The sequence below is a fragment of the Lates calcarifer genome, linkage group LG23, assembly GCF_001640805.2.
Source record: "Lates calcarifer isolate ASB-BC8 linkage group LG23, TLL_Latcal_v3, whole genome shotgun sequence".
Lineage (NCBI taxonomy): Eukaryota > Metazoa > Chordata > Actinopteri > Centropomidae > Lates > Lates calcarifer.
In genome coordinates, this window is record NC_066855.1 from 16214142 (window position 1) to 16358320 (window position 144179).

The 144179-nt window shown below is 40.0% G+C and overlaps 4 protein-coding genes across 6 annotated transcripts; 1 reads left to right on the forward strand and 3 right to left on the reverse strand.

The window, feature by feature from the left end:
• Positions 1–300: 300 nt before the first annotated feature.
• On the reverse strand, positions 301–4956 carry ghrhr2 (growth hormone releasing hormone receptor 2). The gene is given in 16 exon segments (XM_051066566.1): positions 301–345; positions 764–790; positions 792–806; positions 1439–1568; positions 1648–1739; positions 2002–2068; positions 2159–2181; positions 2183–2220; positions 2313–2466; positions 2778–2910; positions 3043–3086; positions 3088–3168; positions 3283–3380; positions 4426–4533; positions 4621–4744; positions 4903–4956. Coding segments are annotated over 16 exon segments (1233 nt in total).
• Positions 4957–9019: 4063 nt separating this feature from the next.
• On the forward strand, positions 9020–41734 carry mapta (microtubule-associated protein tau a). The gene is made up of 17 exons (XM_051066343.1): positions 9020–9102; positions 9600–9833; positions 18650–18815; positions 21129–21215; positions 22750–22839; positions 24452–24475; positions 26897–26931; positions 27994–28162; positions 29237–29272; positions 29394–29432; positions 29668–29912; positions 31385–31477; positions 32090–32182; positions 34326–34418; positions 35537–35618; positions 36105–36211; positions 38016–41734. The coding sequence occupies exons 3-17, from the start codon at positions 18668–18670 to the stop codon at positions 38211–38213; spliced, it is 1539 nt and encodes a 512-aa protein (XP_050922300.1). The 5' UTR covers positions 9020–9102; positions 9600–9833; positions 18650–18667; the 3' UTR covers positions 38214–41734.
• Positions 41735–41933: 199 nt separating this feature from the next.
• On the reverse strand, positions 41934–67555 carry kansl1a (KAT8 regulatory NSL complex subunit 1a). 2 transcript variants are annotated; one of them, XM_051066342.1, is made up of 15 exons: positions 67046–67555; positions 62756–64226; positions 53953–54094; positions 53683–53766; positions 52089–52198; positions 50786–50927; positions 49256–49421; positions 48560–48715; positions 47772–47993; positions 47418–47572; positions 45942–46063; positions 45795–45852; positions 44770–44882; positions 44409–44661; positions 41934–43752 (listed from the first exon to the last, which is right to left on the reverse strand). In XM_051066342.1, the coding sequence occupies exons 2-15, from the start codon at positions 64156–64158 to the stop codon at positions 43543–43545; spliced, it is 3336 nt and encodes a 1111-aa protein (XP_050922299.1). In that variant the 5' UTR covers positions 64159–64226; positions 67046–67555; the 3' UTR covers positions 41934–43542. The 2 variants fall into 2 exon arrangements, with proteins under 2 accessions (XP_050922299.1, XP_018544901.1); XM_018689385.2 differs by having other exon boundaries at positions 45942–46066; positions 67046–67554.
• Positions 67556–79884: 12329 nt separating this feature from the next.
• LOC108892057 (corticotropin-releasing factor receptor 1) lies at positions 79885–131776 on the reverse strand. Of its 2 annotated transcripts, none has more exons than XM_018689497.2 (14): positions 130873–131776; positions 126970–127057; positions 124023–124070; positions 123513–123638; positions 105916–106001; positions 97919–98025; positions 94140–94260; positions 92529–92682; positions 90496–90556; positions 89570–89642; positions 85078–85163; positions 84767–84902; positions 84493–84534; positions 79885–81432 (listed from the first exon to the last, which is right to left on the reverse strand). In XM_018689497.2, exons 1-14 carry the CDS (start codon positions 130939–130941, stop codon positions 81292–81294), a joined length of 1338 nt encoding a protein of 445 aa, XP_018545013.1. In that variant the 5' UTR covers positions 130942–131776; the 3' UTR covers positions 79885–81291. The 2 variants fall into 2 exon arrangements, with proteins under 2 accessions (XP_018545013.1, XP_018545012.1); XM_018689496.2 differs by having other exon boundaries at positions 124011–124070.
• Positions 131777–144179: the final 12403 nt, after the last annotated feature.

Consider the following 144179-nt stretch of genomic DNA (forward strand, 5'->3'; position numbering starts at 1 on the left):
AACAAGATCTTGACAGAAAAGTTTATCTGAACAGTAAATTAACAAACTCCAGTGTAAATATTATTTATTGTAAGAGAGTTAAATACACAAAGGACTGTTCCACAAAGATTTTTCTCTTTCTAAACAAATTTCAAGCAAAACACGTAACTAGCACACATTTATACCTAACCCAAGCATGAGAATGGAAAATAATCAACCAAAGCAAAGATAAATAGCATCACTGGCTCTATAGTCTCCTGAAACTTCTGCCCTGAGACAATCCACAGAAAGACCAGAGAAGAAGTAAAACGATTCGTTATTTCAGCCTTTGGACTTCTGTGTCACATTGACAGTCATCTCTGTAGTCTGCAGGTTCGTAACAGATATCCCTACAAACCAATACGTATATGTACATGCATCAAACAAAAGTGATGAACACATCACAGTGGAAACAGTTACAGTATCTTAGTGAACATTTTGTAACCTAGATTTTCTATGTTATGCTAAAAGTAATCAGACAAAGTGTCATCTAAAGAGAACTAAGAAACACCAAACTACAAAGTGAGAGAAGAAATCAGTGAGTTGTTTTTCTTTACTCTGGATTTAAGGAACATCTTCTTGTGTCTGCAAATTGATGGCATTAGTGTTTGTCTCAGGCTGGCAATTCTTCATCCACCTGTGGATTTCTTTTTGAACCTGATAAACAATAATGATAACTTTTTTACTGCTATTTAATTTAGACAAAACAAGCACTGATGAAGACATACTTCTTGTATAGACTTACCTCTCCATTCAGAAAGCAGTACAACACCAGCAACAATAAAACCCTGTTACAACATGAGGAGTCAGAGTTAGGCAAAATCTTTTAAAGCTGCAATGATTAGTTGATCAGTTGATTAATTATTATTTTAATGATTACTTATTTGCTTAAGTCAGGCAGACAAAAGAAGACATTTGAGGATGCCATGTTGAACTGTGGGAAATTATATTGGACATTTTTTTTAGACTAAATGATTGATCGATAAAATAATCAGCAGGTTCGTACTGAAAATCTATATTGAAAGTGTTAAGTTGTTTCAACTATGAGTGCAAATAATTATTTTTATCTACAGTTATTAATCTAATCTAATTTCTTGATTAATGAATTGAACATTTGGTCTAAAAAAATGTTAGAAAAAGTGAAAAACAATCCAATGTGATATTTTCAGATGCCTTGTTTTTCCTGACAGTTGGTCCAAAACCTCATAATATTCAGTTTACTGTCGTAGATCATAAAGATGAGCAGAAAATCCTCACTCTTGAGAAGCTGCAGCCAGCAAATGTTTGGTATTTTAGCTTGAAAACTGACTAAAAATGACAAATCACTTATCTAAATTATTTAAACAGTAATGTTGAATAGAACACTGAATAACTTATTTATCTGTTTATCTTTTCAGTGATGTTATTGTGGATCTGTCACCTGGAAGGAGCCTAAAACTAATTCCAAGTAGAGTCGAGGTCCCACACCAATATGTTCTGGGAACAGGGCAAACACCACGTAGTGGACACCGAACAGAGGGATGAGGAGAAGAGTGGAGTGAACGAGTCTCCTGCAGGGGGCAGCAGACAACAGGAGAGGGAGGTCAGAGACTGACAGGAAGAGATGTAAGGTAAACAGATGAGTCTTACCTGTATGGCTGTGTCTCCCTCTGGTTTATATGCGTGGCCTTTGTCTTCTGAATGATGATCCGACTGATGTTCAGGAAGATTAGAAAGTTTATCTGTGGATCATAGAACACAGAGTAGAATACAGAGTAGATACTAAACTGCTTCATCACCAGTTAATTTGATGTTTTCTGTGTTTTAATTGAACTATTTACAGTCTTTTATGTTCGTATTTTCAGAAAGACAAAATGTTGGAGATGGTGATGATCACTGGCTGATATATTAGGAGGCAGTTTTAATACATTGTTTTGTTTTGAACCCGTCTTGTATGTTCTCAAGTAAATCTGTGGATATATTGAGGGGTTTAATGTTTCTTACAAAGATGGAGAGCAGGATGGGAATCTTTATTATCCACCACAGGTGACTCTCCAGGTTGTCCCAACACCTGTAAAAACAGACAAAGAATCATACATTAGGTTTAAACTGAATTAACTGTAAATATTTAACATATTAACATATTTTGATTTTTACTCACCCCTCATCGTCAGAGCTGTTTTTTCAGCAGGGCCCACATTACAACAGTGACTGTCGGAGCACCTACAAAATCAGACTCTTGATCAGCTGGGGGGGGGGGGGTGAAGACCAGTGTAAGTTTGATAAATACAAATACTTAAGTAGACATGGTGTACCCCAGCCGATGACAGCGTAGATCCAGAACAGCTTCCTGGTTTGAGTGAAGGCAAACAGCAGCAGACTCTGCAGGTACAAACCCTCCACTAGCAGCCAGGAGAAGTTGGACAGAACACAGAAATGGAAGAAGGTCACTGCTGCTTTACACTGGAGCTGCACAAAGGACACAAAGCATATCACAGCAAAATTCATATTCAAAGGCAAGAAAATACAGTGTGTATTACAACGTTGTATTACATGTGTGTGTTGTGTGTGTGTATGTATATATATATATATATATATATATATCCAATCAGAGATGAATGTTGTTTTAATGACTTCTAAGTCTTTTACTGATCTACAGTATCTACATTACTATAAGTCAGTGAAGGTCAGTTATTTTAAGGTAAAATTGTTGCATAATGTTGCTTTAATTTGTGTATAACATTGCTGCCTCATGCTGTGGGAGCTGGCTCTAGCCTTACTGTGGACACTGTGCAGTGGTCCATGCTTTTGTCTGCAAACAACACTGCATCTTTGATGAACACAGCGAGACTTCTGAGCATGAAGGACACGAACAGGTTGAGGTGGATGTAGTTGCGGGTGCAGAGCAGCTTCCTGAGAGACAGAGGAACAGTGATAAAAACACAAACATGCACAGAGGTGGCTGGAAATATATCATAAGCTTTATGAAAACTATAAGATCTGAATTTCTTGATCATATTAATTCTTTAATAAGTCAAAACCAACCTGAAGCAGCAGAAAACCACAACAGCGATGAGGAGAGCAGCCAAGAGAGACTCCATAACCAACACTGTACATCATCTTCAGAGCATCAAAGTAATTTTTCTGGAGCAAAACATGAAATATTTATCACTTATACTCAGGCACAAGGAACTAATCCTAAGTTTCCCACTGGCAAAAAAGCATTTTTTGCATTTATACTGAGCTCTTAGGAGACATTGTATCTGCTGTACCTCTGCTCCTCACGTCTTCATCCTGCTCATAAGCTTCATAGTAACAGGCTTTGTAATACGGCAGGTTTGGTTTACTCCATCCTTGGACTGTGCAGTTCCTGGTGATGAGAGCTGAAGAGAAAATGTTTTCAAGGACATTATGAGAAGCTGTAGCTGGGACCTGCTTTAAAGTAATCTAAAGAATGCAACATACTGTAGTTTCATTTTTCTTCTCAGATAGTTTAGGACTAAAAGAGGCAATGTGTCATTGAACTAATCACCGCAGTCACTGAAGATACTCAGTTCATGTCCTCAGCATTTTTCAAGAGGGTTAAAAACCACAACGAGGACTTTACATTGTACAAATAGGCATTAACCATCCAGATATGTTATTTGTTTAGGCCCAGTATTTTAATTTTAATATATGTCCAACGCTGTATATTCTTTACATTGTAAAGAGGGTGTTTAGACCATTACGTAAGCAGCTAAAATTGACAGAAAAGATATCTTTAAGCCTGTAATAATAGATTTTTGGCAGTTTGGGGGCAGTGACAACAACATATTAACAATTTATAAAGTATTATGTACATATATACTGTATAATATATGTAGTAATCAATAATTTAGACCTGGGGTTCAGTGTCTTTAGATTGGTGCACATGCTGTATCTTAGCATATTAATATACAGCGTATTTGGAAAGTATTCATATAACTTCATTTTTTCCCCTCACATTTTGTTAAGTAGCAACATCATGCTAAAATCCAAAAAAAGAAAGAAAAATCCCCTTTCCCTCGTCAATCTAAACTCCATAGCCCATCATGACAAAGGTCAGCTGCTAAGCTACATCTCGTGCTTCATGTAATGACAATTAAGTCTCATCTGATCAATATCCAGTCAATCATCTTAGGTCCCCACCAACCCCTGAGGGAAATATCTGGCTCCTTAGCTGCTAAATGCTCCACTGTGTTCATCAGCTGGTCTGTAACTGAGTCTGTCTGCTGTTTGCTGCTGAGCAGGTAGTGGACTGTGAGTTTTCCTCCTGTGTCTTAAAGCGACGTAAATTCATGAACCAAAAATAGTTTTTATTTATCTATTGCTTGTTAGTCAGAGTGGTATTGTTTCTTCTGAACCTGTTTTAGGGATGTAATGATATAATAATGTAATAATAATGCTTACCTGGAGGAGTTTCAGGCTTCAGCAGTGGCAGAGGACAGTGAACAGAGATGATGTCTCCTTCAGAGGCAGCTGGCCAGCAACTCACTCCATCCCACTCCATCCCACAACCTGTAACATTAACGTGTGAGCTTTAAGGACTGAGAAAGACTTGTTTCTACTCATTTATATTTTCTGATTTTAACAGGAAGTCATTACCTGCATTTTTGTTATTGCTTGACAGAAGTGATGCCGCAGCACTGGTCTCCATTTCGACTTTACACTCATTTTCTTTCTTTTGCAGATGAAGAATGATGGCACATTCTGGATGTGTTGAGTTAACCTGACAGAGAATTTTCTTGTCATTTCCACTGATGTGCAGCTATACAATGTCAATTACTCAAACTGTCATTATGTCTCACTGTCTTACTTACTAGGATAATATTTGTTTCAGACAAACATCTTTTTGCAACAGTTATTATTCATAACTTGACAACTTACCGTGTATCTTGTGATGATCAGCAGGCAAACGGCAGCAGTTAGACTGAACTCCATGTCTGAAGAGGTCTGCTTTCCACTCGCTTTCTGTTCGATCCAAGGATTTAATCTTTGTTACTGAAAACATCAAGTAAAAGGTTGGTCCCTGTTCTTACATTTACCTTGTGGTTGGATGTTTCTTATGTTTCCATCCAAATAACTGAAAATGTTTCCTCCTCAGGATCAGTGAGCTGCTGTGTCTGAGCTGCTGCACTGATGTGACTCTGCGTGAGATGGCCGAACTTACATCTCTGCTATAAAAGCATGGCTTCACCTGAGCAGCTTCATACTAACTTAACATGGAGACAAACAGTAAACAAAGTACGTGTCACTCTCTGCATGATTTATGGTGCACAGTTGAGATGACATACAGCCTTTAGGTGATGTGTGCATTAAAGGATAACTCTGGTATTTTTGAACCTGAAGTCTTATTTTCCCATGTTTTTGTTTGTAAATGATTGAAACTAAAGTGCTTGTTTTTTGCCACTGACAGGCTCAAATTGTTAAAGTGTCCAACTACATTATGGATTGATTCAGACAGACAGAGATAGATCTTTTATTAAAGGGTCAGATTCTTTTTGTTTAACCAGAAACATCATTATATATCACTACCAGACTCCACTGACAAAATCACTAGTTTTTTTGAGCAGAACACAAGAGCAGCTGGAATACTGTTGTTGATCATTTAGTTTATTCGTGTTATTGTGTGACTTTTAGTGGTGTAAGAAGTACTCGGATCCTTTATATAAGTAAATGTGCCACACAATAAAACAAACAACCTAACAGACTGAGGCAGCGGTATTCCAGCAGATCCCATGTTCTGCTTGGTAAAATTAGTGTCTTTGTCAGGGGAGTCTGACAGTGATATGTGGGGTCTTACTCTTTAATTAAAAAGGTTTATCTTTGTAGGAATCCTATCCATAATGTTGTCAGACAATTAAAATAATAATAATGTCAGTTGGATTACATTGCAGCAGCTATTAGTGATTACCAGGTACACTGTTCCTGAACAGTAAGAGATTTTTTTCCTTATCAATCACCAAAAACAAACAAAAAGAAAAAAAAAAAGAGAAAATGAGGCCCTGGTTGAAAAATACTAGGATTATCCCTCAAATGATGCATTTATATAATTTTATTTTACAGGCAATAACAAACACAGATCCTCCCACAGTGGGAGTTACTATGCAATATTCATCATACCTGTTTGGTGCCTTTTGTTTGTGAGGCACCTGGTAACATTAGTTTTGAAAGGTTTGTGAGAGAATATCTCCCTCTAGTGTTTGATTCCATATTTGTACTTCAGCCATTAGTTCACATTCATTTCAGGCTTGTGTATTTGTTCAGCTGTTTTGCTCTTAAACAATGAATTTTGTTATATTTAAATGGCTGCAGTGATTTAAACCTAAACTAAACTAACTCTAACCTGTTTCAAGATAAACGCCCTAATTTTGTCATGGTGCACATCAGTGACCCTCTGTTGCTATTTTGTATCACTTTCCAGTGGTTTTGCATTTTTTTGTTTTTCATTTTGTGTCTTTTGCAGTCAATTTACATTACTTTGTGGATGTTTTCTATTATTTTGTGGTTGTTTTGCATCACCTTGAGGTTGTGTCTCTCTTAGAGTCATTTTGCATTTCTCGGTGGCTGTTTGATTCTTACCAGCAAGAAAGGTTAACATATAGAGGTTATGCTCCTAAGAAGCCCACTGCCTATCACCCTCTTACTCTTGCCACCCATGCTCCCTCAACCCCCCACCCCAGTCAGACTCCAGGGTGGCCTGTGCTGCCCCTCCTTTCCTTCCTCTGTTTTTGATCATCATTTTATTCCTTACACATTTGAGACAGAGAGTGGAACAAATTTGAGTTACTTAACATTAATCCAGGGGAATTATCACAACTTGTCTGTCTGATTTGGATAAACCCACGTTACACAACTTTGATTTTTAGTGAGGGAGCAGATGGTCAGTCATGTGTTTAAGAATCTTCCATACAGAAAAGCCCAAAGTCTTAACTGGCATCTAAAGAACTCATAACTGTGTTGTGAAGTCCTTTGTACAGTCAACACTGATCTGAATCTGCTGTCACAGTCAGCTCCCAAATACTTGAGCCACTGATTCCTCTGCCACAGTCTTTTCACTCTGGAGCTGCTTCAAAGAGCAGAGAGCAGCAGACTGTTGGTGTCAGTGACCAAACATGACTGACTGTCGTGGTTGAGGACATAAGGATCCCACAAGAGAAAAAGTTTCCCATGCAGCATCGTTTTACCGCAGGATTCTAAACAGAAACATCGAGGGGAAATCCAACAAAAATCTCCTTTCAGTTAAAGAAAGAAAAAAAACATCAGTACCATAAATCATTCAGCTGCAAACAACATGCTCATTCTTCCCAGCCGGACTGTCTGTGTTCACTTTAAGAAACAAGATTACAAAAAGCTAACACCAGTAAATCCAGTTTTCTCTTTGTGGAGTTTTCACTGGCTTCAGGACTCAGCTGAAGTTAAAGGAACACATCAGTGTTTTTATCTTTTACTGCAAATCAGCAATTACACATGTTGATTAGCTCCTAAAGGACCACCCTCTAACAGACTTCTGGAACCTCTTAAAAGACCATCAAAACCTCCAAAACTCCCTGAATCTTCTTAAAGACCCCCAGAAGCTTGTTGTTGACTGCTAAAACTTCCAAAACTACATGTAGAACCTTCTCAATGACCATTGGAACCCCCCAGAGGGCCCCTAGAAACTCCTAGAGGATATCACTGCAACCTCTTAAAGGACCACTGAAATATTCCTAATGACTATTAAAAACCTCCTAAAACGAGATGTAGAATCTCCTTCAACCTTCTAAACAACCCCTAGAACAACCTAAATTACCTCTAGAACCTTCCTATTGACCACTAAAACAGCCTAGATGATGCTGAGAACCTCCTCAATAACTACTATAATTATGTAAAGGACCCCTTAGATTCTGTTAACAGTGTACTAACATGAATGAAAGGCAAGTAAAACCCAACAGAAAGTGCACTTTCCTTTAATTTATCACCTGTCTGTACTTTTAGAGTCCAATATTATATCATCATCACCATCATTGGATCTTTTTCTTGAAAAATAACTGAAACAATTAATCAGTTATCAAAGTAGTTGCTAATCAACATTCTGTTAATCTGTCTGAATCTGCCTACCAGCTTCTCTAATTATATGCTATATTATTCTACAACTTTTCTTTTAAAACAGAAAAACCCTGCCAACCACATCTTCAGCTCCACTCGTGTAATTGTTCATGGAAAGAATGAAATGTGATTGAAGTGGCTACTCCAGGTAAAAGGATTTAAAAGCCGTTTAAAGGGGGATTTTCGGCCGGAGATGGGGATCCCACGGCAGCACCTGGCCCACAGCGAACTCTCACCACAGGATAAATCCAAATCATCTTCAGCCACACAGCTAGTGACAGCTGTTGTACCGGGCATATTTCCAAAAGCAGAGAAAAGGACAGAGAAAGAGAGAGTAGAGGAAAAAAGAAAGAAAGAAAGAGGGCACAAAGAGTCTTGTCTTGCCAGGACATCAGGGCTTCAATGTTCCCAAACAAATCCAACCGTCAATAATTCCACTGCTGTTTTCCGGAGCTGAATGGTTTTCTCAACTTAGTGTAAAAGTTGGCACCCAGTGTGTGTGATAGTGGGAGGCCATGGGCAGGCAAGTGAAAGAGGAGTGACACAAGGGTGCACTGTTTAGTCCCCCAGGCCTCCACTAGTTTATGTGCCAAGGCTCGACCTTTGTGTGCCGACCACACTGATCTGTTACTGTAGCTTCTGTTCAGTCTCACACACAATCACTGCACATTTTTAAATCATGTAAAACTATTTATAACCCATTTTTCCCCTTTAATTTTTTCCCTTAAGTACCTTTAAGGTTGACTGAAATCATATTGTTCGGCTCTTCTTTGAAGCAGCCTGATATTTAAAGATTCAAAGTCACAAAGTCAAAACACTTTTTTAAGCACTTCATTCCCAGGCCAGGTGGAGCTCATTAATTACTGATCAGGTAGCACCTGGGCGGAGCTACAGAGAAGGCAGGAAAGGAGAGGGACAAACAAAGCACAAGGAACAGGTTACTTAACTGGAACATTATCATTTCATTTACAGTTGGGGACTCGCGTCTGTGATAAAAATGTAATATTCATGTTTGTATGTATGTTCATATGTTTTATATTTAACATCTTAACCTGAAAAGTAACTGGTAACTAGCTGTCAGATAAATGTAGTGCAGTAAAATGTGCAGTATTTCTCTCTGGAATATAGTGAAGTAGGGGTAGCATTAAACTGATGTTGAACTGAAGTTACAACTACCTTAAAATGTACATACTACTAAATTACATTCCACCACTGCCTCCGAAAAGGGTGTCCTATTGGCCACATAGTATATAAGGCAACATGAAGTATATTCCAAATGCACTTATTTATCATAGTTAAAATCTTAGTGATTATTGGAAACTTATGATATATGATAAATTCAAATGTATCTGTGTCTGAAACGCTCCTAATTAACGTTTTTAATGTTTCAGTCGATATAAGTGTGTGATGCAGTTTATCAGGGTTTATATAACATACAGAAAGAAATTTTGTCCTTGCAAAGCTTATATTTGCACCCCTTTGTTTACACCCTGCAGGAAACCAGATGGACTGAGCGCTGTGTGGAGCAGACAGGTTGCATTTCAGAACAGCCAGCCATCGCTCCGCTCCGCTCCTCTCCTCTCCGCTCCGCAGCGCCCCGCCCCGGCCGTGCCGCTGCACTGCGAGGAACCGCTCTCTCTGAGTGTGTATGTGTGTGTGTGTGTGTGTGTATGTGTGTGCGACCGGTGACCGACTGCCGCTGAAGAGACAACACCGCTGTCTGCGCTCAGGTAAGAAAAAACCCCCGACATATTTCTCTTTATTTCATCGACCCAGTCTCGGCGCAATCGCACCGAAATATCGGAGCGAGCGGCCGAAGACGCTGCGTCGTAAATTCTCCATCGGCATTCGTCTTGTCACTTAATATTTTTTGCATGAGGTGGGAGAGGTTGGGCCTGTGTGCGTTACACATATAGAAATATCATGCACATGAATGAGAGGCATTTTCCTCACATTGTATGTCACCACAGATCTTCCTGCAGCGACTCATTTCACGCGTTTATTTTCCTCCAAACCCAGCCTTTCATTGTGCGCGGTTTCCATCTTCATCTACAATAAACAAGAGAAACGTGTTTTTGTTGCAGCCATCATCGCTCCAGCCCCTGGAGGAGCAGTCACCTCCCCACTATAACGCGGCTTATTGCATGTTTTCTCCTCATCCTCTGCTTTAAAAAACAAAAAACAAAAATGTCTCTATCATCACCACCATCCTCATCCTCAGGAGCAGGTCCTGCTTTCGCTCCAGCCGTTCGGATATTGTCCTAGCGCGCTGTAACGAGACTAATCCGACAGAATATTTATAATCTCATTATTAAAGGATCTCACGAGGACAACAAGGCAATGTTATTCTCTCATATTCACTCCAGTTTAGTGGCTGTGATCACTTCTTTTCTTTGTGTCGTCTGGTTTGAGCGCAGTGTGTGAATTTGTGGCTGTGGAGGACTCAGCTCTTCACGTTGCTTTTCTCCCTCCCGTTATTCTGGATCTTTCGCTTCTTTCTCGCAACTGAGGGCCTAAATGGCTTCTAGCTTAGCCTCACAAATGGTTCCCTTTATTCTGCTGCATTTACATCAATGCAAAAAAAAGCCCTCCCTGGTGTGTAGCTGTTCGTTTTACACCCGCGGCTCTTTACTGTATTTTCATATTCTTACATTATTTAGGGGGGCAGATGATGTAGGGAATCGGGGATGATGCGGCGGACTGTGCGCAAATGCCAAGCCCATTTTTCATTTTGATCAACAGTGGAGAGTGTCCGCACAGCAGCAGCAGCGCAGCGTCTCCACAGCCCGGGCAGTGAACCAGGCTGCTTATCTGACACATATGGGCTCCTCGGTAATCCGCCCGGGGTCAGCGGACACGATCTGATCCACTGTAGGTGCACGAAAGCCTCTCACCACGAACCCTTTCACAAACCAAATGAAAACAATAGGGCTTAATGCGCTGCTTGCACGTCAGTGATAATAATACCTGCGGTCTAATTGGGAATGGATGGACTCATTGGAATGAGCCTTTTTCCCTCGCCTCGGCTTGGACACACCTCCCCACCCCCCCCCGCCAGTACCCACGGGTTTTACTTGTGCGCCCTCGTTACATCGATTTCTGCGCTACAAGGCGGAGGGGGAAACCAAACGGGCATGTTGTAGTCTGCAACCGCAGCTGCAAGCCATTCCAAGCGGCCAGGTGATCCGCTGAAAGGAATGGAAGACCTCTCCGTGTCATTTCTGTTACTGTTTTGATAGACGCAGGCGGCCCTTCTGCAAGTTTCTGCACAGCACAACACTTTGGCACGAGTTGTTACTGGAGAAATGCACTGGTATGCACGCGCACAGTGAGGTCCCACATGGACTCCTCCCTTCCATAGAACTGCTCAACTTGTTCAAGTTAAGGGATGGGTTCAGATTTTTTAAAAATTATCTCAATACATCACTTATGGACCGTGTTGAGCTGCTGCTGCTATCCTTTCTTCTCTCTATACTGATGCCGTGCAGCTATATAAGCTATAAAACCTTACTTTACACCTTGTTGAGATTCCTACCTCCCTTTTATAAAATCAGATATTGTGCTGTCTTGTTCAGACAGTCTAAATGCTATAAAAGCTAGCCTAGTTGGCTTTTAGCAGGACAGGGTTATCTGGTGTTGGCCTACTTTTTTTCCCTCATAATTGTCAGTTTTAGCTGCTGTCTTATTTATGTGGTATAACAGAAGTCTGAGTGTCAGCAATGCTAATATTTTGCTTCTAGCTCTGTCATCTCTTTTCTTCTTTTGACATTAGCATGCTAACCAGTTAGTCCTGACCTGTCTCATGACTTTTCAATAGCAACTCACTGTAGTATCCAGATTACCCTGAAGGAGTACCTCTGCTCAGAGGATGTATTTTAACCTCTAGTGTTGTAAACGCAATGATGGCTGAAGCTCCGGCTCCCTGCTCCCCGCAAGGAGCCACATTCGGTGGCAGAGAAAACTTCCAGAAAGCCCCTTTTTTTATTAGAAAACTCAATTATTGTTTCAGATTTGTTATTAATATAGTTTCTGATATTTCTTTGGTTAGAAGTTGAATACCTGTCTTTATCATGATAAATGCTGGAGGACTTGGACCTACATTATACAGTCTTAAACAAAGACTAACATGTTTAATTTTATAAATGTATCACAGTATTGTCAATAAATCAAACAAACCAGCACAAATTCATCACTCATCAGTCAGTTAAAAGGAAATCAGCAAAACTGAAACATGATCAGTTTTGAATGACAAGTAGTTTTATCTGCCAAGAGGCTGAGGGTGATTGCAGTATTGAAGCCCTTAATTGAGACAGTTGCTCTTCTGAATTTGGCTGCTGACTTCACTGAGTCATCACCTTCGACAACATGGCCTCAGGCGTCAGCGTTATGAAATGAATCCTCACTGAAGTGCTCCATTTAGCAGACTGACAGCCTGTTGCCTCATGCAGGCTTGAGTCCAAAGGTGACTGCATCATGTTGGAAGGTCTTGCCTGAGCAGCTTAGGCTGGCAACACCAACGACATCTCTTAGATTGCTTCTCTACGCTCAAGCTTTTATATAAGTTATTTCCACTGTTTGCCTCAGATATCTGCTCTATAGCTGACACAGTTATTTTGAGTCATTTTTTAGATAAAAATTGCCAAATATTCTCTAGTTGCAGACAGGCGTTTTAAAAACAAAATATCAAGAAAACAATCAACAGATAATAAAATAATCATTAGTTGTAGCTCAAATCTGCACCTTATGTGGTCGTATTTTTGGTTCACAAGTTTAATTTTGTTAAACATTAAGTTTTTTTAATCATCAAATTCATTTAATATTATTTCATGTTACTTTTCTTTTCTATGTTACTTCTTTTTTTTAATTTATTTCTTATTTTATAAATCGATTCCTGGGCTTATCCTCTGACAAAATAATACACTTTTTTCGTCACTGATGTGCAGAGTAAGAAAAGACATGATAGACCTGTCACAGTTGTAATTTCTGCCAAATGAAGCTGTTCAGACGTCTCTCTCTGGTTGCATCGTCTCATAAAAGAGAAGAAGAAATGCCACTGCAGGCTTTAAATTGCATTCTTGTACTCAGTTAATTGGCACCATGCTGATGGAGGACTTTGGCTCATTGCACCAGTTAGACCAGTGTGTGTGTGTGTGTGTGTGGCTGATCAGATTGTGTAGCTCCAGATCTTGTGTACATACTGAAACATGCAACAGCTGGAGTATCTGTTTACTTGACACTTTACACCATGAAAACACAAGAAGAATTCCTCATATTTTCAGTTCCTCCCTGCAAGACTCAACAATGATGTGTAGTGTGTTTCAGCTGCTCTGAAAACTTGATTATGTAACAAATCTCGCTTTAAGTGGCTTCAGTGACTTTAAACTGAAAGGAGGACGGGTGGAGAGGTAGCAGGGTGTGGTGAAACATCCTGGAGTATGAAAACAAAGATGAAAAATATTCCACCAATGCGACTTTACTTGGCACAGCAGCTCTTAAACATGTGTATTTGTAGCTGCTGCAGCAAGAGGCCACGTGCAGACCGGCCCTGCAAGATGTTTCCCCCCTTCAGTACTTTAGATGGAGGTGGAAAATGCAAACGGGCTCCACCTTCAGCCCCTCCGCCACAGGGCAGGGCCCACATTAGAAAAGGTAGAGAGTCAGTCTGTGGCTGCTGGGAGGCTGGGCGAGAACAGAGAGAGAGAGGGAACGATGAGGAAAGTAGGTCAGAGATACAGAGGCACTCAAGCATGAGAGCAGCATCCTCGTCTCTCAGCTGAGCTATGAGCAGCACTGGTGAGCGGATAGGCCTGCACACAACCATCAGACAAACCCCTTTGTTTTTGGGTTTTAGCTTTGAAACGATGATGATGAATCAATTAGTGAAATTACTGAAAATTAATCAACAGTTTTGGGTCATTTATGAAGCACAAATGCTAAAAATACTCCGCCTCCAGCTTCTCCATTGTGAGGATTTGCTGCTTTTCTCTGTTTATTTCAGTGTAGATGGAATATCTGGAATGTCTTTTAACTGTAACCCAGACACACAAGCAATTTAACATTTTATAGATAAACACTTTAACATCCACCCTCCCTGAGGACTCCATATTTTTAATGCTTCAGCTGGATTCTGTGATATGCAGTAGAGCTGAAACAAGTCAATTGTAGGCCTGCAAAGAGGGATTATTTTCATTTTTATGTTCATTTTGTCAGTTAATCAAGTCCTGATTGCTTGGTCTAAAAATAGTGATAAATGCTCAGCACTGTTTCCCAGAGCTCTAGATGACATCGTCAGACCAAGTCTCCAAAACATATTCAACTCAAAACACAAGAAAGCAGCAAATCCTCACATTTTAAAAAGTGGAACCAGAACAGCAACAATTTTAACAACAGATGAATAATTCAAATCATTTTTAAAGCAAAAATGCAAAAACTTCTCTTGGTCTGGCTTCTGACGTGAGGATTTCCTGCTTTGTCTTGTGGGTCTGTTGTTTTATAAAACAAGCAGTTTTAAAAGTTGTCACTTTGGGTATTCAGAACTATTTATTTGTCAACATTGTAGCATCCACCCTCTTAAACACACCATACTTTCAAGGCTTCAGCTGCATTAGAGCTTTTGCAGCTTAATCAAGAAGATAATCAGCAGATTATTCAATAATGAAAATAACTGTCCTGGATCCTACATTTCCCACAATGCAACTCAGCATCTGACAGTATTTGTGTTTGACCATCCTTTAATGGGAAATCCACACGTTTCCAAACCTCCTTTTAAACAAACTAAAATAAATTACTTTCCTTCTGACTAAACTGATCTTTATGTGTAAAATCACTGGATTTCCATCCATTTCCACACAATTCTCCACTTTTCAGAATCATACTGTGCATTTACAAGTAGAATTGCTTGCACAGTTTCAGCCTGCATGTCCTGCTGCATGCTCCTGGAGCTGTGTCAACATCCCTGTTGACCGTTCTCCTTGCAGAGGAGCCGGGGGCCTGTGCCAAGATTACATTTTCACACGCCCCTGAGAGGAACAAGCTGCATCAGCAGACCTTTGAGCCTTTTCCCCCTCATGAAGCTGCGACAAAGACCCGCTGTCATGTTCCCTTTCTTCGGCAGGTGAAATTTGTGTGTGTGTTTTGTCCCAAAGCAAATCATCAACACAATGAGTGAAGAGCTGGTGGCTCAATAAAAATAAAAGCTCTTAAGTTTGCAGAGTAGTTTTGTTCTGAGAAGCTCAAATTCCAAGCTAGGAAATTACATGAGCACTAAAACCAACTCCTGTAACATAACCATGTTACAGTCTAATCTACATTCCCTCTGTACACATAGTTATCAGCTTAAGGATCCAGTTCTTATCAGCCTTGAGTTTGTTTGCTCTCTAACCGTCTGAGCTCCCGGATTCAGAGTGAACAGCCTCTCAGAGGGATTGTCTTCGTTGGCAAGGGTGCAGCTTTCTCCTTGTTTGGATTCTGTCATGTGTAATGCTACAATGGGAGTTTTGTCCGGGAGCTGTGTGTGAGGACTGAGAGTATGCTATTCATCAGAATTTCTATGGGATGCACAAATGTCGCTCTACCATTTATAATATATGGGGACCTCCCATTTCTTTAAATACGGGATAGTACTTTTTTAAAGAATAGAACTGGTTTTAATTACTGTCAAGAAATTCCACAATAAGACTTTAACCAACTATGCATTAGTCCGTGTGTTTGTACTTTCCGACTTCCCGGGCTGAGGCTCTATTTCAGCAAATATGTCTGGTTGATTGTTGACTGCTCGCCTGTTTGGAAAAAACAAAACAATCAACCAGTTTAGAGTTTTCTATGCAGGATTAAGATTAAGAATGGGGATGTCGTGTTCCTGCATCAGAGCCAGAAAAATGACGAAAGATACAGCCACGAAAATGTCAACAAGCGTGGAAGATTTCAGTGCAGCTGTACAGGTTGTTGTAAGTTAATTTATAGAAATAACAACTTTTAACACTACGTTAACTGCTACTAACGAGTGTCAACTGAAAGCAATGTTGGCAGGATGGATAAGTGACTTGCTACCAAGCAAAATAACAACCCCTACCAAACAGAGGTTGGCTAACATGAACTTAATGTTAGGCTGATTAATGAGGTGAAACAAAATGGCTTCTCTGCCACTGAACATGGTTTCCAGTGTGTAGCAGGTGGTGGTGAAGGTCGCTTGCGACATTCTTCAGCCATTGTTGCATTTACAATTCAAGAGGTTAGAATACGTTCTCTGAGCAGCTTCAGGACAGACTGGATGCTATAATGAGTCCCTTGTCCCGGCTTACTGGTTAGCATGCTAACTTAAGTAGAAGAAAAGCAGTGATACAAGCAAAACTTTGGCATTGCTTCCCACCTCTGGAGATGGCTGCTGGCGAGTAAAGGAATGAAGTTTGATGCTGGGCTTCCAGCATTTCCTCTATACTAAACAGCTGCTAATGCTAAAGTTGGCTACGTAGCGATAGCAAAAGTTACAAATAGCACCTTTAACAAGTTAGATTTTTTTTATATATAAAACATTATAGCAAACATTACTCAAACAGAAAGAAATGGTACATTTGTTGGGGACTATTTTCAGTGGCAGATTAATCTACATTTGGTGCTCTAGTGAGTATTTCAGGCAGCAGGACGGTGTGTGTGGGACTGAGTCAAAATAAACTACAGTGTGTGTGTTCATGGTAATGAGGAGCTCTGTGGCACAAGGAATCAGATATCTCAGGCTTTGGTGTGGGTATTTCCATGGGATTTATATATCCTTTAACATTTTACTTTTTTACATGAGCAAATTTTCTTGATTACGACAATTTAGTTGCCACTTTCTCCTATTCATGACGTTTGTGCTGAGTTGTTTAAACACCCAAGGTCAGGAGATATGAAGGTACACAGAGGGGAGGTCACATAGCTGAGCCAAGTGTGGCTTTAGAGTAGGTTTTATAGGGTGGAGTAACCACAGCAACAGTTAAGGCATTGCCTCTTGTAAAGAGACAGTTGCATCAGGTGCCATCCCAGAAGTTGCATGGTGTTAAAGAAAAGGCTAAAGAGGAGCAGAGGTGCAGGAAGTACTCAGATTCCATAAAAAGAGCAATAAAACAAAGTACAATACTCCATTATAAGTACGTTCAAATCATTCTGTAGAGAAGTAGGACATTACAGATACATCCACTTAAAGTATTAAAAGTAAAAGTACGTGGCTCCTGATAAATTGTTATAAATGGCATTTTTAGACTTTGAATACAGTTAGGTAGTCTTCATACATTTAGGTAGTTTAGCAAAGTGGTTCCCAACCTAGGTTTTGGACCCCTCCAAATCATCATGAAATAAATCTGAGAGGATGTGAGATGATTAACAGGAGAAGAAAGAAGAAATACAAAGATCTGAAACAGAAAACAGCTTTTATTCTTTGGACTTGTTGAGTCTCAAACAATTATTTGAAAGTGGAAAGGTCTCTTTGGAGACAGTGTATAGTGCAGTAAAAAGACAGTATATAGTGCAGTATTTCCCCCTGAAATTTAGAGAAGTAAAAGTTTAAAATGGGAAGAAAAAGAACCTGAAAATAATTCTTGACTACATCTACTCAGCTGCTTTCCACCACTGCAGAGGACTAACATTTATAGAAACATTAGTCAGTTGTACTTCTAACATAATCTAATGTTATAAACTATCTTTTGGTCACTACAGGCTTTAAGCAGTGCCTCAGAGATTAAACAGAGTTATGTTTATGTGCCAAAGTGGGCATTAGGGTGAAAATAAGATCAGAAGCTGGCAAACTCTGCATTGCTACACAAACACGGAAAGAGCAGTTTGGATGCCGAGACTGATTACACCGTAAGCTCTCTGCACTGGCACTGGGTTATAAAAGTTGTGTGTGTGTGTGTGTGTGTGTGGTGTGGGGGGGGGTGGTGTGTGTGTGGTGTGTGTGTGTGTGTGTGTGAGTGTGAGAGATAGAGAGAGAGAATGGTTGTGAAAAAATTATGATTCAAGCTGAAAACTGCTGATGTAACCTGAGGCTTGGGTTTAATCTGATATGTAATCCTCTTTTTATGAGATTTGATGCAATTCACATCTTGCCTGTTGAGGGGGCAGGTCAGGACCATACGGTTCATTTCCTGTGCTACTGTAGGAAGCATTAGCATCTTGATGACTGATTCTGTGCTGAAATAAGGCAGCGAATGAAGGCTGAACAGGTTCAGAGGTACCTCTGTGGTTGTTTAGAAAGTGTGAGGACGACGTGCACATGAGCAGAAGGGACTATTTTTATCTGTTAGGCTGTAACATGAAGCGCCGACCCCACGTCAGGATGTATAAATAACCAGGTTTCACAGACACAGTGTCTGTTTACATTTTGTGGTGACGGACTGGGTTCTGTACACCGGAAGACAGAGTGTCCATGAAGTACGCCATCGTTATATTTACTGTTTAAAACCAGGCGTTTGCCCCTTGTCACCTACTCTGCATGTTACATTTCTCTCCTGTCATGTGACACATCCAACACATATTGGACTTGAACTTGGGGGGTTGTGCTCCTTTTTTGCAGCCTGACCTGCGACTGGCAATGGACTACATGAACAACGCCTCGAACAGCTACAGTTCTGGAGACACCATGAGCGCCTCCCTAGCCAACATGACCATCAACGACCAGCACCACCAGGAGAACGGAGTCCAGATGGGACACAGAAGCCCTGGAGACGCCAAAATGAAAGGTTAGACGTGAGAAATACAGCCGACAAAAAGAAGCTTTCATAGTTAATGTTTTCCAATAATATAATGGCAATGAGATCATTAGCAATGTCTTCCTGTCTTCTTGTCGTGGTGATATATAGCAATATTAATAAAAAGGTCTGTCTCTGTAGGAATCTTAACATCCATGATGTTGTCAGACACTTACAATAACAATCTGAGCCTGTCAATAGCAAAAACAAGCACGTTAGGAGGAGGGTCAAAGTATAGTGTTACAGATTTGTAATCATCTGACCCAGCTGAATTGTGGGTAAACTTTGGGGTCCACAGGTTGAAGGTCGACTCAACACAAGTCACTATGTCACTTTGGCTTCATGTTAGAGCTTATCTTAAAGAGAGGCATTTAAATATCCACATACAGTTTCCTGAAAGTCCCTGTGGTCTATGAAGAGTCGGGGGAGAGGCTGGGACCCAGAGATTCAACTGTGCTTTGTTTTAATCCCTTTACATAATGGATACAAGACATGCTTGACTGGGCCTGAGTGCTCGACTGCAGCTGCACTGTGCTTTATAATCCAGGCATCTGGGTCAGACCCCTCAGAACAAGCCCTGTCTCCATCCTGAGCTACTGTTCGCTACCAATTCAGTTCATAAACAATCAGGCCTTTAATGCTGCACAGAAAACATCAACTTTCTAAGAAGGATATCTGATGACTGAAAGGATTATTAATGGTGAAAACGGCAAATAAATGGCGAGGGAAATGCTCTGCTTGCTTCAGTTTGTAAAATAAATAATTACAGTCCTGACAGATTGTTCAGCTTGTAGCTAATAATCAGTTTCAGGCCTATCAGCAATGTGTTTTCCTCTTCCTTATCCCGACCAACCATATGTCCAATTAGTACGTAGCCTAGCATTCCCCAGTTTACAGCCCTCGCTAGTGCAGTCGTTCTTCCCATTTCCATTCTCCATCATCTTGTACACAAACAGGAAGCGGTGCACAGAGTCAGCAGAGGTAAACAGCACAGAGTCAGGTCCGTCTGCAGAGCTAAAGAGCACAGTTATCAAGAGTGAAACACAGAGTGAGTATCTCGTCGGTCTGTGTGAGTAGGAGACGTAGAAACTGTGACTGAGTAGTGCAGTAGTAGTGTTTCAACCCAGTCTCCTCAATCTGCATACAATATCACAACTTTACACTTTCAAACAGCGTGATGTGTATATGCCGATCCTTTCCATGTTGTTTGGTTTTAATGGTTTAAGTTTTGGTGTAAGGCTAGGGAAAGATGTCCAGTTACCAGTCTTGAACAGTGCTCTACTGCTGCTTATGCAACTTCACTTGTCAACACACTCCCAAGCTGTCCACCCAACTCCCACCTCCTCCTGACGGGCCAAAAATCACTTTATAACAAGAAAAGAAAGTTACACCTCATACGAAACGCATCACTTGGACATGGGAAGAATTGGCATATCACCTGCACACATTTTGAAAGTGTAAAGCTGTGTTATTTGTACGCAGATTAGGCTGAGTGTTTATCGTGTAAGGTTAGTTGTGTGGTTACAGCTGGTTTAAAAGTGTGGAACAATGGGCAATCACCAAAACTCTCCTAACTCTTGCAGAAAATAATGTGTTCACGTGGGACCCCATGTTGAGCGTATGACTGCAGAGTTGGTCGTGTGAGGGTTAAAAATACTGTGATGATTGCGTTGAAGGACTTTGGTTGATGTGAGGCGTTTGTGTTTCGTTTTCAGACACTTCAATATCAGTAAGGGTTAATATATTTAATAGATTATAGTTTCTCAATCATAATTATGACTTGGTATTTACGGTAACTCTGATGTGACATGAACTCAGCATTGGTCGAATGAACCAGAATACTAAAAACACTGTTCAGTGTCCGGCAGGTGCCTGTTATAGAATTTCCTTTGAATGTATATTATCTGAAAACATCATTAATCATCTCCAGTATATCGTCACATCAGTTAGAAATCTGGCTATTTGCTCAAAAAGTGTGTCATATTTAATTTTGTCAGAATGGCTCTCCCTTATACTTCAACACTTTTATGTCAGACTGCTTCAGTTTAGGTTTTTATGCTTTGTTCTTGTTATGAGTGAAGTCCTAAGACGTGAATGTTAATCTTATTTCCTCAAACATTTTTCATGGATCTTGTTTTAGCAGCCAAAAAAGGCGGATTGGTGCCAATGTTTAAACCATTTAGATCTTATTTTGCAGCTCAAGCGAACATTAGCTGTGGTTGATTTAACCCATGTAGCCTGTTATTATTAGTGTCTTTCATAATTACCCTCAAGCCTGATTCCCAGTTTACCTTTAATTCACAGAAAATGAAGCAGATCTCCGTGAAAATGGGGTGAAACCTGTGTCTGAACACTCTCAGCCAGAGAGCTGTGACGACGAGGTGCAACCTGGTACGCCTGCCTGCACTCCTCATGTCATGAAGCTTGAAAACCAAAGACTAGACTGTGTTAATGCAAATTAACCTTCATTTAACATGTTTGAGTTCGTGTGCAGGTCATCTGTTAATTTCTCCTCTTTTACAGTCAACCTTCCTTTGTTTCAGTTGCAGAAATGTTGATCTTTCGGTTTGTTGATTTTCCTCTACCTCACAGCTTTCATTATTTCTGGCTTCCCAACCTTAACTCATCTTGCCTGTATGCTAATGTATGTTTCAAACCTGCTAATTTGTCTGATATTTATAGCCTGCTGGCGATAGGGAGGCACATGTAACTGTGTTGTCACCACAAACAAAGAGCAGTAAGAGCCTATTATCACACTGAACATGAAGAATCGCCTCCTCACAAGCCACAGATTGCTGACTAACATGGAAAAAACTGGCTCTCTGTGCCTGTGAGAATTAGCCACAGTAGCTCCATTCCAGTCTGGGTCAAGCAGGCTTTGATCATAAATAGTGAGAGTGACAGGTTGTCCAAAGTGTAGAGGGAGGGGGCAGGTCAGGTTGAAGAGCTTCTTAGATGTGCTCAGCAGCTCCTGAGTGTGTGAACATGAGAAATACCACAAGTGACCCGTCGCAGCAAACACAAGGTCAGGAGCAGATTTAGCTGAGCAAACTCAAGAAAGTGTCAGATGAGGGTGAAAATTCATTCAGAGTGTAATGATCCCTTATTTCTTCATTTGTCGATGAATGTTATTACTTCATTATTTGGAGTATTGTTCAGTCATGTGTTTTGCTGCACATAAGAAAGACCTCAGCAGGATTCACTTAGTCCAGAACAAGGCCAGCAGAGTAGTGTTAAGATGCCTATACTCCACTAGTATAGATATTATCAGGTTACACCCCGTTCTTTACTTGAACACCTGTAATAGCTGCACCAAATACGAGAGGGGTCTATGTTCCCAGGGTCCTTAGTTCCCAACACACATTACACACATTAAACCTCTCATTGCCTTTGGGTAAAATTCGACCTGATAAACACAATAACCTTCCATTTGGTTTCCCTGAGTGTAGGCCTGTTAATATTGAGAGCCATATGGCAGTGATGGGGAACAGAAAACCCTTTTTAAGTGTTCCTACAATAGTCCATGTCATATTAAGCAAAGACAAAGCTGATCATCTTTTTCAGGTTCCCATTATATGCTATAAAGAGTTGGGGAACATGGGACCTTGAGAACAAAGAACCCTTGATGAACACAGAGAGCTGGGGAGTTTAACAACTCTTAAGTGACTGGAGTTTAGCAGTTCCTCATTCTCATCATACTTAGAGCTTCCTGGGTTACTGCTGCTTCTTGGTTTATTGTGTCTAGAAATATTATATTTATGTTTGCATTACCTTCAGTTATTGGTTAATAAGATGCTTTTTTTTTTATCCCACTTTTTTTTGTGATGCATTTTGAGGGCATGGACCGCAGGCAGACTATCACCTACTGTGATGAAGATCCAAATAAATAAACAAATAATCTGACCGACATCCATTTATCCCACAGCGGAGGCATCTGCAGAGACAGGTGGTGTTGAAGTTGTGTCTGAGCTCTCAGAGATAGAGAGCGCCTCATGTGAAGACGAGGGGCAGCTTGGTATACCTCCTGTCTTTGACCGCTTCGCCTCTTTTCAGCTGCTTGTGCACTCATTTATTTCTCCAGCCTCTTTTCTCCAGAATAGTTTGACACTTTGGGAAATGTGCATGTTTGCTTTTTAACAAGAAAGAGAAGATTTATATTTTCACTCTGATGTCTGTACGGTTAATATGAAGCAACAGCCAGTAGCCAGTTAGCTTAGCTTAGCATAAGGACTGGAAAGAAGGGGGAACAGCTAGCCTGGCTCTGTCAAATAGTACAAAAAGCATCCTAACACTCAAAATCTCACTGATTAAACTGTTTGGCTTTATTTTCTTCAGTTAAAATTTGGGCTATAACTACTGATTATTTTCTTGATTAATTAATGAATCGTATGCTCTAGAAAACATCAGAAAACTGCTATCACAATATCCTACAGCACAAGATGATGTCATCAATTGTCCACAACCTAAAAATAATCAGTTAGCTGTAATCTCAGAATTGTTGTAGATGAATTTTCTTTTATTTGACTAATTTCAAATGCAACAGTTAATTTAACAGTTACTAGTCCCAGTAAATTCCCAGTTACTTTTACTGTGTGTTAAACCATAACCTCTCATTTTCTCTCTTTACATACATACCAACATGTGACGTGGGCATAGCAGTATGTTTAAAAGCACTTTTGATGGGGGCTGTGCTGAGTACCGGAAGTGAAGTGAGCCATGAAGGACTGCAACTATTATTTTCCTTATTGGTTGATCTATCACAAAACTGCGACAATGTCCATCATGAGTCAAAGGTTACATTGTAAAATTGTTGTAAATAAAATAGAGAAAAGCAGAGCCACAGAGTGATATCAATCTTCTCATCTAACTCTTGGCAACAAATAACACAAGTGTGTTTTCCAAAATGTCTGACTATTGCGCCAACTTTTCTGACCAAAGCAGCCTGTTGCTGTTGTGTTTGTCCTGGTTGTAAAATGAAGCTTACTATGTTTTTCTTTCAGCATCATGATAGGACAGGGGAAAAAAAAGCATGTTTGGGTTTGTTTTCTCTTTGGCTTCTCTTTTTTTCTTTTTTTTTATGTTTTCATGCTTGCTCTGATGGTTAATACTCCTGCTGCTCCTTTCAGAACTGCAACTTGATCATATGCAGACTCGAGAGGCAAAAATGTCCCTTTTTTTCTAAACAAAAAGATGGTTACATCCTGGCTATTTCAGAATGAAAGCAGTGGCCAAACCACAGGCAGATTTAAGACTCCTGTGATCTGTTAAACAGATGCAGCGCTCCCAGTTGTGGAGAACGCTCAGAATAATGTTAAAAACAGCTGAAGTACCACATGGAGCACCAGCTTAGGTGTGGTACTGCTGCACCATGCAAGACTTAAATAAAAACTGTGTGGAAACCTGATCGCTCTGAGCCTTTTCATATCCACCCTTGTGTTTTGAATGATATATTTATCTAACTGTGATTTGCTTTGGAGCTTTGTGCATTAACTGCTATATGTGAGCTTTGTATTGATTTCTTTGCAGTGAGTTGAGTGAGTGAATTAATCAGTCATGACATGAATGACAGAAACTCATTACTGACCATGGTGCTCTCGTGTGTTTCCTTCTGTCTCATGTTCAATCAGCAGCAGGAGCAGCAGCTTCAACAGGTAGGCAGTTTTTATGTTTTATTGATTGCACTTAGGCTGTATTTATTTACTGCAGCAGACAGATATGACTACACTTCTAACTCCAGGTGGATGGAAAAAAAAAAAAAAACCCAGAGGGGAAGGAGCTGTAGATAGTGTGTCAAAGAGTCTGGAGTGAACCACCTGAATAATTATAGACTTTTACAGAGTTTAAATATAATCTGTTAATTAGTGTTTAAATGATGCATTAATAAACCAAAAGATTATAAAATTATAAAAAGATAATTACATTTGCCAATTAGCCATCTGTATCCTTATCCTGAAATGGCATTGTACAGTCATTTTAACTTTTTGCTTTAATTATTCAATTTACTTACTCACTTTTTATATATATCTCTACTCTGGGATTTTTAAACCTGGGCATTATTTTCCCATGTAATCCAATGAACAATTGTACATGTCAAAGTAGGACAACTAACCTGTTTGTTTTTGCTACTGAAAGGCTCAGATTGTTATTATAGATGTCTGACAACATTATGCCTAGATAGATATATTGCTATATATCACTACCAGACTCCTTTGACAAAAACGGTAATGTTACTGAACAGAAAATGGGAGTTGTTGGAATACCACTGTTTTTGTCAATGGAGTCCAGTACTGATACATAGTGATGTTTCTGGTTAAACAAAAAGGATCTCTCATAGTTTCTGACCATTACATTGGTACACTCCAGACTCCATACTGTACAGATTGAGAGTGTATTATGTTGCACAGTCAGAAGCAGATCAGATCACATTTTAATCACATTTTTACAGTGAAAGTGCATATTTCAGTGGTTTGATGTTGGTTATGTTCACTGGAATGCATCTTTTGTCTGTCAACCTGAGTGTGATGCATTACTGTCCATTTCCATCTCATTTTATTTTGATGTGAACTCAAGTATTTTCTTTACAAAGCAACCACCCTCACTCACTTCTCAGTTCATGAGTTTTGCATATCACCGTTTATAGATCTCTCTTTCTTTTTCCTGGTTAATGAGATTCAAGAGTATTTTAGTTTCCTTATGGACATCACTTCTTTATCTTCTGTTTCAATGGGGAGATGGCAAACAAGTGCTGTGAATGTCATCATTAATCTGCTTTCCAAACAAATTAGCAAAGCCTGGTACTGGAGTCCACAGTGAGTTCGTGTTTGCGGGCGACGGATCAAAGCCTGCTGTGGACGGAGCGGCCAGGGAGGGTGTTGACTTCATGGGAGCTTCCTGCTCCCCAGACCCAGCAAACAAGGCAGTGGGAGAGTGTGGGAAGAAGCTGGGTGATTCATTATGGGCCTCTGAAGACCTCAGCTGCAGGTCAGAGATTAGACAGGATGTGCAGGCCAGCAGGGGGAGCCCGGAGTGGACTGGAGCTGTGGACTCTCAGAGGGCAATCAGCCTGGATGCCTCCGAATGCCTGACAGAAATGAGCAGTCTGTCTGGGGCGGCTTTAGTCAGGAGCGCAGCTCTGGAAGACCTTACATCCATTGGGGACCGAAGCTTATGGGTTAATAAAGGAGAGGAGCTCGTCCTTGAACAAATAACAGATGGACTGACTGCTGATGGAGCAGCTTTGAAGTCCTGCAGTGACTCTGGAAGCAAAAATATCACTCCAGAAACACAACAGACCCCTCAAACCCAAAGTCTGTCACGCTCTAGCTTTGATTCTCATTCAGAAGATCTTTACTTGGCAAATAGCAGTAGGAACATTTCCGGGAAGGATAAGAAGGATAGCCTTTTAACCAAAATGCCATCTGACACGGCAGCTGAAAACAGCAGCAGTGACTCATCATTACATAGGGACAGCTATTCAAAGCCTGACATTTCTAATGACTCAGAGATGAGGAGCAGTGTGGCTCAGACCACCGGTACCGCTGAACTCCAGAAAACACCCCAAAGCTCTCCAGCCAGAAAGTCTTTGGTGCCGGTCGCTATTTTCAAAGGTCTGTTTGCTGTCATGTTCACCAGTTCAGAACCAGTCCTCTTCAGTTAACTCCTTCCACTTGTTTGATTTACAATGCAGCTTCTACTGTATGTTATGCAGCACTCTCCCTCCGAGTTTTTTCTATGGACATTAACTTTGACCTGAGGAGAAGCTTGTTGTCCTCCCTCCCCACTTTAGCTTTTTGTTTCATCTCTCCATCTCTGCTCACTCTGCTGGTTATGCAGCCCCCCCCCCAAAAAAAGCCACTTTCTTTGAGTTCCACGTCCACGTGTGTCACGTTGCATGCTGCACACCCTACATCACCTCATTTTTTTGTCATGTGAATGTAAATAGACACACACTTGAAATCAAAAAAGCCTTGTTATATTTCACTTGGGTGGATTTAAAAGAGAAATTATAGATTTTAAACTTTTTTAAAAAAAAGCGTCAATATATAAAGTCTGCCTCTCCTTCCTCTCTGTAGCTCAAGCAAAGATGGATAACGGCTCCTCGGAGAAGGTATGTCACCAAGAAATTTACTTAAGCTGTGCCTCACATTTAAAGGATCATTCTTACTTATTAAAACTTGGCTCTTCTTTTGGTTGTTTTGTCCATCTTTTTGCCAAAGGCAGGACAACAGACGCAAGCAGTCAGACTATCAGACATTTTTAAAAACAAACCAGGTTAACAAAATTATTTGGCGAACAAATGCAAATAACCCAAAGAATCCATTATAAACATCCATGACAGTTTAGAGACTGATGTTCTGCTGTTTGCTCTGGATGTGCCCATAGTAGAAAAACAGAATTAGTTTATTCAAATGCCTAAAATGACAAGGACCTCTCATGTGATTTCTGACGAAGGTGTCATATTGTTATTGGAGCCACAAAACCTTTAGGAGGAGGTTTGAGCAGAGTCAGCAAAGGTTGTGGCCTGGACACATGAAGCTGCTGTTGATTTTCTGCTAGATTATTGTTCAACCATGACCACAATCTTTCCCTTACCTTGAAGGAATAGTTCAATGTTTTTGGAGGAGGAACTACAGCCAGCAGCTTGTTAACTTAGCTTAGCATGAAGATTGGAAACGGGGGAAGACAGCCTGGCTCTGTCCAAAGGTCACAGCATCCACCTACTGGCACCAGGTGGTTTCTGAAGTCTTGCTAGGAGATGCCAGGCCAAGAGACCCCCTCCCCCCCCAGTAAAAAAGGAAAAGGGCAAGGCTAGCTGTAGAGCTGTAGTAGCAACAAGTAGTTTTTATCTTTAAACAAAACTTTTATCGTACTGGTTTCAGTGGTTTTTTCTGTCCGCCTCAATAGCTGCAATGCCAGTATGTTTCTACGTCTAAACTTTTACTTAGAATTTTATTGGTGAGTACAGTGTTATCACAACTGTTTGAAATGATGTCCAGAACAACACAAATAAGACCAAAGTTGTAATAAACCAGAACGATCCTTTAACATTGACATCCATGAGACGGTTTCTTTCTTTCCATCATTTTTCATTTGTTAAATCATTTCTGTTTTGTGCTCACTGTCATTAGAACTTTTTGTTTTTCATTCATCTTTTCTCCTCATGAAAAAGACTCAAACTGCCATCAAACCAACCTCTTCCCTTAAAAGACCATCCGTAGTCACCAAGGGCAACAAAACACACGCTTCCTCCCGAAACGGCCACAGCTCCATCCCCATTAAAACCAGCAGCACAGGGCCCAGGCAGCCCGGAGTAAGTACAGGTCTGAATTCAGCCCAGGGTTTAGGCCTGAGCTGAGTTCAGGTTTTTAGAAAAGGATGGATGGACTCATGATCGGTTTGTTTGACCCTCAAAGATTGAACCTTGTTTGAGAGGTCAAAGAAAAATAACAGCTAAGGACATTTTTCAGAAACTTGAACATACTCAAACCTGCACTGATGTATTTTCCTTTTTTGTCAGATAACATTACACTAACACTAACCAAAGCCTCATCCATTCATCACTGCTACTCATTCGCTCAACCAGATTAGAATGAGTTGTACAAGATTTGTGTGATTACTGTGTGTCAAAACATGTCTTTATTACCAACCTACATTGGGCTTAAAGCAACATTATGCAACTATTTTACCTTAAGATAACAGCTTCAAAATCATTTTTATGATACACTGACTTATAAAATGGAGAATGGCGCCTCTTACCTCACACTTGGCATTGATTGATGAGATTGCAATTAGACTATGCTTGACCACATTAAAGTACAGATGTAAATGCACCCAAGATGCATCAGCCAAACCATCTCCAGAGGTGGTCAGGGTCACGTACAACAGCTAGATACAGAAATACATTATGTGAGCAATTGTTTCAAACCAAAGGTGGCAGCTAGGCAGCTAGCAGCCATTAGTCAGTAAGTCCACAAAGCACTCCTCCCCTCTGTCTTCAACTATGGACAGTATTCAAAACACTCAATCTGCTACCAAAAGTGCGTAATGCTTTACTGTTCTACATTACACACACAAGAAGCTTGCCCTGTAATTCTTTCTTTTATTAACCCCTTCGATGAATTTTATGTTTGTTGCCTGAGCGATTGATAGGCTTTTTTTCTCTGTACATGAGCTGTTAGCTTCTAGGGCTGAGCCCAACAAAGTTTAATACGCCACCATCCTGTAATTACCTCCTCTGGCTGCAGAGGACTCTTTTCCCACAGCTCAGCAAAAGTTACATAGTGTTGCTTTAAATGACAGTAGAATAAAAGCAGCTGCAGCTGTCTTTCAACATCTCTGCTGAAAACTAAATCACTGTTTGACTGTGTTGTTATTTTCCAGGGTGGTGTTGGTGCGAAAATCTCAAACCCCAGGAGCCAAAACTTCTGCAAGAACTCCGGCTCAACCAGGCACGGAATAAGGATTTTACATTTAATATTAATTGTTTTCATTTTGATTTATATAATATATATTAAAAAAGGAGTAAAATTCAAAGATTACTTATGATTTGTCATATTTTTTGTGATACAGCTAGTGTCAAGAAACCTCCCACTCCAAAAAATGAAAAAGGTAAAAAGTAAATGAATAAAGCAATTGCACAAATCATTAGAGGTCACCTTCAGCCTCGCATGGCCACAATACCACAGTCTGATCTGGTCTAACCTGGATCAAACTTGGTCAGCTTTTAGTGAAGATAGCACCTAGTTAATTTTTATTTTTATGATTATTGTTATTTCTTTATTATTTTTCTGTCATGTTTAAATGCTTTAAAACATTTGACCCGTTGCTTCTTCTATTGCTTAAGATGCCAAGAGTGGACAGAGCAGCCCTGGTACTCCCAAATCCCCCTCTAGCCAAGCAAAGGCAGCAGCTGAGGCCAACAAAGTGAAGAAGGTTGCGGTGGTGCGCTCTACACCCAAATCCCCTGGCTCGCTGAAGAGCCGCCCACCGGCTCCTCTGGCTGCCGCAGCGCCGATGCCGGACCTGAAGAACGTCAGATCCAAGATCGGCTCCACAGACAACATCAAACACCAGCCTGGAGGTGGAAAGGTGACCTGACTCCGTCTCTAACAGCTACCCCACACAGTCTGAGCCTCTGCTGTGCAGATGGGAGTTTTAGATCGTCTTTGGAGAAAGAGCTGCTCTGGAGGCAAAAATAATCTTACTGGAGGATTTGAACCTCATGGGACAGATCCAGAGCAGAAGCTGGGCTTTATGTGACCCTCATTCAGATCTCAGTAATCCCAAAACAATGAAAGTAAGTCTCAAGTTGTTAAAAAAAAAAAAAAAAAACAGATTTATCTTTCATCATGGTCAATTTAAACTTTTGAGGGCCAACCTTTATAACTAATCTCCTAATAGTGAAAAAAACTTCTGTATCCACTGAGATTTGAATCTGCCAGTCAGAATATTTCTGCTTCCAGAGCCACTGTGAGAAATGTTTGTTGAACTAAAACTGCAATCTTGATGTTTCCAGCACTCAGAGTGTGAGTATGTGCAAGTATGTGTGTATTTGTTTTGTGGTTGACGAGTGTGTCAGTGTGTGAGATCTATTTTAGCATTAAAGCACTGCAAGTCTTTTGTTCTACTTTTGTGTAGGTTACAGTCACGTGTCAAATGTTTCATCCTGCTGAAACTGAGAGGAACTTGTTTTGTGATATTTGTGGACCAAAATAAGTTGATGAGTTGGAAAAAAAAAAAAAAACGGCAGATCAAACGAGAAAAAATGAGCCAAGAAACTCTGAAATATGCAAAGCTCTCACAGCTGAGACTGTTTCCATGCAGTTTGAAGGTTGGTATTTTTCTAGCCTTATTTTCCCATGTTTTTGGGTGTAAATGGGCTGAGCAGTATACCTAGGAACTATGAACAGCCACTACAATGTAATCAAATAGTCCACATCAAAGTACTTGTTTTTTGCCACTGACAGACTCAGATTGTTATTAAGTGTCTGACAACATCATGGATAGGATTCCTACAGAGGTCGACCTTTTTATTAAAGAGTAAGATCCTTTTTGTTTAACTAGAAACATCTCTATATATCAATACCAGACTCCATTGACAAAAACAGTAACTTTACTGAGCAGAACACAGGAGCTGTTGGAATACCACTGCCTCAGTCTGTTAGTTACCCCCAAAAACATGGGAAATAAAATGATAAAATACCAGAGTCATCCTTTAATGGACTTTTGTCCTAATCAGTACCAACACGCTGCTCATTGTTTTGAGGACAAGTGTTTTTTTGCCTGTTCCCTTTCCAACTGCCATTATTACCCTCCTGTATTTGGTCCTGTTGTTTTTCCTGCTCAATATTTAATTGGGTATAAACAGTTTCAAGACAAATGCACAGTCTCAAGTAGCCTGGAGTTGTCTCATTCCTCTAATCGCATGCATTTTACACAAAACCACTGCAACACAATTTTCTGAATCCAGTAAGGGTCCATTTCTCTCAGGCTTCTCAAGCTCATATGTCAAATTACCATCTACACTCTAAATCTAAAAGCTGGCATTTTCGTTTTTCCAGGTACAAATCCTTGAACAGAAGGTGGATTATAGTAATGTCCAGTCTAAGTGTGGCTCCAAAGACAATATCAAACATGTACCCGGTGGCGGCAATGTGAGTAACTGAGGGATGAACTCAACACCAGACTCTTGAGTATCTCTGCAGTTATGATCATCAAAATACATGATCAGAAGATGGACTTGGAATCTGTACAGTCGCAATCTGCTTGATAAATGCTACGAAGACAGTGAAATATTTATATATTTTTTAGTTCTTACATTGAAAGCTCCAGGTGCATTTAGACAAAGGGTAACTGCTTTAATAATCAAAGCTGGCATCTGTAATATGTTATTAGTTGTGAAATTGTATAATTTGTATGGCCATTTTGTGTGTATAAGTACAGAAAAACACACAAAAAATACAATCCCAATCACTTTCCAGAGTGTCAGATTTTGCACAGTATTTGTATTTTTGTGCACTAAAATCATTACAATACCCCCAGTAATGTCATACATTGCTTCCTCGTGCACTTTAATAGTTTTGTAGTGGCTGAATCAGGAGTGTGACGAAAGTTATGGATGGCAGCTTTAATGAAATGACTCAGATATGTGTAGTCCTCATCCCTTTAACGTCTCATTTCCTCCTTTTGGGCTGAACCCCCCCTTTCTGCAGCATTTCTCCTTAAAATTTCTAAAAGAGTTTTGTTTTTATTTTTGCACGCTGCAGGTCCAAATCCTCGATAAGAAGTTGGATTTAACTAACGTCCAAGCTCGCTGTGGCTCTAAAGACAACATAAAGCACACGCCTGGTGGAGGCAAGGTGAGAATTCTGGACATTGTGGACACAGTTTGTATTTGACTGTCACTCTTGAAATAATTGTGCCATATGTTTTTGTTTCCTGGGCTCACATACACGATGCCTCTGCCACAAACAGAGGAAGATTTCCTGTTATTACAGTAATGTCACAGTTTGATGGTCTCACTCTTCACCTGCAGCCGTGCTGCTCTCAATTACTCAAGAGATAACATTCTCTTCCCCTCAACTCTACACATTTTCAGGTTAAAATCCTTGAACAGAAGATGGACTATAATAATGTCCAGTGTAAGTGTGGCTCCAAAGACAATATCAAACATGCCAATTTGAGTAACTTAAGGGATGAACTCAGCACCAGTATCTCTGCAGTTACAAACACCAGAACCAGCCCTCTCAGTAAAACAGAAAGTGGTCTTTTACTCTTCAAGGTCAAAATACTCCAGAGGTTTTCAAAGTCTGACACTGTGTCGTATGTATTTTTATCGAAGTACTTTCAAAATCCTCAATCACTGCAATTTGGTAGCTCATTTGTTTGACACTGTGAGCCCCCACATTAGTCATGCTCTAGGTTTTGGAGCCAAATTATCCATCAGCAGTTCTGATTTGCCATGCACCTGTGGATGTACAGACAATTCTCAATGGATTACTTTTGGGAGATGATGACACTGTAAGTCACATTGATTCTACAAATATGGCGCATTACGTCTATGTCCTGAGTTGACTGAGTTACATGACCTTATACTAAGGACTTAAAGTTCCTGAATTCTGTGAGCTATAACAGCCACCACAGAACATCAAGTTTTTAAGTTTTCCTCTGTATCAAAGTAATCTACTAGTAGTTGTCTGTACATCCATAGGTACATTACACACAGGAACTGGTAATAATTAATTCAGCATATTTTGGGTCTCCAAAATGTAAAAAATGTTTGGCTAAAAAATACTGTTCAAGTTATAGCTCATAGTATCACTCACTGAATCAATGGCAATTTGTTTCTTGTAGCATTTAATTAGCATTAGCATTTAATGTAACATTATCAAGTGACTTAGAAATTGAAGAAAAATATCATGTAATCATAGCTTACTGATACTCAAGCTCTTTCCCAATTGTGAAACTAAAAAAATTAGGCTATCTAAACAATGACTGTGCAGGTGTTAGTCTCTAATTGTTGCGGTGGCCCTAAAGGTCAAAACAACAACAACACAACACAGCAACATTTTAGAAAATATGATATTTAGCAAAACAATAACATTTCAGATTATAGAACACTTCTTTTTTGTGATTGGACATAACCCTAGTCAATGGTTGGTTTGTGTATGACTACAGTGAAATGCCGCTGTAGAAAGTGATTCTCCACATGGGAAGGGCTACCACAAGCTCTCAAAATGCCCATTGTTGGTGTTGTTTACAGTTGCTCAGTTCAATCAGATTGAGAAATCATGAGAAGCTTTTATTGAGTACCAAAAGTTGTCGTTAATAAGGAGGAAAATGCAAGAAACTGACCAAAACAACGCTGTCAGAAATAGGCTCCAAACTTCACCTGCAGTTGGATAGGCCTAATGCCCATGTATGCAGTGAGCACTTCACTAAAGGTATCGTGACTTATTTTGCTATGTTAATGTAGCTAACTGTTTCCTTAGGCTGCTTTGTACTGTTAAAGTTATTGTTTTTTATTTGAACCCGCAGAGTATAGATTCCTTTACTTTGCTTTACTTTACTATGCTAATGCTTATCTTAATACTTTATAAACTGATTTTGCGTCCTACGTGGAGAATCACTTCTGCATATCTCTGACATCAGAAGCCAACAAATGGTTAAAAACCTCTGAAATACTTGAAATGAAAGTGGATCATCATAATGTGCAGTCTTAATATGAAACATGTACCCAGAGGTGGTAATGTGAGTAACTCAGGGATCTCCTCATCTCTGCAGTTATGATCGTCATACCAACACTTTTCAAAAAGAAATTAAAAGTCCCTCCCTGCCCTCCTTAATCAGCCATGTTCCTTGGTTAGATCTCACTCCCCTGAGCCTCAGACTTGTCCCTCCAAGATCTAATTTCCTCTTCAGAAACTGGTCCTCATTTGCAGCTCTGCTGCTGTTGCTTCCTCCAGGATAACAGTCTTTTTTCCCCACATATCAACTTTCCAGGTACAAATTCTTGATAAGAAGTTGGACTTAAGCAATGTGCAGTCCCGGTGTGGCTCCAAAGATAATATAAAACATGTACCCGGTGGTGGCAATGTGAGTAGATAAATAAGGGATTGGCCCGTGGCAAGCTGCAGGTATGCAGCTGTTGCCAAAAACCCTTCTTCTTGCTTCTCCTGAATGCATCTTCACAAAGGAGCAGGATGTCAGAGTGCACGAAACCTCCTGTGTGTGTTCATCCTATTTCCTCCTGACTCTCAGACCTGTTAACACCTCCTATTAACAGTTTTATCATTAAACTTATAAACAGGCATGAGCATTTCATACTGACAGCTAGAAAACTGTAGATTTAGTAGTTTTCTTTTTGTATACACTGATTTCCACCTTAGATTTGAATTAGTCGCCATGAATTGAAGTGTTTTTGTCACAGCGTCGTGCTCACAAAGCATCTACTGTCACAGCTAACAGTGTTATGTAATGCTCATGGTCTAATGTAAGCTTGATAACTCTGTTGAATCTGTGCTCGACGGTTTGATTGTGATCCGACATTTTTTACCACCCAAACAAGCCCCTAAACCAACATGCATGAATCCTGTGTGTGGATGTTTTTTATTCAAAATGAGCCTCTTAATTCTCACGGTGAAGTGAACTAATTGTGCCATCAAAGTGTAAGGAGAAGGAGTCTCTGCGCAGTGACAAAGAGTCTCTGTCCTCAGCCTCTCCAACAAACTGTGGCTGTTGTTGTGAGATGACCTCAGCCAAGAGAGACAGAGCGCTTTGTGTTAGGAGCAGCCATGACAGGAGAGCCTGGGATGAGATCATTTTAGACTTGCATTGTGACGCATGGCTGAGAAATATGGCTTTTATCTACAGTCAACATGAGCAGTACATGTTAAAAATGCTGAATATGATTAAATAAACTTAATATTTAACTGTTTTAACATGAAACTCCATCACTTTTCTGCATTTTTTTTTAAAATAAAGTGCAAGTAAACGCTCACAGATAGGAGTAGAAAACTTCAATACCTAATCCAGTTTGAAGTGTTTTATAGATCTCGGTTTTCCCTCTTTGATTAAAGTTTTATTCTGTATACTAACAGGCCAGTTTCTAGGATCAGCTCCTCAGTACTTGCATGCACAGTGAGTATAAAGTGACCTCTGTTACTCCAAATTAAAGCAGTGTTTTCCTGCTTTGTATTTTGTTCCTCTCACAGGTTCAGATTGTGCACAAAAAGATCGACTTGAGCAGCGTTACATCTAAATGTGGATCGAAAGCCAACATTCATCACAAACCAGGTAAAATATTTATTTGAATGTATATTCAGATTTAAAATTGAAAAAGACAAACTTTCTAAAGAATAAGAAAAGCAAATATCTTTAAAGGGGAATAATTTAATGTAATTTAAGTGTGAACCACCTTATTTTGTGTATAAAAATACTCAAAGGTCCATTTACCAGCTTTCAAGAGCACATTCTTCATCAGTGAATAGAACTGACTCCTATTATTATGTTAATTTGTCTAATTACTTCTGAGCCTCTGAAAATGGAGGGACTGTGTAAAAATGGCTGCAGTTCTCTAAAAGGTTCATGGGATATTTTTGTTAAACCCCTTGAATTAAAGCTGAAAGTCGACACTTTAATCACATCTTAACGGCTTCATTTCAAATCCATCATTGCGGTGTACAGAGGCAAAATTAGGAGAACTGTCCCAGTGCTTATAGACCAGACTGTATATGTGCAGTATACATTTTAACTTATTGACAATGATGCTGTTTTCATCAGGTGGTGGAAATGTGGAGATCAAAAATGAGAAGCTGGAGTTCAAAGTCCAGTCCAAGATCGGCTCTCTGGACAACATCGGCCACGTTCCTGGTGGAGGACAGAGAAAGGTAAGAACGCCACAACCAAACACTTTTACTTTAGTTATTAGAAGCTGCTGTGTTGCTCTTTCTTCTTTCATGTTATCATGTTCTGCCTGTTGCTTGGCCAGAGCTTTTATCTGCATCAGTTTTCTTCTTCTTAGTGGGTGAAGCACTGTCAGCAAAGAGTTTCACGCCTCTCAACACAAACAGCAACACCCAGGTTGTCTTAACTGAAACTGTAAAAAAAAAGAAGAAGAAAGATTTCAGTTATTTCCACTCAAAATCTGTTATTTATCATCTTGACAGTTTATTCTCTAAAAGTGCTGATTGAGCAGGAACAAGTGTTCCTCCTTTGCCCTGGATGTTGCCTCTCAGGCTCTGCCTTCTTGATGGAGCGTGAGGAAGCCTGCAGGTGACTCTCAGGGCTGAAATAAAGACTGCAGCCTCCTCTGAATGAATCAGTGTTTTACTGACACTTGATATATGAAAAGTAAGTGATTAAAGCAGGGGGGTGTTGTTTGAAGTGGAGCATCGCAGCATTCACCGGCCAGGTTTTCATCTCACTGATCTGAGATCTAAAAGCTGAAACACTGAAATCGTCAGCGCCTGACGTTACAAGGTTTTAACCGAACAGCGGCCATTTTTAGAGCTTTATAAAAATACACAGCTAAGCTTGCGGGGTGCCTCATCACTCCCTCCATCCATCCATCTCTCATCCTTTCCTCCTTTGAGTTTGTCATCATCACTTCTTCTCCCTCTCTTGTTTAAAAGCTTCAGATGCTTCCTTCTTCTCCACTCGGTTGGTTTTCTATAAATTATCAGTTTCAGTTCTCATTATTATTCCGTTTCTTGTCGTTCAGCATTCTTCATTTGTTTTTCTTCATGTGTTGTGTTTTGATTTTCTGTTGACGCCATTTTTTTGTTGCATGGCCTTTTTGTCATTCCCTTCGCTGCGGGATGGGGGGGGGGCTCCTCTGTAGAGAGAGAAGGGGAGAGAAGCAGAGGGGAGCACCTCAGACAGCCCCTCCATCCCCTCCCCCGCTGTCACCCCTCCTCAGTCACCTCAGACTGTCCCTTCAGCACCCAACACACCCATCCTGACGAACCCCCTCATAAAGATTGAGGACTCCTGTAAGTACTTTAACCCTGGTCCTTATTTCATCACAGGCTTTAGTTTGTGTTGTTATTTCTCTGGATGTTTGGTTTTACATTTACATCAGCAACAATCAGGTGGATACACGTGTTTACCTATTAACACTCACCTGGTCACCGGTGGGTGGGGTTAGGGTCAGGTGGGGGGGGGGGGTAAGGGGATTAAAATGGGAAGTCAATGCTGCGACCAGTCCTGTGTTTGTACACCGAGTTTGTAACGGAGAGAGAGGGAGAGAAAAAGACAGAGGGAAGGAGAGAGAGAGAGACAGGCAGACAAAGAGGGAGAACAAGAGAGTGGGTGGGTGGGGAGGGGGGAACAAAAAGAGAGGACAGACAGACAGACAGACTGACTGATGGGAGGGAGAGAGGGAAGGAGAGAGAGACAGAGAGAAAGAGAAGCAGAGACAGAGAGAGAGAGGGAGGGAGAGAAACAGATAGAAGGAGCCAGAGAGACAGAGATTTTCCCAGGTCTTGATCCAGCAGCTCTGGTTATGGATCATCCTCCACTTCAGTTCAGTTCCTATTGTTGCCACCAGAGTCTGCTCTTGTCTTTCTAACTGTGCCTCCTCCTCAGTGTCTGAATCACTGCAGGAAACAGAAGTGTTATAATAAGATCCCAGACTTTTTTATCATCCACTCACTGAAGATGTCCTGACCTCCACCTGTGATCTCACCGCAGATTGAGAGCCACAAACTGACCTTCCGCGAGACGGCCAAGGCCCGCACTGACCACGGTGCCGAGATCGTCTCCTTGGAAGACTCCCCCCACCAGCTCAGCACCGTGTCCTCCTCCGGCAGCATCAACATGGCCGACTCCCCGCAACTCTCCACGCTGGCCGACCAGGTGTCCGCCTCTCTGGCCAAACAAGGCTTGTGAATGCACCCACCTCCACCCTCCACCTTCCACCTCAACAACCACAAAAAAAAAACAAAAACAAAAACACGACCACATAGAGGAGTTGTGATGCCTTCCTCCTTATTTTCACAGGACTTTTTTAGCTACCCATCACTGTTTATCCTTCACTAACCTTTGAAACTGCTCTCAAGCCATTACTAGTAGAGTAATGAGAAAAAAAAACAGATTAACAAGTAGGCCAAAATGTATTTAATTACTCTCTGTGGTCTTTGATCTCTATGATTTCTACCTTTTGTAAGTGTCCCTTTTAAGAGTTAAAGCACCCCAGCAGAGCAAAATTCTCCTTGTGAATCTGAGGAATCATTTTATCTTTACACATATCCTGGTGAATCTGGTTTTAAGACTTGGTTTCCTGTCACACTGACTGTTAAACCATTTTAGAAGGTTATGTTTTCAATGTCCCCCCTTGATGGGTGTCTCCTGATAGTTTTTTTTAAATATATATGAATAAAAATACAGAACTGGAAAGTGGAGGGAAATGCAGGCTGCTGGGGTCCAGTTTGTGCTAAAGCAGAAGGAACAGTTAACAGGGTAAAAAGGGTGAGGGGGTGCGTGAGGAAAACTGTTAAAAAGAAAAGTAGCAAATTTCTTGTCAAGGCAGAAAAAATGCTTTCAGACCTCACTGCTGTCTTTTGCTTCGTGTAGTCCCGACATGTACCGCACCTCGAGCTACTGTAGGTGACGGGGGTGTAACCTGGATTTTAAAAAAACAGCTAGAGTAGAAACTTTGGTTTGTGTTGGGCACAGTTTTATAATCGTATTCTGTGGATATATGACATGTATTTGATATGAAGAAACATTTGTATTGTGCCTGCTACTGTCAGTGTTAATTAATTTTTTTTTGTTGTTACTGCTCTATTGTAAATGCGCTAAAGCCTAAAGCTTCGACGTATGACGAGGAGGTAAATTAACCTTAAAATGTAACTTTCATGGCCAAATTATCAAGAGACAGAACAAGTTCATCAGCTCAGCTCAGCATTAATCACAGTATTTAAACTCCTGTATGCACTTAACGGTAGGTAGAATAATGTTCATCGCAGTTATTCAGAAGTCTTAAAGTGAGGCTACGCAACTTTTGCAAAACAGAGGACACTACTTAAGAGATATGCTGCCTTTGAATGGAAGTCGTCAGCTCATGGTTATGGCATGGAAAGTTGTGTAGTTGTTATGCTTGGCGTTTAAGTGGTTAGTGCCTCGTATCCACACAGCTGTTTTCTTTCCAGAATTTGCCTCTTGTACATTGAAAATTTTTTTTGCCAGACTTCAGGACATATGCGTATCTGTGTGTCACAGGAAGTTAGCATAAAAACAAATTGCTTGACTTTGATGACATATTTAGCTAGCTGTGCAACTGCATGCTAACTGGTCAAAACATAAAATATTTCTCAAAATTGGCGACAAACCTTGCAGACCAACCTCTTCACAAAATGAGTGTTTAAATGGACATTTCTATGTCTTTAGAGAACTGCATTTCCTTGCATTGAACACTAGGGGGTGTACTGAATTATGGACTCAAAACAAAACTGTGGAAACTAGGTTTAAGTCAAGAGAATGCCACTGCAAGGGAGATTCCGAGCTCTGAGGTCTGAGGTTGAGAGTACCACAATAGGGCGGCATACGTATAGACTTGTGAAGATGGCAAACATGACCCCATTTGAAGGCAGCAATAATGCTAAATGCTATCACTAATATTTAGCATTTGGTCAATATGCTAAGCTGTTTTAACAGGAGCACAAGTGTGGAAGAAATAGCTTGCTGCTAACGTTAGCTAAAAGTAGCCACTGTGTGTAAGAGGAAGGTTGTGTTACATCTTCTCTCAAAAGTTACATAGTCACGCTTTAAGGGGTTGGAAACTAGTATTTTAAAATGTACTCCTGCAGGAATGAGGATGGATGGATGAATGATGGTTGGATGATTGGGCCAAGTTGAGATGAGGGATTTGGAGAGCTGCTGCTAAAAAGTGAGCAGCAAGAGAAACTGTACAGCATTGAGTTCTAAGCACCTGTACCTGTGCACTGAACATACAGAAGACAGGAATCGTCAGGATGTGACTCAGCTGGTTGCTTTGCTTTCCTGGCAAAGAAACAGCACCACGTGGCCAAAAGTATGAGGACAGATGAATTTTTGGTGATTGCGAGCATCTCTATCCAAAATCATGAGCATTAATCTGGTGCTATAACAACGATGTGTGACACATTATTTGATCTTCAAACATACCCTGATAAATCTGACATCATTTAAGGCTTGATTTCCTGCCACATTAACTCTTAACCCTTTAGGAGGTTGTTTTTAATGTCCCCATTAACCTCCCTGTTTTATTTATTCATGTTTTGATATGACTCAGTCTAATTAGAGGAAAACTCAACATGATATGGTGCAGCTGCTTTCCGGTTAATCATCTCTTGACCTCTTTAAATGATTTCACGACCCCTAGTGGGGAGTCTCATCCCTGATTTTGGGAACCACTGGATATAAAAGTACTGCACCCCAGACCAGAAAGGCATGTTCACATACTTTTGGCCACATGGTGTATTTCATATATAGGAATATTAGGGGAGATTTTGAAGGAGGTCAGGTGGACTAACATTTACTTTTCTGTGAAGTGTTATTGTATTTAAAAGAAACAAAATGCAACCAGCTGGAGATTTATCACCAGTTTCCTGTTTCTCTGAATTTGTAATAACATGTTCCCTTATTTAAAATACACTCAGTCCATGTCCTAATGTTGATCAATATTCCCAGTTACTTGCATTTAATGAGTGAACTTCTTGCATGCGTCTCATGTAAGAGAGCGCCATCTGCTTGTTGCCTCCCCCCTTCACAAAGTGGTCTCTTTGTATATCCTGTTTGTATATGCGTTCTGAAATTGGAAGGATACGGACTTAAAAAAAAAAAAAAAAAAGTGTGTTTGAGTGTGTGGGTGGTGCTAACCTTCACTCACAGGTCGTTATAACGAGTCAGGACGTCCCACACTTTGCTCCCAGACTGTGTATGTTTCACGTTACTGCCAACATAGATAAAAAACAGTATTTTATCTCTATGGTTGCAAAAAGACGCTAATTTAATTTAAAGAACAAACACATAGGACTTCATAAGAGTGCGCTTGCAATGTTATCTGCATGCTACAGTAAATTCTCGGTTCCTATTTTCCCCTTTGAACCAGTAGACCACTTTTGTCTCGGTGTGCAGGACAGACATGAGAACGCTGAGGGATGGGAGTTGATCCCCAAAGCGTGCGATAAAAGTTTCTTTGCACTGGAACTGTTTGGAGAAGAGACGTCTCTGCAGAAAGAAAAACTCCCATCACCCTTTTTATTTCTTTACTTTTTTCTTTTCTTTCTTTTTTTGGGTTAATTAATTCTGACGCTGTACAGTTGTGGAAATGTGATTGTTCTCGTTATTGTGCATTTTATCAATAACTGGTTTATGATGATTCTTGTTGCTGTATATGTGTATTTGAAAATAAATGCTATGAAGTCACAGTTGTTGTGAAGTAAAACAAGCTGTATGCCAGAAATCACTCCTGAACGTTCACTGTCAAATCTAATGTGTCAAATCGAATAATGAGCCTTTGATACCAAAAGACCGACACACAAATCAACTGACGACAGTGAACCAGTGTGTGGAGGAGTGATTTGTGGCAGTTTTTACACTTAAAGACTTGAGGCCAGAACAACTGCACCAAGTTAAACATAAATGTTTTAATGGTACTATTTACAAAAAAGAAAAAACAATTCTGCTTTTTGATTAGGTTAACTGCTGCAACAATCGAACAGGTACATCGACATCTTGCTTAACTACAAAAGAAAAAAAAACAACAGTGATTGAATGGCTGTGGCATAAAAAGGTGTAAAATGAAAACAACCATAGATTTTTTTTTTTTTTTTTTTGCATAGCAATTAGGGTCGGGGCAGGAGGGGAGGAGAAGGGGAGGGGAGAGGGTGAGAGTGTGGTGGTTATGTGGACATTTGCAGGGTGGTAAAAACAAAATCCTTGCAATGACAGTTTGGATCTGATCAATTTGATAGAGAAATTATTTAAAACAGCAGAAAATATTCCCTTAAATTGAAGAACCTGAGCTCAGGAAGGGAAGGGGTCAGGGTGGGGAGAGATTCTAGCTGAGAGCTGCTACATTTGAAAACTGAACCAGAAAAAAAGGGAGGTGGGAGCGGAGGGGGGGGTAATTGTGTTACGTCTATATTTTGCCACAATTTGACTTGTTGTAATACAGCAACAATTGAGGAGAAAAAAAGATTAGCAGATGGTGCGAATTATCCCCGTGATTTATTCCTTTTTTTTTTTAATAAGTGGAAATCTTTACCGTGTGCTGTTGTGATAAGACTAACGTTAGCATGTTTCTCAGCATGCAGCAGCACTTTTCCGTAAGGGGCAAGTGCTTGAAAAAGAAACGCCCCAGTCCTGTTATATACCGTCAACCCTCTGATACAGAACAGAGTTTTTAAAAAAAAAAAGAGAGAGACTGAGGAGGGTGAGATGGGAGCTGGACACTCTCCAAACACACACAAAAAAAAAAGACGGTAAAGGAATGATTTAACTAAAAAAGAAGAAAACACACAAAGAATGTGTTGTTACTCTGGAACAGACGGAACAAATACAAATAAAACATGTCAGGAATGAAAAACAAACAAAGAAAAAGCAAACCAACAAAACTAGACTTGGCAGTTGGAGAAGTGCTCTGGTGATTTCAGGCGACCTCTAGGGGGAGAAGAAAGGAGAGGGGAGGGGCCACATCTCAAATGTACCTGTTTATTTGGATGATGGTGGGGTGGGGGGGGGTATTTTTTCTTGTTTTGTTATTTGTCACTCCACTAAAAATGTACATGGGAATTACAAGCAAACTAGTCAATAGAAAACACCCTTTGGCCATATTTTGAGGAGTCCGCTACATAGTGCGCTACAAGTGTACACGCGACATATGAAACACCACTAAGCCCCCATGTACATTGTTTAGCCTACTACAGAAATCTTTTTTGTAACGTGTAGTTTTATACTTTTTTTTTTTTTTTTTTTTTTTTTTTTACATTTATCCTTTTTTCCTGTGACAAAAACAAGTGTAGGGAAAGGCTTCTATCTCCATAATGTTCACTAAAAACTGTGAAAAGTATTAGACTGATGTTTGAATATCAAACAACAGGAACCCATTTAATATCTTATTCTGCTTTGAGGTTCTGCTTGTTAATGCCAGAGAGGAGGGGGAGGGGTGGGGTGCGTTTCAAGGGGGGGAGAGGAGGAGGAGAGGGGCCGGGCGACCTCAGCCTCAGTCAGTCATTCATCGGTGGGTGGAAGCCTTGTGTTTGGGGGCGCTCTCGTCATCACAAGGCAGATCCATGTCGTCCGAATCCAGACGTCCGTAGGCTGTTGCTCGGCAACCTGAGATGCTGCGCATTCTGGGCCTGATGTGGTGGTCGCTCTCGGCCTCGGGCTCCGGGGCTGGGTCTTCTGGCAAGGGGAAGCTACGACGCTCCCACGGTGCTACCGTCTGAAAACAGAAGAGTTTATGTTATTGTACGCCTGGAGATGGGTAACAATTTAAAGGTCAACTCTGGAGTCACCACCATGGACATTAAACTGTGATTTTACTGCACAGAACACAGGAGCTGATGGAATATCCGTTCTCAAACTGTGGTACTTTTACTAACATGAGGGACTGGTGATCCGTACAGGGTGTCTCTGGCCCGATGACAGCTGGGATAAGTTCCAGCCCCCCCCCCCCCAAACAGATAAGTGATACAGATTATAGATGGATGCACTAGCCGTAGGGATTTCTGCTCAGCCTTAAGATTTGATGATGTGATGCTAATGAAAATTAGCTATTTGTTGCTTCATGGGATCCAGAGCTTAGCGATTAAAAGGCACAGTAACTCAGCCTCTACTGCTTTAATTCAAGCCAAGTAAAATGTATTTTTATTGCCTTTAATGGAGGTATGAAGCCTCCTTAAGTAACAGAGCGTCTTCATGTGGGAGTGAGGTAAGCCAACGGTTAACAGACTAATATAATCACACCTAATCTCAGATGTTTCCATGGTGATTTGAAAGCTGAGTAGTTCTTTCTCATTCAAAGAAAAACAGATCTATTCTGTGGTCCAGTACCACCTAATCAATAATGTGAAGAATTAAGGCAATCACGGTACGTACCCGTTCTTCAAAGGTGAAGTCCGGTGTCGAGCACCTCGTGTCCTCGCTGGACAGCAGCCGATGGGAGTCCCTGGAGCAGGGCGTATGGGGGTTGGAGGCGGTGTCGGGGCTGGCCGGGCTCATGGGCGATGGCACGTGGCTGTAGTCGTGCAGCATGGGGCAGTGGCCCGGGTCCGGGGACGCGGGCTGAGGGGTGGGAGGGTTGGTCCCGCACAGCAGCGGCGTGGTCCGTCCATCGACGGATTTGTACGACCTGAGGGACGAGGTGATCGACGGTGAGAGGACGACACGTTTAGACACATTGGCAGTCTGTTATGAAATACTAGCTTATCAGGCGTGTTAATGGTTGTGTGGTAGTGACCTGCTGCCTCTCCTCTTAGCCGGAGCCAAGGCCATCCAAGTCCAGCGGGCTCGCTCCTGATCCTCATACGGCTGATGGAGCTGGATGAAGGCTGCATCTGTCAGGTCCTCCACCTGCAGACACAAAACACCATCAGGACCCTGTCACTCTACAAACTGCTGTTCAATACTGTGTCTATTAATCAACTGACAAAAAAATAATGCCCACATTTTTGATAATTGATCACTTTGGTACTTTGACTAAAAATACCAAAAATGTGGTTGTTCCTCTTTGTTAATTTGTAAAACCACAAAGAAAGAATTTACACAATTTGATGCTTCACTGTCTTTTCATGCCTAGAACCTGGCCCAGCAACATAATATGGCTACAAACGACCCTTAAACTGCAAAGCTGTGGCTACACAAAAGGCCGTGGTTACACTGGTACTCACTCTGTTCAAAAATAATATCTGTAATGATAGAACAAGTGAAATATAAGAAACCAGAAGTTTTTCTTAAGTTTTAGGGGGCAAATGTCATATTAGGGCCAGTACAGTGTCTTAGAACTGTCTGGAAAACCCTGAATAAGCATCACCTGGAGCTGGATACACAGCAGAAAACAGATGGGAGGAACCAAAGGTTTTACTATTCACACATAAAAACATATTGTAACTACCATTATTATGGTAGGCTAGAAAAAAACACATCAGATCTCTGTAAAACTACATTTAAAGATCAAAATCTGATCAGACAAGATTATGAATATGTCAACTTGGACTTGGACTTGGAAAATGTGATGGAAAAACCATCTGCCATTTTATAGACTAACCAAGAGAATCTGCATTTAATCCTTTGTTAAAATCATTGCTTGTTGCCCTACTTCAGTCTGAAAGGTTATTAAACTGCATCCATGGAGTTAGAAATTTAACCACCAGGTGTCACTTTAAATATCTGAAGTGCAGGGGATATATTCTGTTTTAGTTTATTAGTGAGTTTAGTTTAGTTTAGTTTACAGCTGACAGGTGAAGTTTAGTTTCAAACACTGACCTCCCGTTCATCCTCCTCTTCAGTTATGGGCTGGGAGAAAATGTCCACTACTCGCCAACTGTGCAAAAAGATGAATTAACGTGAGTGCAGGAAACCAACAGTCGGTTTAACTCAGCTCCTGTGTCAGGCCACAGGTGTTTTTATTACCTGGGTGTGAGAATCTCTTTGTACTGCAGCTTCTCCACTCTGGTGGTGGCAGCCACAGACATGGGGATCACTATGTTGTTGATGTCAAAGGAGCTCTCGCCTCGCCTCCTCTTGATGGGCTGCTGCTGGAGGTCAGAGGAACAACGTGAGGATGACACACAGAAAACAGGCGACAGCAAACACTGACACACCTGTAGAGCAATCTGAAAACAGCAGCAGCACAACCTCATAAACTGCCCTCAGGACTGAATCAACACTTCCCTGACTGAGTTTCACAGTAGCTGTTTTCATTACAGGAAGAGTTGGATGCTAAGTTTAAGTCACATGATGAGTTCACACCAAAACACATTTTGTATTTTTGGAGAATTATAGGATTTAGATGAAACGGACGCAGTGGAGTTTAACACACTAATAAGGATAATTTCTTATCTAAGTGTATTTTTGTCCAGATCACCTGCATTATGTTGTAACATGTTGTGTCTAACTGTGGGGGATTTCTAACAGATAGTAGTAAATACTCCACTCCTGTAAAGACATCAACAGGCATCATTTAAATATCAACACCTTTGCTCTTTCTCAGATGATTCTTGTATTCATGTGGTTAGTAGAGCTGCAGCAGCTGGCCTGATGTTAACTTTTCAGTTTCTCTGATTCAGTGTTTTTCTTTCCTACCACTTTTTATGCCTCAGTAATCACAGAAAAAACAAGAAAATTCAGTTTCAGTTTTCGTTTCTTTTCTTGCCCACCCACTCACATTATCAGTGTTTCACAGACACAGGTCCTTCTTGGGCAGCAGGTAGATAAAATCACATGGTTTCAGCTTCAGTAAATCGTACATTAGAATCTCGTTTCGCTCTTTTCAAACTAATTTTTGGACACACACGTTTGAGCGGAGTGAGCTGCAGTAACTGAGTAGTGTATAGACATAGCCTGCATGGGAGGTGTTCAGGGGACATCTGTAAATTGCAGCTACAAGAAATAACCCAAGTTTTCCTTCTAAACTGCATGAGTCTCTGTACACACACACACACACACACACACTGCACCATCCACCACCACAAGTAAATTCTTAATCTGAACAGTGTCTGGACGCCTGATGTTTTAGAGCCTTTAACTTCCTCATTATCTGTCACGAGATTTGTACAGTGAAAGAAATAGAAATTGTGCATCTTAATTGTAGTTCATTAATAATATCCTATCACACTGCCTCTCCTGCCTGATGGAGGTGATGGAGGCTAAAATCTGGTCTGGTTTGTCTGATCTCATAAGCATTCAGCACCAGAACTCAGAGCATCGAGGCATTTAAAAACAGGGCTGGGTTTGTATAACTTTGTAACGTGCCATGCTGTTATCCTGTGAAACTGGAAGCTCGTCAACTGACCATCTGAATCACTAACAACCAGGTGGCAGCCCTAGTTTAGCCCCACTTCTCTATCAAGCCCAACAGAGTTGAAATGCAGTCCAGCGTTTCCTTACAGGTGTGCTCGGGACGCTCTGGCTGCCGGGCCCCAGTGGTGTGGAGTTCTCTGAGGATGTGGACAGCTGGCGCGTCAGGGGGCTGTGAAGGGACGAGTGCATGTTGGCTACAGTTGGGCAAGGGCTGCTCGAGTCCAAGAACAGTTTAGGGGAGGCTGGAGGAGAGGAGACAGATGGATTTAGACGACTGCTCGGTTTTCTTAAGCCACAAGAAACTCATCACTTAATTTAACAGCACATCTACACTGAAGGAAAAGTGTCTGGAACCTTCAGTCATCACATTAAACAGACCTTAGGATGAATGCCTTTCTAGTGCAGATATACAACTCTGGGCTTCATTCATTAAAGACTCACTGTCAGCTCTATCCAGCGAGGGCTCTCTTAATCTCTTGCGGCTGTAGTTTTTGTCGAAGGGCCCTAAGGGGGTGGAGAGGGCCTGCAGCCGCTCAGTCTTGCACACGGCCTGGCCCTCGAGCCTGGCTGTGTTTAGCACAGCACCACTGCTGCCGCTGCCGCTGCTCACACCACCGTCCATGGTCCTCGGCTTCTCAGCGCGGTTTTTATAGTGGCCCAGTCCTGCAACACCAGGAACCATTCAAGTTTTACCATTAGATGGCGTTTTTTCATGGAGTAGAGGGTTTAAAATTTAAATATCAGGGTGTCTGCAAGCCCACAGATTCATAACATTTGACACATTGGTTATGAAAAGTGTGTATGTTTCACCACTAATAATAGAAGTAACAATGAAATCTACTGTAGCTCTGCATGTGGTTGCAAAAGCACTGTAGCTGTCTCTGCTCCGTGGTGTTATGAAATAAAATGGTTACAGGGAAAAAATGGTGTTATGAAATAAAAACAGCTGGAATTAAATACAAAGGACCTGCAATAACCTCTGTGAAAAACATAGTAATGAGCACAGGTTTACAAATACATTGGCTCATTTCACAGGAATATTTTATCTCCATTTGTGTGATTACTTGGTCTTAATCTCTTTAATATGGAAGAGGACTCTAAATTGAAAACTTCTATTTATCAATATAACTTCAGACAGCGTCATAGCATCACTGTGTAGGCATGAGTTAGTTAAACGGGTTAAAGCCTCTTCCCTCAGAGGCCTTTGACTCAGTCACATTTGTACTTACTGACTGCCATGAGTGAGTTGGTGAACTTGTGCTTCTCTTTGGACGAGGAAAGCTTGTGTTTGAGGGAGAGCTTCTTCAGTGGTTTGCTTCTCTCCAGTGACTTGTTCTGCCACTGGCTCTTCATCACCTGCTGCAGACGTAGGCCTATACAAACGTCTGAGGAAGAAATAAACACAGTGAGGGAAGTCTTACAAGTGTGCAGTGTATGTAAAGCTGGATACTTCACATTTACTGTCTTCAGCAACATTAACTATTCACAGTGGCAAGCCAAAGGCAATCTATGAGCTTATGCCAAATCCACTGTCGTCCTGTGGTTGTAAATACAACTTTAATTATGTATCAGTCCTCAGAGATGTGTGCTCTGAATTTAGGACAAAACATGACAAACTCCTTAATAATCACAAAAATATCTTGATCTATGGGAACCCTGGGTAACACTTGACAATATTCTGAAGACTCCAAGGTAAAAGCAAAAAGGACACCACTGTCACTGTCATTAACTGTTGCACTGAATTACAACCCCTGACACACACACACACAACATTTCCAGTCATCTACTCTACTTCTAAGAACTTCCTGGAGTGAATTCTCTCTCTTTGGCCACTCCCTGTTTGTCTTCCCCTCTGGATGCAAAGCAGGAAATGTCAGTGTAAACTTGAATTCGTCTTTGAGTGAGAGAGAGCCTTGAGTACTGACCGTCAGGAAAGGAGAGGATGGGGTGGACGCCAAGATCCAGTCTTGACAGGCGCTCCAGGGTGGGCAGCTCATACTGGGGGTCTTCTCTGGGGGTGGGCCAGCCACCACACATCACACAGCTGGGGTTAACCCTGCAGTTACACTGAATACAGCTGCTTCTCTGGGCCTGCGGGTGGACAAGACAAAAAGGTTTGTAGACCACGTAAAATTCAGCTGTGAAGACCTCTACTCCTACATTAAAACAACTGTCAAATTCATGTTAATTTGTAGAATAAATTTCTACAATTTAATGCACCACAAGAGAGAGGTGAGTCAACATTTCCCTCCTAACATCACTGTGACAATATACCTGTAATTTTCACATGGTTCTAATATAAGTTGTACTTAGTACTGAAGAGCAGGAGACTTTAGAAGCCATAAACAACAATAACTGCAAAAATACAGGAAATGCAGCTTCAGCTTTGTCCTAACACTATAAATCAAAAAGGTATAACAACGTCTAGACTCATACACAGATACTCTTTATCAATCACCACTTATGACCCACTAGAAGAGAGACCCCAACCTCTGTCTGTGCTTTCTTATGTCTTATTAGCACTGTTTTTGGGTTTGAATCCTGGTTAGGCCAGGGTTTCCTCCAGGTACTCTGGCTTCCTCTGACTGTCTAAACACATACTGGTTTGGTTAACTGGTGATGCTAAATCGCCCATAGGCGTGAATGGTTGTTTGTCTCTATACATCAGCCCTGTGAGACTGGCGACTTCAATTCTCTAAGGATAAGTGGTATAGCTAATGGCTGAATTGGATGGGACATTTCTGGGCTTACACTGCTCTCTCCATCTCTGTCAGTGTCATGGATGTACAACGAGCTACAGGTTTGTGTTTGTTTGACCAAGGGTGGGGCAGAGCTTGGGGCTGCATTCATTCAGGTGTGGCATGTTCCTGCAGGGTTGTGCGTAGGTGTGGGCGTGCTTATTTGTGCCTTAGAACATTTCCACCATGAAACAATCAGAACATAATGTTTTATTTTACTAACATCAACTGACAAATCTTGCATATTATACCTTTAACAGTAAATAGCCGGCCGAAAAAATTAAATAACTACACATACAGTAAGACATTTCTGATTTTCAAGGCCTCACATGAAATGTCCCACAGAACTCCGGGTCGCTATGATGTTGGGGGGGCATGAACAATCAGCCCATGTTTCTGTTTTCCTCAACTGAAACTTGTGAGTCGTCACAAGGGTGATTACTCTTCTTCTTTGTTGTGTGACTCCGGAGGAAGATGCCCTACTTTTTCATAAATAAGTCAGCCATCTCTTGTTTACTCAGCTATTAGGTTACAAACCAGGGAATTAATCGGCGAGTGCAGCTTAAGAGCACACACAATGTTGTCAAAGAACTGAAGTCCACTTCACTGCTCTTAAATGTGCAGCCAAGTATTCCACATATTCACAGCATTTTCATACCGATTCCGTTCTATTAAGATGAAATCACTGCAGGCACAAGCCCAGATGGTCAAGCTCACCTTGCCATTAAGGTTGGGCACAGTGTTGGGCTGAATGAGCCGCCGTCGTCGACAGCCGACTAGTGGTCGTGTCCTTGCAGCCACACACGTGCTGTCGTAGGCCAATGGCTGCTGGTGCTTGGTGTCACCACTTTCTGCCATCCTGTCACAACAACAACCGACAGAGCAAATGAGGTTACATGTGAAAACATAACAACACATTTTGATTCAAATAACACTCAAGTTAATTGACAATATTAGTAACACAAACACACTGTTCATAAGTAACATAACTTAGTGACATGAGTTAGAAATTGAGGGTAAAATAAACACTGGTTATTTTTGCAGGCATCTGGTTGAGCAGTGAATTAAGATCAGGATATTTGATGGAAAATAAGGATACAACTGATGACTACTTTCACTATCCATTAATCAGCAAGTTTTTTTTCTTGATTAATTGATTGGTTTTGTCACTAGTGTCGGAAATTCATTAAAAATGGCCATCATGTTTTCCCAGAGTTGGTGATGTCTTTAAAAGTCTTGTTTTGTCTTACCACCGGTCCAAAACCCCCAAAACATTTAGTTTACAATGATAAACAACAGAATAATAAAACAGAAAAAACTAAGTTCTCACACTGGAGAACCTGAAACAAGCTTGAAAAATGGCTCATATTAATATTAACTTATTGTCAGTTTAACCTATTAATGTCCACAGTGGATTGGCTGAGCTTAACATAAATCAATTCAAATTTTTGAGACTACAGTACAACATCCTATTATTAGTCATTAGTTCGAGGGGGTTATGGTTTTTAGATTTCCCATGAAAACACCTTTTGAAAAACAGGTTAGGAATTTTAGATCTTCATTTTCTGACTTTTTTTTCCTGGATTCTTATGATATAGAGAAGAAAAATGAACTACTAATGAACTAAAACTAAGGATTGTTATCTCCCAAATACTTTCTTGATCAATCATTTTGTCTGAAAATGCCCATTATAATCCCAACAGCCTTATAAAATCGCTTCTTTTATTCAACCAACAGTCTTCAACACAGAGACAATCAGTTGACTATCTTACATGATCGTTAAATCTTTACATTTGAGAAAGGTGAACTAGTAAAGATGGATTATTTCGGCTTGAAAAACAACCAAAACTAATTATGTCCATGTCAATCGGCTAATTGTTGCAGCTCTGAGTAACATCAGCATCTCATAATTACAAATCCATCAAAATCCATTATTATCAAGAACTCCCCCTCTCGTGTTTCTCAGAAAGCAGCTTTCCCTTCTGGGAACTTAAAATGAGGAAATCATTATCAGCTGTACCTGCTGAGGACACCGTTGACTGGCTGTCCGTTTTGACCTTTCCAGGGGGCGGCATCTGCGTTGGTGACGTGGGCGGGGCCTGTGTGCTCTAGCCGTTCTGAGCCGACATCCTGCATTGACAGATAAGACGAAGCCAAGTGAGACTACACCTCATGTTAACTGGCACAGGGGAAACACAAACACAGGCCAGACCAGCAGCACTTAGCGAAGGTGGGATATTTAAGGAAACTACATAACAGACAAACTGAAGCATCCTGGTGCTGTGGCCTTGAATTATTCAGTCTGGATTTGTGAGAAGGGACGGGCACTCCCAAAGCTTATAAACTTGGTGTGCACGGTCCTAACCATGCACAATTTTTATCTCCTACTTCAGTTTTTTTACACAAACACTCATAATTTCAATCAAACTTAAGTCTTGCCCTCATAATTTGGAGGTCTCATTTCACTTGTTCCAAACATTTTCCTGCAATATTTATCCAGCAATTCATCGTTTAAAGCAGATCGTTTTTGTTTTAAAAAGAAATATGCCTCAGCAAAGACACAAAATAACATAATTTAACAGTAACAAAGTGAAAACGGACTCATCAACATGCAGTAGTCTATATGTAAACCACCAGGATTAGAGGCCACATCTGCAGCTGTGCTGGTTTAACAAACATTTGTATAAACAATTTCAACAAATCCAGAGAGATGGGCTCATCCTGTGATAAATTATTTGGCAATTATTCAGATATGGATGTTGAGGGAGCTTTACTGCACTAAAGGTCTTTTGTCTGATTCACTCAGACCTGAGGGGACAGATAAAAAGAAATAATTTCCTGTGAACATGTAACATTTCATTTCCATCTGATGCTTTGATTTTCAAGAACAAACAAGTAGAATGTCTCACTGATTATCAGGTACCTATGAATGAAGCTGCAAACGAACATTTACATAGTGCAGAATAAAGGGTGGTTTAATCAAACATTTACATTTAACTTGATATATTTACAGACTGAAAATGTATTTCTGCAATCTCTTTTGTTATAATCATTAATATACAGGCAGTCCTCTATGACAGTGTTTAATCTAGTGCTGTTTTTGCTGAGCCTTTGCTGCAAGAAATGTCACCTAAATTGCAGCTGAACTGCAAGCTTTTGCAATTTTTACTCATAACTACAGTGTATCACGAAATAAAAAAAGACGAGCAAATTGTCATTTCTTTCCTCAATAATCACAAAAAACTCTGGGGATCCTGTTGCTAGGATCAAGCACAAAATGCCGAACACTCATGAAGAGTTGCTGCATATGAGAGCCAGAAGACCCTTTTACACGGCCTGTTCAAGGCAGGAATGTTGTGATACAAAATGACTCACTAAGCAGCATTACACTAGCTATTGTAAAGCAAGGCGGTGTAATCAAGGGTCTTCTTAACGCCAATATAGTGCTATCTCTGTGTAAAAAGGGCTAGAATTAAGAACAACTTTAAACTGTTGATGATTCACAACAGCTGTATCAGCTGTGAGGCACTGGAAATTAATTCTGTTTATATTCTAAGCCCTAATAGACAGCATATGGCCAACTGTACAGGAAAACACACCTCCACTCTGCTTACCTGAGTACTGACAGGCTCTGCTTTCACTTCTGCCCCAGGAGCAGGCACTGCGCTGGGGGCAACACCTCCCAGCTCTACTGAGCCCTGTGAAATCAAGACCTGAGAGTTAAACTTCCACCCCAAAGACAAACACAAGGAAGCCACCGAGTTAAATGACACGAGTGCAGAGACAGTGTGTAGTGAACCAGCAGCCTTTCTCCGACCTAAACCTAACCCTTACCCGACACACAGTATCTAACAAATGCGACTAACTCGAACGTGACGACTGACCTTGCTGGCGCGGATCTGTCTGTAGATGTCGGTTTGCTGTCGGATGCGGTACTCCAAGTCCGAGATGTGGGCCTGGAGCCAGTTCCAGTGGCTGATGATAGCAGCTCTCTCCACCGTGTAGCGGCTCTCTGCCCGCTTCCATCTGGGGGGGGGGGGTCAAAGAGGATGTGAGTATGAGATTATGGACCTAAAGGTGCAACAAAATGCCTGATGATTTATATATTATGAACAGAGCTGAAGCTGTTTTTCAATAAAGTTATTTGTGAAGCCAATATTGCCAAAAATAGCTTTAAATGTGCTTTTGTCTATTTTATATCATTGACACCTGAATATCTGTTATAAAACATTTTAAGATGCCACCTTGGACTCTGAGAATTTTGTTCACATTTTCCTGACATTTCATAGACCACACTTCATCACCATCAGCAGATTAAAACAATAATAAAAAAATTGTAAAAGCTGCAGCCACCACAAAATATAATTATCAAGTAGTTTACAGTCAAATATGGTGAGTGTCTGGTTTGTTATGACACATCCCATCAAATATAAGACACTGAAAACAATGAAACTGATTATTTAGAGCACATTATGAACTGAGCCTCTAAGCATTTCCTCTATCAGACTGCAGAGGTCAGTGAATCAGCATTATACAAAGCTCCCAGCGACTGCAAGCACCCCTTAAAAGCTTTCTGATCAAAAAAACAATATGATCAGGTGTGCATTGAAAGTGTGGGATAAATGTAAAAAAGGGGATTTCCATTTCACTTCCTTATTCAACGACAGGATGAATGCCAGCTGAGAGCAGAGTACTCCATTTTACCAGTATGACACACAGAATGGGCATTTCAAAGGCAGACATGAGAGGAAAATGTCTGCTCTTGCACCAAGTGGCAGCGACCACAGAGGGCGCTGTTTCATCAAAATAGGGGCCCGCAGTGACCGTGGTTTGAACAATGAAAATAATGACTCAGATGGCAGACAAAGATAGACCTTGCACTGCCTATGTGCTTTCTCCTCCCCACACCCGTCTCTGTTTTCAATTTTCTAGAGCTCCACCATGGATGGAGGAAGTAGAGGAGAGGGCTGGAGCACTGAGAGAGGGAGGAGAGGAGATGGGAAGGAAAGGAAATGGGGAGTTGGAAAAAAAAAAAAAAAAAAAGAGGGACAACACAACAAGGGACTGGGAAGCTCTGGCAGCCTGGAAAGGAACAGACGGGCTTTAAAAGCAATCTACAAGCCACAGGGCACTGAAGGAGGGGGGTGGGGCTGGGTCAGGGAACAGTGCAGCAGACACTGGGATAACCAATAATCCAACCAGGAATCCTGTCTTATTGTGGAGCCGAGCGGAAGGAGACTTATTGTTGCTTTTGACGCAGACATCAGCCACCAATCAGTGCAATGAAAAATGTCATGATTCTTGCCTTTCAGCTGCAACGTTTACCCATCTATGGCTTCTCCACTGCAATACAGTATCAAGGACACTGCTGCAAATTCAGCTGCAGTGTTTACTGCTAATAACACTTCCTTTTCGCTGTTGTACTGACTCAATTGCTCTGCTCAGATAAACAAACATGTACCAGTTTCTTACACACTGCAACACTCCTGAACACGCCCCATGGCTGGTGCATCAGATCAATGCACTGGCAATTCATCTGCATGCCAGAGTCCCCCGTGGAGACGCATCTCAATAACAACGCCGGTGGTTCAAAGTGTGTCCCAAAATCATCTACTGCACAAATTAGCCTGTGTGTGCAATGATTCACTGAGCAGTGGGTGGACAACTGATCTACCAAAAGGGAGGATAGGCCAGGTGGAATGTCCCCGAGGGTGAAGTGGAAAATGATCTCAAGGAGATTCACACGCTGCAGCAGAGTCAAAACACTGGAGCATCTCAGCTTAAAAGGCCTCACACAAAAGGGGACACTGAGACCTGATAACAACAGAATATGGCTCAGTGGATCCTTGTATGGTTGTACCATAAAGGACTGATCTGGAGTTAATATATATTCAGCAGTTCTCTGGGTCCAACGGATGAGAGCTGACAGGAAGCAGGAAGAGCTAAAACTGTAGTTTACAGAATTAAAAATACACAGAGGCCGTTACGCGTCCAGTGACCTTAATCATCAGAGTAATGGAGGAGGAAGAGGAGGAGGAGTCAGCTAGCTGTATTGAGACATTCCCCCTACCCCATACTAGAATCTCAACCACCACCCCCTTTAACCAGGACATATTCCCCACCACCACCACCTCCTACTCCCACCACACACAAAGCACCAGCAGCAATCACTACAGCCGCCGTTTTCTGGCCGTCAGCACATTCTCCATTGTGGTGCTTCTCTGGATGTGGCGCATATGTTGCACGGTTTGCTCGGCACCTCTATACCATACTGACCCTTCCAAAACCAACATGACCACTCAAAAATGAACAGACCCCCCCCCCCCCCCCCCGGGGGGCTGAGAGCCATGCAGCCAATCAATACATCTACACCTGATGCTGGAAAATTACTATGAACACAGAGGACACATATTCTTGTGAATGTTTTCCCAGCCCCTGACATGTTCAGTCACTGTGAAGAAAGCACAAACTCATATTTATATCAACAACTCAATTGTCTCCTCCTCCTTTCCTCTACTCTAAAGAGAGTGTTTGTTAAAACTGGCAGGGGGGTGCACTTCCTCTCTCTGTACAGACACACAATTGGCCAGTGGAAGGAGATTAACTTTCTATTTGTTTGACACTTGAAAGAAGCAGCATGCTGCACACTTATTTAATGCCCAAGACATTAACCTGCTCTGCCCATTTTTTCCATCATGAGTTGAGTTTACATACAAGTGTTCTGATACACCCATTATATTTTATCCCATGCTCCATTACAAGGGAATTTTTATTATAAGCCGAATCTGACTGCACTATTATGTTTTCTCTTTTAACAGAATACAGGACTTCCACAGCTATTAAACAGGAGCAGACCATCCTCCCAAGGAATCATATCAACTTTTATTAATGGGAGATCCTACGTGGAAATATGTAACATTTACAACACACGTGAAGGTCCAAAACAAGATGCGCAAAACATTAAGGAATAGCTGAGGCGCAGTGAGCTGAGCTGCCTCTAAATAGCACAAAATACGCAGCCATCCACCTCATGTCCATCACATGCTTTCCACTCACCTCTGGATGCGAACGTCACCTGTGCTCAGCTGTTATCTGCAACACTTATGCTCACAAAAATATCACACGGTTTTGGAGTTCAAGTCCAAAGTGCCGCTTTCATCTAATGCTTTAACCCTCACTTAAATTGAGTTCCTTGTTTCAGCAAGGTTTTGCAGATGTGCCACGATTCTTCAAGTGCTGCCACTGATTGAAAACATGGATTTGAATGTCTGTATATTTTTTTCACTCATGCTCAGCCAATGAAGACAGGATAGTGGTCTCTAGCTCTCAAAAAGCTTCCTTCCACAATGGTTCAATGCTACACCCTCCAAACCTTCTCTGCAGACCATCCAAACAACAGGATTTTATCAAGCAAAGCTGTGATCCAGCCGACATCTTCTGTGTGCAGAAATATCTTTCTATTCAACACATCTCATCTAAACTGGATTACAGTTTTAATTGAAGCCTAATTTAGAGTAAAAAGTGCACTGTGCAGCTACATATACCTTTAAGGAAAATGTAGCTACAGCATTAGAACTAACAGATTCTCACACAAGGAAGCTATCCTGGATTTTATGGGCACTGGTGACAATAATTATCCCATGTTCATATTCCGAAATATGAGCTTCTTGAACAAAATCTACCAGAGGTTATGACTAAAGGTAAAGCAATACAAAGGCCTGCAGACATTTCGCTTTTCTTTGTCAAATGAAATAAAAAGCACCTTGCAATTACGCTTCAAGAACCAGTCATTCATCATCATTCATACTCAGTAACACGAACAAGGGAAATCAAAGCAGCAGCTGTCATTCAATTTATTTTTTGTTCTCTAGAGTCAGGGATTTTCAACCCCATTAAAAAGAGTAGAAAATTATTCCAACAACGGAAACACTCTGGAGGCTGAAAACAGCCTTATTTTTTAAGGGTTATTCTGATATGCCAGGACTGGCTGGCTAGCCAGAGTTTTCACAGGACAGCTGGTTAAGCTCATCTTTTACAGGAAGAAACTGCTCAGGAGCCGGGACTGCGAGAAAGAGAGAAAGAGAGAGGGAGAGAGGCAGAGGCAGGCCGACAGGGTGTGGGGCAGGAAAAACTAGAGAGGGCAAATTCAGCCGGAGAGAGCTGCAGCAGTCATTACATAAAAGAGGGGGGTTATGTAACGCCTGTGGGTTCGTGTTGAGGAACTCGGGCCTGAGCTAAACACATCCAGATGTGTCAAACAGGACAGAAACCTATACAGACGCTCACATATAGATACACACACAGGAGCAATGAAAAAGGAGGGGGGGAACATAGCTAAGCTACTCAGACTGCAGAGTAATGCTGAGCCATAAGCATGAAAGGCACGCTGTAGTCTCAGCCAACCTAGTTACCCTGATTCACAAGTAGCAGGCAGACAGACATTTTAACTGTGCTTACTGCATAAAGATCATACAAGCAACATGTGCAAATGCAGTATGTGTAGTTTTATCATCCTGCCTGCAAAAACCTGGGCACATTCCAGTTTTGGTTCAGACAACAAAATTTCAGACATTTTCATTGTTCTGTCTTTGAGCCATTATGTAAGATCTGAGATTTCCTGATGAGCATTATTGTTGCCTCAGAAACAAGAAACGGTGCCCACTCTCTACTGAACACAAGAACAAGCCGTGCTCCATGTAACGTGCCTAAATAACAGACTTCCCATGCCTGTCTAAGCTCTAATGCATTTACTGTTTAAGTCATTCTGCAGCCAGTAGATTGACATTAACATTCATTTCTGAAGCTAGCAGCACCCACACCCTGGTGGAGGCCGCTATGGACGTCACATTCACACAGAGACAGACGAGCAGAAAAGGCCCTGCAGCATAAGCACAGCAACAGATGTTGGCCAGTCCCCAATCCTCTAAGATACGGGAAACCACGTCTACAGTATAGACAGGGATGACAGGATTAGTTGTAAGCGACGCGCTGCATCCAAACAAGCAGCCCAAATAGGTTATTTTCCACACTGCTGTCAACTCGGCTGACGTTAAATAATTGAGGTGCTGCTGCCTTGAAGAAGACATTACATTGTCTGTAGTGTTGACTGGTGTAGAGCTGTAAGCCATTAATTGGTAACTGAGACAAAATGTCAGTTGTGAAAATGTGACATTATGGTTGTATATACACACACACCCTACTTCCTGGAAGAATAACATATTCACAATGAGGTAAGGCTTCTCCTCTGCGGGGTTGGGGAGCTGAGAACCAGTTTTCAACTCGCTGTGGGATGGACAATTATACAATGTGCATTAGACAGCTGCTTACATACAGATGGGCAGATTTTTTTACATTTCCAGGGCAGTGTTCACTATCAATATAGTACAGAGTTATTAAGCTTACATGTGCCGCTACCACTTGGCAAACGCTCACTAACAGCAACACAAAAACTCTCAAATGTAGCTTATTTGAGAATATCTGAGCAAAGTTACTTGGCTTTCTTGTTGTGCTCAAATTGCATAATTTCGCTGCATTGTGTAGAGAGAGAGGGGAATACAGGCCAACAACACCCTCTTGGCCTTTAAAACATGACTGAGCTAGCTGTCAAGTGCTTTCAGATCCAGCTTATTTTTATTTTTTTTGTTTAACTCAACTTTTTTTATGAGTGACTTCTCCATATGTATGAGCATCAGCATCAAGATTATAGTTTTCTGGACAACTAGATGCATTATGAAAAGAATTCAAAGCTTACTGACTGACTTTTGTGCAGCAGAACAATTTGCTATACACACAAGCAGAAGCCAACAATACACATGTACTCAAGTACACCTGGTCAAACGGAAGAAACAAGGAATTTTCTCTGCATGGGGTACACAAAAGAAACTTTTTGTCTTTTGTTGTGGTGTAAAGATTCTAAAACCGACAACAAAACTGCAAAACAAACATCCGCAAAATCATGTCGCGATACAGGAAGAAGGTACCACGATATACCCCCCAACCCCAGCCCGCTGCTACCACTGCATGTGCATCCTGTGGAGCTATTACTCTCTTTAAAGTTAAAGTCTTCTAACTGCACATGTCATACAACCATAGTTAAGTAAAAGGTAGACTAGTTTAATTAGCTCAAGATAAATAATAAGCCTGAGATTGCAGATCCCCCAACAGAGTGGGAACATTTAAAAAACACCGGTATGAACTGAACCATGGATTTGCTTGTAATACTGATCCACTGTCAAAAAAAGCACCAAGAAACATTTATACATTCATGGAGGCCTGTTTATACATGCTGACGAGTCTGCAGTTGTTAACAACCATGACTAAGGCTGTATGAGGGCACATACTGGTCGGCCTTCAGAAAGGTTTCATGGTAAAGCAGGAAGAAGACACATCATTTACTTGTTTACTTTAACAAAGAATAACTGCAGCTCAGATTGAAGCAGATGAAGGAAATTATTTTGCTACAGGGAACTTTCACTTGGTTGGTTAAAGATGTTAGAGGCTGCTTGGTTAAGAAGAGGAGGGAAAAAACATAGCAGTGACTGTAATGAGCTATGTAAGAGTCATGTTACCGCTGAACTCACTCACTCCTACTGTAAAGTCTGAATAAGTCTTTCTGATGCTTTCTAAAAAAATTGACTAAATGTAGGTCATGTGATTGGTCTCAGCAAACAACCAGAGGCATTTACTTTAACTAGAGGAGAAATATGGACAAGAGTGGAAACACAATCACTTGTGTGTAAAAAATGCACAGCATTATAATGTACAACATACTCACTGTGCTGAGGTAGAGCTACGAAAAAGGGTAAAATCTTTCACTGAACAATAAATCAATCCCCCAATCATGAACACCTTGATAGCCTATAATTAATGCAGCCTTTAACCTTATTTTCCATTGTCTGACATATATATATATATATATATATATTCTTTCACTACTAAAAACATATAGACATCATTAAATATACTATACAGCATTAAAAGTATACCATGTGTATAGTGTGGAAAGCACCTACAACTTTTTCAAAACCCCTCTAGCTATGTTTCTCTTTCGCTTTCATTGCAATAAAAATAAAATAAAATACATTAAATAGCCAAATATTAAAGAAATGGTTCTTATCTTTAATAATAATTGATGTGGATGCAATTTTGTGTTTGATGTTCTGATTATTTTTTTTACGTACCAAACAGCAAACTTCAAGTCATTTCTTACAGTAAAGAAAGTAATGTGATCACCTGAAAGGTGTTTTTATCTCCATGTGTAATTTAATGACTACAGAATAAAATGTATATAAGACAGACAGACTACATATACCTGTAGTTATGGTACAGCATACTGCCCAGCTGTCAGGCCTAGATTTCTTTTCCATAATGAGATTCCTTCGCTGGTTTACTTCCTCATTACAACATTCACTCTACTTATATCTCTTTTATATTACAGTCTGCAGTCACCTAAATACAAAGTACACAATATTCAAAAAAATTGTTGAATTTAAGGAAGCAATAAGCAGAATGGGAATTTACCAGCCCAAAAGAATTCTTTGTCTACAACCGCTGTTTACATAAACTACTCTTTATCACTTATCAGTATCTCTACTCCTTCCTACATTGTCAGGCCACATAAATGCAGCTCACTGTCCGTTCTCCTTGAAAATGACATGATAAACTGCTGTAATACCTCCTTTGACCTTAGACTGGACAGGACAAAGTATGAATACATTACAGTGCAACCATTTTCCACTGCTTCTGAATCCATGCAACAACACACAAGCTTCCTGTTAGGTTATGAAGATATTTAGGTCAAAGGTCTAAAGTCAACACAGTAATGGATAATAAAAATCCCTGTTCTTAGCTACTTTGTTAATAATCTACCCAATCCTACACAGGTCAGTAAGTCCATTAACGCTGCTGACCCACCTCCTGTGTTTTTTTGCCTCCTTCCAAACACTAATGACAGAAATGTGTACTCTGATGTGAACTTCCCATGGAATACATTTGCAAGCGCCTGCTGAGGTAAACCTGACATCCCACACCTTCTGCAAAACCACCATCACCTCACGTCACCCCCCCCTCCAAACTCTGTGTCTCTTCTTGGTTTCAGTTTAAATCAAAACATTCACTGGCTCCGTGGGCGCTCACTTGATCGCTCTGCAGATAAACAGAACGTTCAGTTTCAGCCTCAGCCCTCTCAGGAGGAAGCACCGCCGTGTGACGAGAGAGTGCTGCTTTTTTTTTTTTTTTTTTTTTTTTTTTTTAAACATTCAGTCCAATCGACGAGCCCAAATGTTCTCCACAGGATGATACCGCCCCACGACTATAACTGTGCTCTCTCAGGCAAACAAATCTCTACCCCTCCCCTGGAGTTTGACCCAGCCATTATTGAGGTAGTTATAATTGTCATTAGCACCTGCTAGGCCTAAGTAGCATATTGCAGGACCTAGAAATACAGGGACATTCACAGGACAGATGAATAGTTCCAAGTACCATGGAAATGTGAGAGTAATGAGAGTCACTTGAGTATGAGGCGAGTGTAACAAAATATAAATGAATCCTACTGCAGAGAGTTAAAATGAAACATTTTTCACATAAATGCTGCTTTCAAAATTGAACTGCAGCTTTGGCAGTGATTTATCCAGTGCTGCAGAACCAGAGATATATATACAACCCTACATAAGCTTTATGTGTACTTACATTTTGACATGCCGCTGCTCAATGTCCACTCTGGCCAACTCCTCCTCCTCCAGGTCAGAGTCCCCTCCCGAGCTACTTTCTGTTACATCTGAGTCAAAGGCGCTTTCTGCTGAATGAAGGTTGGCCGATCCGCTCAGATACAGCCTCTCCAGTTCCAACGGCATGGAGCCACTTTTCAAGAAGCGACTGAGGCCGTCTCTGTTATTTGACGAAGAGTGGCGCCCAGTCCTCCATGTGGTTGTGGGGGCCGCTGTCTCCGATTTGCGGTTACCAGCCAGTAGCCGGTTGAGAGCCGAGTCCAAGAAGCCTCCCAGCTGCTGCTGAATGTGCCGCTCCACCTGCTTGGCCTGTACCACCTGAAGACGTTTGCGCAGGCGCCGAAGCCGGCTTTCAATCTCGGCTTGGCGGTTGCTGTTGAGGAGGGTGCGTTCCTTGACATGAGCATCAAGGCTGTCCGAGGAAGAACTACAGGGCAGAGGAAGCTGTGGTGCAGGTGTGCAAGACGGGGAGCCCTGCTGGCTGCTGCCTGGTTTCTCCCTATCAGAGCCCTGTGGCTGACTGGTAGGCGTGCGTGAATCTGTCTCCTCCAAATTCACTTGTTCAGTGGGGTTAGGGTTGTCGTGGGTAAAGGGGGAAAGTGCAGCAGACTGAAGCACTGGTGGTTCAATTTTTCCATCTGTATTTTGAGAAACCCCAGAGGAATGCTTCTGTTTAAGGGTTCCTTTCACCGGGATATGCCCAGATAAAGTAGCTGTCAAGGTCTCAGAGTCCAAGGGCAGGTTCTGAGACTGAGAGTCTGTAGTGGCAGAAGGTTTGTCACCATTCACTGCCACTACACAGCCAGAGCCGGACATAGAGGCCAGCTTTTTGGCCAGGCCGTTAACAGGTGCCATGGGCTGGCCACCTCCGTTGGTGCTGCCACTCATGAAGCTTTTGAGCTGGCTGCCAGAGAGTTCAATCGCCTGCCTCTTCCTCAGCAGGAAGTCTCCTCCACCGTTAAGCAGGGAACTGGGCAGTATTCTGTGGCTTTTCAACACAGATTGTTTGATGAGGACTCCTTGCAGCTTGATTGACTCCTTAGTTGAAGGGACAGGTGTCACATCAGAGCATAGGTAAGAAGCCACCAGTGGCTGGAGCTTGCCCAGGGCCGAGGCCTGGGCCACAGAGTCGGCTTGGGGCTGCTGCTGCTGTTGTTCCTGGTCGCTGCCACAAAAGTCAAGAGGGCACTCTTCGGGGGCGGCCTTGCACTTAGCTGGGCCGCTGCTATGGATGAGGATGTTGCTGGCGTTACCGTTGTTCTCTGCACTGGCCGGTGAGAGACTTGAGGATGGGGCAGCCAGTTTGAAGCGGATGTGGTGAGCTTCGGCTGGGGCGTCGGTGAGAGCGGGCGCCATCGCAGCCATGCAGTGCAGAGGGACGGGCACCGCGGCCTGCTCCACACCACCCGCTTACTGCCCCACCTGAGGACAGCCTGGATAGACATAAGGGAGGGAATAAGACAAAAAATAAAGTTAAACACATTAGTCTAAATTCAAGCATATATTAAAACCTTACCACATCAAATTCTGATACTAGTTGGTGTGAGAGGATGTTGGGTGGAGAGGAATTTCTATCAACACTTCACAGGCAACATTCACAACCTTGCACAGTAATGGACCCAAAACCACAAGATGGCAACAAAGATATACAAACTATACCTAGAACATGTTTACATATGGATTTAAAAGAGAAACCAGCAGCTCTGGTTAAGTTTAATTTGTATGAGTACGCTCAGAATTATTCAAAACACAATCAAATAAGGAACAACAGTAAACTTCACAGTCTAAAAATGTATCTAGAAATAAAATACTAGAGTTCGGTGTCAAAGGAAGGTGGACTAAAACAAGCTTTGAAAGCAGTAAAACAAAATAATTATCTTTCTCCAAAATGAATATTATTTCCTAAGTGGAGAGTGACATGAAAGCTGGCTGTTACTATAGACAATAAAACATACACTTTGCATTACAGGTTCTGTAAGTCTACAGAAAGAGTGGAAAATTACTAACCACCATCCAAAAATAAAAGTACCATTTCTCAAACATCTGGCAGCAAACAAACAAAGAAAATGCACTAATACCACTGCTTAATAACAAGTCTGAGATACTGACTCAAACACAAACCGAGTGAATGTCTACAAACTAATCTAGTTAAAGGCCTAATCAAATGAACGGGTGACTCATTGACATTTTGCTGACCTGCCGGCTGCGAGTGTTGCTAAAAATGATCCTACAAAAGGAACCGGGGAAGGACACTTCAGGTGGATGAAAGGAACATCTCAGATGATCGAGTGCGCTCTTTATCTCTCTAACCGCTCACTTAGCTCTCACAAAAAATCTGAAAATGTAATCTGATTCACTATAATCACAGTAATGCATTTGTCCACACAGGATCCTCTTGAAATATTTACATAAATACCAAAAAATTAATGACATGCACTGACCTTGGGGGAGCTAACAATATACATGGACATCTGAGCTAAAATCCCAAGCCAATAAATAATTCCCACTACACCCATGCATGTGTGAACAAGCCTTCATTGTCATTTACTCAACAAGGCCCTTCTCTTTTAAAAAGAATAAGCTTTGAAAATTATTTCTGATGAGGCAAGAAACAGGAAAAGCCAATGCAAATTGTCCAAACCCCACTGCCCTACATGTGCCCTGGTAAATCAGTGTGCAGCAGGGTTCCTCCACACAGGCAGTGTAAGTAGGTGGATTTAGGCCCCAGCATTAGTCCAAAGCACATGATGTCATCCTGACTAGGTTCCTGTGTCAATTTCAGCTGAACACATTAAATCTTCCCAACATCCCAAATATCATTGACGGGAAAATCATCAATTTAAATATGGAAAAGAGCGACAATGACGAGATTACGGTGAAGTGGTGAACATACTGTTCGCACCGCTTTGTCTCCGTATCCACACTGAAGTTAAAAAACATAAAAAGGATCTCTTCAAATAACACAACAGATAAAAGCGAGCTCCATCTCCGCGTATCGTCTGCAGGGTCAGATGAATGGGGGCTCAGTATTTCACCGCAGTTTCTAGTCAGCGCGCACTACGCCATGTTGGTATTTCCGAAGCAGATTATGCAATGCAATACATCTACTTAAAACCGCCCATTCCGCTCTAAACACACCGAACGTGTTCACGCTACCCTTTGGGAATTTAAATATCTAACTAATTGGTATATACACAACTATAATTCACATGCATATTTTTAATACTGTGTATGTGCAAACTGCCTAGCCGGAGATGCGACAAAAATGTCCACATCCAACGTTAGCCAACCATAACGTAATCACCAAAATGTCTTCCTCATGTTTACAAAAAAGCCATTTGTAAATATAACAAGACTGGCGCTTCTGTCCAGGGTGCGTTCAAGTGTAATTACGTTATTCACAATCTTGAATTCTCACAAATAGAAAGACATATTAGACCAGTGGGTATCACTGGACTGTGCGAGAAAAAAAGCAGCCGATCACGACATGAACCGAACTGCCCAAAGATAAATATCTCGTTAAACCCTGTCACTTTATACACCACTGCGTGCAAATTAATGCGCTTCTAGCTGCTGGCTAACGTTAGCTGAGTAAAAGCTGCTGATGCAAGAAACACAACCTGCTCGCAAAGCTAGTGTGCGGGTCTCGTAAAGCCAACTGCAGTGAAACGCTGCCTGCCCTCCTCACATTATGCCTCATTTTGTAGCTTTCCTTTCAGTATCGCGACTTAACGATTTTTAATTCTTATTAATGCGAAAGTCGCTGGCTCTAAGCAAAACTCGTTAGGGCAAGTAAACATTTTAGTCCCTGGCTACGTAACATACGCTCACCTACCTCATAGTTTTAAGTCAATAACGCCCAGAGATATTTTATGTATTGTACGTAAAAAGCTACCATAATACAAGCACTAACGTGAGAGTCAAATCCAGGTGCTGTAATATGTGAAACGTTAATAATTTGACCACAGTAACATGACAGCTTCACTCATTATGGATCACAACTTATTTTAAACAACGCTATTGCAGAGCGGAGACATGGTGTGCATTGCAATTAGTCTACGGAAATAAATATGAGGCAGGCTGTTGTTGTAAATCTAGTGACTGTCCTTTGCTTTACCTGAGCACAAAGGGCTGGTGGGGTAGAGAAAAAAGAAGGGTATCGTTAATGCAGATATGTCTAAAGCGGAGAAGTTGGGGAGTAGACCCTTGCCAGTCTAGCTAGCTCGCTAACAAAGAAAAAGGAGGAACCTACCACGTGACGAGGTTGCACTATCCGAGGGAATTTCGGCAACAATCCCCTGCAGTTTTAGTGGAAAAAACCAAGGGTACTAACACAAAAAAGGGCGGTTCGATTCGATCACTCTGCCATTAATTAATCCAAAAATGCTGCCAGATCGCCGAAAAGAGGCCCGGTTTCACAGAGCCGCTCGGGTTCGTTCCGGATTCAGGCAATGGGCGAATCAACGATCTACACCTTGCTCGCTCGCTCGCCAGCTAGCTCGCCTCGCCGCTACGAGCGAAGATAAGGCAAGGCCGTGAAACGGTCCTTTCTACTCCAAAATACTTCAATTGTAGGCGATTTCGCGGTAATCCTTTACCAAAAATTCCGATTCTCAATAAGCGAAAGGTAATCCAGATGGCAATTTGTCGCGGGGCTTTTTCTCTCGTTTTAGGGAGAGACGCTTAGAAAATGGCGGCTAGCTCCGCTCCCTCGGATTTGAGTCTGACAAACATAGAAGTGCTGTGTGTGTGTGTGTGTGTGTGTGTGTGTGTGTGTGTGTGTGTGTGTGTGTGTGTTGCTCGCTGGTAGGCGGGAGACATTTCTCATACTCACCACTAGAGTAAAGGGCAGATAAGAAACTGCATAAAAGCTCAAAAGAAGATACCACAGGAGGGCATTGTCTTCCAAAACACAGCGCAATGTCAGCCCCGCACTTGTCAGGGACAGGCTGTGATAAAGGTGCTGCTGCTGGTTAAACTGGAAATACTGCTGCTGCTATTTACAGGGGCTCTGCAGGTTAAATTCAAGACTTTTAAAGACCTCATCAGCACCTCACAGAATATAATTTAATACCTGTTCAACCATCATACTATCTGAAGTATTAAGGAGAAACAGAAAACCTGTTGGGACAGTATGAAGTAAAATTATTTTGTTATATCATATTTCCAGCAGAATATAACAATATTTCCTAATTATATAATCAAGGCTGGATTACATAAAGCCCCTAGGTTTACTACACATATTCAGGCCTACATAATTTGATTAATCACAAATTTGTGACACTGATGTAAAATGACTGTCAGGGATTTTTAGTTAAAATTCTCTTTTAAATGCCTCAACAGTCTTAGATTTTATTATATTATATTGAATGTTTTCTGTGTCCAGTAACAAACACACAGAAAACATTGGGTAAATTAATTTAAGGCTGCAACCAAGTTTTATTTTCATTATCAATACATCCAATGACTGATTTAATCAACTGAATAAAATGTCAGGAAGTAGTAAAAAATGTTAAAGAATTATTCCCTGAAGCCTGAGTGAACATGCTTTTGTTTTCTGATCAGCAAATATGCTGATTTAACTCTTATAAAAAGTAGAGAAACTAGTAAATATACATATTTAAGAAGCTGATAGGGGTGCATTTTTGGTATTGTTACTTAATAAAGACAACTAATTGATGATTAAAATTGTTGCCATTTAATTTTCTTTTGTAAAGTCTTAAAAAGCATTAGGTTTTAAAAAGATCAAATTCACTTTATTTTACCTAACATTAGGTATCATTTTTGTATGTCATTATCATTGTTGCTACTGCTAGCCACCATAGCTAGGAAGCTTAACAATGGCATTAAAAAATCAACTTAAAATCTTTTTTTTTTTTTTTAATTAGTAAATCCATCCACCAATTTCCTGCTGCTATGATGTTAACTGATTAATTATATTACAAAGTTATTATTTATACTCAGGAAGTAATGACAGATAATCTGATACAAAGTCAATAAATTCATGTACTTAATATATATTTGTACGCCTTATTGTCCCTCCTGGTTTTCCCGAATTTTGATAAATGGAATGACTGAGAAGAACATATAAAATTATATTCTTTGAGGTAGAAGAGTCATATTCATTTAATATACACAGCAGAAACCCCCATTCCAAATAGCCAAAATAAGATAATAATAAGTGCTTAGAATGACTCAGTATGCTTCCTATGTCTATTAGAAGTTACAAGGAGAGAGAACTGAGTCAAGTCGAAACTGCCTGTCTCTAATGTCACTTTTCACAGGAAGTAGATCGTCAACCACAACAGCAACTGTTGTGAAAGTACAGCATGTGGCCACTTGAAGGAGCTCTTCTCCACATGATTGTTAAATCATCACCTAAATATAATACAACACCACATCCTGTTTAGGGGCACATGCCAAATGTGTATAAAACAAAACCTAGTGTGTCTACACTGAAACTACAGGGGTGGACATGGAGGTAAAGACACTAGAATAATGCAATTTAATACATTAGCCTTTAAAGAGTGTTTTTGTCTGGTCTGTGTCAGAGGTTGGTGATTGGTATTTTGAGGCTAAATGGCTGTGTTGCAGTGGGTTAAGATAATATACATTATAAGAACAGAACACACTGCAGCCTTTAGAGTTATATGAAGACATTTCTGACACAGTCTGAACAAAACTGTACATACAGACTTTAAATAGAGCTGGGTAATATTAATTGTCTACACGAGCAGCTGTACAAGAATTTTACATTAAATAATAATTTTTAAAAAATCTAATTTTATGACTTTTTGTCTATTGTTGTCTAGACTACCTCATCAAATAGCAAGTTACCAATACCAATACAATTTGACCAAGCATTAAGGAGCAAACTTTCAGTACTGAGGTTCAATACCCTGCCCCAGCTTTAAAAAGGAAATCCTGTTGCATAGACTTTTATACTAAATTGCATTACACTGTATTTTACTTGTATCCATCCTGTAATCTTGACTATTAAAATTTGACTTGGCAACTTGGTGTTCATGTGTGAGGTATTGTATTAGCATTGGCTGATAAGAGGATGACCAGCATGCATTTTAGAGTTAAGATTGAGAATTCAATACATTTTGTTGCATTTTTTTAAGTCTGACTTAAGCCTTACAATGACCAGTATTACAAGAGACAGTGGGAATTGTAACTGCCTCAGTTCTTTAACATTTAATCCTGCTCAGCTGTTCAGTATTTGTTGGCAGATATTGTACATAAAGCACATTATTACATTGTACAGGTATAAGTACTTGTGCCTTTGAAATCATTGGGCCCAACTGCCCTTTATTTCTTTAAATTAAAAATATCCTTTAAGTTATTGTTACATTACTGTTTTGTGCTGCAACTCACAAAGATCTGTTTTCAATATTGATATTTCTCTTTTTGGCTAGGGAACTTAAAATTTCTACAGAAACATGTCTATTTACACTTTTTTGTTCAAATATTACTGTTTGTTATACTTATTTTGCTTATCTTCTGTGACTTTAAAATAAACAAGTGCTACTTCCTTCCTGTGCTCTAGAAGATTTTCTCAGAAAAGATTTGTTGCTTATTGGATGGTTAAGATGCTTGGTTACATCCTTTGACAAGTAATAATCACATCATTGTTTATAATGACGTTATGCTGTTATCATTCATTTAAACCTGGTATTTACCAGGAACAGCATCTTAGTGGGGTCAGTTCCAGTCAGCCAATGGTTGTAGCTTACGGTGATGTAATGCAAATTCATGCCTATCACTAATTTTGTACACATTGTGCTTGGCTACTGTGCATTATCGTGTCTGTGTCATTATCATGGACATGCATAATGAATACATAAATATCTATGTGAGTAAGTGCATGTGTGTGATGTGAGAGTGAGAGTGAGAGTGAGAGAGAGAGAGAGAGAGTGAGCGAGCGAGCTTCCCTATCCACCTGCTCTGAAAATTAAACCAAATTTATCTATTTATCTATATAAAAGTCTTGGGAGGTATACAACACGTCAGGATCAAATAGGTGACATTGTTGATAGTTATCCACTGTGCTGCATTTTATCTTCATCTGCTATCCAAGTAATTAGTGAAAACATCCGTCTGTCAATCGTCTTATCCTGTACTGAGGCAACAGGCTGAACAAAGTTGCCTAAACTTCCAATTCCCAAGCCACATCCTTCAGCTCCTCCTGAGGGATTCAGAGGCACTGCTGGGATATGTAATCCTCCCAGCATGTTTTGGGTCTCCCAGGTAGCTCCACAGGAATGCATCCAGTAGCACCTCACATGGATCCATCCCAAGCAAAAGAGCTGCTGTTCAGTTTTGGGGCACCTCATCTAGTATCCACAACATAATCCCACGGCTGCAGGTGAGGGCTGGTTGAGAGCTTCGCCCTCGTACTCAACCAGAGCCAGAGCCAAAAACAAAAACTAAATAATAGTTATTATTGTTTAAGAATACCTTTGACTCCACAGTTTAAATAGCTCCTTCCCAGGCAGAGCAGCTGTTCCTTCAGCGGTGAAAAACTGCCAAAAATGGCAACTCATTTTGGCCACTTATATCCACCTCTTAGATCATCCTTTTTTCACAGCCACTGACCACAGGTGAGGGCCAGTTGAGAGCATCGCCCTCAGCCACAGCCACAAACACACATAAATAAAAGTAAAAATAAATAATAATCATCATTATTATTGTTTATGAATACCTTGAACACCATTGTTGAAATACTCCATTCAATAATCCAAGGGGCCATAATTCCAGTTACCACACGTGGAAATAACATGACACCTAAAAACAAAAAGAGACAGAGCAGTGACACATTAGTTGAATCCCTTTAAAACATTTCTGCACAGAGTCAGGCTCAGTAAATAAAGTTGTGAATCTCAACGGGTTTTTTTTTCTCACGTCCAGCTGGCATGCTAACTAGCTGGCTAATGTTACCTATCATTGAAAATTTATAATGAAAAAGTTTTAAATGTTGAATAATATCAACATCGAGCTTAGAAATTAAAATGTTTGTTATGAACGGGGCTTCTCTATTGGTTACGGTGTGAATGATGTACTGCCAGTGATTTTACTAGCAGAATTAAGAGTACTTTCTCCAAGCGCTAGTTGAGAGGCTAACGTTAGCCAGGCTAACGCCGCTAGCAGGCTAAGCTAGCGCTCGTTAGCTTCTTTGCTTCCCGATCCCACACCGACTTCTCAATGACTCCCGTTTTTCATGCATGTTGGGCAGAAAAGTGTACTGAAAAATCCATTCTGCTCAAACCGAACAGCCTAGGGTTTAACCAAATGAGTGTTTTTCCCTGACAAGCGGAGCGTTTGTTAATTTTAAGAAAATAACATCACAAATCTTACTTACCTGCTTGTCCTGTTACTAACCGTTTACGACTTGATAACAACCCTCCCCCGCGTTGCTATTGGTCGGCGCTTCCATTCCGGGCTTTTCATTGGCTCCCATAGCTGCCAGTCTTAGCAAATGCCCGTACAGCGGAAATGTGGACGAAAGTTCATAGCACGAAACTTCATTATCAAAAAATATTGTTTTCATTTGGAAATGTTTTCTTTAGTCTCACAACCCCCTCCTCAATTATAAATGGCTGCTTTTACTGCGCCATTACAAGACTGTTATTTACACCACTCGCATGCTAGCTACTCACAGCCCAGCCTGATGTATTTTCACTCAAAGTAACTACAATATGCAATATTTTTGATGCTTTGTCTGTGGGACTTAACTCACAAAATGAGCCGCAGATTTTCACAGTGTGATGCAAATCACAAGCAGATAAAGCCAGTGGCTGCAAATTAGTTTAATCAACATATTTCATTTGATCATATTCTTTGCATCTAATGCTAAACAGGTTTTGCTGGTGGAAAGAAATGTGACTAGTAGTCTGTGTCTCTCAACGTGTCCCCTTCAGAAATACGAGTCTGGACAGGAAAGGGGGCACATCACTAACAAGAATGGAGTTAAAGCTGGAGCTGGTTTGGCAGGAGCTATGTGTAGTCAAAGGGGGGCTGAGGATGGATGGAAATAAAGATTAGTGAGGCTAGTGGTGTGAATATCCAGGATTTAGCCCTGCAGTGGGACAGTTACAAAAGGGTCCTGTTAGCTTCCCATGGAGTGACTGAACATTTCTCCACATAATGCTTGACTCTGATGGTCTTAAATCACATGTACAGTTTAATACTGAACACAAATGACAGGGCATGGCAGCATAGCAACAAAGGCCTGAATCAGAGAGATAGTTTCTTCTACATTTAGACAGCAAATTGTTGCACACTTGATGGAGATGTGGGAGTAACAGCTCACCCAGTCAACTTTACTGTATTTTCACTAAGATAATATCTGTCATCAGTGGTGGAGGAAAAATTCAAAGCCTTACTGAAGTAAAAGCACTAATACCACAGTGTAAATACACTTCATTACAGTTAAGTATGCAAAAAAGCAAATGTACTTAAGGTATTAAAAGTGCTCAGTGCAGAAAAATGGCCTCTGTTACTGTGACACTATTACATATTAAATCATTGCAACTAAATATCATTTCCATTATACATTAATTGTCTGATTATTTTCTTGATTAATTATTTTATTGTTTGGTTTGTGTGTACATTTCCAAACAAAGGAAGTCCAACAATAGAGAAGCAACTTCAAATCTTCAAACCATCACTTTCACCATAAATCAGCTCATAAATCACTGACAAAAACTATATTACACAGTACAGGAGAAATCAAAGTGAATAATCCATCTTCCCTTCTCTTCCAGGCATTTGAGAAAAAATGAGCAAGCTTAAACAACCAATCCAGTACACCAGAATGTTTCAGGGTTTTCTAGAGTATTTCAGATCAGTGATTGTTTTCATATTTCTTAATTTTGTTACCTTCCAGAATCGATTAAAGGTGATTCCACCCTTACAAATGCTACTGCAGATATAGTATTAACTCTTCCTTTTGTTTGAGGTTGTTGTTACTTAACTTTAATTTTTATATAGCTCATGTGATTTCTCATTGTGGCACGAGGCCAGAGATCAGAGTCTTTCCTGTGATACTTTGCAAATTTAGTCCCACATGTTACTGGTGGAGAAAGGAACCAGTTAAAAACCCCAACACAGACACACACATACTTACTATTTGGTGCATTTCATAGTTATTCATGTTGCCCTGCACCTTCTCAAACTGGTCAGTAGTCAATAAGCTTCCTCCTCATATGGCCTGATTGGAATTTATTTAATGCAGATGAAATCCTCGGCTAAGTAAAGTGTATTCAATCAGTAGATTTTTCCTGCCGAACACTCTCTTAGCTTTTTAGGACGTTTGTTAGACAGTAGATTGGGTGAAGAGAGCGTGGAGAAGGTGAACAACAGAGCCAGTTTTTGGCAGGAGAAGCAAATTGCTATTGATAAAGAAAGATAAACATTGGTGGCTAATTGACTCTTCAATTTGTTTGTGGTTTAAATGTGTGGGGGAAAACACAAATTAACCAGAGTTGGATACTAACTCAAGATCAAACATTTGCATTTCCAACAGTTGAAGGATAGAGCCAAACAACTACAACTTAGTGTGGTTCAGAATATCTCTAACAACAGAGGCCTTTGATTATCTCAAGGACAACTTTCCACTCTCATTTGACTGCAGCCATTGTTGCAGTCTTTGTGTTTGTTGAGGTTCGTTACCAATATGGGCTGCTTGATCCTTAAGCTTATGTGGTGAAAGAAACTGGAGTGGGACCACTGAATATTAAAAACTTAAATGACCAACAGAGCAGCTGGACCTCTATGCCAGGGCTGTTTTTTCACATGAAGGACTATGATATAAGTCTTGGATCAGATCAGACACTTGATTCATCCTCACTCCATTATTGACGCACACAGTTATTTAAAGGGTTTCTCAGGTCACAAGAACGTCTATAACTCAATCTGGTGTCCTTGGCTCATCCTTCAAAACCAGTTTCACCTGTGACCTTTCTTGGCTCCACAATTATTTGCCAGAGGTTGAGAGCACTTTACTGAGTGTGTATGGGGGTGGTGTCAAGAGTTTGTGGCCCTCCTCCTCAGGCACCAACTGTGGATAGGTTCCCTTGCAGTCAACCTGCTCCAGATTACTTCCCCTTTACCTCCTTTTGAATGTCTGTATCTTGTAGTGAGTTAAATTTGCCTCATAATGGAAAACTCCTGTTTAAAGGTCACTGAAAACACAGAGGAAACACCTGAATGTAGTTGTCATAAAAGAACACTAGATGGAGCTGAGACATCACACTCAGCACCATCAGCAGACTGGTTCAGTCTCTCAAACATACTGTACTGACTAAGGAGTCATTCAGTTAATCACCATACAATTAATATTTCCAGCAAGAGCTTTGTTACATCCCTACACAAACATATATTTAATGGTTTATAATTGGCCTCTATATAGTTGCAGTTCTAAGCAGATATAAGGACATTTTAAGTGTTTAATAATCTAGAGTATTTGTCAACAATTTTAACTTCCTCTGTAATGACAGATGTGTATTATTACTGGATTTATAATCTGTTTATACATCAGCTTCCATTTATCCACAGAGGGAGTTACAGTTGTTGACAAGTACATTAATAAACACTTAAATCTGCTTACAAATACTTTAAACCATTAATTAAATGCATACTTAGTACTTATTAATGCTAAACTGTTGCCATATTTCCATTAAACATCACTTTTGGGAGCTTCAAATTTAGTTTACACTTTTATGGCACTTGTGATATATTGTCAGTGTCTTTGGACAACTGTTGTCTTTCCTCTTTATTTTGAATGGTTTAATTACTGTGACACAGATGAGACATATAATGGAAATTTACAGAACTTATGTATTGTTTAGGTTGACTATGCACTTTGTGCTGTGTCAAGCTGAAATTATGAAGAATCTGCTAACGCACAGACAGATCGCCAGTCTATCGCAGGGCCAACATACATAGACAAACAACCATTCACACTTGGCAATTTAGAATCACCAGTTAACCTAATCTGCATGTGTTTGGACTTGGGAGGAAGCTGGAGTCCCCCAAGAGAACCCACACAGACACAGGGAGAACATTCAAACTTCACACCCTGAACCCTCTTTTTTGAATTCTGTGGTTTTATGTATTAGGATGTACTAATAAAACCATCTGCAGAATCAGTGTGCGAAAAATCAAGCACACCCTTACTGTTTCCCTAGGAATTAAGAGGGTACGTAGCCACCAGATGCTGATAATCAAATGCCCTTGATGTATTTATCATCAGCAAGTGTGAGCATCTCTATAAAAATGGAAGTTTTGGCAGTTTGGCGCATTCAGCTGTGTGTTAACACAATGCCAAGGAGGAAAGACACCAGCAATGATCGTAGAGAAGCAACTGTTGCTGCCCAACAATCTGGGAAGAGTTATGAGGCCATTTCCAGGCAATTTGATGTCCATCATTCTACAGTGAGAAAGGTTATTCACAAGTGGAAAACATTTAAGACAACTGCCAATCTTCCCAGGAGTGGACGTCCCAGCAAATTCACCCCAAGGTCAAACTATGCAATGCTCAGAGAAACTGCAAAAAACCCAAGAACTACATCTCAGACTCTACAGGCCTCAGTTCGCTGAACTGAGACTGAAGTATGGCTTGTTTGTAAGGGTTGCCAGGAGAAAGCCTCTCCTCTCAAAAAGAACATGGCAGCACAGCTTTGGTTTGCAAAGTTGTATCTGAACAAACCACAAGACTTCTGGAACAATGTCCTCTGCACAGACGAGACCAGAGTGGAGATGTTTGGCCATAATGAAAACCAAACACAGCATATCAGCACAAACACCTCATACCAACTGTCAAGCACGGTGATGGAGGTGATGGAGGCCTGAGCATCCTGAGGTCATTGACTTGACCAGTAAGTATTCTAGAGTCAAATGTGAGCCATCTGTCCGACAGCTAAAGCTTGGCTGGAATTGCATAATAGCATAATAATCTTTAATTAGACATCATATTTTATTTGTTGATTATCATTAATTTGCAAAGTAACTAGTAACTAAAGTTATCATATAAATGAAGTAAAAATAAAATACTTTTCTCTCAAATGCAGTGGAGTAGAAGTATAAAGTAGCATAAAATGGAAACTAGTTACTTTCCTTTCCTTCCAGGTTTATTAGAAGTTTCCTTGCACATGAGTAACTTGTTTAATTTTGGACAAATCTGGGCTCATTCACTGGAAGAATATGAGTATAACTGGTCACTTTTGGAGTTGTATTGTTGACATGTGGAAACTGAAAACAACTGAGACAGGTTACTTGAGTAACTGTGTTATGAGCTAGCTCATGCATATAAATGCTCCATTGAGAGCCAGCTGACATGACAGCTCTCTAATGGGGCAAACCACTCAGGGACATCAGGATCATCATTTAACCTCCTGACATACAGTTATTAAACTCGTCTTATTCCACAGTGCCTGACCTGATTAATATTCTGTATCAGCTTCCTCCAGCTCTTCACTGAAGCTATAAGAAGCCTGAAATATTCAAACGCCAAGATGTCATCTTTTTTCATGACTACACCATTAAATGAAATGATGCAGAATACATGGACATTCCTGTCATGTGGATTTTTACAAGGTCTGGCTGCACAGCCCAAGCTTATATCGACCGACCTGCCATCAGCAGGTCAGCCAGGTGTAATGGGTTAACTGAAAGAAATGGTGGACGTGCAGATTTATTGATTTTCCACCAGCGCCCTTGTTGACCTGCATTTTTGTGAAGGTGGAGACAGACTGTTGTTTGTAGCCTCTTTACTACTAAATACAGTGATTACACAGCAGTAACAAAAGCAAACAGTCATTATGCAGTCATCAAAGCTGATAAACTGATGGGAATGAGAGTTAAATCATCCTGACTGAAGTCTAACCACTAACTGTGAAGATGAGCAACTCTCCCAGAGCTAGACTGTAAAACTGAATCCGTAAGATGGCAGTACCAGCTCGCCTGGGGCGGCTCTGCAGGCGATGACTAATCCTCTTGGTCTCTGTAAGGAGGTTCACATCCAGTTTAGCACTATTGTAGTGCCAAGAGCTCTTAAATCACACACACATATTGTGATCCTTTGACAATCACCATGAATACTGTCACGGTCAATTCTTGCATCTTGTTCTATATTTTTCTCCATCCAACATTTTTTTTCCTGTGTTCCGAAGAGACAGCACAGATAAAAAATTTTAAAAAGCAGGAGTAACTCCTCTGCTGTTTGTGGTCATGGTAGAAAATAGAGAAATGTTCACTTGGGCAGAAGAATCTTATTTAAAAGCTGATGTTTCAGCCACGCTCCCCTCAGAGACGAGTGCACACACAAAGCTTAAAAGGATCACAAGATGCTCAAAATGTATTTCTTGTTTGCTTTTATCTCAGGGGACGGTGGAGACAAATGGCAGTGTGATCCTGAGCACAGCCTTTAAAGCCAGTTCACCATAACAGCAGCAGAATGTGTATATGTGCATATTTCTTTAGGGGAAGCGAATTGTGTTGTCTTGTGTATAAAATGCACTATAAATAAACATGACTTGACATCTCAGCCACTTATTACATTTTTCATTCAGTCAAATGCAACACACAGTTTATTATCTCTTGACATCTTTTCAAGTATGAAAATAACAATATATTGGAAATAAATAACAATAAATAATATTGTGAGTTACATTGTGACTTTGATTGACCACCACATGTACCACATAACTATGGACAAGTCAATAATTATTCCTCTTTGTTCCACCAAATGCTTCTTTTTTTTTTTTTTTTTTAAACTGTGCTGGAATGACAACATGTCACCAACATTTTCCTGCCGACATTTAACTTTTGGTTGCTGCATCAAACAGGGAAAAAAAGAGAGAGAGAAAAAAAGACATAATATTAACTTTTCTTAATGGGAAACTTTCTTTACATTGCAAAAAAGTGCATGATAATGAGATTTAATTTGACCACATAACAAAACCTCCAGTCACTTTGCAAGCAGCCACACAAGCTGCTTAGTTACAATAGATGAGCAACATTAGAATAATACACGTCACAGTGGCACGTGAATGTCAGTTTTTCTGTCTTGAATAATTGGACATTCTATCATAAGAAGAGCTCAAACATCACTTGAAAGGAATTTAAAAAAAAGAAACATGATTTCAGGGCAACAAAAATATGAGGTTGATATACAATTTGACATAAACAGCAGTTTATAAAAATGCACAGGTGCTAGGCAAACTGGTTTAGTAGGAATGTGGACTGTGAGTTGCTAATCACATGGATAACGTGCCCATATGATTTACAGTGCGTGGTTTGTCTTTTTGTTTTGGTTTTTTGTTTTATCTTTGTGACGACTCCACTGGATTTTAACACCCACACCCAGCTCCAGAAGTTATATTTACAATAAATCAGTAAACAAAAGTTACTGCTACACAGCACGTTGAACTGTCATGCTTCAAGTCGACCAAACACCACAGAAAGTGGCCTGGTAGATACAAGAACAAACACCTCCCTGGTTGGATTTATCCTTCTCAGCTGATGATTCTCTATATTTGGCTTGCTGGTAGAGAGGCAACAATAGTAAGTCTCTTTATTTAGCTGAAGAGTTTTGTTCTGAATAATATACATACATCAATTGTGAAAGTAAATACTGTTGACAAAAATAATCTCAACTTGCATATATCTGTAGCTTTGACACATCTCACGGTCTTTATATATTGATTATATACATATATATATGTTATATATACTGTATATATATGAACAGTGAGTCAAGGTAAAAGGTGTCACTTATATAGCTCCTTTCCATCAAATTAGCTCTGTTTCTCAAACTAGTTTCATTCAAGAATTTTGATGCTGGCAAATCAGCCTCAAGTTTAACAGAGGATGTTGCACAATGCACAACAGATCTTCAGACCTGTAGAATAAGACATCGCCCACTGATGTCATCACACTTAAAAAAAAAAAAAAAAACAGCTTTTTTTTGGTTCCAGCTCCTAAATTTTGCATTCCAAACTAATCTCCTTTCGGTTGAAACGCTCTGAAAGGTTCAAAATCAGGAACGAAACATGTTCCAGCTTTAATGAGCTATTTGCATTTGCAGCTCATTGTTTTGGATTTCCAGCCCACACCTTTTGGTTCAGTCTCACTGCTCTCATCAGCTTTTGTTTTTGGCTAAGAAGCTCCAAAAAGCCACTCTCCACTACCTGCTCAGCAGCAAACAGCAGACAGACACAGTCAGAGAGCAGCTGGTGAACACAGTGGAGCATTTAGCAGCTACAGAGCCAGATATTTCCCTCAGCAGGTGGTGGAGACCAAAAACCAGAGCTAAAAGGGAGACTTACATTCATTAAGTGAACAAAAAACATACTTTAAATGAATGCTGCTTTGTGCCTACTGAGCATGGAAATAAGTTAGCTAACATGTTCATCATAACAGCTTTATAGGATGATAATATGTCTCATGGTCGAACAAAACTTGAGTTAAAGCAGGTTTAAGATCATTTCGGTCAAACTACACATCCAGCTTGGATAAAATAATCCCTACAATTAGGCAATATATGAGAAAAATAAATTAATAATTAATTAGCAAAGCATTTTAGGAAAATCAATTCTTTGCCTACTTTCTGTGAGTTACTGATGTTAGAAGATTGCGACCACTCTCATAGCTGTATGTTAAGTTTCTGACTGGAGTCAGGAGGTGATTTTTGGTGATTTTTGGTGATGAGAGTGGTATCAATCTTCTCATTTAAATCTCAGAGAGAAAACAAATTACTCTGTATAAATGTATTCACAGACACATTACTCTGGAACAAAACTCTTCAGGTAGAAAGTATGGAATGTGTTTAACCCTTCTGGAAAGTTGATGAAAGCAACATGACTGCAACCAAGCTGATGGAGAACAGAGAGGAAGATAGCACGACACCAAATTAACACAAACACTATGATCAGACAGCTGTTTGTGAGGACGAAATGAACATAAAAAAAGGAAAATAAAATCTGAAAATGTCATATATAATAACTTAGACTATGCCCCTGTAAGCATTCGAGTCCAGTTTCTGCTGGAGTGGTGGAATCCAGTTCAGTGCAGTCCAGTGGCACAATATCCAAGTTGTTGCTACAAAAATAAAAGTGTGCAAGCAGGAATACAACAGAGAATTCTATGGCAGGCAAACATGAAAGAATGTGGAGTGCTGTACATTCACATCCAAACTCCAAACTTAGCTTGGTCACGTGCATCTCTTGATCCACTAACCTCTCGTTTCATAAAGTCAGTCTGCAGTGTCCTTATTCACCGTCCCCATCCATTTTCTCTTGAAAGTCTAATGTATAATGTCCCTCCTGAGGTTTAAGAGACTGATGCAGTCTCTCACTCTCTCTTGCTCTCTAGCCTCAGCCCCAGCTCAGAAAGTGTTTTAGTGTACTCCAGTGATGTGGCAGAAAATGATGACGACGACAGCTGGAGGTTTCTCCCAAAGCACACATGTAGGACAAAAGCCGGCCTCCTCTCTCATAGCGACGTGGACTGCTTGATGCTGTGAAAGCTGACCCGTGAAGGTGAGGTGGGGATGGACATGGCCTGGGTCATCCTGGCTCGGATGGAGTGCTGCTCCTGCCATCGGTGGAACCGCTTCCTCACAGCTGAACGCACCTGTCAACAACAAACCAGAGGAATTAAGGAAAAAAAAGATCCATTTTGTTTAAACAGAAACGTAGATATATGTCACTACCAGACTCCATCGATAAAAGCAGAAATTCTACATAACACAATAGAAGACAGGAGCTGCTGGAATACCACTGCCTCGATCCGTTACTTTATCTGCATTATTATTATTATCTGTGTGACTTTCAGTGTTGGAATAAGCATTCACATCCTTTACGTAAGTACAGGTACCATACAATAACACAAACAAAGCAGCTGTATCCCAGCAACTGTTCTGCTCAGCAGAATAACTGTCTGGTAGTAATACACAGCAATGTTTCTTTTTCCTTGAAGTTTACAATATATGCAAAATGTGAAATATTCATAGAATATAAAAAACAATTGTTCAGTGTTATGTACTAAAAGTCAAGTCACAGAATTCAAGTCACAATGAAGAGATAAAAACCGCAGATAAATTCACAGTTACGAGATATAAAGTCAGATTGATAAGATATAAAGTCCACTGAGAAATATTGTTAAACTTATCAGATATGAAATATGAATTATGATAATAATTCAACCTAAACGTATGTCATACTTCTGATTTAATACATCATAATCCATGAGGATTTAGATTTTTATCATTCCCTTTAACTTCAACTTTTCTTTTAATATTCTCCTGCGTTCTGTATAAATGAGTCTGTACAGTGTAAAACTGAATTTACAGCTCTTACTTGTGTACTTCAGTAACAACATGCCATACATCATCTTAATGATGATTTTGATTTTGACCCATACAACCATCCCACCCTCAGTAATCACAGAATAATTTCTAAATAAGAGTTTTAATCTAAAAACCAAAACTCATTATTGACACTATATTTTACAGCTCACTTCATCAGCGACCAAACCAGCAGTATATTTGTGTCTTCTGGCATAGAGCAAGATCATCTAATCCTTTACACATGTTTTAGAGCTAAATGTTTTCCTTTTCTCTTGAATGTGACAGCGGGTACTCTCTATTCATCTGTCTCATTTCTTCCCCCCTTGCTTTTTCTGCTACTCTCAGCCTGTAACAAAACACTAAATCAATATCCTCTGTAAGCTACACATGCTGGTTAAGCCCCTCGCTGGAGCTACAACACGGCCCGTGATGAGATATTCATTCGTCATCCAACACGGCGAACGCAGTGTGGGACGGTAACCGAAGGGCAGCAGTCAGCTGATATAACATCCACATGCTACTTGAGGAATAACTTGTAATGTAAGGGATTACTCTGCGATATGATGTTAGACTTTGAAGTGGACAGGTTGCCTTGATTAAACCTAAAGATAACAGATTCACAGGTTGTAGTTAAAAATGGTATTGATCGTAACTTTGAGGAGCATGGTGGGGTGGTTAATTTAACAAACACTTTTAAAGCTACCTGCTCTGAGATTAAACCTTAAACAGCTCTGAAAGTCTGTTTACTCAATCAGCCTCCTGCTACGAGTGAGGAGGTCAACACAACATGTTGCTGCACCAGCCAGGGTTTAACAGTTTTCCTGGGCAAAAGGCAAATAGAGTGTCATTACTGCAGCATTATAAGTAAACAAGTAAAATGTATTGATCTTCATTACGTTAAACTTGTGTTTAAGTTGCGACTGTAAAGTTTCATTCTGTAAAACATCTTTTGCTCAAACAGCTTTTACTGTGAAAGGAGCAAAGTCCTGGAACTCTCTTCCTGATCACCTTTCACCTTTATGAGAGCAATAACGGCCTGGTTTATTCAGCAACAAACATGTTTTCATGTATTTTATGACTGGGGCTGATCAGCAAACTACCCAGTTTGATTAATGTCTGCTGTTTACTAAATGTATATTATTCCAGAATTCATCCTTACCTAATATATGGTGATATTTTTTGGCAAATCCTGCTCACATGATTTCCATAAGCTTTGAGTACTGCTGAAATTCATCTTTCTATCCCATCATGTTTTAGTAACTTCTTCAGGTTGAATTCAAATTTAACACTGACTTTGGGAAAAGTCATGTTCCCATCAGGGTGAACTGTAATAACTTAATTTTGGTTTACAACCACAACTAAAGACATTCCCATCAGCCTCATCTGTTTGTGTTTAGTTTAGCTAAGTAACTAATGTCAGCATGCTAAGAAGGTGAACATTATAAACCTGCTAAACCTCAGCGTGTTAACATTGTCATTGTGAACACATTAACATGCTGACATTAGCATTTAGCACACAGCACCACAGAGCCTAAGTATAGCTTCACAGTGCTGCTAGCATGGCTGCAGACTCTTTGACCTCTTCTGTAACATCTGTTTCACTTCTGTTATCTGTTTGATGCTGTTTGTGTGGTGTTAAAACCTAAACTAAACTATGAAATAACTGTTTGCGTTGGTGTGATTGTTGGCTGTTAGGAAACATCTGGAGAGATTGTAAGGAAGGGAGGAAGGCAGGGTTAAGGGTTTGGGAAGAGGGAAGATATAATTTTTTATTGTCTTGGCATCTAATTTATGCAGAAAACTCTATACCTTTGGATGCTACAATGTATTTCATATGTCTATTTGTGTGCATGTCTGTCTTTTTATTTCCCTTTCTCCCTCTCTATCCATGTCCATCTTCCACCCCAGAAATCATACAACAAAAAAGAAATATTACAACTACACAGAATATTAATACTACCACTACTACTACTAACAATATTATTAATAATAATATCACACATTAAAGATGAAGTAGCACTTCTGCATGGCTGCATATTCATTTTTCTGTGCTATTCTGAGCGGGTTTCACCTCTGATTTCTCCATAGAACCAAATTAGGGTTGACACTGTCATAAAGTGTAAAAAGTGATGTCACTTATGCCAGTACATGACAAGTCTTAATTGTGCCCTAAATATAAGTGCTTCAAGGTTTATCACTCAATTCCCTGCAATAACAAACAGAAACGGCAGCCACCAAAAGGGAGAGTGGAAACGCCTGAAGAGGGGAAATATAAATATAAGGGTCTGAAGCAGGGGGAGATGTAAAAAATGTTAGATCAATAAGAGGAATGTGAATCTGCTTACCTCACTGTTTAGGAAGCAGTAAAACACTGACACAAAGAAGCCCTGTGTGAGAGGAGGGGGGAGATAAAGAGAGGAAGAGAACGTCGTCAAAAAAGGAGGGCATTCAAAACATCAACGCCCTGATCCTGTTTTAATCGCGTACACAGCAGCTTATCACACACGCTACATTCATTCAATCATCTCCAGAGAGGAACACAGTCATTCTGATGTCCACTCATTACAATTACCTGAGCCGTACACCCACACAGTCTCTGTTTTGCGAGATAAATCGTACCTGGAAAGATTCCAAAAATGAGTTGAAATATATGAAGACGATTTGAGAGATCTCATCTTCCCCCGGGTTCACGAAAAACAGCATATAGGTGATTCCCAGGAGCGGGAGGAGGACCAGTGTCGCCTTCACAGCTTTCCTGCAGACGAGGAGAGCAGCCGATCAGACAACCATGACGGAAAGACTGTCTACAGGCACTGCTGTGTTGCGACTCATCAAGTGTAAAACACGAATTATTTAAGGTGTGTACATACAGGTGAATCTGAGTTATTTAGTTGTTCCTTTGCAGGTGGAGCAGAACATGTTACACTTACCTGTACTGGATAGTTTCCGACGTGGTGGAGGCTCGCAGCTTGGTCATCAGGATTCTCACGATGTTGAAGAGGAAAATGAAATTGATCTGCCGGAAAAACAAACACAGCAACGTGAGACTCTTTCCTAAACACTTCACAGCGTCTATTAATGTCAGAGAGTTTTTGTTTTCTGCTGCAGGTCACTGCTCTTGATGGATTTCAAGCAAACAATGGAGGCAGCAGATGGGGGTGGGGCTGTTTAGCATATATGCTGTTTGCCTGCAAGTGCACAGTGGTCCCTGAGGTGGGCTGAGGATAAATCAAAATAAACATATATCAGGGAATTGGAATAATAAGAATTTGTATCAGAAACTATCCCGGAGAGCAAAACAAAACCCCTGGTCCGACATGTGCCCGGGTACTCGGCCCGAGTCTGGCCCAGACACCCCCACATCTGGGCCGATTCTGGCTGTTACCCTCCAGTGCTGGTTGACAGCCAGGAATATTTTCTGTGTGGGCGCCAGAATTGGTCCAGATGTGGAGGTAGCCTTTGACAGTCATGCTGTATGTGGGCTGGATTTGGGCCGAAGAACAGGGCATATACTGAGCCAGAGGAAACACAAATATGTGGCCCAAGTATTCGCCAGAATAACAGAGGGAGAGCCATCATAAAGTGCAGCACCTGCAAATCTCAAACATCAATAAAGAGATGGAAGATGCACAGACAGAAGGGCGGGGGTGGGAGTGTATCTATGTTCCCAGGGTCCTATGCTCCCTGATTCAGTATTCTGTTAACACACATTAACCCGACTATTGTGTTTCGGTAAAATTTAACCCCATTCAAATTGAAATATTTCATAAATATCTAACTTTTAAAACTGGAACAAGGCTTGAAAAAAGCTATAAAACAACAACCCTAAACCCTAACCCATTTGATAAGTTCCCTCAAGTCTAAGACTGTTATATCAAGAGCCATACAGCAGTGCTGGGGAACAGAAAGCCCCTTTGACAAATTCCCATGTCAGACCAAGTGAATACAGAGCTGGGGAACAGCCTTTTCAGGTTCCCATTATGCGCTGTGAACAAGGGAATGTCCCAGATGATCAAGGCGCAGCAGGAGCAAACACAAGCAACATTAGCAGTAGCATATCTTATCTGCAGTTTGCCTTCACAGCTTAAGACTCAGTATCTATTATAACGTCAGCGTGTATGAATTTCCTGCCATTTATGGCACAAAAATCCTCTAAAGTTGATGAGAAAATCTGTGAGATATTCAACTTGTTACCATTGGTTGTACCATTTGTGCTAAACTCAAACTGTCAAAACAGTTACTATATTTTTGTTACTGTGAATGAATCACACAAAAATAAAACAATGATGTGTTTCTCATTTAACTGGGACAGACTGCTCACTTGGACTTATGCATTTATCATATTCGTGACATGCACTACATTATTAATTCATCTGTTGTTCCTTTCCTCATCTGCCTGTTACTGTTTGTGTCACTTGCACATGCACAGATCTTGTAGATAATAAAGAAACAATGTTCAATATTTTAGTATTTATCTCTGTAGACCTACATTACCCCACATCTGTATTATAACATATCTACACATGACATACCTCTACCTGTAGGCTATAAAATATATTTAATGCATGGGTAATTCTATTTTAATACATGCAAACGCAATCCTGCACCCTGAAGAACTGAACACAACCTCTACTTGCATTAACTGACAGGGTTTAATTGTGGCACTGTCAAATATTTGTTAGATTTAACATGTGGTTCCTTGTTTTTAGCTGAGTTTCCATTCTCAGGCTTAATTTTATTCCACTTGATTATTTATTAGTCTTTTTTTGTGTTTGTTTTTCACCCAGCCCCCTGAGAGTAACGCGACACTGCAATTTCCCACTGGAATTAATAAACTTTCTGACCTCTTTACACAACCAGTGAAAATGACATAAATGTTTTAAAAAGGTTGTAAATATATAGTTTCATTTTTTGTTCATGGCTCAGTAATGTCCTACAACAGCTGGACTATGGACTATTTTTGCAATTGTTACTCAAACTGGTGCAAACTGTGCATTTACTTGCACAGTTAATAATAATAAAATGATCTACCATATACATTTGCAGAACACATTGAGATGGTCTATTGTGCATAATGAGAGCATTTACTTTTGATATTTAAAATACATTTAGTTGATAATACTCCTGTTTTTTTCACGAGTAAAGGATCTTTACTTCATCATATCTCCACAATATGATGAATGACAAAATCCACAGCTCATGCTGTAGGTATAAATGGTACAACATGGGAGTAAAAATAGCCGTAGGAATACTTTCCGGGACCAGCTGACCTGACCTTGGCCTGAACAGATGTATGGCAATCTTTCAAGAACCATCCACTCTGCTGGTCACTAACCTCATGCATTAGTGCTTATGATAACATTTTTAATAACATCCTGTATTTATTCATTATGGCTGCACATCACTTTATTGCTTACATTAAAACTGCCACTGCTAAGGCATAGAAAGTTCACAACCGCAGCAGGAGTTACCACAAATATTCTGGTGACCCAACAATGATCCTGCAGGATCAAGTGCTGAGCAAAGAGATAAAAGCCTAAGAGAATATGCTATTGTAAGCGAGACTGGAGAGTTTTCAGTGAAAGGAACAGGGAGATATTGAAGGAGGCAGATGTGTGCTGTAGGGGAAGAGTACGGCAGAGACATGAAGTGCCTCTTGAAGAGATGACTTTTTCAACTACGGAGAGGAGATAAGGGAATGTGTTGTTTCTGATGAGGACGGGAAGGTCACACCACCACTGGAGACCCAGCGGGGAGAAAACAGTCGAAACTGGAGCAAAGAAATGGCCAAATTACCACAGCAAGGGGAGTTGTAGCAGAGGTAGGGGTCAGAGTTTGAGAGCATGCATGTAGGTAAGGACTGAGGACAGTATTTTGGGAACCCAGCCAGGAGGGAGTTACTGTAGTCCAGCCGAGAGATGAATAAAGCTTGTACAAGGAGCCAGGCTGAGTCCCCGGCCAATCAGCCAAATCTGCAGGATCACTCACATGAGCCCTGCTGAAGGGCTGAGTGTCTTAGCATCAAAAAAGATTACCCGCAGTACTTATCAGCTTAGAATTGGACCATATAAACTGAATTAGGCAGACTCATATAAATATCTCGGACTCTATATTGATGAACATATGAATCTCTTAAAAGGTGTTAAGGTTACTGCTGAATCAGCAGTAAAGGCTCTGAGAGGAATTATTGGCAAAAGTAAAAACCTGAGTTTCAAGTTTGTGTGTTTCCTGTGTTTGATTGTACTGGCCTCAGAATTATCTTTCTGTGTGAATCAGTGCAGAACAGTGCTATAAGATATTTCCTGGGTGTTGGTTATAGTGGGGGGACACGGGCTGGGAGTTATGTGAAATTCCTTGTAGAAGATGTGTAGCTCAGTTATGAAATCAGTTACTTGATATGGAAGTCTGGGTTTGATGAGGCTCTTTATATCTCCATGCCGGTTACATTGTGTTTTTGGGCTGTCCGTCCACCCATCCCATTGTCATGAACGCAATATGTCACTAATGCCTTAAAGGACCAGTGTGTTTGCTTAGAATGAACCATTTCTATACAGGGAGTCTGCCATGTAACACCTCTCACATCTGTATGTGCTGCAGCTTGTATATGGAGGACAAAGAGGCAAAAAGGAAGAAAGGACTATACCTGTAGTTTTACAGACAACTAAATACAATATGTGAATATAGCTTTGTAAACGAACATCCTCATTTGAGTAGTTGATGTAGCACTTGACACCATTTTGCCACCTGACGGCCTCCATAGACTCTCCAACATGCTTGGAAAGTGAGGGATGATGATGATGGTCCTTTAAGGAAAGTTCCTAAAATTTGGTTCGCACACTAATACACTGCAACTGGACTGGTTGGTAGAGGCATACAACTGTAAGGTGCTAATTCTAGTTCCTGGAATAACAGAGGAAGATGTGTGATTTGTATAGACTGTATGCTGGAGGAGAAAGTTTTGCAGATGACTGATGTCCAGTTTAAGATGTTTGTTTTCAGTTGTAATTTACAGGAAAGCTCCTGAGCTGGATGCAGATGAGAGAGCTTTTTGGCAAAAGTGACAACACACAAATCAATAATAGCTAAATACATGATGAAATACTGACATAAAGGCATGAAAAACCTTCCCTCAGGGTATGGAAATGACCCAAAGTTAAAAATAATTCCTAATAGGTACAAACATGGACGAACATATCCTTGGAATTTGTATTTGTTCCATGGCCCAGAGCCTCCATATTTCTTGCAGGTTGCCAAGTTGCAGAGATTTAAAAGTACACTTGGTAGGTAAAGTGTTAGAGCCTCACATTTGTCACTGCTAACATGAAGAATGTGTTGAGGTTTCCAACATTTCACGCCTCCCCAGCCATTTTAAAGACATAATGAAGACTAATCGTATGAGCAGGTTTCTTTGCTGACTCTTACCACCAACACGAGAATCATGGGTCCTTGGTAGATGTAGTCTGTGTACACGCCAGCTCGCTTCCCAAACCAACACCTGAAACGTCAACAAAAGCAATCAGTCATGCTTAGTTCTAACAGGCAGATGTATTTATCCTGTCACTCATCGTTTTTCATAAAGAATTCCCCTCAGAGTTCAGGATGTGTTGGCGTTAATTTTCTAATTTGTGCTCAGGGGTTTCAACACATGTCTTCCAGTCAGTGATTTACCCAAAATATGAATTATAGGGCATTCAGGATGATTTTGGCCGGGGGTGAGAAATTCTTTCACAGCAGCTTTAACCCTTTAAGATTCCACACTGTCTAAAACATCACAACATTATTAAGTTTCAGTCTATAACTGAGTCTTAAAAAAACAAAACATGAAATGAAAACATCTTGTTCTAGTACTTTTCTATGAAAGAGCATCTCTTAGGCAGGTTGTTGCACTGAAAACTCAAAACAAATTACGCTTGATTTCAGACATAAGCCTGATTTCCTCTGTTTTTGTGCTAGGAAATATAAATCACAGCTATTGTGCATATTTAGTTTGCTTTTCAAATGAGGATAAAAGTATTTTTAAATATAGAAAACCAGCAGAATTATCCTTTTATGATTTGCTAAAGAAGAGAAAAGAAGAGAGAAATGCTGGATCAATTCTCACCTAATGGGTGCAAAAAGAGACCACTTATATCAATCAAGCAACAAACACTTGCAGTCAAAGTGAAAGCATTCACAGGGGTAATGTGTAATCAATAATACTGCACAATGCAAATGTAATTACAGCAGCAGCTTATTAATAGACATTTATCTCCTTAATGCAATACAGCTTGATTTGGCCCTTGTGCTTTTATCAATGGGGCAAAGAAAAAACAGTATCTAAGAGGAATCTTACACAACAAAAGGCTTACTTCTCATTGTCGTAGTAGAGCTTCCCAATGGCCCATGCCACAATTATCGGGAAGGGTATACCTGTGAGGCGAAGGAAAAAAAAAAAAAAAGACAAAGTGACAGATTCTTCTTTTATCTTTCTCTGCAATTCAAATCACAAAATATCACTCTGGGGATTTCACGCTGCAAAATGAAATCCTTGTCTTTCTTTTTTTTTCAGCTTAGCACCAGTGCCTGCCAAGCTCTGTCAAAAGCAATTGTTGCCTGTGTGCTGTGATCCACAGATGCAAGCCAAGACTTGTCACCATCTGAATATTTCTTTGTGAATGAGTGAAAAGCTGGACTCCAGTTGACGATAATGCAAAGTGATCTTCTGATTTACTGACTTATGAGAGTATAATAAGGCAGACAAACAGCCATTACTCACTTCTAAATGACACTAACAGGAGCGTGAAGACCTCGCCAGCTCGCCATATCACACGCATGCAAGTACCACATCTCTGGAAACTTTTCACTTCATTAGTGATATACTGTCATCAGTGTAGTGTTAGACCTCAGGAAATCTACTCTCACAGCCCTGGATTACTTGAAAAACGTAATTTGTCTTGTTGTTTTTTCATCCCTCGTCCGCACCTCACTGCCTTCGTAATATTTCAGCTCAGAGAGTCGAAGCTAAGCGAAGCAAATAAAATGTGATTATTTATTTTTTCACAGCCGTCCTGAAATGTGCTGCCATCTCCTCTTCACACAGAGGCTTCACACTGCCCTGGGGGAAATGTAATCCAGCTGGCACAATACACCTAATCTCAACTGCACATAGTTTAGTTTGACAGTGTGAAACGGGGTGTTAGTGAACTCTACTCTAATACGTTTCCCAGCTGCCATACGGAATCCTGGTATCTCCATCAAGTCCAATGCTCCCATTGTTTGGTAAAATTGTATCTGACCTTCAGTTTGTTCTTTTGAGATGAAATGGAACCAAGCTGACTTGAGTTAGGAAATGGATATCGTTGAGGAATACACTTACTTGTTTCTGTCCAAGAGGTTAATAAGAAAAAGGTACCAATCTCTGAAAAGGTATAATTTATTGTCTTTTTATCTCATTAAGGAGACTTCTCCTATGGCCTGTTTGTAAAAGAGCTCACAATAGGATTAACCTCCCAGGTTCTCCATCATGCATGTCAGTGTCTTTATTTCCCCAGGCCCCAGAAACCAGCCATTGCTCTAGAGCTTGTTTACTTGATCAATTAGTTGACTGAAAGAAAATAAACTAGCAGCACTTAGGATAATTGATAAACTCTTAAAGCCATTTTTAGGCTAAAATGACTAAAATTCACTGGTGCCAGCTTCTCAAATAGGAATATTTAGAATTTTTCCCAGTTTAGCTTTAGTGGTGTTTAGCTGATAACTAGACAAAAAAGCCATTTGGATATGTTAACGTGGACTTCAGGGAACAATGATTCACTATTTTCAGACATTTTATAAACTGATTGATAATTGCTGGTTGCATCCGTACAGTTGTATGATGGAATAATACTGCCTTACCTGAGGTTCTCTGTGTGTTAATTACCTGACAGACAAAAAAAATGATGATGAAAGAGTAAGATCCTTTTTGTTTAACCAGAAACAGCTGTTTCATTGCTCTGCTCAACGTCACCAGACTCCATTGACAAGAACAGTAATTTTACGGCTCCTGCTCCTGCTACTGCTGCCTTGATCAGTTAGTTTGTTTGTGTTGTTGTGTGGTACTTTTACTGAAGTAAAGGATCTGATTACTTCTTCCCCTCTGAAAGTCACACAACACCACAAACAACAAGCTGATTGATGCAGCGGTAGATTAGCAACTCCTGTGTTATGTGAGGTAAAATTATTGTTTTTGTCAGGGGAGCCTGGGGCCAATCACTTTGCCGAGTTGGTAATCAAACCTTGACAGAGGTGTAGGACATTTGGATCAAATTTCCCAAAACCTCAGAATATTTCTTTAAAGTTGTAACACACATGTAGAGAAGTAAACTGTGCAGGTTGTTGGAGGAGAAACATGAAGTGTACATACACCAGCCGATGCAGATGAACATCCACTTGCGCAGCTTGTCGGTGGAGTAGGTGAGGACGATGGCGGTGTGGAGGTAGCAGCCCTCGCCAAACATCCAAAAGAAGTTGGTGGAGTGGAAATAGTTGAAGGAGGCAGTGACAAGGCGACACCAAATCTATAAAGGTGAATCTTTCTGTTAAACATCTTTCAGTTTTTCAAAAAAACAAAAAACAAAAAACAAAACAATAATGAGCTTATAAAATACACTATTCAATAGGAAACCACTGGTTTCTAAGCTTTGCATGCTACAGTTAGCCTCTATCAGAGAGTGACCAGCTACAGCTAGCTGATTGGCATGCTAACTACAGTAGAATAAAAGAAAGAAAACATTGGTGTTGTTTTCCAATATTAACAATGTACTAAAATCATATATAATAATATATTAGTCAAAGGGGACATTTTACCACAGAACTGAGTAGATTTACTTTGATATTCAAGTACTTTTTATTGACAGTACTTCAGGATATTAAATGCAGGACTTTGACTTGCACTGGAGTATGTTAACATAGATGTGCTGCTACTTTTACTCAAGTAAAGGATGTGAATACCTCTCCCACCTTTATAATTATTTATTTATTTTTGCTTTGACACCTGTCTGTGGTTAACAAATGCAGCACCAACTCTTAAACTCTGTAAAATATGCTGCTCATCATGTTTTCCACCACCAAAGAGGAAGTAGTTTGACAAGACCCAGATACTGTAGTTCTTCAGCATGATGTAACAAAACCTTCAAAATTTCTCTTCTGGTTGAATTTGATGCAAAACTGAATAGTTGATTAAATTTTTTATGGTGTTGCAGATAAGAAATTCATTTCATTAAAGAATCATAAGACAGCAGGACTTTAAACCTGATATTTGCAACATTGAGAAAATTATTTATAGGCCGACGCTGGTGTTTAGAGCTGAAATGATCAGTTGATTTGTCGATTGGTGGATCAGCTCCTTCAGTATGAGAATATACTGCTTTTCTAAGTTTTATGTCATTGGAGATTTGATATTTCTGTTTAATTTTCTTTCGTTTCTATCTCTCTATCTGTGATGATTGTCGCCTATAAATCTTAAAAAATGACTCACAAACATTTTGTTTCATTGAATAGTAGTCCCACAAATTTCCTAAAACAGTAGGACACAGTGAGAGCAGCAGGACAGTGTGTGAGAGTTTGAAGTATAATTGAACTCTGAGAATACAGCACAATAATACTAATACTAGTAATACATATAAGAGTAATCTCTTTCAGTGTTATTGTTATTTATTTAATTCAGTTTTTAATCTGTTTTCTCACCAGTTGGCTGGCCTCTGTTATGCTGTAAGGTGTGAATTTTCCATCAAGTTTTATCTTTTCTAAATTATATCTGGAATGTATGTCAGGAAAAAATGAGTTTGTTGAGTATGTTGAGTATGTGTTAAAATCCCCCTTTGTTCTCCAACAACTCCTCCTGCACTCAGAGACAAATCTATCTAACTACAGTGTGTGTGTTGACGTTAATAAAGGAACATGTCACCCAGAGCAACAGTGTGGCTCAGACCTTTGATTAAGTGTTAGCTTCGGTCTTTTAATAGGTACCACGTACCACGTTACTTTCGTGCACCTCGGGGCTCATGGTCATTTGGACGATAAACCAGGTGGCGTTCCTCAGGATGAAAGCGGTGATGAGGTTCCAGTGGATGATGTTTCTCAGGCAGCGGATGCTCCTGTGAGAAGAACAGAGGAGAGTAAACTGAGAGGTTTACGCTTCTTCTTCAAAATTTCTCCTGCCACACACCAGAATATTATTTCATACTAAGAGGAAAGATTACAACACAACACATGACCAAACCAGTGGGAAGTACCTGAATTAAATATCTCCTCCTGCTGCGTTTGAGTGTCCTGGTGTATTTTAAACAAAGACACAGTACTTCTCAACCACGAGATCACCCTTAAAGTAATCTCGGAAACGCAGAAAATAAAGATGATGAATATGAATAATGAAGAGAATTAGCCTCAAAGTAACATTTCCTATCACTCCCCAGTGCCCTCACCACTAACATAACATGAAGTAACATTTCAGTTCCGCTGTTTGCTCTCTTGCTTGTGCCATGTCCTGAAACTCTGATGTTTTTTTTTTTTATGCTGTAAATAAGTCAACCTTAGGATACAATTAAAATCCAGCCCAACTGCCTCAGAGCGAGAGGTTGAAAATAGAAGCACACACACACACACACACACACACACACACACACACACACACACACAAACCTCGGTCACCGTAGTGACAGCCTTGTTTGTTGTCACCAGCTGACGGCATTATCAGCAAGCAGAGGCCGCTTCCTCCTCTGCCAACCATGAGTGACGTGATTTATTTTTCAGCATGCATCAATTCTTAATAGGTGTCACTTGCACTGGCTTTGTGCTGACTGAGCAGACGTGCACGGGCAAAAAAATTTTCCAGTGACACCGTATCACTTCATGTTTATTAACCAGGACGCTCTTAAAGAAAATAACAGCCTCATTAACACAAAAACTGCTGCATAGAAATAGTGCTAAAAAATACAGTTTTGAATAATTAGAATATTACACAGAAGTAAAAAAAGAAGCCTTAAGGGTACAAAAAAATATATAAACTTATAAATCACGCTGTCCCACAAACAAGCAGCTAATTTCCTCCCCACTTTCTGGAGCTGTCATTAGTATCACAAAAGAAGCAGCTGCAGCACCAGAAGCAGAGTGAGGAATTTTTTTTTTTTTTTTCAAACAGTTGTATTCATTACGCCATGTGACCTCACTTCCCTTGGCATCTTGCCGGTGGGTCCAGCACAAATGGCCTGATGTGAAGTAATTAAGAGAAAAGCCGAACAGCAGACAGGTCTTTGTAAAAGACACAGTGAAGTAAATGTAAAAAAAATCTCCCATGTTCCTATCTTCCTATCTTGTGTCCCTACTTTGATCACTCTGCTGTTACTTGTTATGGGAAAAGCTATTTGACATCCTTCTCTTTCATTTCATATTATATATTTATGCCAAGTATTGAATTACTATTATTTAGTGTGTACTTTGTTGATTGATTGAAGTGAAAAGCAGCACACAGACCTTAAAAAGAAGTTTATATATATATATATATATATATATATATATAATATATATATATATATATATATATATATACATATATCTCCCTGTAAAATATTTTTCAAACTCACATGGCATAAATGTAATCAATAAATCCTAAATCTGATCAGCTGTGATGTGAGGTGACTGGTGAACCCCTCCCATCGGAGGTAGCTGGTGGATGATATCGAGGGTCAGAGGTCGTGTGTTTGGATATCCGTTGGCAAAAACCTTGCTTACATTTCCAAGAGAGTGTGGCTGAGGTCTAATTCATTAATTTCTTCCTTTTTCTCTTCCTGGTCTAATAACACAGGTGAAGGAAGTGTGGGTGAAGGTCAAACAGTCGTCTACAGATAGACGCATTATGTTTGCTAAATCATCAGTTTGATCAAATTCCTCTCAAAGTGTTGACCTCCAGCAGATGGAGTTACAAAGAGATTGTTGAGTTGTTTCTTTCAGGGTTCAAAAGGACAAAGCTCCATTTATTTTCATGCATCTTCAGTTTTACCGTCTGCTGGAGATTTTGTTTCTATACAACTAAGCTACAACAGCAAATATGCTCTGTAGGAAGTGTAATTTCTGGCTGTATTATCTTCAGAGGCAACCTGTTTTTTAATGAATGAAGCTGCTCATTAATTAACAGCAGTGGAGGTGGTTGGAGTGGATAGTGGGCGTACAAAGTTCAGGATACTAAGGTTCACATCTCTCTGTGTCTGTGTTCAACCAGACCAGGAGCTTTCCCTAATCTTAACCAGAACCTTAACACAACAGTCTAATAATGCTGTCGTCACTGCAGGTGGATATTCTACTGCAAGAGCAGAAAGAAATATGTCGTCTGCTATATTCATCATAAACGTAATTCGCAACTTGATAAACACGTAATTTAACAATATTTCCTCATTACATTTTCAGAAAACAGAGGGCAGTTTCAGTTATGTTTCCTACAAAATGCATTTGCTGTTGCAGTTTACTTGTAAGAAATGTAATTCCTACAAGCCGGTTGGAGACGAGAAATTTAAAAGCTCTCCCTGCAGGAGAAATTTATTGCAAATGTTCTCTGATTCAGTGTGAGTGCCAACCAGGTGAGAGCTTCCAGCATAGACACGGGACAAGATATGCAACTATCATATATGCAGATGATGCAATTAATTTTCTCTTACCACTATCATGGACCCAAAAGACCCTGAGGATCTCTAGCACTGAGTCTCTAGTATGCATGGAGCAATTACAATGAAATGATAGGCAGTACTGATAGCACTCTGTGAGCCAAGTCATCTACTCCACTGTGTCCTTGACACAATAAAATAATATACATTTTACATACACAAACAAACCTATAGTTTAAGTAAGGATTAATGGACAAATTGAAGTTCAAAAGTCCTTCGCTTCTATGTGGAAGGTATTGTTAAAAGAATTTACAGCAGATTTCACTCATGTCACATCACTGAAGCTGAAGATGCTCCTCCGTGGCTGCTATTTCACTGCTTTTTTAACAAACTGTTCAATGCCCTGAAAAATCCTGCTCTGCTCTACACTGCGATCCCCTCCTCTCGCTCTTTCTTTTTTTTTCTTTTCAGTTCCACAACACTGAACAGGAAGTGTCAGCCTTTCTCTCCATCACACTGGCAGCAGCAACCTTCCCTTAAATGGTTCTCAATCTCATTACAAAGTGGAGAAGGTTGAGTAATAAATGCCAAACTCCTTCACTACCCCAGTGCCATTTTTAGCTGGCCGACACTTGTCCTCCCTGCCTCCCTCGCTGTCCGAGCCGCTGTGGCCCACAAACACGGGTTGTGCATAAACGTTGTTCTGTAGAGCTTCTATTTATTATGTCTCTCTGTGCCCTTTCACGCTTTTCTCACTCCCCGGGGGTGTCTCGGGGATCGATAACAGCCCCGGCTATTGAGGGTGCTAAGACCTTTCTCTCGTTAACGCACGGTTTACTTAGTCGTGTCAGAGAAACCCATTCCACCTCCACCAGTTGTCCCAGCAGGCCTCCACCAGACTGTTTAGGTTTTTGCCGTTCTCTGAGATGGGTCTATTATTCCAGTTTGTGGGGGAAATGTGCCCTAGTTTTGCGGGCGTCTAAACCCTTTTACATCTGCGGGATTGAGATAGGGAAGGTTTCATCCCATGACCAAATGGTTTTTGAATAAGAACGAGAGGCGCTTTGAACGAGAGATCTCGAGAATACTGACGTTTCTGTCACATCATGGATGTCTTTGGGATTATCAGTGGACTGGTTGTGATGGGACCAACACTTACCTCAAACACAAGAAGAGGAAGAAGGCTATGAGCAGAGCCACCATCGAGATGCAGTGACCCAGGAAGTTTATGATCACAGCTATTTGGTAGTGCATCTTGCCTTTTTTCTGCAGGGAAAAAAATAAACACAGGATGAGTCTTGTGGGTATTTCTGATTCTTAAAAATAACAGTATTTTCCGGACAAGAGGAGAGACTTAAAAGACTGAAAATCCTCTTTTATTTTACAGTTTTTTTTGAGCCAGCTCCTGCTGTGGTGTTGAACAGGGACGAGTGTTCAAACAGTAGGAATGTTAAGACTCACATTTACAGTCCTGGTTTTTGGCAATAATAAACTCTACATTATTAATAGTTAGTTTATTCAGTAATAATGAATCAATAAGCACTTAATACAGCTATAGTAAATATTACAACATGACGATATGAGACAGACATGTAAAAAGGCCCCTGATCCCTCCAACACACAGTGTTTCACTTTGTAGTTGTTTTTTGTCTCTTTGTATTTGCTTTGTGTTTTTTGGTGGTAATTTTAGATCTTTTTCACCTCTTAGTGGTCCTTCAGTGTCCCTTCCTAGTTGTTTTGCATCTCCTGTGGTAGTCTGACGCATCTTGTTGGTCATATTTCTTTCCTTTGTGGTCCCTTTCTGTCTCCTTCTGGCAGTTTTCTATCTTTTTGTGGTCATTTTTTGTCTCTCTGTAGTTATTTTGTGTCTCTTTGTATTTGCTTTGTGTCTTTTGGTGGTAGTTTTGCTTCTCTTTTGGATTGTTTTGTGTCACTTTGTGGTCACTTCACATATTCTGCTGGTCATTTTGTTTCATGATTGTGATTGGTTGTGCTTCTAATCATTCTGTATGTCTGTGGTCATTTTGCATCCCTTTGTAGTTGTTTAGCGTCTTCTGTGGTAGTTTAGCGTCTCTTGTGTGTGTGTGTGTGTGTGTGTGTCTTTGTGCTCGCTTTACATCCTTTTGCATCTTCTGTGGTAGCTTTTTGTGTTCATTTTTTATGTCTTTGTGGTGCTTTTGTGCCTTATTGTTGAAGTTTTATAGTCTTTGTGGTCAATTTGCATATTTCATGGTAGTTTAAGTGTCTCTTTTGGTTAATTTTTCATCTCTTTGTGGCCGTTACATTGCCTTTGCAACAAGAATGTTAACACTCAGCGCTCTATCCATGATACTAATAAGACAACTACCTATAGGTCAGATTTGATCAGATTTCAGGGGGGCCTGTGCCACCCCATGCCATCCCTCTGGCCCCTCCCCTGGTTTTTAAACATGAATACTGTGAAGCTTGTAAGCATGCACAGTCTCAGAGGCCTTCTGCTACAGCTGAAGGTTTTACATAGAACATCTTCCTCTAAATCTGTGCCTAAGACCACTGTCTGTGACTCAGATATCCATTGTGATCGGATTTCCCCCACACTACCAACAGTAATCTGTGCTGTAAGTGGATTTATGTAACCTACTGGTGTCTACGGCCAAGATTAAATGTGGGCATGTTTAATCCCTGCCCCACCCACCCTGAAACACGTCATCTGTCCCATTCACTATATTTTGGTGCAGCAGCTCAAATCTTTAACTCTTTCTAAGTCTGTGGTGGACAGATGGTGTGGTATCTTCAAATCAACAGCACAGACGCTTTTCTCCATCTGATTAATGAACACACATCAATTCTATAGTAAATTCAGGAACAGTGATTTCTGAAAAACAAATCAAATACCAAAACAAACAAACAAATTAGGTTCTCTGTCACTGCCCTCCAGAGAGATATATGACCTTATGACCTTTGCAAAACGAGATATACAAACATTTTCTGATCTGCCACCTTTATGGTCAAGGTGTGATTTGTTTGGGGTAAAGGAAAGATTGTAGTCATGGTTTTCTGTTTTAAGCTCTTAAGATTGGCCAGTAATTACTCTCATGGCCACAAGATGTCAGTTGTCGGGAAAACATAAACGTACTGAATCAACTTGAAGATAAAACATTTTTTTTTTCTGGAAATTATGCTAGAAAAAGTCAGGTTCCTCTCATATAATGTATTCATAACATCAGATATTCTTTTTGAATGTAGAAAATAGAAGTGTAATTACGGCCTTTCACAGAGAGTGTTGCATTAATGGATAGTTTGTAGCCATAATATTGCTGGACTAGCAAGTATTTTCAGTCTGTTTATTGTGAGTCAGTCAGCACTCAAAGTGTTAGTTTAGCCCAGTTTAACCTGCAGGAATTTTTCTCAAGGCTTGCGTAGTGTGATTTGCTGCCACAGAAAAAATACATATATGACAAGTGAGAACAAGTTCATAGCATCTCCCAATGTTTGTACTGCATAAATGAACCAGGGAGAAAATCTGTCATACAGAAAAGAATTACAGCTGTCAAAGCTGTCACTGTCATTTCATGTTTCACACATGAGATGAAGGGCCTCAGTAATGTGAACTCTCTTCTCCTTGGATTTAGGAGATCACAGTTTCCCAACAGGACGAGTGTTGAAGTGTTGCTTATCCCCAAAAAGTCTCAAAAACAGATGTTATAATCTCTGTCATCTGTCTGATGAATGATGAATGTGGTAGATTATTTTATTTGAACAAACGACCAACGGTACAATAGATAACTATAGGTTTGGAGTCGAGTCTATTTTAGTGCAATAATCACATGACATACGTACTGTTAAGAGTTATAATCATTGCTGTAAAGTGATCTCTTAGCATACTTCAGACTATGGCTGAACAATATGTGAAAAAATCACAGTGAGACAGATATTGCAATCTGAGTCACAATTTTAGCAGGAATTCTTTTTCATTTTTACAGAAAAAGAAAACATGAAAATGACTATTTGATTTTTTTGCTGGGGTCTTTCCAAACAAGATCTGTAACACCACAATGCATCATTTATAATGGTACATAGCGGTTTAAAGTTCTCTTTCAAGCTCCCCTTTTTCATTCTTTACACTTAACCATTGATGCAATTTATTGTGTCAAAATTACAAAAACACAATGTTCTTGCAGAGAGATTGGGGAGGCAGGCTATGACAGCAGGCTTTTAGCCACGTCTCTGAGTGTGGCTGTTCAGAAAAGGTGTAAACACTTTTGCCTTTGGTTGACCTGTCATACACCTCTTCACCTCTTGTACACTGTACACACTAAAAGGATGCTGTCTCAGGCTGGTACCATTACATCAGATATTCTTATTCAGAAAGCATCAGCTTCCATCAAACAGAAGATTTTGTGTCCCACAGGTTACACTGGACAGATTACACAACTTCACTGACGTGCACCTGTGGAGGATGAGCACTGAGAGATGAAACTGATTTCACTGCTGCTGCTTATTTCTGATACAATATACACTCAGTTAACAGTGTATTAGGAACATCTTACTAACACTAATGTGGTCTAAAACAACAGTCCTGAAATAAATTCTCCTTTATGTTCAGTTTGTGTTGAAACAGTTACAGAGAGGAGTTGATTCAGCTCTGTGAGCACTGAATGCTTTAGGGTCACAATACATTTTTGGGCTCATATTTATATTTATATTTGGAGTGTATACTTTAATATTTATTAATTATTTAATAATAATAATAATACAAAGAAAAGAACAGATTTAGTTGTTTGCAAACAAACAAGAATAATTTTGGCATAAAATGTATTTGCAGTCACCATCTAAGTATATTCACATTCTGCACTTGTCAGTATAGAAATAAATTCTCCTTATGGTATGATTTCTCTGACGTACCTCATCAAGCAGCAGAATTTAGTTTCCAATTTTTCATTATTTCAAACCCATTTATATATTTAGACATGGTGAAAACTGTGTTAATTATTTCCAGAGATTTCATGATTTCACAAAAAATAAAATGAACTTAATACTATATGCCCATGCAGAAAAACAAACCATCTGATTTTCTGCATGGCATGGATTTTTGAACTCTTTTTAACTCTTAAGTTTAGACACTGTTTACATTCAGTTCCTACAAGTCTGATAAACACAGGTCCAGATTTGCTGCTCTGTAATGAACCATCCAGACCTCTCAGGTCATCTGGGACAGATCTCCTCACTGTCCCCAGAGTCTAAACTAAACATGGAGGAGCAGCATTCAGTTTTTACGCTCCACATCTGGAACAAACTCTTCTTATACAGCTGTCAGTTCTTTTAAATCAGGGTTTAAGACTTTTCTGTTTACCACCACCTCTTATTAAAACCATTCATTAATCCATTCTTGTACTGCAACATAATTTTTACTCTAGTGTTTTATGCTATTTTAGTTTTTATCTTTTACATTTGGTGTTCTTTACTTTGGTGTTTCTTTTGTACATGACATTCCTAATAATCTGCCAACTGACAATTTGAAAATATGTTTGTAAGGTTTGTTTTGTTGTCTTACTAAATGTGTTTTCTTATGTCCTGTTTCAAATCAAACTATAGCAACTAGTCGATCAATAGGTTAATCAATCCGCGAGTTTGGAAGTATTTTGATTTTAGTATTCTTTAAATCAAGTATTTAATCAAGTATTGTACATGACAGTAAATTGAATGTTTTGGGGTTTTGGACTGTTGGTTGGACAGAACAAAACATTTTAAAGATTGTCACTCTTGATTTTCACAGCCCTACCCAACCACAGCCCACATTGTGTAAATAAACACACTGTCAAGTTCATCTGAAGCTAATATGGGTCTTCAGCAGTCTGAGTTGGGTATTTTCGTCCCAGCAGTTGCATACTTAAGGTTTATTGCTTGTGTTTTGTCCCAGTTAAGAAAAACCTAAATGCATCTACCAGGTCAGATCCCTCTGCTGTAGCAGAACACATTTTTTCACCAAACAAGGACTGTAGATTCTGTCCCTCATCTTTTACAGCAGAGTCACACTATAAAGGGATCATCTCAAGGGTAGTATCATAAGACAAATGATTCCTGCAGACATACTCTTTCAATGTACATATGGCATGTGAGAATTAATATAGATTTGGAAAATTAAATGTGAATCAGTCCTGAAATAGACACTGATTTGTGCAGGAGTGGCCAACACACATTAGCACATAAATCAAGCCAATAGGAGGGTTTAAATGGATAGCAGAGCCTGAGAGGAAGGGGGTGGACGACAAGAGGATAATATAAGACCCACCCACCACACAGCCTCAGGTCTCACAAAATGTGTGGGCCACAGGAGCCAGAACCAAACCTGACTCACTCTCTATAGGAAACAACAAAGACACTTAATAACCTCAAGCAAGTCCCAAAAGGAAAAGATGTTTTTTCCCTCAGACAAACTTTCCAATAAGCGTTTGATCCTCTCTATCCTTTCTATTTCCAGTGGGACCACTGAATATCCAGTTCAATATGGACTGAACTTTAAAGAGAAGCTGCTTCAACTCCCCCTCATTTTCCCCCGGATGTCAATCACACCACCTGGTGATTTATTTCAAGGCTAGAAAAAGAAAAGGAAAAAAATCAAATACACATTTTTAAAAGGTCAGACACTCTATATCAATCTTCTGCCAGGATCGATTGGACATCAGAGTCAGAGAGTCTCAGAAAAAAACACTAAATGAAGGGTTTCGGTCCACAACACTGTTCGCTAATGCTCACAGATCTATAAAGGACAAACTGACTACAACTGTAGTGCAATGTGGTAACTGACAGGCAAGCATGTGAATGAAATCCTTTATATTTGTCTTATTGCCAACAAATCCCATGAAAAGACCAAAACCAGCAATAAACTGATCCTGCTAACAGGTATTGTGTGTATATCTTAGTCCTCTGTGCCACAGAGCTCTAGCCACAAACTACAAGAACACATCAGTGATCCACACTGTTGCACTGACTGACAGGTTCCTTCATTAAACACACAGTAGTTTACTCTGACTCCAGCCCCCATATTGCACACCTACAGCCTCGTTCCAGATCCTGAATCACCACCTATACCTGAGATTTTTCAGTGAATCAGATATGTCTGGTGTTACGTTCACTGACGTATGTTTCCCTTGTTTGAAACACAACTGTCTTCCTGTGGCATATATTACTACATTGTTTTCACAATTAAGTTGTGGCAGCATTACCTCTGAACTGAATGCTGTTTATAATCTAAGCAGATATTGTCTTGTAACATTAGATAAGTTGGTGGAAAGCAAATGAAATACACTGTTAATTTTACTGACATGATTGTGGCTTACAATATTTTAACAACAGTCCTTGTTCTGTTATTATTATCATCATTATTATTTTAGTGTTGCAGTCTCCGACCATGACCAGCAAGAATTTAAGGTTAACCATTGAGAAAGACAAAAAAAAAAAGAAAGAAAAAAAAAAGAAAAAGAAAAAAAAACTGTAGTCTGATGGAGATGTTAGTAGAATCAAAAAAGCCAAGAGGTTATTAGGTTAACTTAGCTTAAAAACACAGTCACTTGTCAAAGGCGCTTCTGGATGAATATGCTAACACTTTGACCCCCATTTAGCATTTATAAGCGTATACTAAAAACATCTGAAAAAAAAAATGTTTATATCACATTATAATGTAGTTGTAAAGATTATTAAGATTATTAACAAATTTGTCAATAACTATAATGCTGCCCGGTGACACACGTAGAGGCTGCCATGAGACAGTATAGTAAAACACAGCTGTACTGGTACGAAATATGAACATTAAAAAACACTTAGAATAAACCCCTGGCATGAGCAGAAACCAGCTAACTGAACACAACCTCATACTGAATGAAGGAAAATGAAACAGCATTTCAGTCTCTGCTGCTGTACATTCTCACTAGAGCACCAAATGTATTAATCCTCCACTGAAAAGTATAAGTATAGATTTTACTCATATTTGAGTAACATTAGCTAAAAGCTACAGTGCCCAGCTGAGCCGTTTTAGATATAATTATACTCTACATTTGTGATGCATTTTTAAATATTTAAATCTTCTGTTGGAAAATATGGGTTTTTTGGCTGAAAGCCACAGACAGGGCAAACATATTGTTGGTTTTGGTCTTCTCATAGGATTTGTTCACAATTAGAAAAAACACCAGAATTATCCTTTGAATGCATAGCAAGGGTCTAGATTCTTCTTAAAAATGGAAAACAGAAAACATTCGGACAGAGCTTACTGAACCTGCTCAGGGTTACCGTGTTTACGGAAACTCAACTACTTAATATTCAGTTTCAGCAGATGGTTAGGCTGGGCAAAACAAGCACACTGCTGCCACATGTTTTTGTCATGTAATTTTATATTTTATATACAATATTTCAAATGTCTACTTGTTGCAGGCTGATTTGGGTCAGCGTGTTCTGTCTGAAAGCTTTGTGCGCCGCTCAATCCTAATTAAAATGAACGCTCATCACCATCACATCTGCGCATCACACTACAACATCCAGGTGGAGGCTGGGAAAAAAACAACAACACAGCAACATGTGAAAGAATAAAAATCTGGAGCACAGCAGGACCATAACAGCAGCATGCCGAGCAACTGTGTTTCCCTCTGCTTTCACGAATTGCTCACATCGCTGGAGGACAATGCTGCTCGGTAGGAAAAAAGTCACTCTTTTGGTTGCCATCTCTTTTGAGGAATTCACAAAATGAGAGAAAGGGAAATAGCTGCAGGTTGATTAGCAAATTTCAAGCTTCCACCTACATATAGAGCCAGCCAAGCCTCGGCAACTCTGGGCAAAATGACATGAAAGCTGCAGTGCAGGGGCCTATTTAATGCAAATTCAATACATTCATTGTCCTTTCTGAAGCTGACTCCTTCAAGTGATGCTCTTGGGGCATTCCCAAGTACATTCATAGTATTTTTAGTATTTGATAGTGTCCTTTTACAGCTGCAGCCTCCAAGACACCAAATCCCAAATCCATATTTACTATAAATAAGCCTGCAGTGGTCATCTTCCACTGCTAACCTGGCCTCTGTTGTTGGGTTTTTGATTAACGCATGGAGCTGTTTCATGCATTGAGGGCCTTTGTGAAGAGCCTCATTAATCAGGACACATGCACACAAACACCACACACTGAGGTCTTACCTCCTCGTGAAGTATGGCCTTACACATGGAGTAGTTCCCCTTCAACGCCCATGTCCCATTTGCAAGACATTTCCTATAAACATTATCTGCACAAGAGAGCAAGAGAGGAAACAGACAGAAGGCTGCTGTTAAAAGGTGAGGTGACTCATTTAGATTTTCTTCTTATTTTCTCAATTTTTCAGCTGATGTGGAATACATTTTTTTGCTTCTTGTTTCCTTGGAAATATACAGGATATGAATTCCTGCTCGATTCGTACTGGCACTGTGACCTTTTCTGCTTTTGAGACTAATAGGGAGAGATATCATTAGAGGGAGCAACAAGCTGTGATTTTTCACACATTCACTGTCAGGACAGTCTGCCACCCTCTGCTTAAGCATTGTTCTTTACATTTAGACCTCCAATTTTATCCACGAATGACCTGTGTTCAACCCGCGTTTCTCCAACATTTTACACGCATTTATTCTGGTGTCAAGCTGTTTGCCAAAGATGTGGGAAAGTAGGGGCAGGTCAGCTGCTTCCTCACAATAATAGGCCATTATTGACAATTTTACCACAAGCTGTGACCCTATTAAGAGCTATATTTTTTAAAATTTCAATCCCTATCTCCTCCTTGAAATCAATGAAAGACTCAGACTGGAGCTGTGACAGAGTGAAACAGCATATGGATGTTTATTTTCTATTTTAAAAATGTCATTTCTGCACATTGCTGCTTAATGCAGCCCAAATAGTGGGGGATCGGCATGAAGGCACTGACAAATGATGAGTAAAATTACATTTTTCCATGCTGGCCGGCTGCATCACAGAGCACATTCACAGGACAGAAATGAAATAATCTGAACCAAATTTCACATTTGTCATTTCATATTTATTATGTCTTAAGATGAAAGAATCAAATTCATGAAATAGGCCACTGAGGAAATGAAATGCTGCAAATGAGGCAATTTGAAGTTGAAAGGAGAGATGTCAGACATTTTTTAAAGATATTTTTTGACATGAGCAGCTGTCTGCGAGGGAACAGGTGAGGCTACCAGATTTTACAGCCTGTGAATAAAATGTTCAGAGCTAAAGCTTGAGGTTCGGTTAATTTAATGATAAGCACAGTTAAAATTAAGTTAGTTCTGGTGCCTGCTATATAACAATATTAACAGGTTGAAGTGATTACTGTATGCAGCTGGGACCAGAACTCATGCAACATAAAATATTCAGGACAGGTTTGAAAGATTATTTCATCTTTGGGTCAGGCTTTCTGTCAGCGGAAGGAAGATTTTGACAATCTGCAGTGAGAGCACATACGTTATGTGTCAGCCAGGTAAACGCTCGTCGCGAACCAAAACATCTTCCACTGAGTTATATGGACAGGTCTGACCCTGATCTCGAGGCGGGTCGTCTCTGCGGGTCGTTAGACTTCTTTTCCAGTGACAGTCAGCCAATTCTGAGGACTCAGTGGAAAAGTGAAAGTGAAATTTGCTGAGCAGAATTTAGAGCCTTTACTAAAGGAAAAATAAAACAATATAAAAATACTCCATTACAACCTCCATGAAAAACCCACTTACGTAAAAGTATTATTAGAAAGATTTACTTTAAGTATCAACATAAAAGTATTCGCTGATATATTACTGTCTGTGGCATTAGATTGATAATAATAGTGCATCAATGTGTGATCATTTTACTGTCTACTTTATATACAGTTTGGCCCTGTTCACACCTGGAATTAACATGTGTCTTATCCAATCACAAGTGGACAGCTCTAAGCACATTGTTCACACCTGGCATTAGAACGTCTCCACTCAATATGCAAATAAACCTAGATATTTCTGTTTGGACCAAAAGCAACAGGAAGCAGCAAAGAACTTTCTGTGCATAGTCTGTCAGAAATTAAAAGAAGAAGAAGAAACGTATTTTCTTTGGCGTGTTCCAGGTGAACCATATCGCCTAAGATTTTCATCCTCCCTGTGAGATATCTCTGTGGGCTCTCTGAAAATTTCAGACCTCATAGGACAAAGCCAGCATATGCTTTTTGAGCACCAATTGAATGAGTATGAATGAGTACGTACTTCCAGTCCATGTCTGAATGTAATCTGAGTGATCAGATCTCAGCTGTGTCCTCAATAAGGTGCACTTACCCCGGTACTTAGAACTGTCCACTTGTGATCAAATCACCCAAGACACATGTTAATGCCAGGCATGAACAGGGTCTCTGGCTGGTTTAGTCCTGTGGTTCCCAACACAGGGGTCTGGCCCCTCTAAAGGGTCACCAGATAAATCTGATGGGTCATGAGATGATTTACAGGAGAGGAGGGGAGAGACTACTATTATTAAAATACTCCAGCTCTTTGATGTCAAAAAGTTACATCACACATTTTTTACACTGTCCCTTTAATACTGAAGCTAAAATGTCATTATTGGAAGCATAGTAATTAGTAAGAGTCTCAAAAATTTCATCGAACCACAATCAGACACCTGGCATCATGGCATTTCGAAATGTACTGGTTTCCCCTGTCAGCATAATTACACAGGGATTAAATCTGAGCATTTTGGAGATGAGCTCTGTTTTGGGCTCTAAAACACCAAATGCATAGAAGACCAGAACAGAGGCTAACATCGCATCCACGTTCGCATGTGCTCGGCCTGAGATGGAGGCAGATAACCCTAAGTGCATGTTTTAGTAATGAGAAATTTTTTTGAGGAGGGTAAGCGATAAAACAGGATTGGGTTGCCTGAGGGCAATAATGTGCAATGAGCTGGGTAAAAATAGCATGTTGACAGTGTAAGGGGACTGTCATCCCCAATCAAGATTACCTAGCTTATGATATTCCCTGAACCCCAAACGCAATATCCTAGAGAGCTTTGAAATCTGTCTGTGAAGAATTATGTCAAAGTCAAAAGTTAAGATTGACAAAGTTCTGTAACGGACCAACGGTAACATACACAGAATTAATAGTCATTGTTGAATTTTGGAGTTTAAGAGTATTAATTTTGATTTTAGTCCTAAAATGAATCAGTATTTTGCTCATATTAGATTTTAAACTTCTTTAATTCATTCAAGAAACTACATTTATTAGACTTGTCCCTAATAGAGTTTAAGTGCTCCCATAAATCTCTCCTGTTGTTCAAATCAAATTTACATGACATTGCATGATTGGACATATTTCCTCCTGGGGCCCATGGTCACAAATAATTTGAATTTATTATAGTCAAAGCAATAAAGTCACACTATTTAGAAAGCACACATTTAAAAACCAAACTGCAATGCAAATTTTTAAAGAAGGGTTTACAAACCAAATGTGTAAAAGCAGACAAAACATCCAAAAAATAGAAGGAAAGAAAAAAATAAGGCCCATTTCAGCAGAGGTCTTCATTCAGAGCTAAGAGCTTAGAGGTATAAATGGCAGAGCCTTCAAATTAAGTATGACCTTGAAATAAATGGTCTGTGGCACTGGACCGCAGAGTGATTTATGGCTGTTAAACCTCTTCATAAAAAACAGTCAATACACCCTAACATTTTAAAACAAAGACTAAATGTCTTTGAGGATATTTCTTTATATAATAAACAAATTAAGCAGCCTGGTGATAATCCTCTCTGTGTTTTTTGTTTTTTACAGTGGACGCTCATTTATTATTTTGGCATTGTTTGCTGTCTGTTTGCATGTGAGGTGGTGAAAGGAGTTTTACAACTGAAGCAAAATGAGGTGGATTTAATGTTTAATGTTTCATTATTTTCTAGTTAAAATACTATTGTTGTTATGGGACCAGTGCTGCAGTCTGTTTTCTGTTTACAGTGATTCAGGAACTATTCAGACCCCATTCACTGCTTCAGTGCTGAAATCATTCAAATTCATTTTTCTCTCCTCAATGACAAAGCCAAAATAAAATTACAGAAATTATAGCTGATTTATTAAAAAAAAAGGAAAAACTGAAATATCACATTGATACCAGTATTCAGACCCTTTACTCTGTACTTATTTGAAGTGCCTTTGGCAGTGATTACAGCCTTGAGCCTTTTTGGGTATGATGAGATGAGCTTGGCACACCTGGATTTGGGAATTTCCTGCCATTCTTCCCTGCAGATCCTCTAAAGCTCTGTCAGGTTGGATGGTTGGTGTCAGTGGACAGTCATTTTCAGGTCTCTCCAGAGATGTCCGATCAGGTTCAAGTCAGGGCTCTGGCAGGGGCACTACAGGACATTCACAAAGTTGTCCCTAAGCCACTCCTATGTTGTCTTGACTGTGTGCTTAGGTCCACTGTCTGTTTGGAGGTTGAACCATCAGGCCAGTCTGAGCCCAGTCTTTCTATGTTTAACAACACTCAAGATATTACATGAAGTGCAAATGCAGAAAGAGATTCAACCTGCAAGCTGCTCTTTAAGGGAATATTCGAGTGGTATCAGGGTATTTCTCCAAAACGATCAACTATGCCTTTAACCTTGAACGGATAAACAGGTTTAAGCTCGATTTTTCAGTACAACATGTTAAATGTTGACAGACAGCCTATGTGTAACTGTGACAGAGGGATGACAGTATTTATACAATAAACTGCTGACCTACCTTTAAAAACAGATAGTATACTCTATACCTGACCATTTTATGACAGAGTAAATGTCATGGAGGAGTTGTTTCTGTGTTTTCTGGCATTGTTTGTTGTCAGTTTGCACGAAGGAGTTTTACAGCTGAGGCAAATTAAGGTGGATTTAATGCCCAGACATTGTTTCATTATTTGTAGTTTTAGTAGCAGTAGTGTAGTTGTTATGGTATGTGTTGTTTCCATTTGCTACAGTACTGCAGTCTGCAAAGGTTGATTCATCATTTTGAGATAGAGGATTGCTCACTGTTCCAAGAGGCTGATAACAGTATTGATATGCCATCTCTCTGTGTTAAATATGTTACACATCTGATGATTTAAGAATTGTGGTTTTAGGGGGAGTTAAATGACTTGGCCCGCACAATGAGGTTACCAGATTTGGCTTGCCCAAAGACCAAAACCAGCATCTGTGTTCACCGTTTTTGCAGGCAATGTTTTGGCAGATGAATAAAGTGTTGTTTGTCAGAGGGTAGTTCCAACAACTGTCCTTAAAAAAAAATCACAAATTGTTGTTTTTATATTTTATGTACAGGTGAAACAAACAAGCTTTAAAGGTGCTAGCAGTCATACGGTCATATTTTCACTTTGAGAAAGCTAGGCTAGCTGTTTCCCCTTGCTTCCAGTCTTTATGCTAAGCTAAGCTAAGCGCCACCTGACTCAAGCTCTGAACTTATCTCACAGACATCGATCGAGATCGACGGAAACCCCCTCTCTCAGAGAGAAAGCAAATTCCACGGTAAATGAGTAAATGTGATCAGGGAAGCGTTTGAGTGGATAAGTCGAGACAGAGGCCAGCTCTTGAGGTTTCTTGGAAAAGCCTCTCTCTCTTTATTAATTTTACAGGCAGCTCTTTCAGTAGCACATGTACTGTCTTGGACATTCATACATAACATGCATGAATAACGTGAGGTTCACGCTGTGCATCTCCTTTTTGTTACAGTACACCTCACACAGAAGGCACTGGCACAATAGTGTTAACATTCTCCTGCAGCCACTGACAGCATCGTAAAACGCCATTTGCATGGGTCACGAGCTCAAGGTCCCTAAAATAACTGCTGATATCATGTGGTGGCTGCTGCCAAACTGGTGATTTGCCCAGAGTTATATTAACGGCAGACAGGTTCGTCTCTGGAGCATCTTAGAAGGCTCACAGTGGATTTCATTGTTTGAAGGGATGGACGCTACATAGTACATATCAGTTTTAATCTTTGCTTAGTGGCCGGCCATTGTTGTTTCTGAATGGGTGTTAAAAACAGCTCCTGGTCCGTGCCAGGTGCTAAATCCTCCCTGTGGAAACAGGAGCTCTAGGTACATGTGTATGGAACACAGGCATCCCTCCAAGCCCGAGGCTAAATGATCCTCTTTACATTTTATTTCCCAACACTACAAACACACTGCTTAGTAACTAACAGTGTACACAGGGTTTCTCTCTGTGGCTAAAAATCAGCAGAATAGAGCAGAAATGCTGCTGTAACTGTACGCCCTACACAAGCATATATGCTGACCCAAATTTAGTCACACATGCTTAGCACCAACACAACGGATCAATGGCTGCAGCTAAGAAGCATCTTCCTCCTCTGTGCATTTGGAGCACGGGTGTAATTAAAACCAGCATCAGCAGGGAGGAAAATAACATATTATTTGCTCTAAATGTGAGCAAAGCCCCATGTTTCTGGCACCACTGCAGAGCAGAACAAACTGTAAAAATCTGAGCTGTAACCTGATACATTTGCTTGTTTTTGCAGGTCAGCTATTGTTCCTGGAAGCTCTGAGCCTCTGAAAGTGATGTGAGTGTGAAAGGTACTGTACTGAGGTGTAGCGTGAGACTTTCACCTAAGAACATCCTATCCATGTTTCCTGAGCTAATATTTATTCTTGCTTCATTGTATATCTTACAGAGCACACTGTAAGCCTGCGCTACAATCAGTGAAGCTCTTATTTACAGCCGAATATTGTTTCCTACAATATTTTGTTGTGAGAAGGTCTGCACAAGCAAACCAGTCTCACAGCAGTCTGTGAAATCACCTATTGGTTCATGTACATGGATACAAATCTTCAGTTTTGTTATGACACTCAGCACAACTTTCAAATTAATAGATTTCAATTTGAAGATCAGCATCATGGCAGTTCGTGAAATAGTCATGAAATCTGTATCAATCAACATGAAGTTTCCTTTTTCCATCACACTCAGTATGACTTTCAAACTAATGTATTTTAATTTGAAACCAAGTGTCATAGTTAATGAAATACTCAGTTTGTAATCTACTACATGACTACATGTCTACATGGACACAAATTTTCCCTTTTTTTTTTTTTTTTTTTGTAACACTCACCATGACTTTCAATTTTAAACTCAATATCTCATGTAAATAGACACAAAATTTCCTCCTCTTTTTTGGTGACACTCAGCAAATGAAATGAATGTATTCTAATTTTGAACTTATTATTATTATTATCATTATTATTATTATTATTATTATTATTAGTAGTAGTAGTAGTAGTAGTAGTAGTAGTGGTGGTGTGTATTATATTCAACTGTTTCATAAGAAAGTAATAATTTCAGTCCTACATAAAACAGTTTTAAAAATAGCTCCAACTTCAACAGTACAATTCTTTTACAGTTGATACATGAGTAATAATGTTTGAATGATATAATACATAATAGTTCAAAGGTCACAGAGGCCAGTTTTTTTGCACTGAATTCTTCTTATATGACTATACCTACATACAAGTAACATTCTCAATGCAGGGCTTTTACCTATAATGTGGTATTATGACAGTGTGGTATTAGTACTTTACTTTTAATAAAGGGTCTGAAGACACTGCTGGTAAAAGGGGAAATAATCCTAGTGTAAGTCAGTCTCTTCCACAAACAACTCCACACACTAACAACTCAGGAATCCTAGTAAGTCAGAAAGTAAAACTGTTTCTGAAAAGAACCAGACAACAGCTACATTAATGCAACTTTCCACATCTCCCCACACTTCTACAATCAAATAACCATGAGTATTTAGGTGAGTAGCTGTACCTGCATGTGTTCTGAAAACATGCCACCCTGCTGTTCATGGAAAAGTTTGCTACCACCTTATTTTAGAAAGAAAGAACTTGTTAAAATCATTCAAACTGGAAACTGGAGGTACTCTTGAGAAACTGCAGGCAGTCTACACTGAGGGGAATAGAAGCCAGTTTTCACACTGGGTGTGTATTCTGGCTTGCTTCTGTTTGGTTGAGGCACCACAAAGGTTTGCTTAGGACTGTGCAGCCTGTTTTGAAATGAAATGAGCTGTAAAGAGAGAAGAATAATCTACTTTCCTACTACTTACTGCAGGCACACGTGAAGAGAAAACATGATCGCACTTTGCCAATAAAACACTGACCTGTTCATCCCATGGTATGTTAATGTAAATACAGTGGGAGAAAACAAGACTATCGAATTAAAGAATAAATGATATTACAGCCCACAGACTTTAATCAGTTAACTGAAACAATAAATACAAGGTTGCTTGTTAAACATTCAGCCATGTTGGATCCACCTATGTAATATGGCATATTGCACACCAACAGAGGGATGTTCAGGTCATGCTAAGGTAACCTCTGTAGCGTGGGTGTAATTCAGCTCCACTGTTTTATACTAGACATTTTCTGTTAATGTTTGCTAATGAGTCAAACTACAACATGTGTTTTACATTACATGGTAAGAGTGAGGTTTGCGGGCTATAAAACTTTAATTAGTATCTGTTGGAGCCAGTAAATATTTCATTGGTACCTGATTCATGCAGTGAAATTACCCTTTAAATCGGACACTGTATTATAAAGTGTTGCAGAAAATATAAGTATGCACACTTTTGACACACACAGCCCTGCTCATCACATTATATTTGGATCTTCCCCTTCAGTCTCGTCTATCTTTGATGTTACGCTCACATGCTCCCGACTCATGCTCCGCCGTGCTCGAGCTCATTCAACAAAAAGATGCATTGCATTCCCTGTGAGTGAGCAGGGGGGTGAGCCAGGGCGAGGGCTTTGCCACCCCACTGACCGCGAGCATTACTCTAAATAAAACTACACCCCCTGCCCCCTTCCTCCTTTTTTTATCCTTTATAACTGGCACAAGACCCGGCACCTCACAGCAAGCCAGAGAAATGTGTATCCACATAAGTGCACACACATGATGCTCCCACACTTTCAGGCACACACACAGGCGCAAACATACATATGAGAATCTACTGGCCTCCCTCTGGGGACCATTAAGGGAAAGTCAAGCTTGGCAACAAATGGTGAAGGGGTTTCCGGGTGGGGCAAGACGTGGAACAACAAAGATAGTAATGCCAGGCTGAGTCACGAACCCAGAGGAGGGCGTGCAGTGCCACGGGCACCTGTCATGAGTCAGTGGCTGAGCAGTCTGGACAACGCCCCCTGGACGTCTGTCATCCCCTCCATACATATGTTTGACAACATACTGTAATCGTCTGGGAGAGGCAGCAAAGATATCGAGGAGCTTGCAATGATTAGCACGATGAGCATGTGTTGATCGCTCCAATTAGGCTTCGTTCCAGGCTCCAAGTCTCCGCAGGAAGGTTAACTCAAGTGCATTTTGACTTTTTGGATCTTCAGACCTGGATTTTTTCCAGTTTACTTTCCAGGCTTTGCCTCCTACGTCTTAATTATGTGTTTTCTTGCTCACTTCATTAGCCACTTTGAATCAGACAGAGTAAAATATCTTGTCTGTAATGCCTGTTTTTGCCTTTATTGGCTGTTTTATGTGATGGTTGTCTGTTCTTACTTACATTTTTGTACTTTAAAGTAACAAAACGATCTTGATTCTGTTTCATTTTAAATGAATACTTTTACATTTAGGGAAATAGATAGATAATTAAATGAGCCTGATTCACTCATTAATATGAGAGTGATATCATTCAAACTGTCTACCAGATAATGCATGAGCAAATATTCCAAAATGTCAAACTCTTCCTTTAAGGCCATAGGGTTGTACAGTACCCACAGACAGTATGTCAGTCATGTCTGTGAGCGTGGTCAGACAGCGTAACACTGTTATGTGTTTACTGGTTGACCTCCAGTTGATGTCCATCTGGAGGTCGCTCATGTCATGTACTATATGTGGTAGCAAATGGCCCGTGATGCCATTTAACCCGAAGCACGAGGGAAAATACATATATACCACTTCATTTTCAACTCTTGTATATAAAGACTCTTCATGTCACATTAGTCAGAGAAAAAAAAAAAAGAAATATGAAGTGGATTTATAAAGTACAAGTATCTCAAAACTGTACGTAGGTACACCACTAGACTTTCCTTCTACCACTGCCATTTTAATGCTACTTTTTACATCTACTCTACTGCTTTTCAGAGGGAAATATTGTAGCTTTTACTCCACTACATTAATCAGTCAAAACAAGTACTTTTACTTAGATACTTAAAGTATATTTTGCTGCTAATACCTCTTTCCCTTTACTGAAGTAGGATTTTTCATGCAGGAGTTGTAATGGAGTGTTTTAACAGTAATATTATTGATACTTTTATTCAAGCAAAATACGCCTTCCACCACTGGATATCATTATGATGCCAAATATCACCTAAAATCTATTCAGCGTCTGAAAAATGCCCTTTACAGTGGACCCTGGGTCTGAAAGTGTTAACACTTCCCTTACATGATCAGTTTGATAAATTCAGGCTTGTTCTGAAAAAAAGTGTGGAACCATGCAAACACTCTCCTATGGCTCAGCAACTTAAGTCGAGGATTTGTCAGGATCTAATTTTGGAAATCCAGCCTGGTATCCTGATTCAGGGAACTGCTGTTTCATGGTACTGCTATTCAGGGCAGGGACATGTTCAAACCTCGGACACAATGGATGTCGGATTTACCTCCATTTATAATTTTTAGCACCAACGATTTTTAGAGAATGTAAGTTGGTTCAAGTCACAAACACTTGGCTCATAGCCCTCTCCTCTACAGTAACCTGCCATGGATAAAGTTTCGTACTTCTGATGTCTAGTCTAAGTGGGTCAAGATGAGGACGAGTTTGTTGCTTAGCAGATTTAATAATGTGGGTTTTGAGTTCAGTTCATGGCCCCTTCATGTTATCCTGTAACTGGAGCAGAGACAAGAATTCGCATCACCCATCTTTTCTGTGGTAACTCTCAGAATCACAAATTTCAGATCCTTTTACTTATCTGTAAATCTTTTCATGGATTTGTCTTTTGGCTTTGGATTCAAGAAGCTGACTTTTGTACCTGAACTCTGCAGTGATCTCCCTCTGGATCTGCAGACAGCAGCTACATCCACTCAAGCTTTTAAGAGCCCACTCCAGACCCACTGTCCTGCCCTCGTCTTCACCGAAAGCCTCTTAATACTGTCCTAACACACCACTACTAATACTACTACTACTTTACTGTGATTACCACTGACACCTTGTTTGTCTGAGGATATTCAGAATTTTTGTTCATCTTTACTAAAATATATTACATTATTTTTATTATACATTACATTTGTTTTTACAAAAATAATTAAATATGAAACTAACATTGACACAAGAAATGTCTAAAAAGTACGTGCCTCAGTTTGATGTTCCACATTAAAAAAACATTTATTTAAGGACGGAGGACACAACTACTACTAAAATAATAATAACAACGATGAGAAGAACTTTTTCTGTTTATTTATTGTATCCCAATTATTTGGTCTCATAACAAGAGTGCAAATAATATTTTTTAAATATATACATGTAGGAAACAGTTTTCCATGGGTTATGCACCAAGAAGATTGTGCTCTCAATTCTTTTATTGTGGTACAGTATTTTATACCCGTCATGTTATTTTTTTTCTCTTTCAGAACTGTTAATAGATCTCAGCTCGTGTATATTTGTGTGTATTATGCCTGAGAATGACATATCCAAGATAAAATGATTTTTGATCACAGATATGATTAACGTCTCTTCTGAAAGGTCAGATTTGGTTCAGAGCTAAAAAGCTACAAACATGGTGAAAAGGTACATTTGTTCTCATCTGTTTTTTAAATGATGTATTAATTTCATATTTTTTTGCACTCGGGTTACAAAATAAGCATCTGCTGTCTCAGTGATGTTGGCAGCGTACAGTGGTTTACAGAATAACAATGAAAAACATCTTCTTTACTGAGAAGTAATTGAATTTATTATTTGACTTATACAGACAGTGACATGTCTAGTTTTGTAATGAAGGCTGTTGTAGACCACAAGCTTTTTTGATGTTTTTCATGCAGCTGAGAGCCTGAATATGTTCACATATTTATATATGGTTTTAGAAGGTAGGTTTTAGAAAACTACAAACAAGCCTCAGCTTCACTTTTAGCCAGGACATACCAGCATGCACTCTCTCAAATTAAAATCATTGAACACACTGTTATATTTGAACCAGACGTGAAGCTTATGCAGATGGTTTTTAGCTACTTAGAGTGATGAGACAAAATCAGTGACTATGCAAGACGTTTTCTCATCATGAATAACACCCAAAGGTTAAATGTTTGTAGTTGTGTTATCTAATAAAGCAGGGTGTAAAACCAGATCAATATAGTGGATCACGTCTGTACATACTGCCCTGTACACAGAAACAGGGAAATTAATAGTTACCTTGTCTCATGGTGACTGCAAATCAGTTTCCAATGAAATGGAGTGGAAACTAATTAGTTGCAGCCTGTTCAGCCTGTATAGCCACATTCTTTGCTGGCTGTTTTGGCTCAGACAAAAAATATCATTGACACGTCAAGCACGTAAATTTAAAGGCCACACTTGTCATCACCTCCACAAACCATCCAGTCTTTCTAGTGTGAAAGATGGAAATGTGTCCCCCTGTGAAAATTCCAAATTTCAGCGATAATACCTAACATGTGCTTGTGATTAAAATGAGTCGTTTCACTTTGTTGCTGGAATGTGTTGAAATTTAGAAGAGGAGGAGGCATCAAGCATTACACTGAACCCATGGGAGAAATATTAGAAAGAGAGGAACATACAGTAGAGCACCTGAAATACTCTGAGGATGATTCTAATAAATCTGCATTGAAACATTCTGAGTGGTTTCTTTTGGAACAATTTAAAATCTGCATGCAAAAAAGACATGAAACCACAATCAATTTAAAGATATAATACGTGACTTTTCTGCAGTGGTTTACTTACATACCTTATTATCCCAAATGTATCAAGCAATTTTTAAACCTAGAGTAATTATGGTTTTAATGACGTTAATGGTCCATTTCATTTGGTCGTAGGTAAATAGTGTCATATACCCTTTGTACATGTGTCAGCTTTGTTGTTGTCAAAATAAGCCACATTTTTTCAGTACGTTTTTTAGGTCTTTGTCACTTTTAACTATAAATTTTAACTGGATGAAGGATTTTAGTCATCAGATCGGAGAAACAAGCTGAGTAAACAAAAGCAGCAGGTCGGCTAGCAGCCCATTAGAGAACTGCTGCGTTCGCCGAACCGCATCAGAGAAACGCTGATTTTTACTGCGAACCTGCTTTGTACTGTGTTTTCACTGGTTTAAATCACCTGGTCTGTTTGTTTTGGAGTGGACGAGACTGCACAATTGACACTGAAGGGATCCTGACCAGGAGAAGCTGACTGCAGTAGTCATTTCTTATAGTTTTGATTGAGAAAATTACATATTGTGCATTTAAATTCAACAAAACTATTTATCCAACCAGGCAACAGCACACAGCTTTTAACAGCTGTTAAAATAAATAATGTTCTACAGAGCTCAAGCTCAATAAACACCCTTAACAAAAGCAGAACTCAGACCAACAAAAAACTGCTTTCTACAAGAAACGCTGTGAAAGACATGTCAAGACAACATACGTTAAAGTGCACTTTTTGCATATGATGTTTGTGACAGTGGGTCATTTCCAAAAATGCTTTAAAAATAGCAGTGCGTGAACCACAGAGGCAGAGGTCCAGGCTGTCACCATGACAAACCACTCTACAGAACAACAACAGTCACATCACAGGAGTGTGAGCGTGTTTAAGGTTCGTGCGCTTTCCCAAACTCAACACGTATAAACTCGCCCAGGAGAGTGCTCTGGAATGCAAGAGAGTGTGTGTGGTATGTATATGAGGTTTATTAAAAAAAGCGAGTGCAGCCAAAAAAAAAAAAAAAAAAAAAGACATGACAGTTTCTACTTCGCCCACCTCTGTCTTGAACTTACATCTTGAGCTGAGGCAGTTCGTTAGTGCTCCTGGCTGTTGTAATGTCAGTCGTTAGAATGATTGGAGTCACCTGAAGCATGAGGCCAAGTGTGAATGCTTGTTAAATCTCCTGGAAAGGGATGAAGAGATGGGCACTATACGTGTGGGATAAGTGGTGTTGTAGACCTTCTCCTCCATTGAGGGAAATGGTTATTGAGAAATTTCAGTCGGGACCGAAGTGACGGACCACCTGAAGATTAAAATTATCGGCTTTAAATGTGGTGCTTGTGTGATGGATGCCACTGACTTGTTCTGACTGTTTGTGCTGCTAAGTGTTGTTGAATAATGATTTCTCTGACAGACAACTCTTAAAGCCTTGTGTTCATGTCCTTGATGGTTTTAATATCCTGACAACCTGGTACTGTTTAGCTCAAGTGATGCAAGCAAAACCTTGAATGAAAACAGAGAATAAGCTGAGTAGACATGAAACAAAAGCCTGTAAGGTCACAGTGTTTGTCTACCTCTGGAATAAACAGCACTTTTTATCCAGATAAAATGCGTTTTATACCATTTATGTAATGAAATGACACAAAACAGCACAGGTGTTTTATTACATTCTCTCCCTCTGCCTCCTCTGACCTCACTGGTGGAAAATATCAAATATTTAATAATGATTAATAATGAATTAATGCTAATAATACATCTAAAAAGTTAAAGAAGCCATGCCTCATTTGATATCCACGACTCACAATTCAGTAACAATATCACCGAGGAATTTTAGCATTCAAAGTTAAGTGACTCGGCCTTAATATTTCATGAAGTAAACATGTCATCCTCCTGTATCCTGAACACTTTTCTCTACTATTGACCTTTGCTGGCAATGTCAGCTGATGAGCAGTCTTTTTTAAGCTTTTAGGCTATGCCTGAATAGAGATTATGTTAATCCTGAAGGTGAAATGAACCGGTCAAATTACTGGTGAGGCTGCAGCTGAATTTCAGCCCAACTCACTTTCCCTCTCTCAAGTGGCTCCTCAGGGTCCCGTGGGGGTTTTAGACTTTAAATTACCAAGAAACACATTTGCTTTTATCTCATAAATTGACTTAATTGTGTTTACTGTATGTCCCTTGGTTGTGTTTGTATTACTTCAGAGTGCTGCAGTGCCCTAGATAGATAGACATCACAGACCACAGATCCCTGTTTGATAGGAGGATGCCAGGAAGATGTTTGCTGGTGAATTTTTACCTACCTACACAGTATCTGTGTAATTAACACTGGTTATTAGTTATAAGACTCATTATTATACCTTGTCTAAATGAAAACATGAATTAAACATGAATCTGATTAAGTTAAATTCTTCATCATTTTCCTGAAAACCACCTGACATGAAAACACTCTAAAGGATAACTTTAAGTTATAAACTGTGTTATTGTGTTTCTTTGCCTTGTGAAGACTTGGGCTTTGAGCTTCAGTACTTTTTGAACACCGACTTCAGTGTCAAGAATTATTTTCATTACTGATTATCTGTGGATTATTATTTTTTAACTAACTGGTTAAAGGGTTATTCCAGTATTTTTGAGCTTGGCCCTTATTTTCCCAGCAACTCCTCTGTTCTGTGAGGTTAAATTACTGTTTTTGTCAGTGGAGTCTGGTAGTGATATATAGTGATGTTTCTGGTTAAACAAAAAGGATCATACTCTGGTCTGTCTCTGCAGGAAAACCATATTTCTCCATATGTTTGTACATGTATGTTACATCTTACTTCCCCCTTCTTCCAAGAAAAGACCTCATAATTATGAGAAGACAGAGGCATGATAACGTTACCTGATTTAATTACGTCCTCCCAGGTTCAACACAGCGGGGGACATTAATGCCACGGAGTAATGTGGGGCGGAGTTATTATTAGTATGTCAACACTGTGCGTCTCAAGTCTTTATTCAGAGAGAACTCTCTGACTCACTCACGGTTGCTATGTTCGCTCAGGAGCAGCTAAACCGGTGCGAGACGCTTCATAGAAACAGAGAAGCTTACAGGTTAAGGACACACAGTGTTTTGTTGGCAGCGATACTGAGAGAGTAAGGAGCACACCAACATCCTAACTGACCAATTCTGACATTTGCAGGTACATTCAAGGTCTCACAGCTCACTTGCTAATTAGATATCTAGCCTGCAAAGTGATTTTAGCAGTGCACTTTTACCTGGTGGGTGGGTATTTGATGGTTCGTTCAGAAAACTGAGGTGCAGGCAAAAACCATGTCCATGTTTGCAGATAAGAAGGAGAAGGAGGCTCCCTTCCTCTCTCTGAGATTAGTGCTTAATATGAGAAAGTTTAACATGTAAAGATTTGAATGGGTATGTGCGAAAAAAAGTCTCTGTTGAAAGGTTAGGGAACCAGAAACAGTCAGAAGCTGACCCGAGAAACAGACCCGAGAAATAGACCCAAGGATAATTATACCAGATCCAAGATGTGGTTGACCCAAACAGACCCACAGAGAGAGAGAGAACAGCAACACTGACAGCAGCATAATGATCTGCAGTTCACACTCTCCCTCTGCCTTAAAAACATATTTTTCTCCTATAATGATGATGATGCACATGATTAGATAGTTCGCTCAGATTTACTCCAGGCCTCTGATGAGACTCAATATGATCAGGGTCTGGCCAGATTTAGGTCTCGGTTATTAGGAGACAGCATTCTCACCAGCATCTACAGCCATGATGTACTGGGCAGTTATAATCTATATGTCTCAGGGGTCGCTGGGTTGCTGAATCTGTAGATAACCTTGGTTTTAAAGAGCCTGGCGAGTAGGCGGAGACCAAAAACAGAGCTGAAAAGGACGCAGATTCACCAAATGAAACATAATGTTGCTCTGTAACTGTAACTGCTCGATGTGTGAATACACAACTGTTTGCAACAAATTCAAACAAATTCATCAACTTAAAAGGTGATGATATTTCAGCGTCTCCTTCTCTTCCTGCACCCAGTGGTAAAAAAAGGAGTTGCAGGTTTAAACTAAACGCTAAAATTGGCACGAAACACAAAGTACAAACCGGACAAATTGAAATTCTGACCTCATATATGTATATATATATATATATGGAACAGTTTTGTTTTTTTTTTCCAAAAGAGAGCATGGGACGTAATTTACAGAGCAGATCAGTCTGCTGTAGCTATTCAATTTCAGTTGAAGAGCTTGACCTTAGAAGAATCTGTGGTTCAAGAATAGTTCAGCACCAGAGCAGAAATCTGAACCAGTTTCTTACTTTCACAAAAACCCCAGTTTAAAAATCGGATTTCTGGAATACCTACAGAGACACTGCACATAAATATAGGTCCGATTATAGATCCTCTGAACCAGGATCGAGTTTCAAAAAGAATCCTGAATCGGCAGCGATTATCAAAATTAAGAATAAACAGTGTCTCTTGCTGCTGAGGTGGATGTTAAGAAGTGTTTCCTTTTATTGTAACAGGCTTAAACAGGTTTTTCTTTATGAAATTATCCCGTCTTTCTTTCTTTATCATTTAAATCCTGATGCAAACATCATCGTTCACAGCGGGTGCACTACTTGTCTTCAGTACATCACGCTCCTTTCTTCTGGGACTACATGGTGTATTATCTGCAACAGTCCTACTTTTGTGCACACGTTTTTTTATATACTTTGGCGTGTGTCTCACTAATTTGTATGCTCATGTTAATTTCTGTATAAACAACCACGTAAACAGGATTTGCCCAAGGGGAAGACAATAGGGGGTGGGGCTGGGGGGATGAAATCAAATTAAATCTTGTTTTTAATCTATTGTTTTTGGTTTTGCTGGCAGCAGCAGCCAACAGTGGGTACTTACTGGTGGTGTTGTATCTGACGCCGTAGAACATCTCTGGACAGGGTCGCGACACCATCTGACCAGCGCTGCTCCTGGGCCAGCAGGTGCCAATGCCATCGATGGAGGTGTCACAGTAGAGTCCTGAGCCTGAAGCGGTGGAGACAGAAATGTCAGACATGGACATGCATTCCTGACATGGCTCAAGACTACATATAGCCACAGTTTGAAATTCTGATAATGCTCCAAAGATCTTGGCCATAAATTCTGGAGCTGAATAAGCTGTTTGTGTACATGCGCTTTAATGATTACTCCTGTGCTTTGCTTTGCTGAGCGTCGTCTCTTGTGGCACGACGCCAAGTCTATTTCCAGCATTGTTCTCGTCTTTGATGTTAGTCCTTATAATCTGAGTTCAGATCAAACTTGTTTCCCTTGTGGGGTATTCCACAACAACTCTTCTTTGTAGTAACTGCATAGGAAATCAGTTTCACACATCTGAGGAGTGCATCGTGTCCCACTCACCGGTCCACTGACCTGTGGCATTGCTCAGGGTTTGGTTCCAGGAGGCTGCCAGGGACTGTACTGCAATTCAGAGGGAGAGTTTCATCAATAACCTCAATCTTTGTTTGCACAGTTTAGAAGAGGCTATGAAAATCTCATTAGATTCAGCTTAACAGTGACAAAGGGTGAGCATTAAAGGGCAACAGTAAACACTGGTGACAGACCTTTCCCCAAGCAATAACAGGACGGTAGCTGTGAATATGAATCTAGACGTGCCCTGAGGGGTCAGGCTATTATTTCTTTAATAACTCAAGACGATTTAGATGAAAAGATCCGGAAATAAGGATGTTCTGCAGGGCAAAGTTGACACTTAATTCTAATGCGTTTTTTAACCAATGTTTTAACACCTCTTTGTGGTGGGAAAACGACTTAATCCAAGTTTTTTTTTTTTTTTTTAAAAAAAAGAACAGAAATGAGCAGGGATTAGTTTGAGACCTCACAAGAGAAACCACAGCACTTGTTTGCTCAAACGTCTTAAATGATATATTTACATTTTCCTCTTCTGGCAGTGAGAGCTGTGAATTTCATCTGTCAGGAACAAAAACAGAAGTAGCATGGTATTGTTTATAAAGCCACAAATCTGGCTTTGTCTCTGGAGACAGCTGCATCCTGTGTCCTACCAACTGTCAGTGTTGGTTTCTTTTAACACAACTTTATCTTTCAGTTACTTTGACCAAGTCCTGTATCCACCTCCAAGGTTATTTCTCAAGCCAAGCCAATTATACTCATTAACATCTGTTTTCTAGCAGAGTTGGGCAAGGATGCGTTTCTTCATGGAACCTTACAGCAATGTTATTACTAGTAACAAGTAGTTTAAGGGATTACAGTGTCAAATTCAGTAATTACATTAAGTTGCTAATCCCTGTAATACCCAGATACGTCAACAGTTTGGTATTTGGCTAGTTATCAGTCTTACTGAGAGTTTGATATCAGTTCTTTCTCTTTGATCGTAGGTACTTGAAAAACATCTTCAAGTATCTACAATCAAGTCCAGTTGGCCTTAATTCAAACCTTCTTGTATAACCAAGACCTGGACGGCTGAGAATCTCTACAGATACAATACAGATATGTGACACGTGGGTGTAAAAGAATTAGAGTTGTTTAAAGGCACTGGTTTTTTTCCCTATCATTTGCGATGAGTAATTCATCAGATTTTCAGGTCACTAGCCCTGATCACTAGTAATGGAGAGTGCCATCCAGCCTGTGTAAATAATCATACAATGTCCTCTGTGGTTTTGGAAGAGCTCTCTTTAGAAAATAAAGCTGATGATGATGTATGGGTTATCTTGGTTTATTCTTGGAGACCCCAAATTTATAATAAAAAAAGTATGCTTTTAAAACTGGGGGCATAACTCCATTTTTTGATTATTCCTTTTTTTAATCTGTCTCTGGCAAATACCCTACATTTATGAAAGAACAACAAGTACCTTCATATGGGTTGTTTTTTTGAAGGCAAAGACAAACAGTCATTTTGTCATTTAGCCTGGAGGCCTTACAATTTCACAAAAACAATGTACAACCATCATTACTCAGTCATCACTAGAGCTGGTTACTGTTTCAAATGTTTAATTATCTGTGACAATAAGATTCCTGAGTTTCAGGGCCAATAATGAAACAGTCCTTGATATCTTTTATTTTCTTGATGAACAAAACATGCTCAACCCAAATGTGTTCAATAAAGAGTTTTGTGTGAATAACTGGTCTAAAGTTAGAACTGTTGCCTGATTTGAATCATAAAAGAAAAAACAAGCCCTAGAATTTGACTGAGAATTCAATACCAACTGTCAATGACAGGAGCTGAAACAACTAACATTTTTGATTGGTTTATCAGCATCAACTATTTAACTCCTATTGCAACTACTTAGATAATCCATTCATCCTTTAAGTTGTTTAATTAAGAAAACCACCACAGACTCTCTGATTCTAGCTTCTCAAATGTGACTTTTGTGAGTGATTTATTTCACTGTAAACAGAATATTCTGGACTGTTGGTCAGACAAAACAAGACTCTGGGCACGTCTCCTCAGGCTATGAAAAACAGTTTTTTTTTTTTTTTTGGCATTTCAAAGACCAAATGATTAAAGGATGACTGTCTTCCCATGGGTGCTGTATTGATCGAGAACAGTGTATACAGCCACTGTGAACATCTGCTCCTATGTAATCCAATAAGCAACTGTCCACATCAAAGTACTTCCTCTGAAGTGCTTATTTTTGATAGATTGTTGTTCTAAGTGTATCACTATATATCAGCACCAGACTCCACTGACAAAAACAGTTATTTTACAGAGCAGAACATAGGTGAGAGTTTGTTTGTGTTATTGTGTGGTACTTTTACTTAAGTAAAGGATCTGAGACCTTCTTTCAGCACTGAAAGTCACACAATAACACAAAAAACCTAACTGATCGCTTGGTAAAATGACAGTTTTTGTCAATGAAGTCTGGTTGTGATATAGAGCAGCGTTTCTGGGCTCACTATTCTTGATTAGTACTGCACTGATTCCCAAGATTTTTGTCCCTATCAATATATAATAAGAGCTACCTGTAACATCTTTATTAAGTATTACCAGAGGAAAGACGTGTGTGCTCTGTGGGTGTGTGCTGTGTGCTGTGGTTTAAAGCGTTCAATAACCAACTATTACTGCGCTTGTGAGGTCTACATAGAAATGGAATAAGAAAAGACAGTTTGCCAATATCCACATGGGGAAAGTTGTGATTGAGGACGAGGGTCTGGCATTTAGTTGTAACCATCGTGAAATGGAAAAGAGTGAAAATCAATTCAATCTCAAGTGTAGCAACACTGGATCAAGCTGAATACTCGTCTGTTCAGTGACTGTATTTGTGTTGGGGAAATAACCGCTATTTAAAAGCTTGTTAATCGCTGTTGTCATCCAACATGCAGCTGATGTTTGTCCTCAACTTACGAGAGAAATTCCCGGACAGCATGAGCAGAGCTTCACATGTCAAATCTGCTAACGAGGCTGACGGCAGAAGGCTTACCATGGCGCACACCTGCAAACAGAGGAAAAGACAGGGAGGTCGGTGTTTTTAATCAGTGAATCAGACAACACTACCCCTCTGTTCTGCCGACTGAATTGAATCTTTTGGCCTCATGCTCCTTGAATTCCCCTCCTACGGTACGTCAAGTTGTGCTGAATCGAACTGAAAAGACTCTTGCTGCCCTTGAGCAGATGATGCATGTATTAACAGCTCCTCTTGCCTAATGCAGCGCTCTAATTTGGAGCACTTTGTAGTCTGTAATCATCTTCCCGTCAACACTCTTTCATGTTTACAGATAAAGGCATTCAATAAAATATAAAGGCAAAGAAATTACATATTGCCTTCTTGGAGGGCTGTAATGTTAAACAAAATATTCCAGTTTGTGCGTCGTGGTGTGTGGCTGCCAGGGAAGAAGCATTGAATAATGCACATAATTATAAAACTACAGTAGGCAGCTCAGGAGGGGTTATCATCTGTATCTGCTGGATCTCATGTGACATAAGCACCCATGTGTTTTTGCTTGTTCCCACCATGATAAAAAATATACAATAGCATATGCTTTATTTATTTTATCAGGACAGAATGAGAGAGAACCTGTGTTCAGGATTTTGTTTAGTGACAGTAAAGAGTTCAGGATTAATATTTCATCCAGACACTTTGATCTCCACTGGATTTCTTTCAGCCCCCAAACAAGTGACAGCTGGAAACTGGCCAAACCCACAAAGGTTGGCGACACTAAAGCAGCATCCAGTGAGCGTTTTCTCTGTGCTGTACTTCATGTTGCATCTGGAAACACTGAACCTTCTGCTGGCACACAGGCAGCATCTGTCAGGACCATTTTATAAGAGGCAGAAAAGCCCACAAAAGACTGTGAAATGTCATAAATGTAGGGTTTTTTTTGTTCGGACTAAACTGGCCTTCCTAATTGACCCCAAACTGGGTTATATCTCAGCGTGGCTGTCCTTGAGCGCCGACTGTTTCCCTGTGGACATGATAGGGTGGCTACTATTACCGATAAAGCCAATGTTTCACTTCCTCCTTAAATAAAACATCCCTCAATTCATCAATTATGCAACACCTCACAACGTTTCACATTTTTCAGACAGAAAACGAAGGTTTTCATTAAAATTCTGTTCATTTTCTGTCACTGACCATGTGAAAAGCACCTTCGTACTTGAAGGTTACAGCAGCGTGAAATACCAGCATACTATAGAGTCACATCATATAAAATGCTGGAGTGCCCCAGATTTCAAAACAGGGTTCCTGATGGGCTTGTTTCATGCTCAGTAGATCCTGAGCAGGTATCAGGGTACAGTAACCTACTGTACCAGCTGTCCACCCCCCTCCAAGTAATTACAGCTCAACAGCTGACAGCCGCAGTGTAAACAACAGGATACAACGAACCTATAACGCAATTAATTTGCAAGTATTTCATCATTTTCTGAGCTGGAGGAAGGATTTGTTTGTTTTTTTTTTACTGGGGTAAAATGCACAAATACTCCATTATAAGAACAAGTCCCACCTTTAAAATCATACTCAAGGGAACCAAAAATGTCAAAATACAGTTTCAAAAACAGTTTCACCTAGTGCTATATCTATCAGAGGATCATTATTACTGAAGCACTGATGTGTGAGCAGCTTTTTTGTTGTAGCTGTTTGAGGTGGAGCTGCAAAAATCTCAAAAATGTAGATTTTACAAAAACGCTTGTCTGTAATCATTTAAAAAAAAAAAATTAAATCAACTTGTTAGAAAACATTTTCTTTAGGACAAAAAAGTCTGTGTCCGAGGCTACTTCTGGACATTTTGGTGTCCCAGATCTTTTCCATTATATATTATATTATATTATATTATATCCTTACCTTTAACTTCACTCAACCTCTGGTATGTGTTGTACCAAAGCATCTTCACAAGATTATGACTTGTCCTGATTTGATTTATGATATATGAGGTAACCTGGTTATTCATCTTTACTGTATGACTCTAACATTATCCAGGTTATTGATCGTCTATGCAGAAGTGTGTCTGATGCCTCCACATTTAACAGTCTCTGTCATTTCTGCACTTGGCTGCAGGTTTTGTCAATGCAAGACTTTCACTTATATGACCATATTTTATGATCTAATATTGATTTTAATTCTATTTTTGGCTTTTTACTACACCTTACAGAGCAGACTTTAGACCTGCATTAAAACTAGTAAAGCAGCTCAGTGTTGTTTTCTATAATATTTTCCTCAGTGTCCTGTGGTGTAGTGTGTCAGTGTGGACCTGCTGCAGAACAGTCTGGACAGGATTCACAAACACTCATTGACCTTGACGTGTTCAACCAACAGCAGCACTTCAGAGGTTTGATTAACCTGCAAAATATCACTGAAACAGTCTCAGGATGACTGCTCTGCTCAGCAGCACTGATGAGAGAAATCTCTGAAAACTCCAGACTTCCATTATGATTTAGAGGTTGTAGAATGTATGAAAAATAATCGGCAACAAAACCAGTTACTACAGCTGATGACACTTCCCTTTGAGATGAAAGTATCATTAAACAGAGGTGGTGGGAAGAAGCCAAGTACTTTACTTGAGTATTTCTATTCACAGCTACTTTATACTTCTACCCCTCTACATTTCTTTTCATTTTTTATGATGTAATCAATAATTAAACAGGTTAAGATAAGACTTTATTCAGCTGCTACATTAAAGTAACTATAATCCACTACTTTTGTACTTTTACTCGAGTACAATTCCAAACGCAGGGCTTTGGCTTGTAACTGAGTATTTCTACTTTGACTTAAGGTCTGAACAGAAATGCCTTTAAACTGAATGCAGGTACTTTACTCGAGTAAATGTACTCATGTACATATTTTTTGACCTCAGCAGGCATGTGATATGTGAGTACAGGGTGGGGTGGGGGGATGCATGGTCTTAAATCACAACAATGGGGACACGAATAGAAAGCAGAAGCGCGGGGGCGGGTTGAAAAAAGGGTTCAGAGGATTCTTTCCTATTCTTGGTGCCACAGTTTTCCTCACACAATGAGTGAGGAGGCAGATGAAGTAATTCACCTCGGGCATCTGTAACAACATCAGCATGTCTCTGATGAGAGCAACAAATCACATGCTTATTGTTGTCTCTCCATTTTGTTCAGATAGGAGAGAGGGTGATATCATGGTAACTGATCCCAGGGAGGTAAAAATGTGAATTTAAGCATCTTCTCCAAGCAGGAAGTGAGAGGAGTGCTCTTGCTACATTAACACACTTTCTAATCTCCAGTGTCCCAAATCCCGGGTTTTTCAGCATCAGCAACTGGGGAGTTCCCGGATAGCACGGGGGTGTGGGGGGGTGAGGGGGATCATGTCACTCGAGATCGGTTTCTCATGCCATCTTAACCCCGGAGTTCTGGTTCATGTTTCACTGTTTACAAGTAAACACAACATTGGCAACATCAGCACTTCTTTTGAACTAATATGCTGCAGATTGTTCTCGCTGCGGCGCAGAGGGAAGGTGGTGGAAGTCTCAGTGTCAGGATTACTGTCCTGCCTCAACACCCCCCCCCCCTCCCCCCACCCCAACCTTTAATTTTCAGAAAAGAAAAGGATTTTTTCTTGCTTTTAATGGATGTAATGTGTTTTTAAAATAGCCGTGAGATGGAGACAATACCCTAAAACTGACATCTGGATGGGATGATAGTGTTAAATCCCCTCGCATCAAGATTATACTCAGCTGCAATCCGCGAGAATAAGACAGATCTACTTGGTTTTATTAAGCTATTTTAATTAAACGTCTAAAACCCGAAAGCAAGAAGATGAGGTCAAATTCAAAGCACAGAACTTACCTCCAGCAGAAAGAAGCATTTGCGACGCATTTCCAGATCTTTATTTTTCACATAATTTCCATGTGTCATCAGATGTCTTCTTGTGACTTGATAAAAACCTTTTTTTTTTAATCCACCTCGCTGCGCTTCTGCACACTCCACCGACACTATCCTCAGAGTTTAACTGAGTAAAAGAAAAGTCGCAACAACAAAAATGTGTTTTGTTTTTTCTCGATGGTGCCAAAGATGTTGTTGGAAATGTCAGCGGCGAGGGCGCGCACAGCCACAAGAGAAACCAGTCTCCAAACGAGCCGCACTCTCAGAGATCATGTTCCATTACGATAATTTAATGACAAACCCCGGGAGAAATATTTCAGTTGGCCTCCGGGTGATGAACTGTCCTTTCCGCTCGGCTTGGTTTCTCCCCGAACAGCCTGCTCGAATGAAGTCGCTCCGTCAGTTTGTGTTACAGGACTGGAAACCGAATCCACCTTTGGAGAGACGCGCACCATGAGACGGGCACCACCACGCTGCACCTACCCACTTCACCCTTCAAGGCTGGCCCCGGACCAAAACTCCTTTTACATGCATGGTTTACTCTCCGCCAGGTTACACCGTCATGCCCCGCCGCTTCATTCCCCAGCTCCTGGACTCCTGCGCGGAGCCGCTGTGGTGGTGGTGTAGCCTATAGATCGTCTCCTTAGACGCACCGCCCACGTTGTGCCACTTTGTCAGGAGTATCCGACGAGACTGAGGAATAACTCAGTTCCTCGTGGTGGTGGAGTTAATTATGCAACGGCGGTCCCAGATCCCAATCTTTAATCCCCTTTGCAATCTAGACGTCATAGTTATGAGAAAGTTAAAGGACGGACCCGGGGTAAAGTGATTTTAGAAGGGGAGGGAGGAGGGAGCGTGAGCATCACTGAAAAGAAGAGAGGCTCTTATTAAGCATCCAGGGCGAAGGGAACCCTTTTAACATGTGCCCCCATTTTCAGCTGAATTAGTGCCAGAGCTCAGAGTTAACAGATTTGGCTGTGAGCTAAGATGGACAGATGGTCCCACTGTGTCAATAAAGTTAAGCGTCCCCGGGGATGTTTTTAAATAAATTCCAATGCAAATGAGTTCCAAAAACGATCTTAAAAAAAAAAACACTTAAAATTAGTTCAGATTACTGCTGAAACAATCAATCGATTCAATCAATAAGATGAAAACTAATTAGTATTAGTGTTTCACCAAAATTCTGTTTGTTTGTTTGTTTGTTTGTTTGTTTTTTGGCCACTTGGGGGCAGGCAGAAACAAGTCATTACACAAAACACCTGAAATATTATTGCCTAATGAAGTTGAAATTGCAAACAGTGGATCATTTTCTACATCCAGCGGTCAGGGAGCAACGTTAACATTAATCCACTCTGTTTCAGCTCTGTTTCACCGACAATTATCAGCTAGAATCTGCAGCTCCTTTTGTCTTTACAGAGCTTTATAGTGAGATTCCACTCAGCCTTTCTGTGTCTGGCATGACAATTGAAGTAGTAATTGCAATAGTAGCAGTAATACTAGAAGCAGTACTATTCATTTCTAAATGAAACAGCAGGTGTGGAGCAGTGTCATAGGAGCAGCAGGAGGCTGGTCATCACAGCTCAGACTCTACAGCTCTGGAGGCAGAAGAAGCTAAAAGAGAGGGAGTATGTGTAAATGTGTGTGGACAACTGTTTCCTAACAAGTTCAACATATTAAAGCAACAAAATGTGACTTTGCTGAGCAGCAGGTAAGTGATTCTGTTGGGCTCCAGGTCTGAGCAGCTAAGCAGTTTTCATGTACAGAAAACAAGGCCTATCAATCCTTTGACAGGAGCGCTGACTGTGTACTTGAACTAAAACACAGCCAAATGGTAAATATTACCCATCATCCCCGGCCTCTGCAGCAGGAAGTGATACTAAATTTGGTTTGTAACTCTGTTTATAATATAATTTTCAAAGTTTCCTGGCTGGATATCACAGATGAACACTGGTTTTTAATGACTTCTTAGTCTTTTTAACTGATCTATATCATTACTCTGGAACTTACTGGGCCTGATTCCAGCAGTTGAAGCCGCTGACTATCACTCAGTTAGAGGGAGATCGTACCTGCTCATCAGAGTTACATGGAGCAAGAACAGGTGTTCAGGGAGCAGAGTGGGAATGACAGAGGCTCCATTCTCCCTGTTACAAGTCAATGAACCATCAGCATGACTCTGAAGCTGCTATTTTATAAGTTATAGTTATAAAATAAGTATATAGTATATAGTTATAAATGTTGCTTTAACCTCAAAAGGTGATGATATGTGTGTTCATGACTTGTTTCCCCTAAGTGGCCAAAAAATCTGTCATTGCAGGTTTAAGCTGCCAGACACTCCTCTATGTTCATCAGTCTCTGACTGTATCTTTCATCACAGCTTTAAAACCAAAACAATGAGCTGAAAGACGTTAACACTCTGTAGGTCTGAGGAAAACTGCACAGACTACTCAACATTCTTTATGGGTTAGTCACTTTGAGCAACTGTTTTCAGTGTACACATTGTAATGATATATTTACTCCCGCAGCTTCAGCCTCTTCACGGCTGCAAAAATCCTTCAAACAGAACAGTCTTAAGAAGAAACATTACTCTTTGGTTGAGCTGCTCGTTCTCATGCTCACTCACATTGCTTCATTTTAAAGGGTCACAAGCCAAAAGGGTTGAGAAACACAGATTTAAGTCATTTATCATGGAAAAATGCCAAATATTCTCTGGTTCCAGCTTCTCCAGTATGATTATTTTCAGATTCTCTCTGTGTTTTATCTTTTTAAATTCAATATCCTTCGGTATTGGATTTTTGTGTGGACAAAACAAGATATTTGAAGATGTGTCCTTGGAAATTGTGCATTTTTTACATTACTGCCTGACATTTTATAGGCTAAACAATTAATCAACGGATGAATCAATGATGAGAATAATCGTTATTTGGTGTCCTAGTTCTGATTTTCCAGCATTGGGGACTTCCATCCCTCTAGTACTCTTCTCTCTGCACATTTTAATCCAAATCAATATTTTACACAATACATTATATTATTAGATGTGATATTATGCTCACATGCAGGATGAAGGATGGCACAGCTGCTAATATCCATACCACTGAGGCTTTGAGTGCACAAAATGCTTTATGCACTGTGCGCTAAAGCTTTCTTTAGACCCAGTGACGTGCAAAGAGGCATTATTCAAAAGATGCTTTAATCCAAGGTGACAGTGCCCTCCCCTGGGTATGCCATCTCGTGAAGTGTCAGTAGTGGCAACAAGGGGACCATAGCAAACTGGGTTATGTGGTTAGGATACTGTTTCGACTTATTAGTGCGAGCCCGTTCCTTGTAGGACACAGTGTACCCACTAACTGTACAGCATACACACCTGTCTACGAGACTAGCATTCAGGTGCTGAAAAATATCATCTTAATCAACCTGACAGGTGTCATGCATGCTTTGGTGGAACCATTTGTTTTGGTCTTGATATGGATTTTCTGAGGGGCCACTTGGGTTTATTCAAGAGGGTTGTGTAAGACGATCTTTCTAATCCTTTTTCCTGCAGCTGGACGAGTTATCATCGAGCAGACTGTAGCCCACCCACCTCCTCCTCCTCCTCCTCCTCTTCCTCCTCCTCCTCCTCTTATCTGAAACACAATTTATCTTCAATGTAGGCATGAGACATCCCCGGTGCTAAGGGTCATTCCAGATGCACGGACGATAACAAAGCAGGCATTTGTTGCATGTTGGGGTGTAGTACATTTACGTAATGAACACGCACTCACCCCTGTAAAGGTCCAGATTAACGTGCTGTCTCTCTCTTCACATGAGTGCTTTCAGTGATGAAATTGTGTAACCTGCAGATCCCACCGTGTGATGAGACGTCTGGGTGGCAAGGAATGAAAAAAAGTGAGTTACAAGCACTATTGCTCTTATTCTGCTTTCAGAGAGGAATACATTTAAACATAATCAAAAATGTAATTGAAGAGTGTCATTCATCAAGGAAAAAAATTAACTGGTTCCATTTGAAAGATAAAAATCAATTGATTGAGAAAATAATTGGTTGCAGTTCTAAACTTTAAAGCAGGACACTTCATTCTTGACTTTGGAAACTACAGTTTACAAAGCAACCCCAACTCAACATCCACTTAACTTCCTTGTCCAGACATAGACACTTAACGTCAAGCAGTTGACCATTTATAGCAAATAATTATACAGTTAGATTTGGCAGAAAATGTTCCGCTGCATAAAGGAGTTCTCAAAGACTCAAGGATTTGGCTGTGAGAACTAATCCCCCCCCCCCTCCTTTAGCAAACATACGTGAATATAAATCTTTACTGCGATACCAAAAATATAGCACATAGAGAGGAGGTTGGTGCGTTGAAGACAGCTGCAGCAGCAGTTGTGATGAGAGTATCAGCAGTGGAGCAGTGAGAAATATCAGGATATGAAGGCAGAGCTGTACATCTGCATAATTACCAGCCACCACAGCTCGTATTGTTTTCACCTTGCGAATCTGTGTGTGTGTGTATGTGTGTGTGTGTGTCATCTTGGCAAAATGTGGTCCTGGAGAAACCTACTGTAGCGAGAACTACCACTGAGGCGGTTTTGAGCACTTTGACAGGTGATTCTATGCCTGTGGACAGAATTTGTCACCGCAGTAGCATCACAGCCGTACAATATACAGTCACGAAACTTTCCAGGTGTGAAGCTGAGATCAACATGAAGGCTGAGCTCGAAGATGGTGCAACCCGTGAGAACTGAGTATACAGGTGTTAATTACTACTGAGTGCTAATGGGTCGGAACATCAACATGTTGCAAGTTGGTCTCTAGTTATGATTTTATGTTACCAGTTGGCTGGTCACTGATGAATAAGTGATTGTGAAGCATAAATGAAACAACAAAAAACTCTTCTGTCAATTTTTAAAGCAGTTTTAAATACATCAGTTGTCAGAGGAGAAAGCCACAAAGTCATAGATTAATTCATCCAATTACTGTAGCATACTTCAGAACAAGCAAGTAAATGGACTTCATTTGACCACCAACCAATACCACTGACTGTCTTTGTTTTTATTCTTAATTTTTTAAGTGGCCCTTGAGTGGAGATTGTTTTGTCAGCTGCTGTTTCTAAGGTCAAGAGAGACTTGTCAGGCTCAACTTTTAAGCTGACACAGATGAGAAGTCCTAAATGTGCTCAAAATAATAGAACGTTTGAACATCTATAATTCAATTATAACTGAGCGACCTACACTTGCTGAGGAAGACTATTTGATGAGACTGAAAGCCCCAGAACAAGAAAATAAGTTGACTTGGAATTCAGAGTGTAAGTTTTAATACAGAATTCCTAAAGTAGGCTTAATGGAAAGTTTTTATGTCTACATTTGCATGACAACTGAGAAAACTCAATCTGCTGATGAAGACCATGCAGTATAACTGAAAGCCTTTGATTTGAAACTCTTGTTTTCGAGGTCAAAAACAAACCATCAAGCTTAGGTTTTAATCCAGAATTCCTAGAGAAAAATTAATGGAAAGTCTGAACGACAACTGAGCAAACTCAATCTGCTGATGAAGACCGTGTGATATGGTTGAAAGGTCATAAACAAGTGAGTAAATGGACCTTGAGTTAAGATTGTTTCATCAGCTGGAGCTTCCAAGGTCAGTAACCTTTCAAACAGCTCCATTTCTCCTGGGCAAACTCAATCTGCTGATGACAGAGTGATATGATTGAAAGCTCTAGAATGAGCCAGTAAGTGGTTATTGAGTTGAGACTATTTTGTTAACCTATGTTTCTAAGGTCAGCTTCTGTCAAGCTCAACTCTTCAGCCAAAAGTTGCAAAGGTGCTCAGAGTAATGGAGAGAGAAAACCGAGCAATGACTCATCCAGCGACGCTGATGAAGCCGGTGTGTGGAATGGTTGAAAGCTCAAGAACAAGCGAGCGAGTGAGTTGGGATTGCTTTGTCAAATTTTTTGAAGCAGTTTTAAATACATCAATTGTCAGTAGGGAAAGTCGCATAATGATAAATTCATTCATCCAATCACTGTAGCAAACTTCAAAAGCTTTTTGAGGGAGAAAAACTTGTCAAGTCACTCAGTGAGATGGTGACCTAGAAAACGGCATCGGCTTCATATTTAAGCAGTGTGTGTGTGTCTGTCGTGTATTTTCGTGCTGATTCTTGTTTTGAGTTTTTGCCACATCTGTGCACTGTGTCTTACTGGCACATTCAGAGCAACACTTCAAGAGCTCTCCCAACAATAACAAACACAAAGCGGTCTAAAACACACTCGTCTCCGCAGAACAATCTGCAGGCACAGTCAGGACGGGTGTGTGAGGAACAAACAAAACCAGTATGCTGCAGAGAACAATGAACACCGGTTCTGCTATGTAGTGAAGCAGGACAACACGCTGTATATTTATGATGCGTATGTTTCCAACAACTACGTCTCTTCTCCTCTCACACAGCCAAACATACAGAGATATTTCATGTGGTAAACAATTTCAAGAGTTGGTCCTTGAACTGGGTTTGTGACAAAGCCAATATGAGTTATTGGCGAAGCCTTCGGAAGATGGTGTATTGATTTTATGACAGGGCTGGATGTAGTAGCACCTTCTGAACATGACACAACTCTGTGCATGCTAATAAGGTCGCCTGACAAAGACAGGCTTTGTGCCTACATGCACTGCTAACCTTTGTAAAACACAAGTAGGTTCCTTTTTTTCACAGTGTTAAGTATCATCATTAGCATTTCTCATCCGCATGTGTAACAGCCATGACATTTACGCTCTGTACTGTAAGGCCAGTGCGGAGAGGTGCTGTAAGAGAGTACAGGATTATTGTGATCTGATTGCAAAAACAAGAATGTAGTGGTCTTCAGCACAGGATAAAAAAAAACCCCACAGCATTTAATTTCCGATACTCTTTCAGGGATTACTTCCTGGCAATCACATTTGGGAAAAAGACATTTGTTTTGTGTAATTTTGGTGACATCATCATTTTACACTCCTGACATTTATGGGGATGGAGGTGGTGGTTGTGTAAGATGATGACAGCACAGATGAAATTACAATCTGTGCACTGGACGAGCTGTCATTGTGTTGTAAGTGTGTAAGTGTTGTCCATGTAACCATAAAATGATGTGGAATTGGAGGCAGTGTAACACACCTAGAGTGTAAATGAAGACCAAACAAATAAATCCATAAAAATACAAATTCACTACACTATATGTAATTTAATTTCATTAAATTGCAAAAAACCTAAAAGAAAATATAGAAAATACAAGACTGCAAATTAATTAAATGAAACAAAAACTACAAAGATATGAACAAGTAAAATACAAAAATATAAATACTAAAAAGTTCAAATAAAATAAAATACAAATATAGTAAAATAATAAAGTAAAACAAAAAGATTTAAAACAAGAAAATATATAGAAATAAGTAAAACATTTAAAAAACAAAAAGTACAAAAAATAATACAAATGCAAATAAAATACAGACATGAATAAGGTAAATACAAAAATATTACTACAAATAATTAAATGAACAAATAAGGTAAAAAGGAAAATTTAAATTGAAATTAGTGCAAAATCCATAAATAAATAAATAAAAGAAAATGCCCACTCACAGAAAGACAAATGTTCCCAGCCCACAGGGAATTGAAGTGACTGTGCCCTTAATTCATCTGGACACCCAAAGTGTGTTTCTGTCCTACATTCATCCATTACGGTAATGAAGCCACCAACAAATGGTCAACAAGCGGCAGCAGGTCAATCTCCTTGAACCTTTTCTAACGGATCTGCTTCTTTTTTCATCTATCGGTCATCTGTCAATTACTCTTTCTATCTGTGTGGATCAATACTTCTATCCATTCATCCATCTACTGTCTGCTATCCACATTATGTCTCTTACTGCCTCTACTGCCTGCTTTCATGTCCAGAAATCCTCCCATGCTCTCAGTAGCAGACACCTGGTAGTTTACTCGACAGTGAGCAGTAAATTGAGATTTTGGACTCTTACTGATCATCGTAATTTTGTATCATCACCGACAGCTACCAAGTTACCCAATGGTAATTTTTGTGGATAAATTTACACAGAATTCAGACACAGATAAAAAGGCAGTCGGTAAAAACATACTGTAGAAAAGTGATTTCAGACAGAGCTTACTGTGAGACGAAGTGCAAAAATGTTTATGATATTTAAAGACAATTCATCCAGTAGTTGAGAAAGCTCCCTCAAAACCACAAATGTCAACCTCATGGTGGCACTAGATGAAAAGTCAGGGGATCACCAAAATCTGTAGGATTCATTGTCTAAGATCCATGAATTTATGTACCAAAAAAGTGTGTCAATCCATCCAGTAGATGTTGAGATACGTCGCAGGATAAGTGAAAACTTTGACCTGCTGGTGGTCAGGGGATCAGTATAGTCAGTCTGATTTCCAATTTCAATGGACATTTTCATAGCAATCCATTCAAACGTTGTTGAATTATGTCACTTAAAAGCCAAAGAATGTCAACCAAAGTCAAGAGATTGCTAGTGTAAAATATTCATGTGACATCCATAGGCAATAGTTGCTAAGATATTTCAGTCTGGCCCACGGTAATGGACCAGCTGACAGGCTGTCATTGCCATCCAAGTAGCCATGCCGCTAGGGAAGAAGGTTTCACACCATCACATACGTGTCACAGGAGAAATCTGCACAGAAGGATGGGTTCCTTCCTACAGCAGCATCACAGAGACCGTGCAGGTCCAGGCCCAGTTCATGGAGAATTGATTATGTCTTGTCAGCAGTTCCGGTGGCAGGCCTTTATTTATCAAGTGGTCATGTTCCCGTGGACCTGGCAGAGCTGCAGCAGGTGTGAAGGTCAACAAGAGAGTCATATTTTAATCAAAGACCAAGGAGCTAAAAATAAAACTCCCCCGGCAGGCACCGCACTGAGAGACTCAAGGAGATGTGAAAAGGCTCTGTAGTGTACGTGTTTTAATTATCACGCATACACACTGGGGTTGTTGTTATGCATAAATGTCAGTTGGACAGGTTTTCTGCTAAGGAAGCCATTAGCAGTGAGGAATGTGCCGCAATGCACCTGGAGTCTGGGCTCGAGCCAAGACTGACAACAGGAGTCACATGGCACAAAGGAAGTGATAGCCCTGTAAAGAAAATATTGACAACATACTGATTACCACACGTGTGCCAAGGCTAGAAAATCATCTAATATCAGCATGTATGTGTGCACATCTGCATTTGTACAGTCACAACTGCAGTCACGATGCCTAATTATGCACATCTATATACACACTCCAGGCATTTCATTTACAACTGGGCTGCATCACTGGGACGTCACAATGTTAATTTACAGCCTCAATGTAAATTAAACGCCCTGGAAAAATAAACTCTCTTGCACATACAGTACACACAGACAGTACATACAGAGAGATAAAGAGAGCAAAGAAAGACAGTGAAACATGAGAGGAGGACCTACTTTTATTCAAGAACCCCTTATTGTATTTACTTGTCTCCGGAAAGTAAAAGGTGCCAATGTTTTTTTTCCACATTTTCCTATGTGTGTTTGTGCGTGTATTAGTTCAAATAATATGAAGACCTGGTTCCATACTTGCAAGCATAAATGTATTACATATTCTCAAATAGTGGCATTTATTTACCTCAGCTCCAACAACAACCTGGATTGAGTTAAACCACATATTTATACATTTTTTAGTTTTTGTGTGTAACAGCTAACTAGCTAACAAGAAGTTGAACACTAGCAACAACACCTAGCTAAAAGTATTGATTTACTAAACTGGTTTGCACCATCAAAGCTAAATTCAAAATTTCATGAAGTGTAAATTGTTAGAAAGCATCTTTAACGTTAGTAAAGAGGAAGTTACCGTAGCATCACAAGCTAAATAATAAATAAAAATATAATATATATTACTTTACTGATTTTTATATATGTATATATGAAGAAGTATGTGTGTTTCAGAGTTATTAGTATTCATGCAATTTAGAATATATATGGAATATGATTATGATAATGTAATGGATGCTATTTGGCCATTTAAGCTAACGTGATGTGAAAATGGAGGAATATAGTATTGTGTTATTTTTATGTTTTTTTATGTAATTTGAAAATTTACTTGTTTAAATCATCAACATTTTAGTAAGTGTTATTGTTATTCAATATGACCTCTTCTAATCTTCAGTCATATCAGCAAGCCTTTTTTGTTGTTGTTGTTGTTCTTTACAGTCAATTGCGTGTCAGCTTTGCCCAGCTTCTACTTAGTGTAAATATTTAGTAACAACTCATCTCTACGTCAGAATGCTGATGGATGAATGACTTCTTAGCAAACACTGAAACCAGGCTAACTATAAACATAAAGAGCTGGTGCAACCGGCTCGTAACCTTCCACAGCTCTAATTACAGCAATACAACAATACAACATGTTAATTTACCTGACCTAGAGCACCAACTGGATTTGTTAATCTTGGCTACACCCTTGACTATCTTAAGACGAAGTAACTTCTTCTACACTTGTTCTTTTTCATTTTTTGACATTAAAAAAAACTCAGGAGCTTAGGAGCTCTATCTGTTTTCTGATCTTTGTTTCAATTTGCTGTTAAAGCCAACTCATCACTTCCTCCATATTTACAGAGGCATGTTTTCTAATCACAATATAGCAGTAGTCAGAGGCAGTGTAATTCAGAATAAGGTATAGTTTGATAGCTTTCCAGTGGCAGTTGGTGCTTTCCTTTTTATCCCAACACATACTTTGGATGTTGGATGGATGTTACACCCCTCTTGTGCATTCCTCAGTGCTGCAAACGACAAGAAAATTGGCTTTGATTTTGTTTGCAGTCTCCGTCTATGAATCATTTTGATCAAATTTTTCTCTCATTATGCTCTATGTTCTGTCTTAGCAGGTGTTTTTCTTTATAAATCCAACTGCTTATAATTTCATTCCTCTTTATATGGTTGATCACTAATTGTTAGTTATTTGAATTTTGTTGCAACCATAAATTCAGGATTTAACACAGGTTTTTGGAGAATAACATCTCTCAGAAAATGAATGTACTTTTTTTTTTTGTTAAGAATGAACAATGGGGCAGGGGTAGGTTGATACAGTAAATCCCTGTGTCTGATTAGCTGTTCCTTTTTTGAGCCCATGTGATCACTTCATGTGATCACTTGAGAGCTGCTCTTAAAGGTTACCATACTTCACTATGAGTGGGACTGTGAGTCTCATGATAAATTATTCTTATTCTTCATTTTGAGAGAAGATCTTTCTTTCTTTCTTTCTTTCTTTTTTTTTTACCCCTAAGCTAGCCTTGTGAGGAATTCTTCATTGCAATTCTCTGATTTTTAATAGACTTTACATTCAGCTAGGAATTGGCCAAAATGAGGAAAAAAGCAGTAGAAAAGAAATGTGGAAATCACATGATAAGGAGAATTTATTAAGTGCAGCCATGTATAGATGCATTAAAAGTGCATATATCTATCAGCCAACTTAAAATAAATGTGACACATAACTTCTATAGTCTGGCATTTCATTTTTAGCACCTTGCTAAGTCCTATACCTTGTTTGTTGAGTTACACAATGAACTGCTTTGTAGCTTGATGTGTCCTTTAGGTGTTTTATTCAGCTGTAGATAATCTTACATACTACATCTAACATCATATTTAGCATACAGCTGAACCACCCTCAGTGAATAACAGCAGGTAGATTTCAACATGTGTATATCCAGCCACACACTCACAGTGGGGATCTGAAATTCAAGCCCGATGTTGATCATGTCTCTCTGCATATCTTTCATCAAACACTGACATCACACTATGATAACCAGGGCCCACATGAAGATTAAAAGTGCTGATACATGAGTGGTGTACTTTGTCTTACATGATGACACGATATATTAATCACACAATACAGTTAGCGATGACATGAATTCAACCACCACCATGACAAGTGCAGTTTGACAAAGGTCCCTGTCAGCAGGAAATGACTCAAGCTCTCCTCTGCCCCCTGCTGGTGGATAACTCCTCGTGCATGCATATGAATTAATTTCAAATATTCCCTGTTTCAATAAACTAAATTTAGTATTTTAGATTTGAGTAAAAATGCATTCCTTTTCATTTACTGGTGCAACAAACTCAACAGTACACCTCCTCCATAAAGCTGTATTACGTGTGAAATCTTAACAGATTACAGGACATACTGTATCTGTGCTTTTGAACTTCGAGCATAGCTACTACCCAGCTAGGTAGACAGCAGGCATAAATGTCATTAACCTGAGGGAGTTTGAAGCTTGGCTAGACAGATGTTCTCCCACACATCCTCATGTCTGCACGGAGACCGCTTCATGGAAAAACTGCTGCATTGCTGCCCAAGTAGAGAGGCATGAATCATAATATTGCCAAGCTCACACATAATAAAGACCTTTCAGAAGCTATTCTTCATGCTCATCAGACTCCTGATAAGACTCCCGGAGTCCGCCACAGACCGCCATGTGCACTCTGATGGGGACAGCGATATGGAAAACAAATATGAATGGTACCTCTGCTCCATGTGGAGATTTTGTCAGCTGGAAAATACACAAATAATGTAGCGCGTATATACATAACCTGAACATGTTTAACAAGATGTTGTGGTGGTCTCTCCTTATTGAAGCTCTCACTGCTATACACACTGTCCCCAGAGAATAATGCAAACAATATAGATATGACTGTTATGAAAGGGTGACTGAGTGACTAATCAGACCAAAAAAAAATTCAACCAATACAGTCACATTTGATAAATGGCTGTGGATCAGCAGGTACAGCGGGTTGTCCATTTTTTGCAAGGCTGGCAGTTCAATCCCCATTGGCAATGTGATCTTGGATATAAGATCACTAATGCCAATCATGTGATTAGGTAAGGAGGACATGAATTACAAAGTGCTTTTATTATCGGTCCGTTTAGCTTCTTAACCAAAGTACACATTCTTTCAGAAGTTGTTGGACTCATACCTGACAGGTCAAAAAATAAATGGTTACCACAGCAGAGATCAAGATATTTTTAGTCCCTGATGAGTCCTACATTTCCTGCAATGCTATAGTCTTATGTAGTCTGCTCAGCTTATAGTTTTTCTAAGCTTAGTTTTAGTCTCCAAGACCAAGCCAAAATACCAGGGTGATGGCAGTTTTGTTATTTTCTTAGATTCTAGAAAACCACAGAAAACATTATATAAGTGTTGTCAGAGGCTTGGTAGCACTCCCCTTTACTAGTAAACTGATTTTGACATGGAAAATTGCTGGAGTGTC

Excerpts from the sequence above, each read along its gene's own strand:
- LOC108892057 (XM_018689496.2), bottom strand. The coding sequence starts at position 130,941 with ATGACACATGGAAATTATGTGAAAAATAAAGATCTGGAAATGCGTCGC. Across the intron at positions 94,261-97,918 it reads TTCCTCTTCTTGTGTTTGAG|GAGCATCCGCTGCCTGAGAA; the intron begins GTAAGTGTTGGT and ends TTCTTCTCACAG. Across the intron at positions 84,903-85,077 it reads TCGGAAACTATCCAGTACAG|GAAAGCTGTGAAGGCGACAC; the intron begins GTAAGTGTAACA and ends CCTCGTCTGCAG.
- mapta (XM_051066343.1), top strand. The coding sequence starts at position 18,668 with ATGGACTACATGAACAACGCCTCGAACAGCTACAGTTCTGGAGACACC. Across the intron at positions 24,476-26,896 it reads AGGAGCAGCAGCTTCAACAG|CTCAAGCAAAGATGGATAAC; the intron begins GTAGGCAGTTTT and ends TCCTCTCTGTAG. Across the intron at positions 29,913-31,384 it reads ACCAGCCTGGAGGTGGAAAG|GTACAAATCCTTGAACAGAA; the intron begins GTGACCTGACTC and ends TCGTTTTTCCAG.
- kansl1a (XM_018689385.2), bottom strand. The coding sequence starts at position 64,158 with ATGGCTGCGATGGCGCCCGCTCTCACCGACGCCCCAGCCGAAGCTCAC. Across the intron at positions 53,767-53,952 it reads GACAGATCCGCGCCAGCAAG|GGCTCAGTAGAGCTGGGAGG; the intron begins GTCAGTCGTCAC and ends TTGATTTCACAG. Across the intron at positions 44,883-45,794 it reads AAGAGGAGGATGAACGGGAG|GTGGAGGACCTGACAGATGC; the intron begins GTCAGTGTTTGA and ends TTGTGTCTGCAG.